Raw genomic sequence first — 121,896 nt, 5'->3', positions numbered from 1 at the left:
TGCAGCAGGTGCAGCAGCAGCAGCAGCAGCAGGTGCAGCAGGTGCAGCAGCAGCAGGTGCAGCAGGTGCAGCAGCAGCAGCAGCCGCAGCAGGAGCAGCAGCAGCAGCAGCAGCAGGTGCAGCAGGTGCAGCAGCAGCAGCAGCAGCTCCCAGTGCCCCGGCAGCACCCGCTGCCCCCCTGCCAGCGCTGCCCCGGCGGCGCGATGAGCGCTCTCCTCACCCTGATGGGAAAATCTGCGAAAACTTCTAACTTCCTAAAGGTGGGGGGTGGGGTTTTGTTTTGTTTGTTTGTTTGTTTTTTTTTTTTTTTTCCTGTTTTCAAAAGGGTTAGAAAAGTAGGAAACTTTATCTTCTCAAATTCTTGCTAAGTTACACTTATTACTTCAACTAACACAACAGTTACATGACAAAGTACTGCAAATTATCAAAACGTACTGTACAGAAAATTACAAATTCATTGCAAAATACATTGCGCTGCTATGACCGAGATAAAAAGTGCTTTTTTTTTTTTTTTTTTTTTTTTTTTTTTTTCAGAAAAGTGTTCTTCTGAAACAGAAGTGCCACAGCCCGCAGTACAATTCTGGTGTTTCACTCTGGTTGCGCTACGCTGTACTAATGATCTTCCCAACCTCGTTTGCACTTGGTGCCTCCTGCCTCAGATGGCCGAGAAGACGAGAGCGCTGGGGAGCGAGGGTCCACGGCGGAGCACGGGTGGCCAGGATCGCCCCCCGGGGAGCACCTCCTTGGGTTTTCCCACACCGTGGTATTTCCGTGGGGCTGGTTTTCCTCTCCAAGGTTTCGCTCGTCCCTGCCCGCGGTTCTCAACCACCGGGATTCCTGGGCGGCTGTCATCCAGGCTCTGCACCCACCTCCTCCCGAAAAGTCGCCGGCTTCAGCGATGCCTGTGCTGCCTCATGAGGGGCACGATGCAAGACGGGGGCCCAGCCAGTTTGAGAAACGGGTGTCTCAACAGTTCCTGTGCTGTGGCTCTCTGCGAGGGCTCCCGCACCAGCATCGAGTCCAAGAAGCCCCGGAGGACCGAGGAGACCTGCAACACGGCAGTGGCGTCAGGGGCGGACACGGACACCCGCTGCCAACATCCCCGTGGTGCTGGGGTGGACAGAGACCCGTTTCCAGCCCGCGCTGGGTCTGTGCACCCTTGCTTTGCTTGGGAAGATGAGGGACGCGCTGGGCTTCCCTACGGCGACAGATGCACCGACCTGAAAGGCCGTGTGTCTTCTACGTGGAAAAAGTATTTGGGGGGTGTCAGCGGGGCGCAGAAGAGCGCACACGGCACAGCTTTGCACGGGGTGGGTGGGAAAAGCATTGACGTACGCTGCGGGCTCCGGGCTGGCTCCTAGAGGCACATCCCAAATGGGAGATACCCACGGGAGGCACCGGGCCCGGGGGTACCAACCCACCCAGAGCAGGGCTGATGTGCCGAGTCGCTCCGGTCCCCGGGCAGGGCGGGAAGGGCAGAGAACACAAAGCTTGGCCCTGCTCCGCTCGCCGCCGCTCGCTGCAAAAGCAAAGCCAGGGCCTGGCACAAAAAGGCAGCGGGGTGCTGAGCCCTCCGGCCTCGCCTCCTCCCCGCGCAAGCCCGGCGTAGGACCCGCCGCTCAAGTTTGTGCCTGAAAGATGTGTGGTAAAAAACAGAAGAATTTTGCTTTCGCTGCAAGTAATTAAGCAATTACTTTTATTGAGTTAGGCTAAAGCTGTTATTAGTACCACGATCCAAATTTTAAGAAAAGGCAAAGAATTTAGTACCGGGAAAAGGAAAGGGGGGAGTTGATCTGAGGAAACACCAACCCAACAGCCCCCCGCCCCCTTTCCGGGACGCTCACCAGGTGGTCCATATCAAAGGGCGGTAACTCCTTTGCAATGGAATGAGAAAGAACAGGACGGGCCATCCCTGGTATCCCTTGTCCTTGAGATGAGAGAGGAACTGAAACCACTGAGCCAGAAAGACAAAGGGGCTGCAAATTAGCCCAGACCTGAAGGACAAGGTGTACGGGACCACAGGACTGAGTTGGCACGGAAGGAAGGGTCAGCTAGCGAACACAGCGAAGAAGACTGTGAGCCTTCATCTGCAGAGCCCTGCCCACGACCACCCGGGAGCACTGCGCAGAGCGACGGGAGGAATTTGGGGTGGGGGGATATGTTAATGATTTCTCGGAACTAATTGTAATATTCCCTCCCTACCTTGGAGTAGCGATGCGTATGTATTAGAGTAGATGAATGTGTAACCTTTTATACAATGAAAGGGAGCCCCTTTGGCTCCAGGGCGCGCCATTGCGCCCAGCCCTGTATTCTTTGCTCCACTTTGTCCCCAATAAAACTTTTTTTTTTTATATATATATATATATATATAGGGGGGGAGGGCTTATTTCTCACAGATGCAATTTCTCCCTTGGGCAGGGCAGCGCGCGGCTGCGGCTCTCTAGTGACCGCTGGTACCTGCAGGGCCCTCGCCACCGGCGGAAAGCCTGACCTTGTGCACGTCCTTCACCCGGGGCGGCAAGTTGTCGCGGATGCGGCGCATGGCCTGCAGCGGCGGCTCGTTGAAGTAGGGCGGTTCGCCGTCGATCATCTCTATCACCATGATGCCCAGGGACCAGATATCCACCTGCAACGCGGGGGGGGGGGCTGTTGGTGGCCGGCGCCGAGGCGGCCCGGGGGCTCAGCCCCCCCGGGGGCATGCAGACCTCCGAGCTGGCTCACAAGCCGGCGGTCCGGCGAGCCAGCACCACAAATCTTTCTTTTTTAACCAGCCAACAGCAGGGTTTTGTTTTGCGTTTTTTTTTTTTTTTTTTTCACTTCTGAGCAGCAAGTGCTTTGAAGAAATAAATGAGAAACACCTGAAAACCCGGGTTTACAGTCAGTTTAGGTGCTGGCCACTGGAAGCACTACGGCACAGTCGTTTGGGAGGCTGGCTGCACCCTCCTGCGCTGCATTTCAGCTCCACTGCTTTGCACCCACTGAGTATTTACCCCGGGCTGGCCCTGCAGCGCTGCAGCGAGGTGCAGCTGGTCGGAGAGCAGAATACAATTGAGCTGCTGTGAAACCAGTTACTCACCTGGATCTTAAAGACTACAGGAGCTCTGTTTGAGACCCGAGGCAGACGCAGGCATGTACTGCACCCGGGCCCGTTTCCAGCGAGCACAGGTAACACATTATATAATCCCTTCAGAAAGTGATCCAGTTGCAGCTTAAAAAAATAAAACCCACTTTTTTTTTTTTTTTTTTTTGTTCCTGGCCTGCTGCAGAGCTGCTCCAGAATCCCAGTCCTCTGATGACTGTAATTCCTGCTGTCATTTGCCAGCCCAAATACAGCAAAGGCAAGTTCACACTGCTTTTGCTCCTTTGTCAACATGATCCTACAGCTTAAAGCCTTTTTTTTTTTTAATCTTTCCCTTCCAGTGGTGAAACTTAATGCAGCCATAAATTCAGCCAATTTATGATCCCTTCAGTGTTATTAATGGGCTAATAATAGCTGATGTTATTATCCCTGAAATGTTGTCTGCAATGCCACCCGTCCTGGGCGGGCGTGGGTGCTGGCAGGGTGCCCTTGCCCTCCAGTGGGTGCTCTCCCTGCTGCTCTATGTGAAGATGCAGCGGCTCCTGTCGCTGGCCTCGGCTCATTTCCCCCTCTGTGTGTGTGTGTGTGTGTGTACATAGCTACCTAGCTATAGGTATGTGCGTACGTGTGTATATGTACATGTGTAACTACATCTGTAGCTGCACAGCTGCCGGGTCCCCACCTTGCTGGGCTCATCTGAGGGGGCTCCAAGAAAAACGTGTGCGTTGGCTTTTTTCAGACCATTTGGCAGGGCGTAAAACAGTTCCCGCAGAGGGGATCCTGCCCCTCCCTGCCTCTCAACTAATGAGAGCATGCGAGGAGCGAGCCGATGGGGAGACGAATGCTGTAACAGCGGGTGCAAGCCAACCCACCCGCCCAGCTCCCGAGTTTGGGCTCTCCAGGACCACGCCTGCGCCTGTGGTGGTGCTCCTCGGGAGGGAGGCATCAATCTTGGGCTCTCGCTGGACGAAAGCAGAGCGGATCTCTCTGCCTGCGGGGCTGCTGCAAATGCTGCTGCGGCCTGGCTGTTCCAGTACGGGCGTGCGATTTGGCTGCTGTTTGGCATATGCAGGTGCAGACACCTGTGGCTGCAGCTCGAGCTTGCAGGCTCGACATTAAAGGTCACCCAAGGGTCTTTCACCATGTGAGAATGGTGGCAGGTTCCTTTAATAGAGCACCCGGAGATAAAGTATGTGGCATCACCTTGTTTAGTGCGCTAAATGGAGTCGTTGTTCAACGACTTGGTCTTGGAGAAGGGCTTTGAGACAAGGCACGGTGCAGCACTCCAGGCCAAACGTAATTGCTGCTATTTAGTGATACCTGCATAAATGTGTTCTGCCTGCACGGTTCTGACAGGGCTCGGTGGGGTCGACCAAGGCATCGCGCAGGGGGCAGGCGGGCAGAGCTGTGGCTTAGAAGATCTCCTGTACTCACCTCAGTGCCGTAGGGCAGGCGGGATATCACCTCCGGCGCCATCCAGTACGGCGTCCCAACCAGCGACTTCCTCCTGGGCACCTCCTTCGACACCTGGGCGCAGAACCCGAAGTCGGACAATTTTATCTGGAAAGGAAAAGCCCCTCTTGAAGGCCAACTCCTCCGTGTGTATATATACACACCCCCCACCCCGTGTCTGTAGCCTACGTACGTATACCGATATTCAATAATATAGGTATTTCAAGGGATACACACCACTCCTATTATTTGTATCTGGTACACAATCCGCGAGTTTGCCAGAAAACAGATGAAACAAGCGCCATTCATTCACCCCATTTTCTTTTACCCCAGAGAGCGTGGTCTAGCACTCACAGAAAGCAACACCCCTGCCACTGATTTTTAAAGACCAGGACCTCACACTGTGGACCATCACTAAAGAAACTGTCGTCTTTACGTAGTCGTGGACTTAAACTGGGGAAGGGTACCAGACTCTTCCAAAACGGTTGTAAGAGTTATGGGGACCTTCATCCTTGGCTTGGGAACTCAGGAATTAAAGACGGTACTGTCCTTGAGTAGCTGTGGCACTGACCTGAAATAGAAATAATGGGATACACAAGCTCTCCAGAGAGCAGCTCCTGCTGCATCATGTGCCCGCTCCTACTTTTATGCCAGGTTGGTTTTTTTTTTTTTTTAAACAACTAAAATTACGGAAAATTATCATGTCTGCCTCCTTGTTGCTGTACAACCCCTCTGACCCCCACCCAAAGCAGGCTAGTCAATGTCAGTGGCATCACCCCCCTCCAGAAACAGCTTGTCCCTTAAGGCTAAAGTTTTGGGTGTTTTTTTCCCCCCCAAGTATTTATTTGGAGGCCTAGAAGCCATCATAAGGCTTGTCCTGGACAGCAGCCCAGCCCCCATCGCCCCCAGCTGCACGCCCCACAGCCCAACGGTGACCCACCTCCGAGGTCTGTAAGTCGTGTATGCGCTGGTGTGCTCGGCGCCTGGGGATACGGGGTGAGCCCAAACAGCCCCGGGACACGTCGCTTAAATCCCTCCGTTGTGCAGACCAGCGTCTTATTATCAGCACTGATTTGTTTTCTTCTGGCTTCAGTGCAGACATTACTTTTTTTTAACACTGAGGGTGTTATTTTTAACAGAATTACGAAATGACTGTTGGTATTTCTAAAACAAAGCCAATAATAGCCAAGTTCTTCATGCTAAATGTATTTTTCAGTTTACAGGATGAGGAATGGAAGAAATAATGCGTATTTTGGAAGCAGAGCCCAATCTTCTTTTGTAGGAGCACAAGAGGTTTTGCATATCTATTGCTCATTCGAGTACATAAAAGAAGACGATTTTCTAAAAAAAGATAATTGCACAACACAGCCATGAAGAAATCTGCAATGCAGATAATAAGTGCTGGAGTAATGAGTATAATGAGGCACTGTATGCAGATCTTGAGAGCAGATCAGATGCTATTTCAGCAACACGGATTGAAATCGCAGCTGAAAAACTCCTACACATGTGGAATTCTCTTCCCTGACAGGATTGACAGGAGCAGCCTGGGACTGCTGCAGGAAGAAAATCCCTCTCCTTCGGCAGAGTGGGAATCAAATTATAGAGGCAGGCCTTTGGTTAGGGAATCAGACCAGGCCTGGGAAGCCAAGAGTTTTACATTCTGAAAGAGAAGGTCTAGGTTTGGCTCCTGACCAACCAGGTGCTCCTGAGCTCAGCCCAACCTGCTAAGTCTTGCTTTAGGCCGGTGTGTAACACCAGCGGAGCGACCCTTAAAGCCCTGCTTATGGAACTCACCGGCCATGAGTGCATGAGTTCCTGCTCAGATTATCCCACTGGGGCCACAAGGTGAGATGGAAAGCAGTGCCCGACTCAAGCAGAAATTAGGGTCTTTATCCAAGAGTGATTTGCCTGCCTCCATCTAAGCCTTTGGGTGCCCCAAGGTTTAGGTGCCTCAAGTTTTACGGCTGTGTATGCCCAGAAATACCACTGGCCAAACCTACCTTTCTCCTTGTAAGGAAATAATAACTTCTTTGGGACCAAACACTGCTGAAGCGGTATTTTTTTGCGTGCAAACTTTATTTTGCTTACTGAGCCGGTCGTGCATTTTGCCTCCCTCTTTCCCCACTTATTAACAACACGAAGCAAGACCAGTTCACTGAGAGCAGCACTCCATCCAAGCAAGTGGAAGTGTGGGACAGGTATTATCAAGCATCCTGATAGTGTACCTACGGCAAAAGCTACTCTCACCGTCGGGGGAGCGTTTCAGCAGTAATGCGGAACGCTTCCTCTCCGTACAGACTGACGACAGCCTCCTAACTGCTTGGGCAAACAGAGCAAACGTATAAAAACTTGCTAACGAAAGGATAACTAAAAACAGTAAAAAGAAAATATTTCTGAGAAGCATCAGAATAGGAGCAGTGCAGCATAAAAGAAGGTCTCCCATCACCTAAGCATCACCCGCGTGGCAGGGTTCCTTCTGGCACTGCCTCTCAGCAGCTCTGATTCCCCCCGGGGGACTCTGCAGGCGGTGCAGATGTCAGCCACTGGCCAGGCCGGGCCCGTGCTTCTCTGCTTCGGCTCTCTAACAAGTTATTCACAGGCTGTAGCCCTTGGTTTCATGCGCCTGGCTTGTTATTTTGTTTTTTTGTTTTTTTTTTTTTTTTTTCAGTTAGTGCCGCTTTGGACGGGCACAGCTATTTTCATGCCAGCCCCAAGAACCGGCAGGGGAACCATCAGGCGCTCACCCTCCCGTCGCTCGTGAGGAGGATGGAGTCGCTTTTGATGTCGCGGTGGATGACGCCTTGGTTGTGCAGGTAGGACAGGGCTCGCAGGACGGACAGGCAGACGGTCGCGATCTGCTCCTCGTTCATCCTGAAACAGCAAGGTGGAAAAATGAGCTGAGCACTAACAGAGAGCGGGAAAGGGGGAGCCGGAGCGGAGGCACGAGTCCCCCTCCACGCCAGTATGCAGAGAGCCAGGAGATCGTTTAGGCAACGGCTCTGTGGGGGGACTCTCTGCTCCTATTTCTGTCAAAAAAGGGGAGATGAGGAACAACTCTGCCGTGAGGTCTGGATAAGGCTCCCTGCAGCACTAAAAAAGCAAAGCGTACTATGTGATGGAGCCTCTTTCCCTCTGGAAAATAACAGAACTGCCTTATTTACAGTAAACTCACTGCTTGCCAAGGAGGGTAAATCACTACTGGGATGGAAGCAGGCATGGAATAAATATGAGAAAAAAAAAAAACCAAAACACTCTTAATTGTGCAGACAAAACATCAGGCCCTGGGTGTAGCTTTTCGAGAGCACTTCTTTGCTTTTATGCCTTCCATAAAAACATTCAGGATATTTCAGCAGAAAAATAAACAGCGAGAGTCCTCATTTCTGTGCATGTGTGCAAAACCCCACTCTGGAAGAAGCCGTCTGGCACAGCGCGACGGCCGGGACGGGTCCTGCGTCCCGGCACTGCTGCCCCATCACTGGACATCCCCAGCACCTCTACTCCGTGAGCAGAAAAACACCCGTGGAGGTTTCTGCTTTAACTTTGCGTGCCATTTGCAGCATTTTTGCAAAATCTCTGAAGGAAGGTCATACAAAGGAAAAAACAAAACAAAACAAAACAAAACAAAAAATCCCAGAAGATTAAGGAAAGACTATTTTGAGTAAAAAAAATACATGACAGCTCTTAAGAAGTGGTGTTCTGGGCACATCTGTTTGCCATTGAACTCCTGTCAGAAATATCTAAGATAGAGCTTTTAATGTTTTGGGGAGCAGCAGTTAACAAATGACTTGCAGTATTGTGATTTATTTCAGCACATCAGCTAAGGCAACAGTAAAAAAAAAAAAAAAAAATCTGTGTTACAGCTCTGCTTTTGGTACGATCTAGGAGTGTCACTAAACTATAAGAGGAGACAAATTTTCTAATTTACTGTTCCTTGCTTTTCTTCTTGCTCACCTAAATACTCTCCCAGTGGTTTGGTGTGGAAATTTCTATTTTTTTATTCAAGAGGAAGAAATTGAATAAAGAATTCCTCTTCCTGTCTCATTTTATCTTGCTTATCGGGAAAAGATGAGTGAGCAGCAGTTGTAGAGGGCTGTAAAATCTAATGTCTCCACTCAGAAAGGGAAGAGCAGTTCCCTAACTACAGCTTTTGTGCTGGCGAATCGTCTCCTTTAAAGGTACGATATTAACCGAAATACGGGAACAAGCTCTACCGTAAGCACAAATATTCTGACATAAACCCACTTTTCCCATTATGCTTTAGGCTTGGTTTGCAGTTAACATTTCTGAAAGTGTGGTTATGTGGGTTATGAGTATGGGGAGAAACCACCCTTGGAACTGACGTGGTTATGACAGCAAAACCAACACAGATCCCCAAACAGGGAACAGAAGATATTTCTTGCCATTTTAGGAAGCAATGGGTGAAAGTCGTGTTGCTGCTAAATTACCTCCTGAAGCACCAGCAAATTCCCATCTACCAGCAAGCCCTTTCGGATATTTCTTTCCCTTCTGTTTAAAAAATGCTGGTACTGACAGGAATTCAGCTGCGGTGGCTTATTTATGCTGGTAAAGTAAGCATGCTACGGTGTCAGTATGTGTGCGCGCGTACATATACACATGTATATTCACACACACACGCATATGTAGCTCTGCACATACACGCCTATATATTTACGTATATATATTTTCCATGTCTGTATCTGGTATGTATTTCTAGGTTTGTATATATGTGTCTTTTCGTATGTATATACAAATAGGTATAAAACTACAGAGCCAGGAGGCACCCCGCTTCCCGGAGGGCACGGTGTGGAGGCACCCACAAAGGAAAGCAGCCACAGCACCTCCCTCCTGCCCCGCGGGCGTTACGCAGCCGGTCCCGGCGCAGCCCACCCGGCCCACCTGGTGTGAGTCACGATGTCTGTCAGAGCGCCCCCCTCCAGAAACTCCATCACAACCCACAGCTCGTCGCCAACCAGGTAACTGTTGTACATGTCAACCACGTTTTCATGATGGTAATCTCTCATGATTACAACCTGTGAGGAAGGAAAAAAAGATACGTGAATTGCTACAAGCATTAGCTGACACCTGGTTTGACCTTCTTTTTCACTTTACTTTTCTCTTTGTGCTTAGTAAAGGTTCTGCCATGAATCACACCTTCCCTAATCCTTCTGCCAACGCATAAACAAAATCAATATATTTACATAAAAAGAACAGTCATCGTAAATGCATTAGGAAGAAGGAGGAATCTTTAGTTGCTAAATTATAAGTGCTAGATAATTGAGTTGTTTTTTTTTTTTTTCAGACTGCAGGAACAAGACTGTTTATTTCGTTGCTTTTTTAGTACCGGTTTCTTTCAGTACAACAGAGTTTTTGGTTTTGTTTTTTTTTTTGACCCGATCAATCACCCAACCCATCAAAGTCATCTTCATCATGTATCAAACGGTACTTTGCACAGAATTTGAAGAGAATGCTGGAAACGTAGGGGATATGCATAAGATGACTCAAATCCCACATCTAAGAGGGACGGTACAGAACTGGGACCACAGTAACAGCAATCCCAGGCAACGTGGCAACCGTGACCCCACGGTATTGAGGGATGTCAGGAAGGTGCTCAGGAGAGAAAACAACAGCCAGGGAAAGCTTCACTATAGACTGAGGAATTTCAGCACCACTGAAAAGAAATTTTCAGATGGCAGGAGTTACTGGAGCGTGTCAGGGAAGCAGCTTGGTCCTGCACAGCATGTAGGACCTGCTTCAAGATGTTACCCTTCACAAGATGCTCTGTTAGAGCTATCACAACACAATTCCGCGCAGTCTTCCAGCAGAGGCAAAAGAAAGCCCAAATACCTCCCCAGTACAGTCACGGACAGCGCAAAAGGAGAACGGCGTGAAGCTTGTTAAAAACTAGTATTTTAATTCAAAAATGTTAAGTTTTTAAAGGTTTTAAAGAAACCGGTCTGTTATGTGCTGAGGGAAGATCCTCTTATAGCTAAAATACAGGAAACAAATGATAGGATCGAAAGGTTAGCTCTCCCGGGAGGTTTCCCTGGGGACCTGCAGTGTTTTTGGCATTGCTCAGCATATCGAAAAGGGAGCGGAGAAGCTGCACCACTTAAGGGAGTAAGAACTGAAAAAGGAGAAGGTCTTTGAGTTGCAGAAGGAAAACTCTCAGCACCGAACAAGTGGGTGAAAAAATGGCAAATGAAAACCAGTGTTCTTAAATTTAAAATAATATATACTGGGACAACAATTTCCCATGAGCAGCTGTGGGCTCTGAACTGGCTGCAACCACCGAGGAAAGGAGATGTGGGAACTGACAGACGTGGTTCCATGAAAAAGGGACTGTCAGTGCTTTGCTTAGTAACCGCCAAGAAAGTAAAGGGACTGCTAATGGCTCGGTGAGGAAGGAGGGAGGAAACAAAACGCATGTATATGCCGGAATACGGTGCACATGCTTCTTGAGTGGTCTGGTTGGTTTGGATCCTCCATCTCGGAAGAATAAACTATATCAGCGAGTGGTCAGGAAAAGGCAGCCGGGCTACGTCTGTGCACCTGATATGCAGCATGGAGCAGCTGGCAAGATTTCTTAGCTGTTTACTGTCACTTCCCACTGCATTACAGTTTTAAAGCCAGGGGGAGATGTAGCTCGTGTGAAACTGGTCTGGCTCTACAGCATTCACACAGCCTAGATGCGCGTGGGATTCACCACCTCTTTTAGAAAGGTATTAACTTGGCTTTTGAGTTTGCCATTCGGCTCACATCTCTTGTTGAACCTCCCGTCACACCACCCAAAACAGCGTACCTCGTTGAAGAGCAGCTCCCTTCTCTGCTGTTTCCTGAGATCCATCTTCTTCACGGCGACCTGCTTTCCTGTGTGCTTCTCGGTGGCGATGCAGACGATCCCTGTGGAGCCTTCCCCGATCTTGATGAAGTTGTCCAAGTACTCCCGGGGGTCGCCGGGGCTGACCACAAGCTGCAGGGCAGCTCTGAACTGTTCGTGGGACACCCTGGAGGGCTGCTGGTCGGAGGAGGAGCCCCAGCTGGGTGGAGGATAAGCACTTGACGTGATACTCGGGGAGCTGGGGTAGGAGGCGGTGGAAATATAGGGAGAGCTGGGCTGGAGGGGCGGCTGGTGATAGTGGGGCGCTTTGTGGTAGACCAGGGGATACTGGTAGCTGCTGCTTGAATAGCTGACTTTGCTCTGACTTTGAGGTAGCTTCACCGGGCCCCTGGGGTAGGTGTCCGATCCGGAGAGCGGTGGGCTAACGACCAGCTGCGCTCGATCATAATCCACCTGCAACAGAGAAGCAGATGAGGGAAGGCGGGGGACCGGGGAGCTCTCTTGCTGGCCAACCACTCGGTTCGTTTCTGGCACCCCCCAAGGTCCTCAGCGTGCCCCCTCTTCTTCGCAACGCGACGCTGACACCCTGGATCTGAAAAGAGATTTTTTTTTTTTTAGACCATTGGGCTGCTGTGCTCTCATCAGCACTAAAATGAGGCCGGGGAAGACCACGAGATCTTCTGTGCAACCCAAGTCCATTTTTCTATCTGGGTACCTGTTTGTAGATACAATAATCTTTGTTTAATAAAGCATATGTTCCAAAAAGTGTATTTGCTCTGTATTTGCAGTGCCCTGCAGGCTCTCTGGGCCATTTCCTCAAAGAATTCATCCCTTTCACAACCAGCAGCCCTTTGGCAAATTCCAATTTGTGTCTTTCCTTTCAAATACCAGTTTCTGGGTTTTGACTCTCAGCCCTGCATCTTTTCTTACGCTTTTCTCCAGCAATTCAGGGACGACCCAACCTCTTCTTGCGGAGGCGGTGGCACCCTGAAATCCCTGTCATCTCCCGCCCTGCTACTGGCTGCTGTTTGAATGACTGCATACATGAGTATGCCGAGGAGCCTAATTCAATTTACCATTTCTTAAATCATTTTCCAGAGTGACACACTACTTAACTGCAGTGTCACGAAACTGCTAATTTTCATCTGAAATCAGAGACAATCACAGAGGAAATTATCCCGATGGGAGGCCTTGTTCATTTGCAGGTTCCTTTCCTTCTTCTTATTTTCCAAGCTTTCCTAAGCTTTTTACACTATAAGCAAATAGATACTTCACATTCGCAAATGTAATAGTGTGTTTCTATCCAAACTAGAAAAAAAAAAAAAAGGATGTAAGACAAAGAACCCCAACCCAAAATAAAGATATATTTTTTTTCCCCTGGAAAAGAGGATGTCCACATTTATGATACAACGTATGTGACTCCTGACAATGCGCGGTGTCTCTTGGGGCAGGGAGATGGTTTGACACAGGCTCATGATGTAGCACAATTACAAATAATTATGGCAACGAGTTCATTTAATCAATCAATTTCGGTGGCGGTGCACGGGGGTGGACAGAGCAGCAAACTCTACACAGCTCACAGTTGCTACTATTACTGCTGGCTGCCGGCCAGGAGTCCCTGATCCATGTTAGTTAAATGCACATTAATCTGAATCTGGCAGTGTAATCAAGGACCCAACTGAACTGTGAAATTGAATTCTGCGGTGGAACATCATTTGACCGTTTTATGCTAAGACTGCAGAAAAAAAAAAAAAAAAAAAAAAAAAAAAAGAAGAAAAAAAAAAAATCTGCCGCAGCATCAATTTATCTCTGTAGGCTGCTGCACAGCGAGGAGGAGTTTCTGGCTGGAGTCGCCTCAGTGCGGGGAGCAAAGCCTCCGAGTGCAATATTATATCAGCACTTTCCTACCTCATGCGTGAGCCGGGCGTGCCCGTCTTTTCATTTCGCGTGAGGTTTAGCAGGGAAGAGGGAATGCCTCTCCAGAGGGGACGCTCAGAGATTTCCCTCAGAAACGTGAAGCTGGAGCTGCTTCCCTCTGAGACTCGCACGCTGACAGCCACCGGCCGAGCGGAGCACCCAGCGAGCACGTAACCGTGCTGTACGGCCACCGCCCAGGATGCTCATTTGGTTACAGCAGAACATCCACACGATTACAGCCATAATTTCACTTACTCTATCAGGCGGGGGGGTAGCCATAAAATAGAAGGGGGCCAGAGACACCATGAATTTCATGAAGAACATTACGTCTGCCAAACTAATTAACACGGAAAAGTGCTCAGATGGCTTGGTGGAAGGGGGGGAACTCAATCTAGCCCTGTCCTATCTATCTGTGTACGTCGGGACACATAAATTATTGCTTTGGCTGTAAATACACCATTTTATTTTAACTGTTGAGATGGGGAAAGCTTTGTTTAGAAATTCAAGCTAGATAAGGCCACACTAACGAATTATTTGAGGCTTCACCCATGCCTGATATTTCTGAGCACATCCTAAGCTTAACACGTTGGCAGAAGTAAATTCCGCAGTGAAATTTTAAAATGAAATGTATGCTTGCTAAGACTTTTTGAAAGCTTTCTGAGCTTGGCACTGCGGTACAATGTAAACTCATTCACGTCCCGAATCCCATGAAATCTTACAAAAAGGCAGGCGCTATAACGAGTCGATCAGCTGAAACTCTCCTCGGAGGCTGTGTCCTGACGCAGTGTTTCACACCACGGCAAAATCGAACGCGCGTCATTCCGCTAATAATTCTATTTCTGCTGCTGAACGCAGTTACCTACTGAAAAGAAATTCTTTAGATACTACAAAGGAGAGAAGAAACCAGTCCTGCGCTCATTCAAGAACAGGTCAAAGGAGCAGCCAAAGCTCTGACACGACATCCATCACGGCGCCGTGGTGCAAGGCAATTCCCTGCTGCTGCCGGCTGGGTCGCTTCACCGGCTCGCAGCTTCGCCCGCCTCCGCACACGGCCACGCCGGCAGTCGGGTCTTTTTGTTGCTAAAAGGTGGACGTAACACTGTGTTCCAACCCATTTCAGTTTCCCCCTCGGATGACAGCGATGCCTGGTTTGTCCTGCCCGCGGAGGAAACACCCCCTTGCCGCTACGGGGGTCCCTTCCCTGCGAGGCAGGCAGCCTGGAGGGCGAGGTGCCGGAGCCCACACCCTGCTAGGGCAGCGGCACGCCCCTGCCGAGGGGGGCTCACCCTTCAGTAAACCTCAAACGGATTTCGATTTTTATTAGGTTCGCTGAAAGAAAAAAGGGGTGGAAGGGACGCTCTGTAAGTGACACGGAGGTTGCAAGGGGAAAGGTTACTCCCGGGTGCTTCGCTGGTGGGAATCTCCGAGACCCCCTGTTCTACGCACGGAGGCGACAGGCAGGGCTTGTGGAATGCTACTGGCATGGGAATTGAGAAAACAGGGGGAAAAGGAGGGGGTTTCTGATAGTAAAGGCTTGGCTCTGCCCTCATCAGGCTGGAAATGTCCTCCTGGTGCAGGGGACCTGCAAAACACGAAGCAGGAAAACGGCGGTGCTGAGCAGTGGCCAGATTAGGAAGAGCCCTCCACTACATTACCGCAGTATGAGGTAGTGAAGGGGAGAGCAGAATCACAGCCCCTTGGAGGAGGGACAAGAGCGAGTCACAGAGAGCTGCTACTGCAAAATGACAGGGAAAGGAGCTTTGAAATCGTAAGATCTGGTGCAAAAAGTTAAGATGCGATGAAGAGGAGGGTAAAAAGAAAACACGCAGTACAGAATGTCCAAAAATAAGCAGACCTGGCAAGGATGAGTTTGATATTGCGTGACAATATTGAGGACACTCCACTGAACGAAGCGGGATGTAATCTCTGTGCGGTGAGGGTAACGGAGCAGAGGCTGTGAGCCCATGCAAGTGTTACTGGAGTTAGTCTGCAGGAATAGAGCAGGTGGGTAACACGGGGGTGGACTGGAGGGAACCAAATCTGAGCCTCCAGCTTCCTACACCTCCACGGTCCCACTGCACGGTGGTGGCCAAGCCCAACGCAGTGGAAGCCTTCTGACCTAATACCTCTGAAATCACTGATGAGGAAACAGGGCAGGCATCTGATTTATCTGACCTCTGTCACCTGCAAATAATACCGAAGTAAGTCTGCTCTTCACATTTACGAGCCAAAACGAACATCTGTGGCAGTCAGAAGCCAAACCTTTGTGCCTGCAGACTTTGGCGCTGCTTACTGCTTTCCCCCTTTTAATTATACTTAAAACCAACCTCATTTGTAAACTATCTGATTTGAGACCTGATTCACATTTAGCAAGCCCATTTGATGAACCATTATCTTACTAACACCTCCTTGAAAAGAAGAGTCTTCAGCAATCATCCAAAACAAGAAACTGCTATTCGCTTTTCCAGGAGCCGTGGATGGGTTTGGGAATTGAAACTGCTGCATTTAACAGTGAATCATCAAGTTTCAATACAACAAGGAGTGTTTTTGATGCTCTGAGGAGGGGAACAGCTCACAATGAATCTTGCGTGGAGGCATTCTTTTTTTTTTTTTTTTTTTAATAGAAGTTGTTACTGCATTTTAATGGGATATTTCTCAAAGTGTCTGGAGTGCTTTGAGTCCTGTAAAATATACCTCTGTCTTCTGCCCTACTGAATGCTGCAAAACTGGCGGCAGCAGGTGCAAGAGAGTCTGTGAATTACTGGATTTGTCCTTCTCCCTTCTAAACACTGACAAAATGATTGTTTTCAATGAAGGAAATGGCAGATAGCTCATCCCAGGCTTTCCTCACAACTTCCAGAATCCATCTTTAATGCCACACTCTGGTGCACAGTTAGCTACCCACACGCATCCCTCCCACCACACCCCGAGCTCGGGAAAGGCACGCAAAGAGACCTGGTAACTTTTCTACTCCCCCCTCCTGATTTATCATCAACCTCCAAAGCCCAGCTCTGCGCTTTAATTCAGTGTGGGATAAAAACGCATCGCTCTCCATTTACCGCCGGGCACTGATTATAAATCTACACCACAGGATCAGCAAAACAGCCAAAACCTGAGCAAGCAAGACACAGGCATGCCTCCAGCATAGGGCTATCGTGGGTTTGCAGAGACCTGGGACTTCTTCTGGGTCTGCAGCTGGACAGGACCGCATTCTCAGTGCACAGGGCCATTAAGAATATGCACCATTCAGATCATCATTAAACAGCAGAGTGCATCTCACCACCTAGCAAGCTACCTACCTCAGCACATCTGGTAAGTCACAGCAACCCAAGACTGCTTCAGCCCTGGAAAAATGAGCTATCATCTCGGTGCCCGTTGCTAGGGGAACTCAGTAATGTTCAGTGCAATCTACACCGAAGAAAAAACATCTCTTGCAGAATATTAGACATTTAAGCAGGTCACCATCGTAGATGTGTAAGAAAAGCATTATTCTCTTAACTGAACAAATAGTTACAGCAAACTATTGCAAGTAGGGTAGGACAGCTTGTATGGGTAGCTTTCCTTGTGTGACTTAGAAAAGGCAGAGCAGGCTACAAATCTGTGCGGAGGAGCCACTTGAGCCACTTGTAGATATCATGGTTGAAATGATTTTTGGCACCTTAATCTTTTTTTTTTTTTTTTTTTTTAACTACATCTAAAAGGTCTTTGGTGAGATAAGCTGCTTTGATTTAATTTCACTGCTTAAAACCAAAGCAGAGACGAGTAAACCCCTACTTTCATTAGCAGCAAAGGGTTAATAAACCTTGCAATATAAATATGGCATAAACATAATATAAATATTGAAACACAGAGGTTTTGGCCTTGCACAGTAACAAGTCAAATATGAAAGTATCCGATAACAAAGCAGACCAACTTCTCACCTCCTGCTGAGATCTGCACAGGCGTACAAATGCCTATCGCTACCAAAACTGCCAAAGAACGTGGGGTTATTTGGAATCCCAAGTAAAACCCCCAGAAGGTGAGCATCTCCCATCCTGCTTTTTAATAAATCTCTTAAGCCCACCGGTCCCTGACATCTACTTTCAGATACCTGAGTAACGCGGGTGGGCTTTCACACGCAACTCCCGGGGATGTTACCGGCCACGTTGGGCATCGCATGCCCAAGCACGGCTCTTTGCCCCGAAATTCTTGCACGCGCTTAATTTTTTCGCACTCCCCTTCCGGAGAGGTCGATCCCTGCCTCGGCAGCACTGTCACCGGGGATGTCACGTTACCTTGGGGATGCCTGCTGCGGTTTCGGACAAGCGGGGGTAGGTGTAGGAGCTGTAGGAATGTCCTTGCTGGTGTGCTTTAAAAGCGCTTGCTCCATAGGGCATGGCCGGCTCCTGCAGCCCAGAGCCCGACCTGGACCTCTGCCTCATCGCTGGCTGAGGGCTTGCTGGGTCCACGTAGGATGACTTCGGCCTCTTGTCATACTCATCCTTGCCCAGGCCATGTCCCCAGTCCCCGTCGCTGTACTCCAGCCTCTCCTTGGGGCACTCGCTCTGCACTGACGCTCGGGACGGGGCGTAGGGAAAAGGATCTCTATAGTCCAGGGAGGATCCGCTGGGGATCCGCTGGTACTCCAGCTTTAGGCCGCCGTATTCCAGTGGTTTGGGCTTCGTCTCCAGGTGTGCATGGTAATCTGGGAGGAACCTGGCCAGGTCTGACTGCAGCGGCGTCACTTCTGAATAATAGATGTCCCGGGAAGTCACCTTCATCATGTGCCCATTCTGCTTGGTGGCATAGCTCCCTTTGTAGTACCTGTCTAACTCTTCCCCGTACAGAGTCTTGTCTCGATATTTTTCCACGACATAGTCTGTTGTTGTGTCTGACTCACTGGAGTACTGGGAATACGTGATATAACCATTTTCCTCCTGGTGCCTTGGCACGTGGTTTGCATTTCCTTGGTGGTGGGTGGGAGGACTCTCCTTCCGCAGGGAATTGGATCGTGTCACTGAGATATTGTCAAACTCTTCCAGCAGGCCGTTGATTGAAGTATCCTTTCGAGGCTTATTACCTCTAACTATTGTCTGGGAATAAAAAATTGCTTTGATTAAATAATGATCTTCGTTTAATATCTGACCAAGAAAACCACCGAAAAGAAAAAAAGTCCATGATTCACCCAGAAATACCCATAGCGATGCGTTACGTCCTTCAGTCACATACCTCAGAATAACCCACTGCTAGAAAAACAAAATCTCAATAAATACTTACAAAAGGACAGGCAGAAATGAATGAACAAAGATGGGTTAAATGTGGTGCACATCATAAGCTGAGATCTGGCATGCAACCCCAAGACACTCTTAAAAAGCCCAATTTAAGAGGTGGGTGGTCAGCAGCCAACAGCAGAGACATTTAAAACCACTACTTATTATTTCTTTTTTATTATTCAGTTGTCTACATCAAGCCAAATTGGTGGGCTGAATCTGTTTTACAGGGTACGGATAAGTTAAATGAAAATCATTCAGTGGTCACTTCTACGTGTTATTTTAACAAACTGTTGGAATGGAAAGTAGCGTATAGTTTAGTAGGCACTGGGTTTGCTTTTTCTTTACAAAACGGTATGTTCCCGGGTGGCAGAACTACCGCTGGGGATTGCCTCTTAGTTAATTTAGCATCAGAGACACGTGGGGAAGAGGAGAATATACTTAACTACATCTCCTTACAATACACGGCATCCAGCAAACTGCTGTGCACAACCGTGGCTTTGGGACATCCACATCACGGATGCCATGTGGTGGCAGCAGTGGTGGCCCTGTTTGTGTCATAATATTGCAAGTCCCCTGGGGATCCCCCAGCCACGGATATCGAGTGAGCAGGAGCACCACACACATGAACTTGCTACCACTGACTGCCCACAACCCCCTGCCCATCCCTACTCCTTTCTGTCCAAAACACTGGTGCTGCTGGTAGGATGGGAGGCGAGCAGTGCTTGGTTACAGCTCTCCTTCAAGAAAGATTGACTATTTCTACCTCGTACCATCTGAAGATTGTAACACGTGGTTGCATCCATCTTTCAGCAGTTGACTCCCATTGAGCGCCGCTTCATGATTAGAAACACCCCACAAGAACAGGATGTACAGATTAAGGGCCAGGGCCGTAAATCAGTGTGGCTCGACTGGAAAACACATTTGCTTTGCTGATCTGCTTCAGTTCAACACCTACAGCCGTATCTTATTCAACTTGCTGGCTTTTTAAGCAGTGACTGTGGTCACCCCAAGGAGCTGTCCCTCTGCGAGCGGCAGCCTGCCCACGCTGCGTGCTGACCGTGGCACATTGGATGCCAACCGTGGCACATCAGGTGCCGACCGTGGCACATCGGCTGACGACCGTGGCACATCAGGTGCCGACCGTGGCACATTAGGTGCCAACCGTGGCACATCAGGTGCCAACCGTGGCACATCAGGTGCCGACCGTGGCACACCAGGTGCTGACCGTGGCACATCGGCTGCCGACCGCGGTGTCGAGCCTGGCCACGGGCCCTTCATGCACGGCAATGCTGATGGAGGAGGCTCTGCTCCAGGCACAGTGAGGCGGCTCAGCCCCTGCCTGAAAGCACGCAGGGACTCAGACTTTGTCAAAATAGGTATTTCATCACTAATAAAATCACTTTTCCCCTCCCCGCTCCCCCCCCCCCCCCCCCAAATTAACAGCAGTGTACTTCTCCGTCATTCAGCAAAAGACAGCTGAGAAACGCCAGACTACAAGCAAAGCAGTCCTGACCTCACGCTGATCCCTGCTCTGATTTATGGCCGTAATTACTTGCCTAGTTCGCTATTTTGAAGCTAGTGATACCGAAACAATAGGACAGCAAAAATAAGGGACAGCAAATAGATCACTCCTCTCGGCTCCGAAGCCATTCAGCAAGACGAGAGGAATTGGTTTAATTCGGCTACAGCCTCTTTGGCAGGATGACTGCGTGATCATTCATATTTAATTATCACATAATAAAGCAGCAACATTCGACAATGAAATGCTTATAATTGAAAACAAGACTGAAATACCCAACTGCCACCCTGCTTCCCCTGGGCAAATGCGTGCCAAGGACTAAAATGCCAATTTAATACTCTCTGCGGGACTGGCCTTCACAAAGGAGAGGTCTCCTGGAGCAACCCGCGTTGCGGCTGCACAAAAGGACCTTGGAGCCAGAGGGAGCCCCTGGGAGCAGAGCGGCCTCTTCGGTTATAGAAAAGGGGAGTTTTCCCTCTGCTCCTCCAAGCAGATGCTCTCTGGAAGCAGGATTTTTAGATACCTTCAGAAGGAAGATTTAGAGGAATGTGGCTGAGGGTTTATGTGTTAGGGAATCCACCGATGACAAAACCCTGCAGTTTAGGGATTTTCTGCTGACAGGTGCGTGCTTGGGAGCCACCTTTTTGCTTATGAGGATTTAACGAAAGTACTAATAGTAAAATGGTCTTGCAGGAAGCTCCGATTTCCCATAAAAAGCATTTGCCACTGAAGCCCCAGTCTGATGAAGCAGTCTTGGTTAGCTCTGCGACCTCGGTGCTGCCTCATCCCGGCTGATGGAAATTAAGGGGATTAAGAACTAAAGCCCTTTTCTTTTCTCCCAGCACTTTGAGGATGACCACTGGCAAACACTGACTTGCAAGGGTGATGGCTGTAATTCCTACTTGCTTCAGGCTCCTCTCTATGAGTAGATTAAAAGGGCCAGCACACAGAGAGGATAAAACTTACCTATGCCAGAGGCACATTTTTTACAGAATAGTCAGTGCTTTATTACTAACAATTATTATCATTGTGAAAATTATTTATTATTAATAACAACAACAACGTTTCTATTTGCTTTGGCTTGTTTTTAAATTTAGCACTAGCCTGATGTGAAAAGACAATACATTTTGGTGAGATGCTCCTCTAGCTAAATCAGACAGCCCATATGAGATTGATTTTTTTCCAGGGAAACACCTAGCGTTATTCCTGCCAAAAGACAATAGTGTTCATAGAGCTGAGAGTTTAGGAAGTGTTTCACTGAGACCCTGTGAGATACGTTACATTGTCAAGTATTCTGCTATCTGAATAGAACTTCAGATGTTTATCCACAAATCTGAAATACAGTGGGTGCCTCCCTGTTGGGCAGAACAATTTACCAGGTTTAAAAGCCAAATTAATATCCCGAAGCAGGTATCACTCTGTAAGAGTAATAAGAATAACTGCTCTGTAAGGATGCCCACAGAGCATCAAAACCTAAAAAACAGAATCAAAGATGTTATAAAGAATGAAACATATGTTGTGCCACGGTATCCTGTCCTGCAGTCATTTACTACAGAGAAAGTGCCGGGGGCTCGCCAGCACCCGCAGCTTTCCTGGGAAACGCGGCATCTGCAGAAAGAAGCCAGAGATTGAGAACGGCCGTAACCATGGCCCAAATTCCCAAACCCAAGAGCCTAACGTTAGCACCGGGGCCAGAAGCACCCAGGCTCAAAGGTACGAGTTCAGTGGGAAGACCGAATTGCTGATGTGGGGACCTTGCTTTGGGAACGGAGACTCGGGTTTCTGCATCACCAGGCCGTGCGCTGCATCGGTGAGCGGAGGGAAAGCCTCCCGGGCCTGAAACACAACAGCAGGAATCACAAAAGATGGGAAATTCTAGCTCCGACTTCAAAAGCAAAACAAAAACCTTGGAAGAAAATGGAACAGATAAAGGCTACAGCGAAAGCGATATAAACATGGTTAACCTGGTAAATAGTTTCACAGGAACTAGACTAGTTTTTGCAGTTTTAAAGGCTTTATAAACTCAAAACCACAACTTGTGTTTCCATATAGGAAGGGCATTCTATTTTTATACATATTCTGTATCTATTTATGTAGGGTTTTTTCTAATTTTTTTCTTTAACCACTTACTGGTCTCCACATTTTTAAGCTTAAGGCATTTTCAAAGTTGTTGCAGGTGAAGTAGATAATTAAAAGCAAAGCATTATTTGCGAAGGTTGATGGGCTAAGATTGATGAGGCCTTTGTTTCTGTCTAGGAAGATCATGTAATGGAAACCTGTACAACACCCTGGCATGCACGAAAAGCAGATCGAGCCCTACCGCAGGTGCAGCTTTCACTGGGTTCACCATGGAAAGATGGGATTTGCTATAGTCGATATCCTGTGTTTATTAAAGGACGTTTTTCAGCGCATTGTGCAATTTAGGAGGGATCAATGTTACAAGAGATGAAGGAGTGCTGGCGAATTTTACGCTACTGTTACCATCACACATGAAATCAATGGGGCTCAATCTCGGTGAATTAAAGCGCGGTACTCTGAAGCTGTAGCTCTCATTTCATTTCCATTGCTCTCTGGACAGCTTTGGCGTTTGCTCTGGAGCCCGGTGACAGTAGACATCCTTCATGGCGCTTCTGTAGCGGTCTGTCCTCCGGTGATAAGCTATAATGGATCTGTCTGTAAGAAATGCTGTCTTGCCTTGTTTCCAAAAGGAGATGAAAAACAGCTTCTGTGCTCAAATACTGTATTAACCTTGACAATAACGAAGTGGGTAATTAACTGTTTTGCCCTAATACGACCTCGCATCTATTGTCTTTAAAACTACTATACTTTACACACTCGTTAAGAATATATCATCCTTTGGCCTCCCAGAGCTGTGTTTTCAGAAGTCAATGAGGATTTAAAATCTCTGTGATGTGCAGGGTAAAGAAAAAAAAAAAAAAGGTCTTTTAAGGAAATGTCACCCTTATCAACAGTCAATCTAAACTCTGATTTTGCTTCTAGCTAGCTTCTCCCCTCATCTGCATTATGCGTAAACTAAAAGCACAGCCTATGCATATCTGAAAATCAATTTTTTCTTATGAAAAGGTGCATAAAGAAAATAAAAGGTGCATAAAGAAAATAAAAGGAGCATAAAGCACAGGTGGTCAAAGTAATCTAAGTGTAAGTGATGGACAAGTTGGTAATTTATCTTCCTGTGTTGCAAGACATTCAAAGTATTTGAAGCATGGCACCACATTTTACTCCTCAGTGTAATCAAATGTGAACAGCACTGCCTTGGGGAGAAAAACTGATCCCTGGCATCACGTCAGCAGGAAAACTTCAGCTTTCCCTGTAAGCAACAGAGTTTTCTAGCTGCAGCCCAGGGTGCAAGAGGTGTCAAGGGTCTGTATTCGATCTATTCTCACCAGGAGCAATCTCACCAGGCTGTGAGATCTCAGACCAAGCACAGTCCCTAGAGGACCTCGAAATAGCTGGGGACCCTCAAAACTCCTGGAGATGGCTACAAGCATGCAGCAAAACCCTGCTTTTTCCAGCAGCCCGGGGCCAGCACAAGGTGGGCTCCTTTCCCCTGTTTGTGAGGCTAAATTTTAAGCCTGAGCTGTCATCTTGAGGGCTGATGCATCTCCCCCCTTCAAAAGGGAAGATGGGAGATGAGAGGTAAAGACCTGCTCATGGTCTCCAACGGCTGACTTTACACAGGTAAGTAAATATGCTGCCAGGGAGAAAAAGTGATTGCAGCTGAAAGCCCAGCGACTGGGGAGCTCAGCTGGGATCCGGGACAGATGTTTTCAAGTAGGCTGGGCCACTGCTTCACTTAAGGTTTTCCTCCATTGAATATTCACTTGAGGACGAGCTCTAACCTCTGAGTTGCCTTTCCAAATGATGGTGTCGGAGCTCTCCTCCCAGGCCTGCTGTGCTCCAGTGAATGCTTAATTACAGAGGAGTGGGGAAGCTTCATGAGAAAGGACTGAAAAACATCTCTGTGCCTCCCTCCCCTCTTTCCCCCACCTGATGACGGCACCATGGCTCCCCATGCACATCTATGCCATGTCTATACGGTTGTACCACAAGGGATCTATTTGCTGCTTTGAACTCAGACCACAACCCAGCTTCTGGCTGTGGGACCACCAAACTTCATCCCGAGACAGAATTGGAGATGATACGAATTGTGCAAGTTGGAAATAAGTGGTGCATAGGGGCAGCTGTCTTCTGACCTCGGCAGGCAATGAGCAGGTACAGACAGACAGACGGACAGGCTGGCACCAGCAACCTGCACCGACCAAACACCTGTGGTAATGCAAAACATCAACCTCAGTGGCAAGTTTAGGGTGCTTGTGCCATGCAACATTACCCTGGAAACATGTCTTTTGCAACAGAAACTCATCAGGTACCTGGTGAGAAATGGTGCTGGATGGGAAGAGATGTCACTTATCGCCCTGCACCCTCCAGTAGTGTCCTACGGGACCTGCTCCAGTTTTGATCTACAGCCTGTCTACAAAATGGCTATTACTCAGAGTCAGTCACAAGGAATATACAACAGACAGGAAAGTATGTCAGAACATTTCTTCCTGAAGCCTGTAATTTAAAGCTTGGTTTACACCTGAAAGCCTCAGAGTTTATATAATTTCTGTTATTAATTCATTCCCAATGATTCCCTATACATTTTCACTTACCCCATAAAAATAATTTTTTAAAAAATTGCTTCTGGTATCCCACAATTCCCTCCTAGGGGAAGGAGTTCTGCAAATTTCGCTGCTGTTGGATGCCTCAGCCGGGCAAAGAGGTATGGGTCTCTGTTCCTTGGACCAAACAAGCACTTTACACCCAGCATAACCTGGAGCACAAGACTGCGTCAGCTGCCCCTTGTTGCGAAGTGTCTAAGCACACAAACTGCAATCCCATCTCATTAATTTCTCTAATCCCTTTCTAGGAGGTCCAGAAAATCCTGTTTGGGACAGCTCTTAGACAGGACCTTTTCCATGCACAGAAGTTAAATATAAATGAAAACTCCCAAGGTAAAAGTCAGCCAAGTCCACCTCCGTGGTTTTGCGAGCTGGGAGGGCAGAAGCCCCCAGACATGAGCGCAGGGGTGCGGCAGGATGTGCCATGTCTGGGATGTGCTCAACACCAGGGCTGACTCAACATCACCGGACACGAAAAAGCAGGTTTTACTCTGTCCACCCACTGTCATTGGACCAGTTTTTCACCTCCCGACGGATGCTAATAGCAGCAGAGCATACAGTTTCTTTTTTGTGGTATGACAGAAGAGGAAACTGATACACGTATTGACACTTTGAAGGTAACATCAGTTCAAAAATCCCTCCCTCAGAAAGGCTGATTTACCTCTTCTGTATGAAGTCATGTCCCCCTGCTTCTGGTTTCCTTAATATCAGACTGGAGATGCTGAGCTTGGGGGAGTGTAATGCTGGGCCATACAACAGCTGTGTTACTCTAGGACTGCGCCCTGGTCTCTCTACTAAATTCAACGGAGTTAAAAAAATAAACAAACCTGACAATTTCTCCTTTGGAGGAGGGATGGGTGCTAGAGACTCCTTCCCGTGCATCCACCTGTACAAAAATCCCTCCCACTCACTTCTGCAAGTGCCACCTGACAAAACGCCGCGGCTGCCCTGGGCTCAGCTCTGCAGCATGTTTGTGGTGGAGCTTGTCCATAGGAGCTGGACTGAACAGGTCAGATGAGCTGTCATCATCACTATCATCATCATCATCATCATCATCATCAGGTTCCTGCTGCTGCAAACCACTACACGGAGACCGATGAAATACGCCCGCCTACGCTGCACTCACATTTCTGAGCACACATCGGCGTTGCTGAGGTTTTTTTTTGCTGCCACGCAGCCAAGCTGCTGCACAGCAGAGAGCTGAGCTTGGTAATGTGCAGCCTTCAGGTACGTACACCCAATACTGTCACATCCATCAGCCTGATACTGGCAACTGCACGGAACAGGAGAGAAACTGGGAAAATGCTGGCCTGGCCATGTGTTAATTACTGATGTAGATGATGATGATGATGTAGAAATGAAATTTACTCAGCCTGAAAAACAGATATTACTCGGTGGATCAAATTAAAAGTACAGCTAGAAGTTTGAGAGAAATTTAATATGCTTAACAACACCACTAGTGCCAGCTGTTTAAAATTCTTCAAAAGTAAAATGATGGAAAACTATAATAAAAAAGGCTAACCAAAACGGCACTGTGTAATTTGTCACCCTTCACAGCAGTTTTAAAAGTTAGTTACCATAACAACAAGAGCAACATTTCATTATAATCACATTCACCAGTAATTCTTTTGACATTTTAAAATACTGTAGCTTTAAAATTCCACTGAAATATCTACATTCTAGTAACTTTTCTTTCTTTTTTTTTTTTTTTTTTTTTTTAAATACACAAACATGGTAGTTATATGTCATTTGAAATGCTATTAGATAATATTAAAATGTCAAAAATAATTACTCTGGATCTACTTAAAACACATCAGGTATGTGCAATTTTATATGTAACATGTATACACAGATCTCTCAGACACAACAAATGAGAGTGAAATGTGACTTAAAAGTTTTACTTTGAGTGGGAAAGTTAGTGTACTTATTACTGATGAATTATACAAGCACTTCACAGGGGGAGGAATGGAGAAAGCTTGAAACCACAGAATTTCTATTTCATAGGACATAGCACACTTCAAAATTTTCCTTTATCCCAAGACGGAATGAAAAACCAAAATGTCCCACAAGATGAAATTCCTCAAAAGCATTAACTGCAGGAATTTTAACTGCCCTCTTAATAGTGCTGCGTTTTCCTAAGGCTGATGGCAATCATTTCAGCACAACAGTGCACAGAGTGGAACACCTAAGCCAAAAAGCTGTATCAAACTACACCAAACACTGTAGTTTTTTGGACACGTTCTGGGTAAAATCTCTCCATCGATGTGAAACCCTCCTATTTTGTCAAATTTACATTTTCTGGCAGGAAAAGAAAAAGATTGCAGACTCGGAAAGCCTGTGGCCAGCCCTGTTGATGAACACCAGAAGGACCAAGTATCCTATTCTCCCCCTTTCAAAGCCACATCATCTGCCAGTGCCTCTGTGCTAGCGGAATTTTCTTTTTTCCCCTCCCAAGGAAGCTGTAAAGCAAATTCAGTAAGATTTACTGAGGTATAGCTGGGGTTCAGCGATGCACCCACCATCCTGTGGTGGTTATGGGGGAACCCTGCAGCGGCAGCACTCCAAAGCTTTCCCATTGGGCTGACTTCAGAGGCAGCTAAAAAACAGAAAGCAAAGTTGGAGACGTTTGGGCCAGATGACAGGAATCCTTCCTTCCAAGACACACAACTCTGTGTTTTAGTCTTCTAAGGCCAGGACAGCAGCAGATTGGAAACTCCTAACAAGTCACAGCTCCAGGACCAAAGCTTACCACAGGCAGGGCTGTGTGTGACTTGGGCAGGTTTATATCCAAATAAAAATGACAGAAGAGCAGTTAACATAAAGCAATGACCAATAGCAAAAAACCCAGTGTCTCTAACTGGTACCTCAGAAATCTGGGCTTGCAAATGGACTTATATGCCGCAGGAGAGACGTGGGAATGATGCCTTCTACACTGCAGTTCTTCCTCAGCCGTGATGCTGGTGCAGAGAACAGGAGATGAAGCAAGAGGTGGCAGCAATCCTGATGCTGCTTTCATCAACATTTTCCAATCAAAACGCATTGCAAAAATGCATCTTAAAACCAGGTGTGAACTGACTTGGCTGCCCATCGCTTTGAGCTTGGTGCCACCGTTCACATCACCGGAGAAGCTGCCGAGAGGTAAGATAACTAAAGGACCTTAGAGAGGCCCGGGGCTGGCCCAAAAGACTCACACGATGTTGTGCCCCACGGTTTTCCGAAGCCCTCCCTGCTGTCACAAGACAATCATCATGAACCTTAATGTTGTATCTGCCAGCTGTCCTTACATCTAATATCTGCAGCCCAAACTGTTATTTTTCCGGGTTTTTATGTGTGGGAGGTGTGAGGAAAACAAAACCTACTTTTCTCAACAAAGGCACAAAAAAAAATCACAAGAATTCAACACTCAACCACCACCTCCCCAGATACTTCAGCTATGATAACCTAATGCTATGCTCCACGGGAGCCGTGGGTCTCCCACGCGGTGCTGATGCCGAGGCACCCACCGACACTGTTCTATGGCACAGAGTCAGTATTTTACATCTCTGTGTGGTTAGCGCGGGGAACCGGTGGGGCACAACATCGTGTGAGTCTTCCCGGGGCTGATGTACTTAAAAAAAAAAAAAAGTCTTTCTACAATCGAGGCGCATGACACCATCAGCAGTTTTATTCTAGGGGCCAGAAAGGCGTTGGTGTGGGATTTTCATGGGGAGAGGAGCCCCACAGTAGGGTGGGTGATGTAAAAGACAGTGCCCCGTCATTTCAGTCTTGCTCACCACCCCGAATGCTTATTATTAGCGACCACTGTGGTATAGGGGCACTGACTGCTGCCGTGGAGAACGCAGTTTGCTCTCCACTGGCAAGGCCAACTAGAAAAGTCTGAAGAGAGGGACAGTCTGTAATTCATGAAGCTGCACCGCCGCATAAACCGTCTTTGTAGCTCAGATGACACTTCCCCAGATGAGGTTCCCCTCATGCCCTAAACATGCCCATTAACAAATGCACGGTTGATGGAGCATTAACCCAATTAATGATCCTGCCGCTTTTTTTTAGTGAAAGATTTCTGGCTGCGGTTTGATTGAGCTTTCTGAAATATTTAAGTAAATTCCAGTGTGATAAAATTTTACGCTAGGGAAGTAATTGCCTTCATCTGACAGCTCGGGCAGTGGGGCGCTTGCTTAGGAGGGCAGAGGCTCCTGGGTCACCCCGCTGCGGTTGCAGTAATCTCCCCGCTTTTAATTAAAATGAGGATTTTGACAGTCTGATAATATAGAAGAAACAATTTAAACTGTATTACTTTTTGCTGCGATTTCCCCCAGCGAAGGGGGCTTTATACGTGGCAGATGCTTGAAGACAAAACCAACGTTTCTGCTTCAGAGCGCACGGAGGCCAGCTCGAGAAGCTCCTCGTGCCTCTGCAAGCCGCAGCGCAGGGTTGTGAGTTACCTTCCCACTTCATAAATCATGAGGCAGCGAGCAGAAGCAGCTGCTGCTGCTGAGTGCCTCAGTCCCAAGTACCATGCAGCTGGCATTTTGCAGATCGATGGGGCTCGTCTCCCACGAGCCCAGCAAAGTACCACTCGGGGTCGAGACAGACACCCCAACCACAGCCCTGCGTATTTGGGATTAAATCCCAAATTAAATCACACACGGGATGACGTGTGTGGTGTGCTGGCAGGGAAGGGAAGGAGAACGTCAGGGTACAGCAGGAGAAATCACCCTGCTGAAAAATGTCTCAGTCCCATGACCTTAAAAACTGAGAAAATTTCAAGGCACTTTGCTAGAATTGTGCGTTCTTGGCCACCCAGATTTAAGGTGTGCTTTTTAATCTGATTGATGTCTCTGAGTATTACTGGCTCCTTTATCTTCTGAAACCTCACTGATTTCAGAGAATTTGTATTAGCAAAATAAAAACACAAAATAATTTTATATGCGTTCTAAGTTGCAGTATTCTTTTTTCCAAGAAAGTATATTAGATTTCCTTTTCAAGGACAGCTGTTAAATGGGAAGTGCAGCAATAGGAATGCACTAAATAAGCGGTTCTAACTCCAACTGAGTGATCTTCACCTGCAAACCTGGGCCTAGAGCACAGAGTGCCCCTGCGCACAGATCTAATGGTTAGCTCAAATTTACAAGGCAGGTGAGAGGACAGACACGAGGAGGTTCCTGAGCTGATGTTTTAATTATTCACTCTTGTAAATGAGAAGTGCAAATCAACCACCTTCTTAACAGGAACGAACCGAGGCAGAAGATGTCAGAGGATGCTCTGCGGCAGAGTAACTTGCAGCAGCAATGCCCGGCACAGCACCCCAGTATCTCATTTACAAGAAACTGCTGAAACAGTTCGAGGTAATCTCGATGTGATTCGATCTGCTGGGCTGCGTCGCTGCCAAGTGCGCTCTGTCCCCAGCGGCAGATTGGTCCTGACACGCTCAATAAATTAATCTGCCTGACAAAGCGCGGCTCCCTCCTCTTCCTCCAACCTGCCCTGGACAGCACGGGAAGTTGGGAAGAAGGAGAAGGGCCGTGCAGCCGCTGCGGGGAAGAGAGAAATGGGGCTGCTCCCCACAGCCCGGGGTGTGGGGTGGGAGTCAGACCCGATCTCCTGCCCCAGAGCGTTTTCCCGGGGTGGCTCATAAATGCCGGCGTGTTTAAACCAGTTTTCTGTGCCTACATATCCCAAGGCTCCTGGAGGGCGTTACTTCGTATGGAAGCGTAAGTCTTAGCAGTAAGCGTCTTCGCTCGCGCTGTGCTCAGTGGGAATTATTAAATGCAAATTAGGACACAGATAGCAATTACTGTTTTGTTCAGACTACAAAACTGTAGAATTCAGTAAAATTAGCAATCTCTTGCTATTCTTTTAACTGCGTGATCCTGATAGTTAACTGAAGCCTGTTGGATCTGATTTTGGCAATTAAAAAGCAGGAACGCTCATCCTAAATACTTCTCTTCTGTTCACTTTTCTCTCTCCAAAGACCTGTATCTGAAATGCTCTTTTTTTTTTTTTTTTTTCCTGGCCTGTACAGTTCATCCCACAGACAACAGAAAAGGCATTTAAAAGTCTCTGCAGGCAATCAGCGTTGTTCCCCTATAATACACAGCACTTGTCTAGTGTAATTGAATCCTGTGTGAAGGGGAAGACAAGAAAGAGTGAGCCACAAAGCACTTTCAAATTCCCAGAGAGAGTCACCGAAGCCCAGATCTAATCATGTCAGAGCAGGAGATAGAAAAAAGCCACATTTACACCTGGAGCTTTGGCTCCACAAGTAAGTGAGCTGCTTGGCAACATTATTTCCCCCCTGATCCTACTACTCTTTTTGAGCTAAACACTGCTGGTATTGAATAAACTTGGCAGTTTGGATATAATATAGAATATAATTTAATGAGACTATAACCAGTATGGCTTCTGTTCTGGACTACAATGGACCAAAATAAGCTCCTTTAGTAGCCCCAGGAACAAATAAATCATGGAGATGTGCTGAATGTGTAGTTGCTTAATTATTATTGTCATTACACGGTTAAATGGAAATGGAAGTAGCAAGCACTGCCCCAGCGCCGATGTGGAGTGCAAATGCTGTGTGACCAATTTTATATGGAAATCCCCTCCACAGACATGTTATGAAGTGGGCTAAAACCTTGAACAAATGCCATCAGGATGCCCAAGCAGATTTCTCATTACTTCTGCTGGCTTAGTCTGCTTCTGACATGCAGGGAGATGAATTTCCATAGATTTCTTGCTGCCACCTAGTGTTTTCCATTGCCAGTCACCGATGAAATTTTCTAACATCAACACAACTTTGTATCGGAGGGACTTCAGCAGCACTATTGGAGGTTTGGCCAGTCCATGGAAATAAGAAATCTTCCAGAGTGTTTTACTCCATCGGCTTTCTCAGTTAAGCCAAGCGAGAGCTCGCTGGACTATTCGACTGAAGCTTGGTTAAAACGCATTCAGCCTTTCCACGTGTTTACTGGGGAAAGCATTTACTGCTTACACTTTACCGTTTATTTTCCACCTTTTGCTCTGGGGGATCACTGCCATGGTACAGAAACCCGAAGGACCCTACCACGGCAGCAGCAGCCCCACAGCATCACCTCCACCTGCCCCAAAATCCTGTTCCTGGACTCAGAGTTCTTATGGGTCAGTTTTGGAGGTAAAAAGCTTGGCTAAACGAACGAGAAGGAAGCAACAGCCGTGGTAACAGTGATGGAGCCAGAGCCCTCTACCTCCGGGCAGCAAGCTGGCAGCGTGGCTCATTTATCAGGGCAGGCAAGCAGTGAGAGGAGTTACTGGAACAGTTTCCTCTAAATTTGTCTTCAGAGACTAACTTCCATGTTAAAAAAAGAACCTGATTACAAGTGCCCTTGCTCAGGATCTAATTCCTGGCTCGTTTCAGGTTATACAGAGCTACCTGGAGAGTATTCCCAGTCTGGTATTCCCAGAGGAGACCAGATTCAATTTCTGAAATGCTGATGCTGAGACTTTGCCCCTTTTACGTGTAGACCTATAGGTTAACGTGTTTTTTCTAAAGCAGGCTAGTCTGCCTCAGCAGATATAGACTGTGAACTCTAAATTTACTTTCAACCCCTACTTAGTGTATTGCAAAGTTCTCCTCACCCACATAAGCGCTCATTAACAAAACTAAAGCTTGTCCTTGCAAGATTCCTCCAACACTAATATTACTTAAAATCACAGTGCTGATACAAACAGCATTTAAAAGCATTCTTTTACTAATCATACTGGGGAAAACTACTTTTACCCACAGAAGTCTGTAATCTATATTATTGTCTATTATTGCTGCAGGCCCAGGTAAAGTAACTCCTTGCTCCTGTGAGCAGACCAGCTCAAATCAGTGCCAACTGTTGCCTGAACAAAGCTTACTCAGATGCCGAAAGATTTCTGAACAACATCCTTAGATGCCCAGCCTGCACACAGCACACTCCGACAGGAGTCCAGGGAGGAGCTGAAGGAGCTCAGCAGGACTGCAGAGGCACAGGTGCAAGCCTGCCTCCCAGGGTCTGCAGGAGCAGGGTCTTGGTCGTGCAAACCCCTTCAGGGAGGTCAAGGGCCTTTTAAATGAGGGACATGATCAGCAGCTATCTGATTATCACCCCTCCAAGGCGGAGGGGCAAAATGATGCACTTAAAGCCTTAGTGCAGTGCTGAACTTGTCTGCACGGTCCAACGTGGACCAAAGCGTCGTTCCGTACTCAGCACTATCCATGCCAGCTAGAGGGACCACCTCTGAACACCACACTTCTGCAGGCATTACTCCTGGGCCATTTGAGCATATTTAAAGGATAGAAATAAGACGGAATGTAAAAAAATTGTTTTGCCACTTACAGTATTTATTGTCTATGCTAGGAGAGGTTTTTTTTACTGGCAAACTCAGTGCTTCTCTAGGATGGATAAACCTGCTTGTAAACCCTGATGTTGGTTGTGGGAACAAAGAATTTGTGGTTAGCAAAACCGTAAACTGACCCTCAGACCAGAAGGATGGTTGTGGGTAAATGAAGCAGGAATGCAGAACACCCTGGTGCGAGCTGCAGGTCCGAACACCAGCTGCAGAGTGTGTGCTGAGCGAGTGGTCAGTAAACAGACTAGATCTGAAGGTCAGTAGGATGGGAAAAACAGAAACAAAGGATGTAAACACTGGAGTAAACAGACTAGATCTGAAGGTCAGTAGGATGGGAAAAACAGAAATGAAAAATGTAAACGGGGGGTAATAAATTGGGGGCCTGCACGCAGGTTGGGAGCACTGGCTCTTGGCAACGCTCCCCCCTTCACAAACAGAAGAAAGTTTGTCGTTACTCGGCGTGTCACCCTGATCCCGGCTGGCCCGAGACCAGCAGTTGGTATCTACAGGTCAGCTGCAGACAGACCCTCCAAACACAACTGGCTGAATCAGAGGGGTTTGTTATGAGGGACAAATATCCTGGTCGGAAAAATTATGTGAATAATTGTTTTCCTGGTTCACTAGTTGAACTGAAAAACTGAGGAACATTTTGTGTTTTAAGTCAATCTGAAGTGATAATGATGCTGTTTTTTCTTCTCCAAATCAGGCTCTAGAAAAAAAAATTCAAGTCAGGCTGGATGAAGTGCTTTGATCTTGTAAAATGCAATGGTATGAAAATGAAAGAAATGCTGCTAAAAAGCCGATCAGGAACTTTACTGTTCAGAAAGCCAGAAACTCAAGACTATAAAGAACAACTGAGAATGCATCGGTTAAAAGCACCACGGGAAGAGGTGCTTCCTTAGAATAGAACAGAGCAGAATAGACTATTGCAGTTGGAAGGGACCTACAATGATCATTTAGTCCAACTACCTGACCAATTCAGGGCTGACCAAGTAAAAGCATATTATTAAGGGCGTCATCCAAATGCCTCTTAAACACTACAAGGCTTGGCTTCATTTTCTGACGACTCTAAGTAGCCAGTGTGACACCAGTAAAAAAATCCACGCGCCAGTTAATGTACTTTTGACAGAGATGAAGATGTATTAATGTCACTGAAGGCATGTGGATATGGGTATGGAGAAGACCTGAGGAGGGTGCAAGGAAAGGAGAAACTAGTATTGCTGGAGCAATGGCACTCCTCTAACTTAAGTTTTGTCTTTGGGCAGTTTTACACCTCACCTGACCGCCCTGCCCAGGGTCCATCGGTGGAGAGGGACGGGCAGCTCCTGGCCACGGTGCTGCCAGAAGACGAGTGCTGTGACAGCCCTGCTCCGGGCTGCTTTCCAGGGCGTTTCACAGCCAAGGCTGATTCGATCTTTGAAATCAAAGTATTTCAATATTTTCACAGAAAACTCTGAAACAAACAACTTCTGGTCTCCAAAATGTATCCTCTTCCAGTTGACGTTCTTTACATTGAAACGGCACTTTCCATAAAATGAACCACTCATCTGAAACATTTCTTCACATTCTTTTATTCAGGGATTTTATCTCTTGTTGAACTCAACTTCACAGGCAGCAGCAGTATTCTTCTAAAGAACTTACATAAAAACCTGTAATTTGCTGAAATCAGACAATCAGAAATAAAACCCCACGTTTCCTCTGTACAATGTAGTACATATGAGAACAAATTAACCTAGTGATATAAATTATAAAAAACTTCTGAGCTGTGCACTTCTTGCATTTATTCGCACTGTGGCTGATTTTTTATTTGTACAGTCATAGATTTCCTGCAAGATTACACAAAATCGGCAGCTTGGCTCTTCTCACGCCACACGAGTGTCGCAGTAAACCACGTCCATGGACACTAGGTGGCATATTTGTATTATATCTGTACAGGGGGGTATGGAGATTAACTGAAGTAGTATTGTCACTTAAAACCGTGGTAAATTAAATAGCCTTCAAGAGTGAAGCATTATCCATTTGAAAGAAAAAACTTCTACTTCAATACGTTGCCATAGCTGCTTCTGGCACCCTGTAGCAACAAACACATTCCCGTTTAATGGTCAAAATAATTTGAAAGTGGGGCTGCTTTACAGAACAATTAGAAATCTGACCGTAATCACATGTAGACGAAGATAACTATGGAAGAATTGAGGTTTGAAGGGACTTTTGCAGGTCATCCAGTCCAACCTCCCGCTCAGAGCAGGATTAGCGACAAAGTCCAGTCAGGCTGCTCAGGGAATTGTCCATCAAATTTTGTCCTCTCCGAAGGCTGAGATCCCACAGCCCCCCTGGGCTGCTGTCCGGCTGCTCAACCACGCTTGCTGGCAAAACATTTTCCTTTCACCCAGAAGTTCCTACACTGCAAGGTGTTGGCTCTTGCACTTTTTTGGAGACCTCCCCGCCACCTTCTCTCCTCCCGGCTGAGCATACACCAGGCCCAGTGTGCAACTGCAAAGCGTCTGATTAGGAAACGTGAGTTATTAAGCATGGATTTTCAATGTGATTACAGGGAAGGCCCACGAGATGTCAGCAGCCTTCCACATCCTGCCCTGGCAAAAGCAGTGCTGTGGGTCCACAGCATCCTGGTGGGATGGGAGCCAAGCTTCTTCATGCAAGAACTTCAGACTGTCCCATTTACAGAGGTACCGTGGGAGGAATAAGTAAAAAGACAAAGCTATCAAGGAGAGGTAAAAGTTTGGGAAGAGAAGGAAGAGAGGTCCATTTGCCCCCAACATTGGGCAAAGCCTTTGAGCAGCTCTATTTCTAAATCCCTCTTTCCCTGGTCAGGCATTTCCCCTGTGCAATTATTCCATGTGGGAAGAGAGGGCTGGGTGTCACGCAATGAGAGCTGGACATTTCTGACTGCTCGAGCCCAGAGGAGGACCCCTGCTCACCTCCTCTTTGAGGCCTCTGGCCACTCAGCACCACTGTGCACGGCTCTGTGCAAATGCTTGGTGTCCTCCATCTAAGCAAGGAAAGGATATAAATGTAGAAAAAAAAAAATGACACCTTGAATGAGGCTTTAATTTCATGGCTGGAAATACTTCAAGAGGCCAAATAGGATGGGGAAGAGAAATATCTGCTTTTCCTTGCATCAACATGCACAGTAGACGAAAGCTTTGATTTTCATGTCAGAGCTGTTAAAAGGGCCATGACCAGTAACTCATTTTCTGATTATTTTTTCCCTGTGTAGTAGAGAGGCTGAAATACAGCAGCAGAAGCTTAGAAAAGTTTTAACAATTACAGTTAACTTGCCAGGATCAGGGTCAAGGTTTGAGAGGCAGAAGTGAGAAAAACAAAAACTAGTAAGATGAAACATACAGATTAGACTGAAACATGAGGATGAAAGACAGAGAAAAGCCAGCGACCCTGTGGTCCGTCCCCTCCAGAAACTCTGTCCTGCAACACCCACTCATTGCAGGACACCAGGTAAACGAACTGCTATAGGTTAATGGCACAATTAATGTGCATCTCAAATTAATGTGCATCTCAGCTCAGCCACGGGGCATTCAAGGGCATGTCGGTGAAGTGATGGAAAGGCCAGTTTCCTCCACTTTTAAGGCAGCTCAACCCACACATCACAGAAGAGGCTCCTTCCATTTTGCTGACAATACAGCATCGAGGTCAAGCTGAGGATCTCGCTCTGCCTTTGCTGGCAGAACACTGACCCCTCTGCCGTGCCAAGCTGTGCTAATGCTCATCTCAGTGCATATCAGACACCACGGGGCAGCGGAAAGCCCTCACCCTCTTACACCCTGTGTTTTCGAGGGAAGAAAATGGGGAGAAAATTCAGGAAATGTGAAATTCCACCACATGAGCGTGGTTGGATTTACTGCAGTGTGCTCAGGGGAGAAGACAGGCAGAGGTCCCAGCAAGAAGGATTCAGACCTCTGGACGCCTCTTGATTTGACCACCCAGCACTCAGAGCCACTTCCCTCCTTCCTCAGGGACAAGCCCACCACCACGGCATCCTCAGGTTGGGTATCTTGATCTCGCTGATGGTGTGGATGGGTGAGACTACCCAAAGCATCAACAAAAGCAAAGCAATGGCACACATGTACCAGCACAGACGACTGAAAACCCCAGTACGGTGTTTTTTCAGAAACAAATGGCATTTTTTTCCTCCAGTAACTGACAGAAGTGAGGATGCTCAGCTGTTTGCTGCACTGGGAAACATGAGAAGAGATTTTAACAAGTCTTCAGTGCAGCCCTGCTCCTACTGACAGCAGCAGACATTCAAGCATCTTAACGGATCATCTTTATCAAGCCAACGCTAAGCCCTTTTGGCAAAAATCCCCAAAATAAGAGTTCTGGTGTTTGTTTCCCTAGTATTTTGAGCAGAGTGGAGAAACCACAAAGAATGAGTTTTGCTGCCTAAGGACAATGCGTTTTTCTTAGTTACTGATTCTGAGGCTTTCCAAAAATCAAAGAGTGGCAACAAATTGAAGCTCCAGTGTAGTGTAGCGGTGATGACAGGCCAAGCATACTGTGTGCTGAGGGTAAACACGCAAGCTATGAGCTCCAGGTACACATGGGACAACTACAAAGTACTGAAGCAAGAGGACTGAGAGGCCTGGCATCAGGATCTCAGATTTCACGAAGCCTATTTTAAGTACAGGAAGACATAGATGGTTCATATCTTTCATGCAGAGATTTTTCCAGTGAAAAATCAGCCTTTTTTCCAGCCCCTGTCTCCACCCCCCAAACCTATCAAGATCAGTGCTGCTTTCTATTTTTCATTGCATTTTCTGCCACATTTTACTGATCCGTGTTAGCATCTGAAACACACAATACTCTGCTGGTATCTGGGTCACCCAGACCGAGACGGGGAATCCCATTATTGTCTCTCCTTGTACTTGAAATGAATGAATTTGTACAGTCAGCTCAGGTTTGGATTCAAACGCTGACATTACCATGACAAGCCACTGCCACCTGCGTGCAAAAGCACTACAGGCCTTTCATCCCAGCCAACGCAGAGGCAGGGCAATGACATCCCCCAGGATATTTGGGAGCCCAGAGCGCTGCCTCTTTGTCATCGCTGCTGCTGCTGCCTTTGAATACAGATGGAGCAGTGAGAATATTTATCGTTTATTGGTTTTACCTAAAGGGATACACTATGTACCATCAGATCCTATCTGCTTTGCAGACTGTGAAACAGGCAAACACCATTAACTGGGAAAGCTGCAAAACCTACAGAAGTCAAGAAAAAGTCTTTCCCTCCCTCTACTTCAGCTTTGGATGAAGCTCAAAGCAAGCAAACACCAGTTCTGTCTCAAAACCAAGAAATTATGCTCCCAAAGTCTAGCTCTGTGATCTGTGCTGCTCTTCAGCCACGAAGGAGCACCTATTAGCAGAACACTTGTGCCTCCCAGCACACTGGTAGTCAATACTGAAGTAATCAAACAGAGAATACATTTCAGAGTGCAGAATAGCAGAGTTACAGAGCTGCTGCATGACCTGAAACCACGGCATGGCCAAATGCCTCAGCCTGACTGAATGCTGTGACTCAGGACACAATTATGGATCTTCTGCTACACCTCAGTGCACTCACAAGTGCGATACTGAAACTATCAACTGCTGGGTGGAAAAGAGAAAAGTTGTAAACAATATTGAGATCTCAGAACCTTCGGTTTGTATCTTCACAAACTGCAAGTGTGTTTTCAATTTTCAGTTCTCACTGAAGTTATGAAATCCTCAGTGCCTAAATAACCTTTCAACAAAACTAAAGGTGCTGGTGCACGTGCAGACATAAAAAAGTTCATCTAAATTAAATGGTTATGCTGAACTAGTTTAGCAACATTAAATATTCTTAAAGTGGCCACGACTCAGTTTCCCTCCAAAAGTTGTTATATCAAAACCAGGCATGTTAATTCTTAACAAATATACAGTAAAATGGTATCCTGCAACAGAGTTAAAAGCAAATTCTCAGATGACAGTCAATGCCTCTTAGCTGCTATTAAAACTAACCTGTTTTTTCTAGCACTATTATGGAGGCCCATTTCATTAGGCTGTAACTGAGTCTTGGATAGGGAAAGTAACTAGAGGGTGAAGGCACAATTTCTTGAATCCTTCAGCCTTAACCCCATTTCCTTGTCTAACTACACCTTTGGACCAGTGGCATGCAATTAACTGCAATCTGGGTAATCTGCTTCCAAATTCACATCTTCCATCTATGCAGAAAACCCTCCCTGTGGGTGCCTCTGCGGATGAGCTTGCTTGCGCTCAGCCCCATGGCCACTGCTGGGATGGGGACCAGGCTGCAGGCATCCTGTCCCCAGGACACACATCCTGGGAAGATGCCATGAGATGCACAGCAGCATTAAGTAGCATAAGGCTACACTGCATTTTGGCTCCCAGCCCCAGCCCCTTCCTGGCATGGGATGGTGTAGTTCAGAAGCGCATCCCTGGTATATGCACATATAGAGACCTCTGATATACAGAGAGTAAAGCAAGGATTTAAAATTTCTTGGAAAAAAACTGACAGTGATTTTCTCCACTTGAAAATGCAGCAACTACTCATCTGGGGCTTGATCCTTCACACCCCACGAAGTGTACTGCTTCAGTGGGACTCCGCACATGAACCAAGCTATGCCTATGTTCGTTCACAGGCTGAGACCCAGGGTCATATGGCCTGTATGCTGCTGAGAAAGCTAATACATTTTAAAACTTTTTAGGCTTATGGATTTATGGCTCCAGAACTGCAGAAAAGAGATGGTACTGCTGCAGGATAGTAAACTGATTTTTTTGCATTTTAAAACGTCTTTATGCATTCACGTCAAAACATCCAGGGATATTTTGGTGTTATGAAGGGCTGTGGAACCAAGTTGCTCTCCTCCCTGAGCAGGATAAGGTTTGCCTGTTTTTTTTCCTCATTATTCTGAGCCTCTATTATACAGTAAGATATTTTATTACAGAAAAAAATCAAGACTTTGCTTTTATCCCCCTTGTCCTGTAGCAATACCCTTGATCAGCAAGTGATGAGTGTCCTTCAGGAGCAGGCAGTAAATACAAATTTAGCAAAGAGCACTTATGAAATATAAATACAGGGTCTGTGCTCTCGGGATTATCTGATTTTTGTCTTGCTGCAGAAATCCTACATTTATTTTGGAGCTGCATAATGGCAAGATGTATACATGGCTGGCAGGGTACAGGCTACCACCAGCACACAGGTGTGATTTACTAGGATGTTAGGACTTGCAATCCCAGAAATGCTGCTAAATCAGGCCAAATTTGTGTAATGGAATCCTGAGTCTCTAAGGACAGGAATCCCAGAGCCACGCCAGTGTCCTGTCCAGGGCTGCTCTGTCCTCTGAGCCAAGGTTTTTTCCCCAGCTGTCTATCTTGAACCTCCCAAGCCACAGCCTGGGGCTGTTTCCCCACATTTTACCACCTGGTGAGGAGCTCTGCTCCATCACCTGCGTTACCCCCTCTAGGAAGCGGCAGGTGGCAGTGAGATCCCTCCTTGAGCTCCTTGCCTGGCTGAACAAGCAATTTCGGTTTTTTACTTCAGTGTACTTTTTCCTCTCTCCCTTGCTCCAAACTGCCTTTGCCTAAAGCACCGTTCTGAAATTAATTATCAAGGAGCTTTGTGCTGCAGAGGAGCACCGTCTTGGGCCTGCACCGGGACTTGGGGCTGTTTCTTCTGCAGCCCGGGAGCGTGATGGCAGGGCCCCTGCAAGACCCATGACTCACACTCTTCTGGGACATTTATACAAGTTTTATACATATAATTCTTTATCCTTGCAGCTCTGCTATTAAATATTTGGATTTGCAGCTCTCTCCGTACTTGGACACTCCTCAGCCGTGCCTGCCTCCCAAGACAGCCACTACTGGTATCACTTCATTAAGGTTACATGCGATTAAAGGTAGGTTAGGAAATTCAAAGGTGACTTTGCATGATACCTTCATAGGCGCGAGCTGGATGGGAGTGATGCATGAGGGATCCACCATAGGCTTTGGCCTGTTTGCCGTGTCCGCCAGCAAGCTGTGCCACTGCTGAGGTAGTCCCGTGAACTTCTGCTCCCGGTGGTCAAAGCCAGTGTGAACCCGGTGCTCGAAGTTAGAGGGCCCAGAAATTTCAAGCCTTTTCTTCTTTTTTCCAAACATGGTGGAAAAATCTGGAGAAGTCATAGGGAAACAGGAGAGAAAAGAAAAAAGAAAAGAAAAGAAAAAAGACATCTTTATGCTTTGTTGCAACCTGCAGCCATTTGCTCTACTGCATAGGTAATTTTAGTAGATGTTATTAGCCAAATACCCACATGAACTTTATTCCACACATACTGTCTTTGAGATCTATGCATGGAAAGCACTTATCTGACTTCCTCTCACAGGATCTGAGATTTTAAGAAATTAACCCAGTCTCTAATCTATGTATGTTCATAATACCTTATGAAACAAGGAGATGCCTCTATTCCCAGGAGAGAAAGCCCCAGGTCCTACTTTCTGCTTCTCTCTCTGCTCTCTGCTTGTGCTGCAAGTTGTGTCCTGCGGAAGCCCACAGCCCTGAGCAATGCCAGCAGCAGCGTATGGCTTTGCTCAGAGGTCAACATTCGGTGTAAGTGGTGAGCTGTGTCCCAACACACCGCAAGAACAAAGGCACACACAGCTTTGCATCTTAAATCTATACACCAGACCTTGGAGAAAAGACAACCCAGCCCAGACGAGAGCTTGGCCCCACTGTGTTCATATCAAGATCTCACCCAGAAGCAGAGAAAGGGGGATTTATTCCTATGCTGTATCAGAGATGTGAATAGACAGAGAGCTCCGATCTAATTTCACCCTGGTCTGAGGGCCTTCATTTGCATTCATAAAGGGTCCTGCTTAAAAACAGTATCAGGTATCAGCTGCTATAATCGTCATTTTTACATGGCATCTCCCTCCTTCGGGAAAGAAACAATTTGCTGTGAGATAGGCACATGCCCAAAGCACCAGTCTGTTATTCCCGGGGCGGGTGCAGCTCAGTGCCTCCCAGTCAGCAGACTCAGGTGGGATTCCTTACAGCAATGCCCTACTCTTTTTAAGGTCCAGGAGGAATGCTCGACTCTCTTGGTCTTTATGCAGGTGGTGTGGAGAAGAGAGGAGTCCCTCTGATGCTGTGCAAGCAAGGAACTGGAGGCTGTTGGAAGAAACATGACCTTCCAAGCTTGTGTTGCTGGAGAGACCTGGCTGCCAGATAAAGCTAATTGTTACAGCACTTAATTGATAGAAAGAGGAAGAGGGCTTTTTAGTCAACTGTTAGTTGTTCTTTCCTGACAAGGCTGGGTTGGTTTGCCTTCCTCCTGTCTGCTTTACCCCTCCTGAGGAGCATGGGGAAGGCAGCAGGAGGGTTTGCACAGCACACAGGGAACATGGGCAGATAGCTGGGGCAAAAGAGGTTTCAGAGGCAAAGGGAAAGGCGGCATGAACTGCAAACTGAAAGGGATGAAGCCATCTGCTCACTCTAATGGCCACAGGAAATAGCCAACACACTCACAACCTGAATGAACCCTGGGGTTTGGAGGGTCCCACCTTACAACAGAGTGGAGCCCAATGGTTATATCAAGGCAAGTTCAGAACTGACTTTCTGAAGGACTCCAGAAACCTGCTGCACGAGGCAAGGAGAAATTCCTGGTCCCAGGAAAATGAACAGAGGTCCTCTTGTGTTTCAATTAAATGCTGTCCTGTCCTGGAAAATTTCTCTTTCTGCTGTCTCAAACTAGTCCTCCACATTGATCTCATGGCCATTTCAGGCAGGGCTCGGTTAGCCCTTGAGCAGCATCTGTCTGAAATAGCAGCTGGGTGAGGAGGACAGCAGCTCTATAAAATCTCTTGTATCACAGGAGAGACTCAGCTGTAAAGGTGTTGCCCTGATTTTATGATTCAGGAGGCGGAAAGGAGAAGCTCGGGGAAGAAAATACAGTTGTGTTGCTGCTGCTGCCACAAAAAAATATGGGATGATAAATCAGGTATTTATTCCACACTCATTCTCCTTTACTAGTTTATTTAAAGATCAGGTCCGTTATTTGAAAATTGATTGCTGGCTGCTTTGTAAGTCCCCTCTGTGTATTTGCAGGTGATTGTTTCCCTTGTGCGTATTTTCTTTTGATGGAGCAGACTTGCTCCTGTTGGCCTTTCTTCACAGATCTCATCTTCCACACCTCCCTCTGGCTTTCTCCCCTTCTCTGAACTCCCTCTAAATCTCCTGGACTTTTGACAGTCTCTCTCCACCTCTGTTAACTCGGGTATCTTCCTCACCTTCCTCTCTTGAAACCTCTTACGATCACCTTGATATTTGGCCCTTTTTCCACTTTCAGCATCATGACCTTTTTATTTTTCTTGTTGATGACATGTCGGGTACCTTGTGGCACTTCCAGTAGTGTTTCCAGCCTAATCCAAAACCATCATGGTTGGTCTCTGGTCAAAGATAATTTCTTTTCAAGGTTCAAACAGAAGCAGCTGGCAGTTCAGGTAGTAGCTCATATTCACCCTTCAGCCGCAGGGATCCACAAATCGCAGCTGGCTGCAGATCAATGGCACTGGATTGATTTCATTCACCCTCTGGGATGTGAATCTATGAGACCTATTGGAGTCACATTTTAAACCATCAGCTCTAGACGTGTACTTCTTCATCTGATCAATGCCAGTACTCACAGGGTTTCCCCCTGGACTTGCATCCTAATGCAGTTGTTGGATGCTTTAAGTCCTCCATAACCCCTCCCCCCCCCCCCCCCCCCCCAAAAAAAAAAAAAATCTAAAAGCACATCAGCTGGCACACTGCATATTGCCTTTTTAAAATATACAGCAGATGCATTCAATAAGATATTACTCTTTTGTTTTTAAATTGCTCTTTAATACAGAAACAAATATGAAATTTGGCCCAGCAGGACCTTTACGTTCTCAGGAGAATATTTTAGTCTAAAACCTGATGCCAAGGTCACTTTTTTGCACAGGAATAGTGTCAGAGGTCTGGGAAGTGGGACTTGTGTCTCCCCTTTTGCCTGCAGCTCATGCTTAGATCAGCTCAAGTTGACTGCGATGCCCTACTGGGAGTGACAGGGATACTGGCACACTGCACAGCAAGGGATGGATTCAGCCACGCAGGCAAATGCAGAAATGCTATGCATCGTGGTGGCCAGAGAACGTCTCCTGTGGAGCTGTGCCTGGGAAAGGTGACCAGAAAACCTGGCTGACAGCAGCCCCGGCCCCGTGTGAGTGGGGCAGGAGCCCTCCTGGGCTGTGCTGCCTCTCCACTAGCTCTGCAAATGCCTCTTGGTGCTACCAAAAGGAGCAGAGACTCAACTGGCTCTTAAGGCTATTGAGAATAAATGCTGTGCGCTGTTGCTTTGCTTCATCAGTCACCCAAGGTCTTTCCATTTCACTGAAAAGCAAAGTTGACCTCTCCTTACCACTGTCCCTCTAAATAATTGCAATTACAAATACACAGCAACTGCAAAGAAACTTCATTTCCATTGATTTCTCCCAAAGAATGGGAATGATGGTTCTTCTTTTCTTTAGCTGTCTGAGTAGGTTTGGGGCTGTCAAGCCTGTGAAAACTCTTGCCCCTGGCTTGTAAGAGCCTGGATTAATTCCCCACTAATGTGTTTGGTCCTCAGGACTCAAAAAAGGAGACATCATTTCATTTTTGCCATAGCTTTATTGATATGTGGCACGTCCTGCTCAGACAAGGGAGCCAAGTGACTTAGATTCGTAAATCCTCAACAGAGTGGACAACAGTGAGACAAATCTCAAAGTCCAGACATTTATTAATTTCCCACCATGTACTAATTGGATACATGATAATTGGCTAACTATATGACAAATTGTGGCAAGCGATACAGTATGCCTTGTGTTACTTAGTGGTAATAAGAGAAAAGGGGAAAAAGAAGAGAGATAGAGAGAACGGAAAAATGGAGATCACCAGTTTGAGTTCGTCAGGGATACATCAGCCTTCTTCATGTCTTCTTTTTCTCTTCTGTATTTCAGTCCTTGTCCCCCCTCAATTTATACACCCTTTCCTTGGGTCCATCCCCTAGGTTGACCCACATACCTACACATCACACGTATGGAGAGGGGTAAGGTGCTTCATGCGATGATGTAATTAGCATGATCTTGTTAATCTTCATTATCATATTCAGGGATGTCAACTTTAATACGCATTTTGTGGATAACGAAGCAAAGGTCATTCAATGGACAGATGGCCCTTGAAACTTTACAGGATTCACCAGAGCAGAACTGTCCTGTGTCCTCAGGGTCCCCTCCTCCAGCTGTATCCTGTGCTATTCTGGCAGCCTTATCAGCTTCAGCCCCCCGCGTTATCCACCCTGAAACTATAGTTTCACTTCTTGCAAGTGTTTGAGACATTCCTCGGCTCAGAAGGCCTTCACTCCCCCCCATCCCTTATCTCTTTCTCAGGCTGTTTTTCTTAGTCCCTGTTCCACGGAGTTACAAGTCATCTCTCACAGTATGATACAAAAAAGTAAAGCATTTACTCATTTAATCAGGCGCAAAAGCAGAAAACATCCTGGACAAGTGAATAAATGAGAAAGCTCTCCAAAGCTTATAAAATTATTTTAGGAAGAAGAGGTACCTAAGTGCTTTGAAGGGAAATGATGGACCTTTCCAGGATGAAGGATAATGTGTGCGAAACATAAATGTTATGAAATCAAGAGCACAAAATGTGTGAACTTGGAAGTTCAGTCAGGCACCTACCTATTCTTCACCAAAGCAGCAATCCTCTCACAGTTGTTAAGAAACCCTCATTTCCTAATGGGATTAGTTAGGAGAACATCCCACAGACAATGGGGAAACTGCCTGCATTTAGCAGAGGGAAGGGAGGTAAGTGGCTGCAGGGGAGCTCTGCAGAGCTGCCTGTGTGGCATCCTCACCCAACCCTCCCTACGCCAGAGCATTCACCCTTAGCTTAATTCCTTCCGACAGCCTCCAACGTACTCCTGATTGTGCCAGGTCTCTCAGCAAATGCCATCTCTCTGTCCAGCTCCTCCTGTGCTTACCTCCCTCAGCTCAAGAGGAAATGAGAGGTAGTGTACTCATAGTTTGTTGCTATTTCTGTGGGGATGAGCACCACCAGGATGTCTCCACTTGCATGTGCATTGCCAATGAATCTGGCTGATCCCAACACCACACACGTGGCGCAAGGTGATACTCAACATGAGGGGGCTGGGGGAGCCTGTCCTAACAACAGCTACTATTGATGGCAGCAGGCTTGAGCTAGCTTCGGGGAGAGGGAGAAAAAACAGGACTTTTCATTACATGGCTTCAGTGAGGTATTCACCTGAGACTTCACTTACCCTTATGTTGAAATGAAGCAGCACATTGATTTTGTGTTAGTAAATGGAAGTTTTGAAGGAGGTGGTCCTTCAGTTCCAGTAAACAAAGAATTTAGACAGCACGCGACCAAAAGCAAGTCTGTTCTTAAAGCAGGAGCGCCAGGTGATAAGTCTGTGTTCAGCTCAGGGCTGTGATGCTGAGGGGCTCCTCCAACCATGGCACAAGAATAAAGACGAGGGACTTTCTTTACCAAAGCCGTGATGGAAAAAATAAGGACCTGACATTTACTGGAGGAAAATACAATACTGGTGGGGGAAATCGGAGTATCACACCACCGCTCCTGCTGATGATGGCTGAGTAACTAACCCACAGCAGTGCTGGTCCCAGTTGCACCACTGCAGAATGGGGAAGGAGTAGGGATAGCAGGAGAAACGCGTGAGCTGTGCTCTGTGGATACAGCTACCCAAAACCTTTTCTAATGGCAGTATTTGTGTTAGTCAAGCTTCTGGCCAAGAAAGCAGTACTGCCAGCTCTTCTGGTGCCTGCTGAACAGTCGTAACACAGCTTCATCCAGCTGCTAGAGGAACCGAGGTAATGCTGAAAGGGTGCTATCAGGAGCAATCACTGCATTTTGCACTTAATGCTGTTTACTGTAGTGCCTAACAAATCGAATTACATGCTAATCAGCACACCCTGCCTGTTAGATCTAAGCCAGACTTGGCTCCTTTTCATTACACTCCTTCCTATGCACAGAAATAATTCACTGAGCATCACAGTGCCACGGACTCCCAGACTGATCCAATTTTCGCGCAATGACAGATCAGGTCCCCCCACGCAAAGAAAACTCCCTGTGTTTCAGATACTGTCCATGCAAGGTGTGTGACATGGACCAGCAAAGCAAATCCACTCTGTCAGGTACTGCACCTTTGTCGTGCTGCCTCCTGGTCACAGACGAAGGTATTTTTCCAGCAAGAAATATCCTACAGCCTCACCCTGGAGCAAGAGGGTGGCAGTATTATTTTGGGTGCCGGGGGAGCACATTCAGGTCCTGCCACGAAGGTGTCTCTGCTCAGGGCAGGATTTCCAGCAGTAGCCTTCCCATGAAAAGTTACAGCCTTGCCCAGCTCCTGCCTCTCATGTTCTGAGGTGACAGGTTGCTCCGTTCAGTGTCATCCACTTGGCCCCATCCTGGGGATTTGGTGGGTTGTCCCTTTCCTGTACATGAGATCAAGGGACACCGAAAGGTACTGAAAAACGGAAAAGCTGAAAGTCCAGATTTAGGTAAATAGCCTCAAAACCCAAATTCTAGCACTTACAGCATGTAAAACCCAAGGCAGTGGAAATCTAAATCTGCCCTCTTCCAGTTTAAAACTGTGACCCCTCATCCTATCCCCACACCCCCTGATAAGGAGCCCTTCCCCACCTTTCCTGTTCCCCCCCCTTAAGCCCTGGGAGGCCGCTCGAAGGTCCCCCCAGAGCCTTCTCTTCTCCAGGCTGAACCCCCCCAACTCTCTCAGCCCGGCCCCCCAGGGGAGCTGCTCCAGCCCCCCCAGCATCTCCGTGGCCTCCTCTGGCCCCGCTCGAGCAGCTCCGTGTCCTGATGTTGGCGGCCCCAAAGCTGAACATATATATTCCCTCAGGAGAGGCTCAGTGTTCATCCTCTGTCTCACCCCATCAACACATCTGCCTTTTTAAACAAACAGCAATTAGTTCATTTTCCATTAGGAAGCGCACACCGTATGAAGTCCCTCAGTCTGTATTTTTGCTGCAGGGATTCCATGTTGTTCCTCTGCTGAGCAAGCAGCAGCAGAGCCCTTTTCCCTTGGGGATGGGCACACTATTAGCATCTGAAAATTGCCACCATGCATATTAAGTATCATCTGAAAGCCCAGAAGGAAGGGCAGCCTCGAGGGCTCGAACCCCACATTACCCTGTGAAAAGGCACATTTTCCCCTAAGGCAGCCACACAGCCAAAAAACCTGTTTACAGCCAGAACCATTACTAGACTGCTTAATTTTTAAGAACTTTTAAGAAAACTGTTAGAAACACAGATTGCAGAATGGGAGACAGGTGTGGGTCGCTCTCCTTTGATAATTTTACTTACTAATAATAGTTTTCTGTAGCACAAGGACGTCAATTATTCCCCTCTAGAGCAACCAAAATGCAGTAATACATCATTAGCTTTCCAGCTTCTGTTCCCATGCTCTGATTAATTGTAACCTTTCCCAATATTTGATCATAAATGAAAGAGTATGAATTGAGAAGCACAAATTAAATTAACGTGTCAAGCAAGCTTGCATAGCCAGTACTCTAGATAAATGTGAGCTGGGCTGATACTCAATCCTAACGAGAAAGCAAATGTCTGGTATGGACTGACGGCCACATAAATTGCTGAGAAATACTCTGAGAGGTAAAAATGACGTTGGTTCTCCTTTAGCTCACACTGGTGCAACCCCCCCGCTGCTGAGGCAAGTGGAAGGAGACCAACACATACCTGCTTATTATATAGCTATAAAAATGAGAAAAATGCTTTGGTTTTTTCTTTTTTTTTTTTTTTTTTTTTTTAATAAGGAATAGCAACAACAATAGTTTTGTATTTCCTTTTCGTTTGCGTTAAGAATGGTTCTAAGCTTCTCAGTGGGGACACTCTACTGCTGGCGGCAATCACAATATGAGTTTCATTTGGGGGGGAAAAAAAAGTGTGCCTTGATTGCAGGCATATATTTTTTTTTAGAAGAATTTACCTATTTTATACTTTTAACTGAAGATACAGAGAACACTATCCTATTTTTCAGGAGATGAAAGAGGAAGCTATAGCTGGAAAAGCAGAGCAGGCTGAATGAGAAGCCAATAAAGTTGATGGAAATGCTCTTATAAACGGCACTGGTTTCAGGTCAGGCCTGATACACCCCTGTGCCTCTGGGACAGAGAAGAAATCCTGTTTGACTTCCCCGACAAGATACTCCTAAATACTTCCCTAAATCCCAAAGGATCTTTCTGGATGTACAGGATGGAGATGAACAGGGGACACCCAGGGACCGGGGGGCAGCTGCCTGCAGAGCACACTCAAACCACAGGCAGGTGGGTCCTGCGGTCATGTCTTGTATTTATTTATTCATTTACTGGTTTTGTCTAGAGGAAGATCTCGTTACTACTTGAGATACGAGGTAGTTTCAGACCTCATGAAAGGATATTGTTTGTACCGTCATGTGGATGGACAACACCAAATGCAGGAGCACACCAGGCTGGTTCATCTTTCTAACCAAAGACCCTGTTTCCTGTGATCCCTGCTTAACCCTCTGCTCTTCTCAATTGTGATTTGAGCATTTCAGTTTAGGAACAATGAAATAAACCCTTAGAAAATGTTCTGACATACTCTACTAATGAATCAAAATTATTTTAAACACACTCTCACAGCAACAAGAAGGATCTACAAATCCTGAAAGAACTAAGCCAGCCCATACAGCCCAAATTTTGAGTCTTTTACCATCCTACTAAACTCTTCCACACGTAAATCGTGTCACTGATGAAAAATTAATCACCTGTGATCATACAGTTTTTCCAGACTAACTCCCACATGAGTTTTAGGCACAAAAAAGCCTGATGGTCAATAGGAATCAACTTATTCCTATGGATTTTCAAGGTGCCTTCTATTTTTTGAGATGGGACAGACTCCTAAGTCATTTAAACAATATTAAAATACATGCTTTCATCATGGAAAAATATATACTGATGGACTAGACCACACTCAGTAAGCACAAAAATGCTATCCTTCACAAAGCCCCTCATTTACCCCATGGCATTCTGCTCACTTCAACCTTAGGTCAAATCAGCCAATTTTTCAGTGTTCCCATGTCGCTGCACAACACAGTAAAAATACATTTAAACAATTACAAGCTGTCCAGGACTTGTCATTGTCCACACTTCTTTTCAATATCACAATACCTTGTTTATGGTTGAAAATGCCTTCATTTGTCAGAGCACAGTAGGGTGTCTCTTGATAGCTGGCTCATGAGACATATCTAATAGAAATGCACAATGGAACAAAATACAGGAAAAAATAGTAACAAAAGGCAATGTATGCTTCTAGAGAAATAGTAAAAGCCAGTACAGAGTGGCCAAACTAGGATTGATGTACTCCAGGGAACAATACTCATTCTTCTTATTGAAAGCTACTCTTGTAAGAGGACTCATTTCCACACACTGACTGACATGTGCTTTCCTAATTTAGAGGTCTTGTGATTCCCAGCGGATTTTAATGCTCAGTAATTTTCAGCTGAGTAGCTTAAACGCATGTATTGTAGTCAGTCACTCTCCATTATCTTATACACATGCACACACATATAGCAATGAACAGACAGAGGTTCCTGCAGTGTCTTAGTCCACAGCAGCTCTGGACAGATTAAAGAGAAAAAAAAAATCCCCCCAAACCCCACCAGACCTCGGAGGTAACTCAAATAATTTCTATCCCTAGCAACTGAAAAGACTGCAGATTTGCAGAAGCAAATAGTCCTTTGGGTGCTCAGCTTGAGATAATCAACGGTATTAACTTTGTAGGCAATGCTGGACACCCACAGCGAAGGGGTATTAAATAAGACACCTATTAAATGAGACACCCCAAACCTCAAGCTACTACAGAACTTCAGAGCAGGTGTAATATTTTTATCAGAGTTGATATTATTGTTAGAGTTCTATATTATAAAGGATGTAGGTACTCTATTTCTACGTCTGAAACAGCTACTCTATTTCTATGTTTTGAATTAGGAAAAAATAATCAGTAAAAGGAAACACTATCAAGAACAAAGGTAATGATATATGGGTAGAAAAGACAGCAGAGAGATCAGGAAAGCCTGCACGAAATATCAAAACCAGGGTTGTGAAACAATATTACTTAATTATAAATATTAGTATTAGTAAATATCAATGTTCCTATAGGTTGCGGTGACTGTAGGATAAGACTGCAAAGATATGAAATCCTACATCTGTCAAGAGAAAGGACTGAGCAAAGTGCTTGAAAAGCACTTGGACAATTGTTCTGACTGACTATGCTCCAGGTTACACCTTTGCATTTTGAGCCACGTCCTCAGTGGGGACTGCTGGCAAAGCCTTGGCAAAACAGATGGCATCACTGACTTGCAGCACAGAGCAGAAGACACTAAAATGTCTTGTTTTGTTTTTACATGTAATGCTTTAGTTTTAACCCTCTGAGGCTGAGTTTCCTCCCCAGTGCTTGCTGGTAGTTGCAAAGCCAGCATTACAAACATACCAATGACCAAAGCATGTTCAGCTGTGGTAGGGATTTTCAAGGTTCCTAGGAAAGACTAATCACCAGACCATGCTGGTCCTCATAAGTGCCCTGTATTGACTATTGATGTATCCTGATAATTTGTAAAAAACAGCTTTTACTTTAAAAAAAAAAAAAAAAAAAAAAAAAAAGGATGCAAAATGGTTTCTAGGTCTTAAAACCAATTTATCTTGTGCTGGTTGCATCCATGAAGATACCAAAACCACATCGGGGAGTGGCTCTAGGGGGGTGCCTGCCAGCACAAGTTATTTTACAGCACCTGGCGAGTGCCACGGGGCAGGCGGTGACGAGCACGAAGGGGACCAGAAGGGGACACGCGCCTGCAACCGCATCACGTGCCACTGAGACACATTAATGAGACGGGGGCTCTCGAGCCGACCCCCTGCCATAAATCCTCACTGGTATGTTCACATTCAACACACTGATTTTTTCCTACAATAATATTAATTGCACTTGTTATTTTACTTCTAAAACAATACAGGCTGTGCCGGCTCTCAGAAATTGGTCTATTACTGTAACATTTGTAATAAAGATTGCTTTCCCATGAATGATCAACAGAAAAAAATGCTTCGTAATGCATTATTAATGGCAAGCCTCTGATAAGAATATTCACTAGGATGAAACACATCTTCTGACCTGTAAATGTTTACCAAGAAATGGAACAAAATCAGATTATTTCATATGTCAAAATATCTTTAAAATGCAAACAAATATGTCTATACAGTAACGTTATCCACAGCAAGTGCCTGGAAGATGAAAATCACGCCTGTTGTTATCACTGTGGGTTTCCTACCTTAGTACCATGTTTTGCTCTGTATCATTCTAACATATAACTGAAGGAAAAATATTTCTGTAGTCTACAATAAACTGCAAATGTATAGATCCTACTTTAAATTTTTATTCCTTACATATTTTCTTGTCTTCTTCTCGCTCTGCATTGTGCTGAGAAACTGGTTTGAAAGTCAATTCTTATCCTATTATCTACTGAGTTGCTGTCATGCAATACTCGGTTTCCATATTAAAAATGAGAACTGATCCCTGCAAGGGTTTGCTAGAGCTTACTATTTATTACCTCCTTCAGAAAGTTTACCGTAAGCTCTTTATACAGAACACTGAATGTTTATCAAGTGCTGTTCACTCTGTTCTCCTCCCTTCAGATCATCCACAACAATCAATATTTGCAACTGAAGAACTCCTCAGCACTTATTTTTTTTCAGAGCCAGGTGACCTTGCCGTGCAGACTGTGTAGTTTCCCACCTCCAGACACCAGTTTGGAAGTGATGGGTCTCCCCTGTCCTCTGTTTAAATGGGAGGTAAGGGTTCTGGGGAGAAAGGGAGACCTTTTACACTGTATCTCTGAAATCAGTGTGAAAGTTTGGAGACCACCCACAGAAAAGCAAGCAAAACCCATAACATAATGTAAACTGAATGAAAAAGCCCACACATTTTTATCTCTGGGCAATCAGTGCATATTCAGAATGATGAACGCTACTGTGAGGTTTTTTCCAGCTTTTAAATGACGAAAATAGAAATGTTCTTTGACTGCAGGTAGGTTTTGAGCAACTGGAGAGGTTACTGCATCTTGGGTGGCCACCACCGCCACCTCCCAAGAGATGATGCTGCAACAGAAAGTGGCTCCGATTCCCTCCTGCGGAGGAAGGATGCGCACACATGAATCACTGCATTTTGCTGGGCCCATTCAGACACTGTTTCTGGGCAGAGCATGTTTTGCCTCTCCAGGATGAAGGGCTTCATCTGAAATGGTTCAAAAAGACACTTACAGCCTCTCAAAAAAACAAGGAAAGGAGGTTGCCAGGTGACTATGTGACCAGCTAAGATGACTCCCAGAAGCCTTGGTCTGGAAACACCAAGAGAAGCTGCTAGATGACCATGTGTATGAGCTGGTTCAGCTTCCAAACTTTTGGACAAATACATCAAAATGCCCCTTCTCTCCCAGAAGAAACACTCCTGCTTAAACCACGTGGCATCATCCCTCCCCAGCCCTCAGCCCAGACTGATTTTGCAAGCAGCTCCAAAGGAGGCTGTTTCGTTGAGAAAACGCCATCATAACATGGAGTCTGTGAGAGAAGGCAAGATCTTCTCCAAGTGTTTTATGAGAAATCTTATTTACCACAGAGGGGAAGATGCTGAGCCCACACTGAGGTGAAGAACTTAGCCATCCTCTCTCGGGAATCAATGGCCCACAGCTCCCATCCTTTCCAGGGAAATGGTGCTGCTGACACTCCAGACCCTGAGCCCTCTTTTTGTATTCCAGGAAAACACAAATTTAGCATATTTGCATCTGGGAATACAGGTCCTTCTTGAAGTCTTGGTAGCAAAAATACACCATCAATTAGAAAATAAAAATTAAAAAAAAAAAATCTCCACATGCCTACTCTGGTTGCACTCACTGCTGTTTCCAGGGGCAGGGAGGTTCAGTCATTCATTCCCTACTTCGTTAAGGAATGACTTCAACAAAGCTGCTTATACAACTGGGAAATCAAAAGATGAGCAGGGCAAGTGACTGAAAAAAAATGCATTAAGGAGACAAGTGGAGTTATGCCAGGTGGTGGAGGGCAGAGTTAGCATGTAGTGAAAAAAGGGACTGCAAAATTTGCTGGCTGCGATAAGAAATGAGTGTGCAGAAGGAGCTCAGATCCCAACGGAAATATTTTCTTACTGGAACAAAATTATTGTACCTGGTCAAATGAAATACACTGTCTTACCAAACCTTTTATTTAATTTTCACCATTTTCCTTTTGTTCTTCAATATGGAATAACATAAAACTCAAAAGCTATTTAAATTAAAATCTCCCAAATGTCAACTTAGGTTTTTCCCCCAATTTTTGGACATACGAGTCAATACATTCCCTGGCGTGTTTTGTTTCAGCTGGTCTGAAAATTGTCTGTGCTCCGGGTGAGCATCAGAGATGACTTACTCTGTGCTTCGTGGGGCAATATAAAGGTTTGAGAAAGCTCTGATACTCAATTTATTTGAGACATCACAAATGACAGTAGCACCTTTACAATATACCCCTGTAAGTTAGTCTCGGAACTCCACGCGTGCTACTGACTCAGCCTTTGGCTGCACCCCGTGCACCCACTCCAGCGTGTGTAATCGTGGGCAGTGCTCAGCCTCGGGTTCAGCCCTACTGACAACCCTGGGTTTCTAAATTACTTCCAGCTTCTTCAGGATAAAGGCAGGAAGATGTCCTGAACGGCTTTTAAAATGATTATGCAAAGCACAGTGGGCTGTGTAATACCTTTTCCAGTAAAATTCCCTTTTAGTACTCTGACGGTAATCAACCGTGTTATTATAACTATTCTTTCTCCTTATTACATATAGGCTGAATGTTTTAAATGGAAATAACATCATCTCGTCCCCCCATGTTTCTTACTTGTGGCGTGTCCTTGAAAGTAACCAATGCTCAGGATGCCAAAAGCTGAAGGCTCAGCTCGCCCACATATGAGATATGATATGAATAAATCAGTGCAAAGTCCATGTGAGCTGCTTCTCTCTCGCTAGCGGGGGCTCAGGCTGGAAAAGCTGTATCTGCAGTGGAGCTGCCATGCAGCCTTTAGCTACCCGTGGGGCCATTCAACAACATCGGCTCATTCAGTATATTGGTTCATTTTTAAAAATGCTGAATATACAGCTGGGTATTTATGGAGAAATAATAATAATTTAAAAAGTTGTATTTATTAGGGTGGCGCGACTGTTTCTTTTACAGAGTTTGACTTACCGGGAAGGAGTTTCAAAACTCAAAGGAAACTCCAAAATTCAAAGAGCTTCAGACTTCACCATAAGTGTCGCCATCAGACTTGTTAGGGGAAATCTCACTCCTGCATACCTGACAAGAGCAGAGCTGGGCACCTGCTGCTGTGCCTTTCGTACCTCCCCAAAAGCCACCTTCAAATGCCATTTATCATTTCCCTGATGTACAGCTCTGTCATCACAGTCTTGGGCTTTCATTTGGGTCCCGATTCAACTGGTGTTGCCTTCAGTGGGAGGACTCTGACCCTACAAATAGCTCCTTTCCTCTCTATTTCCCTTTACTGATAGCAGGATGGGGAAAATAACCCTATACAGTGACAGCACATTCAAAAGCAAGGGAGAAGGAGAGCATGGTTGACTTTATTTGAGAACGCTTATTTCCTATTCCCTTTCTTTGTAACACAGGCTAGAGGAGATGTTGCTTTCCTCCCTCGCTTTTGCTGCCACCGTCTCCCACATCTCAATGGAAACCAAAGTCTCAGCAACTTAAACCATGCCCCTTCATCAACACTTTCTGAGCCAATGTTTTGTAGAGCCAGACAAAGGCTGACCTTCACATTACCTGCTCTGAATCCAGCAAAATTTATGCTCATCAGAAAAGTAAAAGGAAATATAGAAATTTCCGACTTGGAAAATCTCTGAGCCAGTATTTGTAAATAAAGTCTAATTTAATTACCAATATGTGTATTTTCAGCTGTCCAACCTTGAAAGAGCACAATCCCACTGGGATGAAGCAATCACACTATTTAACATGCAAAATGACTACTTGCCTATCAGTTTATTAATAGGTCGTTTTTTAATTCAGAGGAAAAGGCAAGTTACAGGCAAAGCAGAAGAGCAATAATCCGAATGCAAGCATCTGAAATGCTCCACTGAACTCTGCTCCAAGAAACATAAGAAAAGACTTTTTTCTCTTTTCCCCTGCCGATGACAGCTTTCCTGTGCCACTGGCAGAGGCAAATGCTTCCACACTTGGTAATAATCAGAGCAAGGAAATTACGGATGGGGGGGGAGGAGGAACTATGTTTTTTTTTCTCTTGGATAAAGTTATACTTAAATCTGAAGAGTGTGCAAAGGCAACTCAGTACTTGCTTCCTCCTCCATTTCCACTTTCTGAGCAGAGCCAGGACTCCCTGCAGATCCTCCACGTCACCTGTTTTTCCTGGGCTCTTAGTTTTGCTGTGCTCCTGCTCCTGAAGGACTCCCCACACTGCTCCTCCATTACCTGTTTATGTAAAATAATCTTCCAAACTCTCTCCAAACTTAATCTCAAACCCAACTTCATCACCAACTATTACTCTGTCCCTACCCTTGCTGCCCTCTCACTTTTTGACTCCCGATGTTTGCTGCAAAATAACATGAGACCAAAAAACTGTCATCAGCTCAGTAGCAAATAAAAAGGATTTTCCTTAATGTCATCATGCACTGAAATTAATGAATACACAACAAGGAGATACAGGGGAAAACTCAGGCACTGCAGGGACCATGTTGGAAATACATACAAATTATATTTACAAGGACATAGAGTAAAAGCAAAAACAAATGTAGAAGACACTACCAGATGCCTAAAATCAGGACAGAGTATTAATAAAATATCAACATGGCAGGTTTCAGGACAGGTGTTATATATTCTGTATCTCTACGGTTTTCGAAAGTCTAAGATGTTAAGGCTTAATGAATCAGAGTACATTGTTTTACAAATGAGGTACCATCAGTCAGTAAACTGCTGGGAAAAAAGTGGGGGTTTAATTCAAGCTTCTCTAGGAAAGAGATTTGTTTGAAAAAGGTCAATTAAGCCGTCCACTCAAGTTAATCTCTTCTGTTTATTAAAAAAAAATTTGGAATGAGAAAAAAATGATGATAGGCCAGAAAAGCAAAATTTTCCTATGGATGGACCAAAGCAAAAACCTGCAGGTCAGCTTGCTTTCAGCTGGGAGAAACACAGGCAGAAATTGCAATCAGTCTGCAATTCATATGGATGAATCACATGGAGATGATTCAGACAGAATTATTCTCTGAATTAGCCTAATGAAACACTCTCCTCTGGGGAAGGTAGCAGTACTTGTATCGGTTTTGGCAGAAGTTAGTATTTTAACTTGCAAGTCTGGTTTAGGAGTCACTAAGTCAGGGCGGAAGAGAGTGGACCCTCAAAGACACTATTTCTATTAGCTTGCATTTTCCTTCACAAGTCAGCAGCTGCCTGTCCCTGCCTTCACAGCCCCTTTTCCCCTCACGCCTTCGTGCTGCTAATGGCACCATCACCATTTACATACATTGCCTTTAAACTTTTGAGTCACCAGTGGTCACGTAGGTCAAAATATTTGTTTCTCCTGCTCTTTGAATATTGATGGGTTTCAATGTTTTTTTCCTCTTTCTTTGGTCCCACTGTAACTCATTTCTGAGCTTCCTATAGCAAAGCAGCAAACGCCAGGCAAACTGCATACTGTGCTGCCCATCTGCTTTCTGCTGATGCCTTCCTCTTCGCCCTGTGTTGCATCCGCTCGGCAGTGTACGTGATCTTTGTGGCAATGACTTCTGTAAGTTAGGACTACCTATCCTGCTGAATCAGAAAACAGGGAGAGCAGCATTATCCCTTACCAGAGCCATCACTGTATACTTTTCTTCAGTGCTAACTGGCACCAAGCTCTTTTCCCCGACGCAAAACACTGGGAAAAACTGCAGACAATTTTCAGTGTGCAACCGTTCCTCAGAGCCACCACCGTGCTGTGACACCCCCAACGAGCAAAAGCATCAGCTTGCATTTATTTGCTGTGACATCGACTGCACTGAAGGATGCTCCCAGCATTTAAGAAAAAGCCCCCGATGCACATGCCTGCAGCAAGGGACAGACAATCCTATAGGGAAACCGTGCACAGGTCAACAGGGAAGAGAGGGGCGTGCAGTGGGAAACACAGGAGCGAGGAGGGCAGGGCGGCAGGCACGGATGTAGAAATCACGTTGGGTTTCTTTGGGAAGACGGGAGCAACACGGAGGTATCGATGTGAGCAGCTGGCAGAGGAGGGGGAGGCTCAGCCATCTGAGGGGACAGATGTGTAACAGAAAATTGAATAAGGGAGGAGAGGCCAGGCAAGAAGGAGCTGAATCAGTCAAGTAGCTTTGACTTGATCTAGTATCGAAGGGGATCAGGCACGCTTTACAGGGGGTGAACCGACGGTAGCACAATTATCCTGGTGTCACGTGGCAGCTGCTGCGGGTCCTCTCTGCTGGGTCTGCCCTGTGTATGTCTCCTAGCACCCTGATCACTCAGAACTGAGTTAATTAGACACAGACCCAGCCTCGGCAGCCCCCTTCCCTCAACAGGAGGGCTTCACAAATCCATAAAACTCCTGTGGGCTCAGGTCTCTACCCCTGTCTCTCTCCCCTGGAAGCAAGACTTTCTGAGATCAGTAACACTCCATCTGTGGCCCCAGGAACGTCAGAAGCCAACCAGCACACGTAAGTAATCCTTGGCTCTCTGCAAAAACATGCCTGCAATTGGTTTCTAGGAAATTCATTTATGTAGGAGCAGCTAAAAGGGGCTCACCTTCTGCACAGATTTATCAGTACCAGTGCATTTGTGCCAGGGTTTGGTAAAGAACTTCCACCCGTTTGGAGTACGTGTGCTTTGTCCCATGCTCTGCCTTTCTTTAAAAGGAAAAATCTGCTTTCACAGCTGCCTCCATGGAAACAGCAACTCTGTAGTGTTGGCGATGCTCCAGGCTTGAAGGGCTCAGTTTGAACATGGAAATCTGCATTTCTTGATGGCAGAGTGCTGAAACCTCAAGCTGGGATCCCAGAGCCCAGCCAGGTCTCCTCTGGCTTGTTCGGCACCACCAGTGAAGTTCCTGCAGGTCAGATCTCACACTTGGCAACATCTGTGCAAGCCTACTGCTGAAAAATGGACCCAGTCAGGCCTTGGTGATGCTTGAGAAAGTGGAGGGACTAGACAAAGCTTTTAACTCGCACACTTTGTTAACTCTGGTAGCACTAATGCAGTTCCTGGACTACCGAAGTAGCTAATGGAGATGAAGGTAAGTGTTCGCTTTCCCTCCTGTAATGAGCTATTAGACCAAACATCCAGTAAATTTAAATGAAATTTTAAAAAATGCCCTCCAATTTTAATTCTGAAAAGCTTGCTTCCACTTGCGCTCTGCTGAATTGGGCCCCCTACACCCTGATGTATCCCCCAGCAAGGTCATGGCTGGTGGCAAACCACAGCAACACCTACTCCATTCCTGGGCCCAACTTCCAAAAGAGGATAAATTACTCCTTTGCTCCTTGAATCCCCTAATCTGCAGCTTTCAGACTATCAAAGAGGTTGCACGGCAGCTGCACAACCAGATCGCAGGTAGAGAGGAGGAGATTTGCCCTCTGGCTTGGGAAAATTGGTCCAAGTGTAACAAAACGCATAGCTCTTCTATAATCGTTTGTTCAGCTCCATAAATCCCAGGGCATAAATCAGGCTGTCGGGGAGAGCAGCTGTGTAGGAATCTCTGCAGGAGGAGAAAAAATGCTGCGACCACCTACAGCATCACGGCACGCCGCCGGGGAGCTGCGCCGGGTGCCAGTCCCAGTGCTCCTCTGGTTTCACACGGATTTACTGCCACTGACATCAAAGATGCCGCTCAGTTGTAGTACTATAAATACCAGCAGAATGGGGCTGGGTGGCAGCTTGTGGTGAATACTAGGGAAATGTAAAATGCAACAATCCTCAATTGTCCTTCAGTCAACAGTACCTGTTTAAGTTACTGTTAGGATGGTAAAGATACTGAAATTACTCACATAAGCACTACCACTGACTGCAAATGCTGTAGCTTTCCACCAGCAAACATTTTACTTGCTGCTAAATATTTTCCTGTTCAATACAGGAATGCCACATACGGTGGTAGATACCCAGTGATCAGGGGCTGCTCTGGGACTTGCAGGAGGGTGCCCTGCAAGGACAGGGCTGGCAAAGGAGGAGAAACACGTGACAAAGGCCCTGAGGAGCTCACAAAGGGAAGTCTGAGCACGGACCCACCTTGGGGCTGAGCTGACCAGGAGGTCTCATCCCATGATACTGAGATGTGAGTGTGCCAGGGCTCATGGCTGCTGCAGGCTGAAGAAATGTCTCCTACACGGGTAATCTCTCAACCTAGCTGGGAAGGGAAAGGACTCATCCTGCTAGTAACAATTAAAAACAGTTATGGAAAAGATGTCAAGAGAGACCAATAGAAACACCAGCCACATATCAGATGAATATCAAAATAGGTGTTTTTTTTTTTTTTTTTAATGGACATGGTGTATTTGTCAAAAATACTGTTTGGGAGGATCTAAGTTACTTCTGGACTTGGACTGAATCCAGCACACAGGGTTCAGCTATCTTCTGCCTTAGAAATGCAGGCACTGCTTGTGAAACTGCTGTGGAGGGGAAGAGGCAATACTGCTCCCTATGCTGAAAGGTTATGCAGTTATACAGCTCAGCTGGGGTGGGAGAAGCAGGTCCAGATCTCTTCAAGGTCTTATTCAAAGCAGGGATTTAACAGAGAATCTTCAGAAGGAGTTTCCTCATCACCATCTCTAAATGCTCCGGTACCGGTGTCTCTCAGCGTTTCCTCAAAAGACTGAGATGTGCACACAGACTGAGGATAAGACCTGGGTCAGCCACCCACCAGAACAACTTGGGTTTTTCTTTCCTTCTCTGCCAAGAAAGCTGTCCATCCTTCCCAGACTTGCTGCTCAGGATCTCAGACCCAGGAATGGTGAAGCATGCTTCACAGCTGCCAAAGCCAGCAGAAAGGAGAGGTATCTCTGGCAGGATCAAACCCAACGGGCCCTACCCTGTTGGCCAACACAGGGTTCAAGACACATTCGACAGCACTAGCTACTGCTGCGCTGGGTACCAGGAGCCCTCGGCTCCCCGCAGGATGAGGCCCCATTGCCTACACCTCAGCATCCCATCTCGGAGAGTTACACAGATGACTCACTCACTGAACAGCAACAATAAATTCAATGAACAATGGTATTTCCACACACAGGGAAAAACTCTGAACGCTTGGTAAAAACACCTCCTGTGCAGATGGGGAGAAGATCTAGAGTTGACACGAGGCTTTGCACATCGGTGAAGCCCAAGTAACTGCAAAATCTGGCCTAGAATACCTTTTACTTGCTTACCTGCTTGCATCACAGGAAATTTTAAAAAATACATTTCAAAACCAGGCGTCTTAGAACTAACACCCGCAGCACTGCCAAAGAATTATGCAGATTTAACTCTTTTGAGGGGCTTTGTCTGAACTTAGCTTAATTGATGTCAAAGAGCCAAACTCATCCCAGTTATTATAAAGACTATAGGTACCGCTACCAGGCAAGAGCCACATCTGCTGCACATATGATGCAGGCCCTGCCCTGGAGGGCTCGCTGCCTACATGGAAAAGGCAGAGCACGAAAAAACGAGTGGGTCAAGCCCCATTCGACTGCACGGTGAAGTGATTTGTCTACATTACCCCAGGAGCCTGGGTTTCATTTCAGACCTTTGAGTCCACATCTTTTCAGGTGAGCATTTCCCCGGGAAATGACAAGCCCAGAGGCACAGACCAGGTCTGATGCCGGGGGGGCAGGGTTTAAGTTCTGATCTTACTCACACGTAGGCATAACTTTATTCCTGCTTTTTGGTCTTACAAGGGTTAACAAGACTATTCTTGTGCTCAAAGCGAAGCAAGTATCAAAGCTCACAAGACCCAGGTCTGATTTTCCTCTCTGAGTCAAAGAGTGGCTTAATTTGCCACTGGTTTTCTCGGGAAGGTAATCATCTTTTTGGAGCTGCTATTTGCCATAGGTTCTAACTATTTTGAATATTTTCAAAATGCCACTGCTAGAGCCACTTTAAAAAGCACTAATAAAATTAATATTAAAAATGACTTAGCGCATAATTCATGGCCTCTAGAAACCATTTCTTATTCAACTGTCAAACCAACCAGTCATGCATTTTACATTGCTTTCTAATTTTCTTAGAAGTGATGTGCTACTTCAGGAACAACTATCTGTGCTGCACATGTAAGTCAGAGAACACACAACTCTAGCAGACACCACAACACTAACATAAATCTGGTGAGATCACCTGGGATGGGACGCAGACGTTGTCTATCTCACATAGGAGGGAAATCAGAGAGTTACAACAGATTTACAATCTGGCTGAATCAGATCAGAGGAGGATCTCTGTAATATCTGTCCAGGTACAAAATGTTCTACTTAATCTCGGCATTTGTTTCCTTTGGATACATTAGCCTGAGAATTTATGGCAGCAATGTTTGAAAAGCAGTGAATTCTATGCAAGTATTAGAGAAAACAACTGGGAAACATTAATCAGAGTAAGCTCAAGAACTGGTACCAGGAACGTAACTGAGAAAGCTCATGCTATACATAGCCATACATACTGGGGCTGGCAGTGCAAGAGCCCCCACCAGCAGAACAGAAAGCTTTCCTGGACCAGGTCCAGGGGCTGCAGATCCCGGTGGCTGTATTTTTTTCATTTACTTTCCATTTTGAACGAGCCCCAAAAGGGCGGTGTTATGCCCACCAGAAAGACCTGGAGCACGTCTAGGTTGTGCAGGTGCTCACCAGTGCAATTTTCTTTTAAAATCACTATGCAAAACTGGGCCCCCACCAGAATGACCTTCAAAGTTTTTTTTTCGGCTAAAAGCAAAACCACAGCCCTCCTGAGCCAAAGGGCCCCAACTGCCCAAGCCCTGTAGCTTTATTTATAAGTTAATTCTTCCATCAAGGTAGATTAATTGCCGTGCGTTCCACCCAATAAAGATGGCTCATACACTTAAAGTAACTGAATTGTAGTACTAAAGAGTTGAAGTATCTCAAAAGAACTGTCTGCAGTATGTCACATAGAAAAGTGCATAATTTAAATAAAAAACAGATTAAAATCTAAGTATCAAAACTGTTCAATCCTTTCAAAATAAATCCACTGCACTTGAGGAAAAGTTCTTGGTGTGAGATAATTCAAATGAGATATACGCAGGCTCATGAATTTATAACTGGGAAGGCTACTCTCAAAAAAAAAAAAAAACCAAAACAAAACCAAAGTCACATAAATAAATCATATTTACAAGCTTTTATTATGGCAAAGCACTGCCCACTGTTTAAGAAGGGGCATATCTCCACCATATCCAACTCAAACATCAGACCTTAACAACATTCATGTCAAGAAACCCATGAGATTTAGCTCTCTCATTCAGTTTTAAAAAGCTTAGCCGACACTCCTAATATAGGTTATACTGGAAAGGGCATATTGTAATTCTTTCTCAAGAGTGGAGACCCAGAGTGGCTTAATTAAGGTTAAATAATCAAGTTCACCTTCATATAATTAAATTTAACCACCTATCAGAATTAACAGGCCAAAAATAATAAACCACATGAGAAGAATGAGAAAGCCAGTCCAAACGGTCCTATAGTCAATAATACTGTTATTAAAGTACTCAAGTCTGGTACATGTGATGGTAGGGAAACAGAATATTGGCAGACCCACATCCATTCAAGCAAAAGGCTACAAGAAAAGAGAAGGAAAATCAAGGCAGTGGAAACTCAAGCTTCAAAGATTTTCCAAGCAGAAAAATATCTAACTTCAGAAATTTTTATTTTTTAATTAGTTTAATGAAGATTGAAGAGTAAAAGCTGAAAATAAAATACAGGTAGCAAGGAGGAAAATATATAGGAAGCCAAGGATACAGTATGGTGCGCATATAACAAAAGGCAAAAAGACAATAAAGACTTTGCCAGAGCACTTTTTCTGCAGTCTTCCTCCTAAATGACATTTGGACGAGTCATGCAACATGTCCCTGATGACTACTGCAACGAGAGGTCATCATAAAGAGGTCGGTCAAAGTGTACCAGAGAAGCACATGGGAGGAACCTCAACTCTTAGCTCCAAGATCCCCAAAGATACAAGAGGCTACAAATAACAGCGGAGATTAAGAAGAACCAAGGCACCAAAGAGTTTTTCTTGCTGCCTTTTTGCTGATGTTATATGTAATTTCTTTTAGGATATTTTAATTCTACCTGCGAAAAGCAGTGATCTAAATTGCTGGAAAATACTGTGTTTACAGTGGGCTCAGGGCTGCGTCCTAGAAATTAGGAATAAAGTTTTAGCTCCAGTTATTAAAGGTTAATTGGCATTCTTTTCTGTACCACCTTTACAATTATACAGTGACATCAGACAATCTTTGTCATGTCAAACACTGATTTGAAACAGAAACAGTTCTTATTGCCATCGAAACTGTAAGATACAGGTATAAATTTAAGACTAAAACTTAAGAAAAAAGATAAAAAGCTATTTGATCTTAGCAGATAACCATTCTGAATTCCACCTTCCAGTCTCAAACAGAAATAATTTTTTGAGCAGAAGTGGGTTTAGCATGCCCCCAGCAGCCTGCAGCACGACCTCCCCCTCTGAGCGGCTGTGCGTGCCCCAGCTCCCCACAGGGAGGGCAAGATGTGGCTCCGAGGCCGAAGGAGAGCGCCTGCAGCGGGGTGTACCTCCCCGCACCTGCTCGCAAGCCAGCAGCGACGGAGCTGCCGGCACGGCCGTTCCCAACTCCCCCCTCGCTGGCGCAGATGTAATCCCCCACCCATCTGGTCCCCCCCGGGCCTCCCCACGGCGTCACGGCAGCAGAGCTGCTTTCCACCCTCTCCGCGGGCAGCTGACAGATGCACACTGGGGGGAAACCGAGCCTCTTCCTATGATTATCTTTTGCTCCCCGGGAAGGATTTAGTTCATTGAGGTTGTTGCCAAGAGACTTCAGTTTACGCAAGTTTTTCGCTCGTGAGACATAACCCGGTGGGTGGGTTTTTGTATTACTCGGGTCGGGCGAGGCCGCGGGGAATCATTCATGTGCCCGCAGGAAAAAGGTGCAAAGCCTGAACGAGCTCAAGGGTTTTGGATCGCAGTACGGTGAAGTTTAGCTGTCAGGGTACCCCAAACTTACCTGCCTGCCCCCCAGGATAAGACTCCGTAGGGTTTTTCACCTACCACTGTTTTCTCAAGTTTGAGATTAAAAATAATGAATCTCTGCCATTAGAATGGCTTGAAACAGAGAGTACTGCATAACACGTGCCATGTATACATCTATATACACACATATATGCAATATAAATGCACACACATGTATGTATATACACACATGAATGACTAGATGCAGCTTTAATTATTTTCCTGTGCCTGAAGCTGTGGGCTTGGATTCATTCAACATTTTCTCTGGTGCCAGAAGTGTGGGAAAGTCATCGTGAAAACCCAAAATCTGAGATTCTCCACCACTTCCTTTCAAGGCCCAGAGCTTCAGAAAAAAAAAAAAAAAAACAAAAACAAACTATTGTTACCTCTGTATGCTTCTGATGCAAAAATCTGAATGCAAGTTTTGCTCTGTTTCTTCCAAATGTTGCCCATTTTTGTAACATTGCAGAAAGTATGTTTGCTGGCATGAGGTCTCCTCTGCTACTTCCAGCTTGCTATCTACAGCTACACGTCCTCTCACATAGCCAAGCTCCATGAAAGCAGGAATGGGGGAGCCCTGCGAGCCCCAACCCTGCCAAGGCACTTCTGCAGCAGGACCTGCACCAGGCCTGTAAACCTCTCCCGCGGACTTCACGTCTGATCAGCCGTGAGCTGACACAGAAGTGCTTTTCTTCAGTGTCACCGCTTTATCTAGCTCAAAAAAAAACCTTGCAGCCTTACTACCATCAACACCTTCAGCTGATAAATTTGGCTGATCTGGGCCCACGGGTTCAGAAGTTCTCGAAGGGAGGGATGAAGATATAAACAGAGCATGAGCACATAAGCCTCCTTAGGAAGTCGGGCTAGAAAGAGATTTGACTTTCTAAAGTGCCATGATAGCATGTATTAAGATGATTTCAAGACATGCACGCAGAACAGTAAGGGGATCGCTGCCTCTGTTTGGGTAGCAATGAATAAACCCTTTCTACCACATATCCTGCAGGCAGCTTTCATGGGAACACAAATATACATTTTAAGCTGTGTGGAAAGGTGTCAGGCTGGGCTAGGGTGATCTCAACAACTCACCTGTTCCAAATCAAGCAGGTTTAAAGCCAGCCAATGGTAGAAAAAGTCTTTAAAAAAAAAATTAAAAGGTGACTCTGTAGCCAAGGTCTTATAGGTTGAGAGAAGGCTCAAACATGCTCACCATGCTGAGATCCCAGATTTCTGCACTAAAGAGAAAGGTGCTCTGTTACCCTGCTAGCATTATGCATCCTTACAGCATTGTAGAGGTATTGATTTAGAAGAAGCACCGTAGAGATTTTTAAAACATAGAATAATACAGACAAGCTCTGGGAAACTAATGTACTGATGTGCATCATTAACGCCAGTCCACGTGCATGTGGGGGGCAGCATCCTTTCCATCAGGTGTACTGGGAGGGCTCACTCTCTCTCCAACAGGTCTGAGTCTCCTCAGCTTCAGCAGGGGACTGTGAGAAAGCTCTCTGCTCTCTTTTTCCGCACAGCACGGAGGAAAAGAAATGAGAGCAATGAAATTAAATTAAGGTAAATGGAGGAACTTGCTGGGCAGGAAGGCTGCTCCTGCTGGGGACCAAAGCTGCGACCTGGGAGATGTATCCCAGAGGCAGTGTCAGATGAACCTTGGCAGGCCTTGCTCAAAGCCTTCAGTCATTTCCCAGCCACTTCAAACAGGCAATAAACCCCTCATTTCCCCTGGGAGGACAAGGACTGCTGCACTATACTTCGCGATGCCAGCACCCAGTCCCCACCTGTACTCACTATAAGCCTTCCACACTGTCCCCAGCAAGCAGCCGCATTGGCACCCCATCTCCTTCCCACTTCTGCTGTTATTTTGTCTATAAAACCAAGTTTGCACTTCCTGGTGCTATTTTTATACCATGTTACATCTCCTTCCCACCCAGTTATTCACATAATTGCAGCCACCCCAAGATTATGTTAATAGTTTAAGTACCATGTTTAAATACAGAGATAACAAACTCACACTGGAAGCTGAGCGCCAAGTGTTGTCTGTTTTGCCCAAATTAAAGAACAATTCTCTACAATTACAACGTCCCTATCCCTGCTGTAATTAACGCAGTGCAGTCAAAACCAGTTAATAAGAATGGTGTTAAAAAGGTCTAATTTGTCTAAATAGGACAGTCTATTAGTGAACAAATTATATATTGCCCCTAGGAAACAAGACAACAGAACTCAACATAATAGAGAAAGTTGTTATAAAAGCATTTACTGAAGACCTCAGTCATTACCAGCCCCGGTGTCAGCTCCCACACAGAGACTGGGGATGGGTCTATACATCCACAAATAATGTTGCACGCCGGCTCACTCTTAAGTCTTGGTTTATATCTATCTCCTTTGCACTCTCATGGGAATAGGAACTTTTTCTAGTGAAACGTTGGCAGAATCAATGCAAATTCTGCAAAAAGTTTCTGGTTTGGAGTTTTCCTCTGGGAAAAAACAAACAAACAAACAAAAAACCCGAACCAAAACCAAAACAAAGATCTTCAGTTGGGAGAGAGTCTGGTAGGTGCCAGGGAAAGCAGTGGCTGCTGCTCATGAGTGCTGTGTGTCCACAGGCTGCAAAGGAAGAGACATCTTAGGAAAAAACAGCATTTTCAGAAGTTTCTGGTTTTGGGGAAAGCTGGACTACAAGTAAGTCCCTTTTCCTTGCAGGTGCATACTTAAAATGGGGATTACACTTCTAGCACCTCCCATTAAGGAAAGCTTAAGATCATCTCAGTGGAATTGATTTTTTATTAGCCGAGTCAGTGAAGCCATAATTATTATAGCCCTCCTGGGCAGATAGCTACCAGCCATTTATAGGGCAGCAGGGAGATAAATACAGCATTTACACGTACATATAATCATTTTATTTCTGTATTAAATATTAATTTCCAAAGGGCTTCCCAGCATGCACAGGATTTACAGACTCACTGTGCAGCAGCCTCCGCACAGCGCCCGCTTTGCTGCTGGCTCGGGCGCTGCCGGTTGCTGCGACGGCTGCAGAGTCGGCTGCTCGCAAACACACACGTTGGCCTTCATGCTCTGCCCGCTGCTGCCTTGCTTGGCTTCAGAAAATAGTTCTTTTTATTATTATCCTATTTTTCTTCTTCTAACTGCACAGTGTACCCACTGGCGCTGATATTTTGCACTTCTTTATCCTAAATATCAAAAAGTTTTAAAGTTATTCTCACTGTCTCTCTGCTTGTGGCATTCCCATCCCCATGTTTTTCGGCTGTTGTCTTTACAAGACCTCTTGGGACCAGGGACAGATACCTTGAGGACTATTGCCCCTCACTTTAATGATCACATTCGTGTTTTTAATGGGGACTCCAGGTATAGCATCACACCCACATCAGTGGGGAACATCCTTTAATTCCTGGAAAGCCAGCGGACGCCGCCAGATATCCTACAGGGAGATGTTATCTTAGAAATCATGTTTCTCCCAAAAATTGCTCTGATCCTTTTTGCTTTTCCAGAGGAACCAACAGGAACTTGCAGCTGTACCATACACAATTACTTAGGCCTAAATTAAATAAGTGGGAATTATACACAACTTCAAGAACAAATACCAGTTTGGAGAATACTGCTAAGCCAAACAGAGAAGCATTATTATTACAACAACAAGCTTCTCCAAAGTACAGGAGTCCATGCAACCCTCGCCCCAGCATTTTGCAACAGCTGGTTTTGCAGGGATAAATACGGCCTCGTGGGCAGTTCCATCTGCTGGCCCACCAGAAATGGCAACATTGAAAGAAACCCACGAAAACCCCCCAGATCTATGTTTTACTCCAGTGATGACACATTCATCCTCCCAGCTGGCTTCTAAGCCACTCAGCCTCTCAGATTTATGTGACATGGTACTTAAAATACTTCTTGCCATTAGCTGGAGGGGGGGAGGGGACGAGAGAGCAAGAGATGAAAGAGCATCTGCTCTGAGACTATTGAAAAACTCAAAGTTTACTGCAAAGGGCTGGAAAGAAACCCTAACCAGGTTACATAGCAGAAAATCCTGATGGCCTCAGAACAGTATTTTATGCAAGGAGCCTCCTTCTGCAAAGTCAGGCACAGGACGCGCAGCTGGTCAACACAAATGCCCGAGTTTTGCACCAATGACTGACAAAGCTCCTGCAATGCCTGTCTTGTACTTTCACAGGACCCATGGGACTAAAGCACCCCATAATCTTTACATATGTTTTCCTTTGTTGTACGAATGCACAAGCAGCTCTTTTTTTCCCCTCCCACTGACAGGAAAATAACCACAAATGAGAGTTTGAAGGAAAGAAGCGCTGTTTCTGGGATGTAATGAATTCAAACAAAAACAAGCAACCCCAATGCCCCCAAATACGTGTTCGGGTTCCCTGAAACACTGCTTTTGCTTTCAATGGCTTTAGGGCAAGGCACAGTCTGTGCAAACTAAAGTTTCTGCAAACTGGCTAAAAGCAAGTTTCCAGCACTGCTCAGGTAGACGTTGCTGAGCTCCATCCTCTGGGGTTGCAGCTTGCCTGCAAAGCACAAAAACATGCACATGAACTCCCTATATGTTAAGATAAGCAAGTATCTGTTCGCAGTTACTGCCAAAACCTCTGAAGATGACTCTACTGAAAAGCATGAAAACCCTCATCAGATCCTGGAACAGCTCAGGTTGTTGGGTTTTCTGTAGCTGCTGCCCCTTCCCAATGAAAGTATAAACTCTCCCTTAATTGAATTTGACAACTGAAAAGGAAAGAGATTTAAAATAACAAATTATTCCCCAGCTTTCCCTGTAGCAAGGTTAGAGCCACTTAACTGAACTTTAGCTTAGCTGCCAAACCAGAAAACCAGCAAATAAGAAAGCATTGGGAATACCTGCATTTATTAAGTTAGTAACTCATCTTGCTCCAGAAACAGCTCTGTACTGTCAAACTTTTTTCTTCTTTTAATCGCTGAAAAAGCAATGAGAAGAGAAAACTATTGGGCACCAGAAGGACTGTGGAGGTACCTACAGAATCGGCCATGGCAGTCAGTAACAAAATGCCCCTGTAAAAATATTCAAGAGACTAGAGCACAACCTCCCCGTGTTACAGAGGATATTCCACTTAAGCCATGTCCATATAAAATGGAAATGCAACACGCGCAAGCCAGGAGGCAATTTCACCCCCCATAGGTCACAGCTGATGAGATGGATCCCAGCACAGCTTTGGGGTCAACCTTGGCGAAACGATCTTGAAAAACTGAAAAGGATATGGGAGACAGCCGTAAAAATTACTGGATGGGAAAAAAATGCCTTATAATGAGAAACGTGGGGCTCAATCGGTTCAGCTTGTCTAAAGAAGACTGAGAGGTAACTTGATTATAGCGTAAAACCCCCTTCACAAAGGAAAACACAGTGCAAAAAAAAAGGGCTCTATTATCTCTGCAGTGAGGAAAAGGAATCGCTGGCTGGAAGCTGAAGGAAAGGAAGAGCCAACAAGTAGAGTATTTTTATGCTATGAATCATTAAACTCTTGAACAAGCTATCAAATAGAGCAGCAAATGTTTAATGTCTTAGAGATGCCACATGAAGCCTGGACATCTTCCTGCACAGGGAAGTGTAGTCAGACACAGCATGCCCTGTGCCTAGACGAGCGGGTGGGAACAGCAGCTCATGAAAAGCTGGAGCAAGGACAAAAATGATTCAACAGTCACTTCTGGATGGACTTTCTGATTCTACGTGAAATGATGAACCCAGCATCTCACATGGATAGGGAGCAGCACCGCAACATGCTCAGCCATATAAAAATGGAGTAACTCTTCCTTTCAAAAGTCAATTTCTAAGAAATTTGGAAAGAGGGTAGCATCATTATGTTCTGATTTTCCCCGAGGCTGTCAATGTAGTTGAAACTGTAATAAAGAAATACATGCTCTTAGTTGTCTTAACACAGTGCTAACCACTGCCAGAGAGGTCCGAGGCATCGCTTCGGGTGCCACCAGGCTCCGGGCAGCCTTCAAGGCAGCTTTGGGCAGACACGAGGCAGACCCAGGTGCACCCTCACACACCTCTGCGGCTGCTGGGATCCAGCTTGTGCTTTATTGGCTTGGCTGGGCTTTTGTCAAGGCAATGTTATGGGCAGCTGCTTGCAGTAATTTCCCTTCTTTGCTTTCCCACTTGCAAAGTAATTGTTAAGGGATATTAGAACACACCAGGCAAAGAAACACTTGCGCTACTTTTTTTCTCCTCCAAGAATCAGCCAATGTTTTCTCAGACAGCATCAAAAAGAGCATCTCTTCTGCTACTTATTAATGTTTAAACATGTTTATTTCAAGTGATAGCAGTGCTCTTTGATAAGTAATGATCCAGGTAAAATAAAAATAGCTAACAAAGGAAAACAAGATTATTCGGCTGCTCTTCTGTCAAGCCGTTCTCAAAAGTCCAACAATTAAAGGGGAACATATCCATGCTGGAAAAGCTCTTTGAAGCATGAGAAATAACAGTTATGAGTTAAGAAACCCTTGGAGCTACATCCTCCCCCTGACCTTGGTACACATGCTGCTTGGTAATTTGGCCAGCAGGTTTGCACCAACACCTGGCCGAGATCGAACATGGATCTAGTGAGTCTTTCTTGCTATATTTTGCACTCAATTTCAGCAGTGCAGCACTAGGATTCTGTGTTTAGAGATTCACTTTAAGAGCTCATTTTGCAAAATACTTGCTCATTATCACTAACTAACTGGTGATTAAATAATAACATATTTTAATCTCAGATACTAGAAATCTTCCTTTGCCTGGTCTCTGAATTAAAGGGAGAAATTCTCCCATGCTGAGTAGCAGCTTTACAAGGATCAAGAAATCGCATCAGTCTTCTGGTGAGCTCTCACAATGCACTGAAATGTATTCCTATCCTTCCCCAGTAAATCTCAACTTTAAAAGGTGGGTGGCTATCAGGTAACAGTAAAACAGTTTACCCAGTGTAGTTCATCCAAATTTTATGACAGAGACACAGAGCACTTTGCAGACGTGGCTTAAAGCTATGGATGCTTGTACTGAGCTCCTGCAATGTTTGCAATGATTCAAAATGATTTAATGACACATCTGGTTTGGGTTTATATTTTTCTGAGCAGCGGGATGTTGGAGAAGCGAGTATATCAGCTTCCTCTTCTATTCTGAGCCCCACTTTGCAATTTCTATGCCAAGGGCACACTCTACCCTGCAGAGGCCTGGCAGGGATGGATGGAGGCTTTCCAACTTGCTCACTGCGCTCAGTGCAATGGGTTTTGTGGGAACTCTAGCAATGCAAACAACACTACTGCTGATGACAAACAGTAAGGAGGCAAAGAAATGTAACATATTAAGGTGGGGATTTCCAGAAAGCCTTACAGGAACCAGATCAACCTGAACTGGATTTTGACAGGAGCTTAAAGGCCCAGCCTAAAGATCCTGCTGTTTCTGCCAGCACCGCATCGGGTCCCTGAGAGCTGTGAAAGAGAGACCTGATCTCTGTCTCCCAGCAAGGGGAGCAATTCCAGCAGTAGGGCAGTGGTTTAGAAGCAGGTTTATGTGGAGATTTTGTCTGTAGCTACTAACTCCAGGACCAAGCAATGCATGAAGGTTTTGTAGAGTACCTTGTCTTCTCCCCTGGTTATAAAGGGAACCAGGATCCTAATACAGCCCCTCTGACACATGTTTAAGTTTGGTACCCAAAGTAGGCCGTGTTAGTCCTACCTATCCATTGCTGAGCTCTGTGCTTTGCCTAAGGCTCATTTAAGCCCCACTAAAGCCCTCAAACAAGGCTTGAAATACCATTGCTGCAGTGCATAGGATTAATGCTAGTCCTTCTGTAGAGGGGTGAATGTCATTTGCAGAACTGTGTTAATTCCTGATTTGAATTTAGATGGTGTTTTTAAATAAGAAACAAGCTCAGAACATCCACTGGGAATCTGTGACTTGGATAAACCTTAATAAATCACTAAATACGAGTTACTATTGGAAAAGTGCTCAGACTGCAGTGCTGGCTGTATAAAAATAATTATAATAATTAAAAAAAGGAAGATCACTTCAAGAGAATAAAGAATAATGGCTTCAGATTGCGTATTAGGGGCATGGCTGATGTATTCAGAATGGTACGACAGCATTAATGAGCTCAAGATCAGCAAGCTCAATCTACGAAATACACTCTTGTGAAGGAAGAGAAGAATAGGAAAGGAGGAGGCTCTACCCAGGGCTTTGCTCAAAAAAGGCACTTTTTTTTCAAAGGAAAGTAGCAAGAGTTGGGAGAAGGAAGTCCCCGGTGCAGATCGGAGCAGGACAACAGGGGTGACAAGACAGCAAAATCCTGTGACTATTCTGGCCAAACCCTCCCAGTGCTGCTACCTGCTGTTGCACGGCCTCAGCAATTCCTGCTGTGGTCAGTGGGGGGGTAACACAGCTCAGGCAACGCAGACTCCCAGAATTTTGGCACACTTAATTTACCAGCATCTTCAGATTAACCCATTCTGCAGGATGATTTTCCAGGCCCAACTAAGCGGTAGCTGGAGCACTAACTACAACAAATACCCATCCCTGACAAGCAGCTAACAGGAGAATCCTGCCCCATCAACACCACCCCAGGGTGCTCCAGAAGCACCATCAGTGCCATAAGCCTACTTCACAGGTCCTAATTTGTTTTGGTTTATTCTTTTTTAAATGTAGACTTCTAGATGTTTATACTGGAGGAGTTAAAAGAAAAAAAACAAAACAAAGACAAACAACCACAAAAAAAAAAAAACACCACACCAAAAAAAACCCCAAACCAAACAGTAGATTCCATGCTATCTTACATTGATGTATCTATTCTAAATTATCATGAAATCTTCACATTCACACTTCTCCCTGCAGAAGTAGTTCTAAGATGGTGAATCTCCAACAGATCTCCTGAAATCAGTGGTGTGTTGAAATAAGAGACAGTCCTACATTTATCTAGAAGGTGGTGGTGGAAAAACCTCCCATGAGTGGAAAGGAAGTTTGGCATCTTAAACTGGATTAGCACACAGCCCACATTTTTACATCGCTCAAAGCATGAGAAAGGCTTTCCAGAGAGAGAAAGCAGCAGCTGCACCGAAGAATTAAATTCAAAATACATTTACTTTCAAAGTGGGTGAAAAAACGTCTCAACTCCTAATCTTTCATATTCTGGACTTGAATAAAATGGCTGTTCTTTCCTTTAAAAAGTCATGCAATTTAATGTGATGCTTCCCAGCAGGCTGCATCTGTTTTAAATGTTCACATTCAAAATGTGAAACCACTCCCTCCTTCCCCTTAATTTTCTCTAGAATTAGGAATACTCCATTTGCTTAAACATATCCTGAACAGATGAACTTCAGAAAACTACAAACTTAATCTGGGACAATCTTCTGCATCCTTCAGGATACATCACATTTGGGAAGTGCCACAGGAGGGACTCAGTTGCTGCAGTTCACCCAGGTACCAGCAGTGTAAGGAGGGAGAGTAGCCCGCAGGCAGAATTTAGGGCTGATGTGTGATTTGGGCTGTTTTTTGTGTTTCTGGCCTAAACACCACAGTGAAATCCTCTGAAGCGTTCAAAACATGGATGAACAAACAGTTTTGGAAGAGTTTTGCACAATGGGGACTCTGGAGCAGGTCAAGCCTTGCTGAGGATGGGCAACATCCCCTAAGCAAACCAAGGCCAAGTGTCTGGCTTGGAAAATTCAAAGGATTACAAGGAGGCGTTAAGAGCAAGAATAAAGGAAAACTGGAAAACACATCTCAGGGTAATTCTCCCTCTAAGAGTGAATCCCACAAAATTCTCCAATTTCAAAAAAGGTCAGAAATTGGTAACATTTTAAAAAAAGAGACAAACAGTCCTTAGCAAATCCCACTGAAACATGGTATAGAAAAGCAGTAAAGCAGATAAAGGTTGACTAGATGCATGTTTTTAGACAAATGGTAGAGCATCCAAAACCCAAATGATGATCAGGAATGCTAAAAAGCAGCTTATTCCTGCAACAGGCTGTGGAAACATACGTATTGCACAGTTTTTCAGGTAAAAGATTAACAACATGGTGCAGATTATACAGAAATGACAGAACAGGGACAGTGCTGGATGTCAAAGTAAACCCAAAATTACAGAGGTAAGTGAGCCAGTGGTGTCAGCATAACCCCAGTGAGTTGCAATGCCATGCCCAATTCCAGGCAGCATGGCAGAGATGTGTCAGCACAGCCGCCTGCGCAGCGTCTGCGATCCGAACCTCTGGCTCTTCTGCTTCATAGACAATAAGAATGTAAAATTCCAATTACTTCCATGTTGACTGGGCAATCATCTCGATGGCCTGTGGCTGTAGAGACTGAACTTTCTGCCATCAGAAGTGACTGCTTCTCAGTCAAAAACACTTTTAAAATGTCAATTTAAATTCAACATTGGGAAACACAAACCAGCTCAGGGCAGTGACAGCAACCTTCACTTTGCAGGCACAGCAACAGTCTCTCAGTTAACTTTAAGATCAGAGATCTTGAAAGCCTTACAAATAGTTTCCTATAAACATCAACCCTATGCTCAGCAATAAGCAAGATGAAAATATAAAGTTAAGAACTGCTGTGAGACAGAGAGAGGGAACAAAACCAGCAAATAACCTGATGAGATGGTACGTGTTGAGCCGCTGACTCTGCCGAGGGTCAGGCTCTGGCTGTGTCTGCGTGGGGCTTTGCTGCAGCTTGTTTAGCCATACCAGCCTTTTTTCTTTTGACCAGGTGGCTTTATCTTTGTACATAAGTGCAACGCTTGTACAAAGAGCAGCAACAGGCAGGTATTCTGTGGAGAATGAAGTACTGACGATCCTGGTGCAATTGGGCAGTGCAGAGGAATAGTGGCACAGGTGTGATAGAGTGAGGGACTCCCGAGCAGGGACACAGGATGCCACACAGAGGGGTGCAGGCGTGGGAAGATAGGAGAGAGGGCATAGGATGGTGCCCCGTAGGCAACACAGCATAAGCCCCACATCTATATCTCATTAACAGTCTAAGAAATGCAGACCTTGGCAAAATCAGTTTTTGGGGTAGCAAAGGGAATAAGGAACAAGTATCCAATGAGTTTAAGATGTTCTACATACAACAAACATGGATGTAACATGGGGATACAGAGTCTAAGATAAAGCATGTAATAGCATGCTGGAAAACATAAATAAATTTATTATCCCAACTGGATCCTAGAGCCCAGTGGAAGAAACCACCAGCCATCACCTCCTGCTTCTCCCAGCAAGGAAGAATAAATGCCACCACCAGCATCATGCTCCTCCCGGCAACAGTGCAGGACACTAGTGAGTCATTGCCTTTTTTTTTTTTTTTTTTTAATATTAAGAGTAGTCAGGACTAGAAGTAGAAATGCCCTATTAAAGAAGAGGCATTTTGAATTTACAGAAGGGTCGGTAAGACTAAAGGAGGATAAAAGTCCTTAAAAGACAGCAATTTCCACCTGCAAACTTGGTCTGTTTGGTTGAATTTGAATCGAACCTCTTCTTCTACTGGTTCCATCTCAATTTTGGGACAGGCTTTGATGCATAGTACTGAATGACAGACACGCCTGCAGGGGAGCCAAGAAAGAATTAAAAAGAAAGCCAAAACCCCCACTTTTTCTTAGGGGTCAATGGAAGGGTGAGCAGAGAAGGGCACAGATATTAGGAAAAACATGTATAGCAACATCTAACTTATTATTACGATGACTTCTGTAGGAGGATTTCTTATTTTCCTTTTTCTTTTTTCCTGTAATAAGTAGCGTTGGCCTAATAATAATCATTTCATTAGAGGGTTAAGATTCCAATTACGCTAACAATACATTCTTGGCTTTGCAAATAAGATGCATTTCCTTTTGCTCATAACAAGATCTCAAGTGCAACACTGCACTAGTTAGTGACTTGCAAAATTTAAAACAAAAATTCAAACTGAGAATTGGTTTGGTGTTGGGCTTTTTTGTTTGGGTTGTTTGTTTGTTTTGGGGTTTTTTTTAGGAAGTTGCTATATTTTGGCAGATTCCCTCCCCTCCTTTCTCAGTTTTTGCACCAGGATACGTCAAACACCTCCAGGCCAATAAAGCAAGATACCCGAAACTGGACCCCCTTCTCTGGCAGCAAAGCCCATTAGCATTTAGATTCCTCCAGAACCTCAGACTTGAATGCCCGAAGGACGATGGTCAGAGCAGCAGAAGAGCAGCACGACTGGAAATTTCCTTTTTTTTCTAAGCAGGACACAAACCCCATTCCCTGCGCCTCACTTTCATTGGTCACAGAAGACGACGATAAAAACAGTGAGTGCAAGAAGAGCTACAGAGACAAAAGAAAATAATTTATTAACCCCCAAACCATCACTGCAACAACATAGAGAGCAATCAGTGATGAGAAGCAGGCTGCCAGAGCACCGAGAATGAAGTTATCTTTCAGGAGGATATTTGCAATAGCACTCAAGGACTGAAGCTGGGAGATTAGTTAGCTATTTTACGTATGAAAGATTTCCTGAATAATCAGTTTTTTCTGACGTTGCCATGTCTTTTCATTTGTTAGTGTGGAGTATAATGGCTTCTTGTAAAGTTGAATGACTTTAAATTAGATGAAAACATGGTCATTGCAAAGATAATTTTGAACATTCCCATTCAAAGTTGTAGGTTTAAAAATATGAGTTGAAATGCAATGGAACAATTAATCTGGCAGCAGTCACTTAATTTGTCCCCTTTCTTTTGTTTCTTTCTTCCTATATGCTTTTAAGCTACAACAGTATGTACATACACAAGAAATGGAAAACAAGAAAATGAATACATTTATCTAAATCAACCCTCTCGCCAGACCTTGAAGCCTTCAGTACAGTCAACACCAGTGATTAAACCCAGATTACATTAAAACAAATTTGCCATGTCACTCCTAATACTTCCATTAGGCACTGACCCAGATATTTTTGTTTGTTCTTATCCTCTCTCCAAACACCAATCAATGTCACAGACTCACCCTGGCTGGAGGAGCCCCCGTGCCCCCCGTTCGCAGCAGGACCAGGGCAGGTTTCTTTGGGGCTTTGTCCGGTCTCAGCTTGAAAAACCTCCCAGAAGAGAGACGGGATCAGTCAATCCTCCACCTGAAAACTTTCTGCTTGTCAGAGCTATTCATAATACTCCTGAAAAATCATGACTCAATTACTGCAGCAATCAAAATTACTATTTCTCACCAGCCAACTGAATCGTGCATTTTTTCCATTTCTCTGTTTTACCTATCTTTCCAAAATTCCTTGCTCTCCTATTTCTTTCCTCCCTGTCAAAGTGCTTCCCATATTCCTGAAGGCACCTACCACACTGACTGCAGGAATTCTGCAGTTGGTACTTATACTCTAGGGTACTGGATGGTGCCTTTTATCTGAAGATGCAAAGCCACTCTCGTTTCAGTGCGGAGCCCCTGCAGAGCCCGCAGGGCAAGCCCTGCCAGCTGGGAGCAGGGAAAAAGCGCTGCCAGATGAAGGATGGAGGGAGCAAAGAGCAGAAGAGACTCCTGCACGCTGCCTTTGATGGACAAACAACTTTCAGCCACTTGAAAACTTAAGGGGGGTTTGGGGTCATTTCTTCTTCCTCAAGCTCTGCTTTCAGCCTGCAAATGATGAGAGCGCTGCTGACGAAGATGACGCATCGGGGAGAGAAGATTTTAGTAACTGGGGCGGAGGAGAAGAGGCAGCAAGTGGTGAGAGGGGGAGGAAAAAGAGCCTATATAAAGCAGCAAAATTCAGAAGCAGTCAATGCTTTCTTCGAAAAGAGAGACGTAAGAGCAAAGTTCGGGGAATTTTGGAACTGCTAGATACATAATAAAAGTGAGCTGAGACCCAGCCACATCTTGCAACAACACTCATCCCACGGATCGAACTCAAACCCAAGGTACGTCCACTCTGCCACCTTTCTCAAAACGTACGAGGAAATTTTCAGGCCCTGATCCCACACTCCTGCAAAAGGCAAGAGACCGGTGACCTCCTGAGGACTGAAATTCAAGAAAAGTATTTGCAGAATTATTGCACTGAGATCAAAGCTTTACTGGGCAGAGGCACTGGGGTCAATAAAGCAAGGTAACGTACCCAGCATCCCCAGCAAAGCAACAAGCCCCACTACAGCTTCTGCTTTTCAGACTGCAACAAATGAACTAAAACATCACCAGATCTTCCAGCACAGCCTCCAGAAATGTGAAATTCAGGGCAAGATTGAACTGGGAGCTGATGGACCTGGGAGCCTACCTGGCTGCGTATCTCATCCCATAAGATCCAATGATGCTCTGTCGGACTGGGGACTCCTGCCTCGCTCAGCCAGTGCACTGGAAGTTTCCACCAGTGGATACCAAAAGATAATAAATGAAGAAACAACTGCTGCACCATGCTCAATCTTGTGTATGAAACAAAATTATTAGAGCTGCCTGTATATGTAAAGGCTCAAAATTAAAAGTCAGCCAACTTGTACTGTTACTTGATTTTGGCTAGGTCTCACTTTCCCACTTGGCATCCTTACAATGTCTTTGGTAAAGACTAAGATAAGTCTTGATCATTGAGCAATTGTCTTTCATAAACACGTATGTTGTGTACATCAGAATTAATAATCCAGTTACCTGCTGTACATTTAATCTCTCGTGACTGTGCAAAGAACTTACCCAAGGTCTGCACAGGCCCTCAACCCCTGCATTTCAATCTGTACCTCACCCACCCTTAGAGCCTGCTACACATCAGCTCATCGTTCATGCTAGTGGCTTGTTTCCTCATCCATTCACACCATGTGCTTCCAAGGCTGGGTTTTACTGGCACAGATTCCCAAAGTGCCTTCCAGAGTACATACAATACTACTAAGAAAGCCATCGTGACAGATAATAGCGCTCTTATGCCAAGTACAAATTATCTTTAACTTGCTTTTACTTTTTCTGCAGTTCTGAAATATAACTAACTCCAGGTTCCCAATATCTGTCTTTAAGAGGTGCGGGAGTTGGGGAGAACCTCTCCTTGATTCATTAAGGTACTAATGTACACAGCTCTGTTTAAGGGCAGAAGTCCAATTTAATTCAACTATTTACGCTAAAACAGCTCAAGGAACTGATGATCCAGTTAATCCTTAGACTGAAATCTGGGACCGTACAATTGGAAAACCAGCATATTCCCCTGCGGACCAAGGCACAGACCTCTCTTGGCCTGTGTTAGCTGTGGGCAGCACCGATCGCTGCTGGCTGTCCAGGTCACGGGAGAGCTCTGCCCTGCCCTGCCAGTAAGCAGCTAACTCTCATTTCACCCAAAGAAACTGGGGAAAAAGCAGCATGGCCTTCACATGGCCTCGCTACAGATGGTAGCAAAGATTTACTAGCAAAGGGCAGTAGTGAAGTCTCCAACTTCTAAAATTTTATTACTACTACATAATATGCTATCATGCATTTACTAGCACGCTGTGAAGCACTGCCATAAATATTTAAACTGCAGTGACAAAGTAAGCGAGTTGTCAGTTGCTTCTGTGTTTCTGGTTTTTGCTGCTTGCTCTCTTGGGCCCACAATGAAGAAAGCATTGCTGTGCAGAAAATAAAAGCATTACACACGAACCGAACTGGACACACATACATGACTTCTAGTAAAGCAAAAGGGCCTTAAAACTTGTTATTAAAAAGTCCTTCTTAACCAGGGCCTCTTATGGTCATTATCAGCAAGCTTGTCATCAGCAAGGCTCCCCTCCTAGAACACTTGCCTGGCTGCATTAGTTATTACATTTGATAGCTTTATAGTATTATTTGAAGCTTGCTATTTACCTAGTTACACAAGACCCAGCAGCTTAGAGCCCACTCTCTGCCTGGGCCGCAAATCTCTGCAACTACCTCAAAAATAGCCCAGATTTTATGACCTGTTAAGCTTAATGATAAACCCTCGGATTTATGTTCCAGGCTAGTGAGCAATGGGAGATCAAGGGCTAAGCTTTGATTTATCTGCAGGCCAAGGGAGATTATTCCTACATTCCTATTTTTCTCATCATTTGCCATGATGATTGCAATGCTTTGCTATGACATCGTGGCAATTTTTAGTGTTATTTACACCAAAATCAGTATCACCCTTGCTCCCTTCACAGTGCTGGCACTGGTATTTCCTCTCCCACCAGGATGGGAACATTGCCGGAGTGGTTTTCCATCTTCTGCCCTGCCTGAGCAGCAACTCCTGCTACAGACATGCTAACTCCAGATCATTTTGGTGGCATGGAAGGCAACAGTTTTCAACCTGTAAATACTGTTGGAGGTGGGGAAATGGTCTGGGAAGGAAGGTTGTTCAGCTTTGCACCAGCTTCATACATTTGTGGTATGCCAGCACTGCCTGGAGTTGAGATAAATTCTGTTCCATGGTGCTTTAAATCCCAAACCATTAAAAAAACATCCAGTACTGTGGAGAGATGCTGCTCAGCATGGCCCAGTATTGGCTTTTATTATAAATCTCACTGCTTTAACAGTTTCTCTGAGAACCCCATGCCTCTGGAATCAGGGGATTCCAAGAAAATCTCCAATTTGCTCTCCAAATTTACTTTAAAAGGAAATAAAGAGAAAACTAAATGCCCTATATTACAGGCAAAAGTCTTGAGAAACAGTCCAGAAGGACCGCAGATGTTCATGCAACTCAGTTTCACACTTGCCTGGATTTAACACGCTTGTCATAATGCACATTTTAGAGACTGACCCAAGGCTGGTTACTGTCTTTAGCAAGGGCAGGTGGGTGCACCACGGAGCGACAGGGCAAGAGATTGAAAAAATGTTAAAGAATACCATGATATTACAAAGCTAATCACACCTTAAAGTTATTTTCTACAAAGATTATTACATCTATTTGACTAGGCTGTACAGGTATACTAATACTACTTATGTAACATTGTGAAGGGATGGAAAAAGTAAATACTAAAGGGCAAATTTTGAGTAGCTCAAATTTACTGAGGGAAGCAGATGCTTAATACAATAAAGGGAACTTGTCAGGGGAATGGTGTATTATCCAATCTTTGTCTTGATTGACAGCTTGACAGTCTTTCACCCATTAAAAAAAAAAAAAAGTCTTTAAAAAGCATTAGTTAGCAATTATCACCAATTTTCCCATTAAGTCCATGAAAAAAATAGTTGCAGTTTAATTTCTAGCTAAATCAGGACAGTTGACTATTTTTCTTTCTTATACAGAATTGGAAATTGAAGAGAAATAGCTAGATGGTGTTACATCAGTAAGAGAACAATACCAAAGAGCAAAGTAAACAGGAAGAGAAACTGTGTTAGAATAAAAACGGCGAAAGTAATGGAACAAAACCACCCAGAAACCCTTTAGCCCTCAGTTAAAGGTCTCTCATAAGTTGCAGCATCAGATTGTTGCACAAAAATATGTAACAAAGTACTGTGGACCAAGTCCTACCAGATGCTGAGGAAAAGGTCAAAATCTGTCTTCAAGCAAAAGCTTATAATAAATGAAAGCCACATAGGTACTGGGTTTTTCACCTTACACACAACCCCAGGGGTCTGTTACACTGGTGATGTCCAAATTTAGACTAGATTGCCCAAGAAGAAAGAAGTCCTGGCTTTAACTAGAGTTCATTATAGCAAACCTTTCTCTTGGAAGGAAGCAGCCCTACTGATTGGTGGCATATTCCATACTCCTCTCCCCAAAAAGAGGGGGGAAAAAAAAAAAAAAAATCTACTTATTGTTACCGTGTTAAGAGATAGTAAGTCACTTTTCAGCTGGCAACGCTCTGCATCAGTGTTTGAATTATTTACCTCATGCCTTGTACTTCTTAAGTACTTGAAAAACCCATACTTACTCTCCCTGTGAATCCTGACAGTGCTGAGAGCTGGTCCTCAAAGAAACTGGGTAGAGAAAGCACAGATGCGGGATGGATGTTGCATTTCTGGTAATTTCAGTACTGTATCTCTAATATAATGAAAAATAAGGGATGTGCCTTGCCTCAGTAAAGCATTTCTCTTGCTTTCCAGGACTGTGACTCAACCCTCACCTCCATCCAAGTGAAGGTTTCTTCTGTTTCACCCCTAGGAATAAATCCTCTGTGGCATACAAGGCACTGTGGTTTTGCACGTGTTTCCCTGGAGTGGTCTTTAGGGTACATATTACGCCACCTGCGTTAAGCTTAGCCCTATCATCAGTACTCAGTTTTGGCATGAGAGCTACTGGCAGCAACTAGTTTTATTCCTTGCCAACCCCTTCCAGTAGGACGGGGCTCTTTCCATCGAGTCACACGAATGCAATTATAGACATCCACACGTAAGATTTTTCTAATTTGTTTGCTTTTCTACTTCTCATCTTTCGTTTACCGTCCTAAAAATGTCAGAACTGAGAGCAAGAACTTAAAAGGCAATCACCACCTGCAACCATCATAGCAACACTAAACTATTTTGGCAGTCAGGCCTCTCTCAGCACATGCTTACAGGGCCTGTATCTCTCGTGCTGGGAAGATGCCATATATTCCCCGGCTTTAGGCCGTATCATTTCAAGCTCCTGCATAAAACATGGGAGAACCCAGAGATTTCCTAGAGCAGCTGATGGCTTAGATTACAGCTATCACCTTGGCACTGGAGCACTTTCCAGTAGCACACTACGCTTTACGTTTCCAACATAAAATCCCCAGCAATGCTGCTTCCCCAAACCCTACCAGCACACCCTACGGTGCGGATGGTGCCTCCCAACCAGCCACCCCACTAACAGCACCATGCTCCACAAACAACTTTTTCATTAATGCTTTTGTCTCCACTGCAGTTCAGCCATGGGGCTTTCTGCCCTCTGATTATTTTTTTCCCCTGTGACACAAAGCAGAAATAGGAAGAAGTTTTGCTATTCGGAAAAGAGGAATTCAGTGTGTGCAACAGAGACACAAATTAATGTACCATTATTCTTTCCTGCATGCTTCAAAATCTGGGATAGGGGCACAGCTCAGGGCATATTTACTTTGTGCTCACCTTGCCCTCATGGAAACCCTCCTACTTCTTCAGCCTAGAAAGTTAGCCTTTTCTATAAAACACAAAACCAAATACTCTCCAAAGCCTATGAGAAATGCAGCGAGTCTGTTGCCTTTGGGGTCTTTAACTCAAGGTAGAGAAAAGTTTAACAGATGTAAATCCAGGTTTCTGTGGAGAACACACATCTGCTTGAAAAAATAAAACCATTTAAGCATTCTAACATTTTACTTATATTTCACAGAGTTCAGTAACAACCCTTTTGAACAATATCTCATTTCTGTGTCCTTCAGTTGTATCCAAGAGCCTTTCTGTGAGTAATGCGTGAAAGACTGATGGAAAATATTTAAAATATATTTATTTACATGGCCTCAACAGCCCAACGAGGCATTAAGCATTGTTTTCGTAATCCTGCATAGTACCAAAAGCCTCCTGGGACAGACCAAGCCTTTTCAGCTCAAGACTGGATAGTTCTGCACCTTCAGGGAAAAAAAATAAAACTAAACACCTGAAAGTGCTTTTCAAAAGCAATTATGATAATCCCCCCCATTACCCATAGGGAAGTGGTGGCACACAGAGGTTAAATAACTTCTTGGAGGTGGCTCAGCAAGCAGCACAGCCTGGATTAGAGTCACAGTGCCTCCTGACTTCCAGCTCCACGCTCAGCCCAGCGCCTTAAATAGCTGCAGGGCAAGTAATTAGCTCTGTCCTCTGTGCATGCATCTAACTCCTGGAACAAGAAAGCTGGAGTTTAATTTAACGATACAAAAATTTCTCTCCTGGGATTCTCCATAGAAATCTTAAATTTTAACAACTATCACCTAAACAACCTGTATGAAGGCAGGGGGGAAAGCTGCTGTGCAGATTTTACTGCTACAAGTTTGGGAAGAGTGAATTATTCACGTGCAGCAGAGCATGTTGCAATAAAAGGTTTATAGGGGCTATTACCAGGATCATTCTTGGGGCATTTATTTGTTCCAGTTTTTGTTTGTTGGCATTTCTTCTGTCCTCTGTCACTAGGGATCTCTCCATGCTTCCCTTTCTGAGGTACCTTAACTGTTAGGAAAACAATGAAAGTTTTGCTAAGAGAAGGGTTCAGTGACATTGCACATTTTTACTTACATTGTTATTTTGCATTATTGTGTATTTCCACAGTGATGTCTGACACGTGTGGTCTTCCTCCATCAGAGGTGACTGTATGCCTACTTCCACTATTTCCTTGCCTATAGCTGCAGTATCTCTAGTACTTTTTCAGCTGCCTCCAGCAGGTAACAATAAATCTAAAACACAGTCGGTAAAAGGAAAATCTCTATTGCTATTTTTGGCATCCACATTCTTTGGCTTAACCTATTACTGGAAGAGCATTTTTGTTAAGCAAAATCAAAGCTCCCAGCCCTGTGACACCGGGGGAGCATGTCCTGCTGCAGGCAGAGCCGTTCGCTAGCAGCAAAGCCCAACGGCAGAGCCGGCGCACAGAGCAAAAGCCAGGATGGCCCAGAAGGAAAATGATGGGAGCCAGGATTTCTCTTTTGCTCTCCATCACTGTGTGCCCCTGAGCAAGTCACGCTGCTCCTCTCCTGCAAGTTTTGGCTATCCTCAACCTGGCACCTGGCATAGGCACAAAGATGATGGGTACACCTTGTGCCATAAGCCACCCAGGGTGTAAACACATCTTACTGCATGTCCTTATAGCCTCCAAGCCTACTAAGACCCCGATTTTGGTGGTTTGTGAGATATAAATATTAATTGGTATATACAGCTCATGTTTTAGTAAGAGCTTTGCTAGGGAATAAGAAAAGTCAGAAATAGGAAACAGGAGCCCAGCCCATAAAGGAAGAGCTAAAATTGATTCACACATTTTTGTTTTGTTGGTTTGATTTTAAAATATATTCAAGCTCTGTCTGCTCTGAAAAGTAATCACCTTTGTACTTCCACCAGATGTACCTTCCAACAGCAGTAGCACTCTTACATGGCCCAGGGGGGGGAAAAAAAAAAAATCAAAAGTTGGAAAAGACACAAAATAGCTGGCTTCATGTGTCGTGGCTGGCTCTGCATGATGCGACAGGAGCAGGCTGTTCTCGCGTCACTGCGCTCACAGGCACTAAATGGAAAGGGATAATCCTTGAACTTTGAAGGCGCAAGACTTGGCTCAAAGCTGACATTTTGTGCCAGGGCTGCAAGACGGCTGCTTTCACAGGCATGGCTGAACCACGCGAGAGCCAGGCGCTGCAGCAGGTCTTAGACCTGAAGCCCTGGCCACAGTCCTGCCCTCCAAGTTGTTTCTCCCCAGGAAAAAAAAAAAAAAAAAAAAAAAAAAAAAGGTAAACATTAATTTTGATGAAAAATATTTTGTTTTCTTGGTTGCGGTCCAAACAGCCATCCAAACACAGTGCTCAGCCCCACTGGGCTTGGTGACAGGCAGGAGGATGAAACACCAGCACAAGAGCAAGTCCTTGGTGAATCCCTGTGGCCTCATGGATTAAAGGCTTAAGTAGAGTTACCTGAACATTAAATATCATTAGAGTACACTGAAATTTGCTCTAAATGGTGCGGGGGGGGGGGGGGGGGGGGAGGTAGATGACCTCATAACTAACTGGAGTTTTGTCTGCAGCTTTTAATGCTTTCGAAACTTTCCAGTTTTCATCTCTTTTCCCTTGAGAATGAAGCTGACGCAGTTGTGCTGTGCATCACACGATGCTCAAACACACCTCATCGGCAGCTGAAGTTGACTTTAATGGGCGGGAAGTTGTCTCAAAAATATCAAGCTTTATATCTGGAGAGTAAGGAGATATCCTATGAAGCTCCTACCAATCAAGAGACAAACCCATATCAGACACGAAAGAAGCTACAAGGGAGGATGTCATAGGAACCGAGGTGCCTTTGGTTGTACCATCCATTTTTTGAGGAAATAGTTGTATAAAACACCTTTCATGCTTCAAATTGCTATTGAAAGTAGTAAGGTCATATGGTTTACTAGATTAGAATTAATGGGAAAAAATAATAAAGTAGAAGATGATAAAAAGTGTTTGCCCTGAGCGTGTGAGGGGTATCAACCATGTCAACTTTCCATCGTGGTGTTTCTGGTTTTATCTGGCTGCAGCCACTGACCATCCCACCCCGTTGGCAGAGGGTTTGCTCAGCTTTCACAAAAACCCGGGGAAACCTGGCCAAACCCTGCAGCAGACCCAACAGACCAACTCCACTGACTTCAAGAAGAAGAAAAGAGCCGACAGCCTCAGAAACTCCGCCAGAAGGGCCAAACAGTACCATGAGTCAGAGACACCAACATCAGCAGCAGGATATCCCAAGCAGGTATGTTAGCAAGAGGTTTTTTGTTTGAGCTTTATGCGCATTTCAGAAACTCTTCAGCTGTTGGTACCCACAAACACCTGTTAGCAGTTTCAATGCACGCCGCACGGCAGACTTCTGTCTGTAGCTTTTGCAAAGTAAACTGGTAAAACTGGAGTGAATTTATGTATTTGAACAAGTAGACACCAAACACTTCAGAGTCTTAACTGGAGCAGCTTCAAAGCAGTAATTGGATTTAAGTATCAAATGTGAAGGTGATCAGAAATGCAGGTGCTCTTCTGCTCCGTTTTTTCTGTTCTTTTTTCCATACCTCCCTGAAACAGCACAGTACCCTCCTGACAGATCTGTGCCAGTGTCACCTCTCAGGCTTCAGCCACATGAGCTGGAGTCCTCATTGAACTCAGCTTTGAACCCAAATGTCATGCCCCAACTAATGTCAAAAAGAAGTTTGCCTCCCCTATTTCAGTACCATATCTAGAGTCAGGGGTCATGCTGGTGAGATAAGGCAAAACTCATAACTGTTGTTATCTAGCACAGTGAGAAGTTTGTTCTTGGCTGACTGACAGCAGGAATTGACACTAGTTTTGTATTTCCCAACTAATAGTTGTGCAGTCATTTTCCCCAACACTTTACAAGAAATTTGCTTGTTACACATTTCCATTTTAGAATCAGCCATCATGATGCTGAGATTTCACTGAAGCCAAATACTCACCTACTCCGAGTATTTGTGATTAAGTTGTCCAAAAAAATAAGTCACTGGGAAGCAAACAGGGGTGCCAAACTAAGAAGGGAACTGAAAGAGCAAAGGGATTTGCTGAGTCTGGCTCTGCAGGGGATCACCAAGGGGAGTCACTGATGACTTGTAACAGGGTTCTCCGCAACAGGATTGTCATGGCTTCCTCTCTGTGCCAGTGCTTCTCTGCCCAGAAATAAGTACTCTGAGCCCCTCTGTTAAGTGCAGTTCAACAGTCTCTACAGCTGAATGGCACGCACGCACACAGTGACTAGGCAGCCCTCATTTCCTTAGAATAAGGTTAAAAACTGCAAAAGCAAGTAATAGCACATGGACTTTCTGCAGAAAGGGGACACAGGATTATGGCAGACTGGTCAGAAATCTTATGATGAAAATTAAACTCTGCTAGAAAGCGCAGTTTCACCTGGATTTGTAAAACTGCTGGAAGCAGGAGAAAGAATAAAGTTTAGTGTCAGCACTCCCAACGTAAGCGTGAGTCTTTTCCCCAGTTAAAACCATTTTTTAACTCAGTTTATCTCCAGTTAATATGTTTGACAGCACAAAAATGTAATTCCGCACTGAACAAAGACCTTCCATCAATCTGAAACGAGCTACCACCAAAAAACCTTGACTAAACCACATAAACAGCCAGTCAGCCAAACCGCAAGGAGTAACTCCCAAAGCTTCACCCGGCGCAGCAGCAGCTCCGGCCCCGTGCTGCAGGGTCCCTCCATCCCCACCCGCAAACCCGGAGAGCAGCTGCTCACCGTGGGGGGATCAACACGCTGCTGACCACCCTGCAGCACGAACAGCACCGCTTCAGCAGGAAGGCACGAGCAAAGCAAAGGGCCATTTTGTGAGCCTCAAATCGAAACAGGAAAGCTTCCACAGGTTCTGCTCAACCTCGCTCCCGGGGGGGCACTGGTGGCCAGGGAGCCCCACAAGTGACCCCAAGCCCACCCTCCGCACTGGAAACAGCACCCACAGCAGACAAGCCCAAGCCATTCCCCAACGCCTCCAGATGCATCCTCCACGCAACAAGAGGTCCGTCCCCAACAGCAGCAGCGATACTCACAGCCATCAATCCCGGCTTTCCGGCAGGGCAGGGGAGCCTGGCTCCCTACTTTAGTCCTAAGCAGCGTTATTTAAAGTTTTGCGGTACAATAAAGGGAATAAATTAGGAGCGATGATTCCCTAAGTGCTGTCTGGGCAACAGAGACCAGAGAGATCTGTCTCGACATAGGTACCAACTCTCCTCCCTCATCTCACAAATGCTAAAGCGTCTAAAAAAAAAATTATAAAATGAACAGAATGGCTACCAGCAGGGTGGTCTCACTGCCGGCCCCTCCTGAGTTGGTGGGAATCTTTAATGGCAATGACAGCCCATTTGGTCTAACACTGATTATTTGGGAATAAAAAAAAAAAAAAAAAAATTCCATTGTTTCTTTATGTTAACAGACAGCTGGTGTGTAACAAAGAGGAAGAAAGGCAGCCTGCGAGCTGCTGGTAGGTTGGTAAGAAATTCTCAAGGTCTGATCGATACCAAGAAAAAAAGCACCTCTCCTCTGGTCTGAGGCTCGAGCGTTATTCAAGCACGGCTGTCACTGTGCCGCTCATTTTCTTTAGCTAGGATGATCTGAGGCTAAGAACGGAGTCGATCGCAGGCATTTCTAACCCTTTAGAGGCAAAAAAAGAGCAAGCAGATGTATACAGGAGCATTTCCAGGAGCGGCTGTACATCTCTCTGGGTACCTGTTTTCTGGGTGAAACCCAAAAGCACATGATATTCACAGAAAGTTGGGAGCAACTTCTCCTGGAAAAAAAAAAACCTGACAAAAATCAAAATTTTTTTTTTCTTTTTTTTTTTTTGTAAAAAAAAAAAAAAAAAAGCACTGCTGGGGGAAACCCCGGCAAGGTATTTAAAGCAGAATCACCTACGCCGACCCTCGGGAAGGCTCCCCGCAGAGCAGCCCGGGAGCCCGCGGCTCTCCCGGCGCCAGCCCCCCCCGCGCCCCGCACAGGTGCCGAAGGGGATGCCCGGGCCGGGCCGGGCCTTTGTCTCCCGCCCCGCCGAGGCGGGCACCGGCTGCTCCGGGGAGCGCCGCGCCCGCCCGCCCGCCCGCGGCCCCGCAAGGTCGAGCCTCTGCCCGCGTCCCCCCCCCCTCACCCCGCCTCGGCAGCCGCCGCGCCCCGCTCCGCCGCCCCTACCTCGGCGGCCGCCGCCGTCACGCCGCCCCCAGCGCCATGTTCCCGCGCCGGCTACATCCGGGCCGCCGCCCCTCAGCCCCGCGCCCCTCAGCCCCGCAGGTGCCGCCGCCGCCGCGCGCCGAGCCCGGGCGGGGCGCGGCCCCGCCCCCCGCACCGGCAGCACCGCCCCGCCCCGCCCCGCGCGGGGCCCGCGCGCGCTGCTCGCGATGCGTTGGGGGGGGGGGGGGCGGCGCGTGAGGAGAGGGAGCGCGCGCCGGCCCTCGGCATCTGTCGGGAGGCTTTGTCCGTCTGTCCCGCCGCCCCCCCACACGCACACACACCCCCCGAACCCTGCACCCACCCACCCACGCGTGTATGCGCCAGCCAGTGCACCCACCCACCCGCCCACCCGCCCACAGAGCCACAGAATGGTTTGGGTTGGAAGGGACCTTAAAGCCCCTCCAGTGCCCCCCCCTGCCCCGGGCAGGGCCCCCTTCCCCCAGCCCAGGGGGCTCCCAGCCCCGTCCAACCTGGCCTGGAACCCTTCCAGGGAGGGGGCACCCACAGCTGCTCTGGGCACCCTGGGCCAGCGCCTCACCCCCCGCACAGGGAAGGATTTCTGCCTTAGAGCTCACCCAAATCCACCCTCTTTCAGTTTAAAACGGTTACCCTCATCCTACCCTCACACCCCCTGACCAACAGTCCCCCCCCACCTCCCCTGCCCCCCCTTTAAGCCCTGGGAGGCCGCTCGAAGGTCCCCCCGGAGCCTTCTCTTCTCCAGGCTGAACCCCCCCAACTCTCTCAGCCCGGCCCCCCAGGGGAGCTGCTCCAGCCCCCCCAGCATCTCCGTGGCCTCCTCTGGCCCCGCTCGAGCAGCTCCGGGTCCTTCTGCTGTTGGGGGCCCCCGAGCTGGCCCCAGCACTGCAGGGGGGTTATCACAAGAGCGGAGCAGAGGGGGAGAATCCCCTCCCTGGCCCTGCTGCCCCCCCTGCTCTGGCTGCAGCCCAAGACATGGTTGGCTTTTTGGGCTATGAGCACACATTGCTGGCTCACGGTCAGTTTTTCATCCACTAATATTCCCGAGTCCTTCTCCGCAGGGCTGCTCTCCATCCACTCCTCTCCCAGCCTGGATCTGTGCTGGGGATTGCCCCGACCCACGGGCAGGACTTGCCCTTGGCCTTGTTGAACTCCATGAGGTTTGCCCGGGCCCCCCTCTCCAGCCTGCCCAGGTCCCTCTGGATGCCACCCCTGCCCTCCCGCGTGTCAGCTGCACCACACAGCTCGGGGTCGTGGGTCAGCTTGCTGAGGGTGCACTCGATCCCACTGTCCATGTCGTCAACAAAGACGTTAAACTGTGTTGGTCCCAACACCAACTTGTCACTGCTCTCCACTTGGACATCGAGCCGTTGACCTTAAATCTTTGAGTGTGACCACTGAGCCGATTCCTTATCCACCGAGCGGTCCATCCACCAAATCCATGTCTTTCCAATTTAGAGACAAGGATGTTGTATGGAACAGTGTCAAATGCTTTGCCTAAGTCCAGGTAGATGATGTCAGTTGCTCTTCCCTTACCCACCAGCGCTGTAACCCCGTTGTAGAAGGCCACCAAATTGGTCAGACACAACTTGCCCTTAGTGAAGCCATGTTGGCTGGCCCCAATCCCCTCTGTTGTTTTCCATGTGCCCTAGCACAGTTTCGATGCACCGACCCATCCATCCATCCACACCTGTACCAACCAATGCACCCATGCACCCACCCATGTACTCATACACCCCCATATCACCCACCCATGCACGCACCAACCCATGCTCCCATATATCCAGCCACCTGCACCCCAGTTTATGCACCCAGCCACTCGCCTGTGCACCAATCCATGCTCCCATCCACACCCCATCTCATCCACCCATCCACCCACACGCCCACCCATATACTCATCCACCCACATGCCCATGCATCCACTCACCCACTTCCTTCTGCACTTGGACCTCAGTTATTTTTTATATATATATTAAAATATTTTATACAAAGAACTGTGCTGGCATGTTTTGTTACCCGTAAGCTCTCCCCGAGCAATGGCCAGGGGCTGGGAACAAATCTGCTTAAGGCGAGCAACGGAAGGAAGCAATCGGAGAAGTACAACAGCCAAACCCCGTATATCCCGTGTAATTTGGGTGTATTACCACCAGCAATTTGTGACTGTCTCTGAAAGCTGCTCTAAGCCTACCTTTTTATGTAACGTTCCACAAGGAAGATTAAGGTTGCCTTTAATAAAGGTACGTATTGGTCCTTCCACATGCTAAATCGGGAGGGAGATGGTGGTGTGTTCTTATGGATGACCATAAACCAGCTCTGCCAGGAAACACCAAACACAGACAGAAAAGGGCTTTTTAGAGCCACCTGCAGCAGAAGATCCCTGGAAAGAAAAGATCCGAAGCTGGTTTCACTGATAACAGCCCTGCATGGGAGAGGGGCGAGCTCATACTTAACGATGTCAAATTAAATGTCGTTTCTAGTTTCTTTGATGCACATCTGCATTAAAACGCACTCATGTGGCAGGAGCAGAGAGGATCTGCCAGGAACAGCTTGAAGATAAGGGTCTGCATTGGAGCTGCGTGGGGCAGCCTTGCTGGGATGGGCAGAGGGAGGTGCAAAAACTGAGGCTCTCATGGCACTCAGGCGCTCACCCCAGGTCTCAACAAGTTTCTGTGTGTACGAAAACACCTACATTAACAATGACAACAAAGAAATCCATCAGAAATGTGCTCTTCCATTACCCATAATATTTGCTTCCACCTTATTTTCTTTACTTTCCCCTCAGTCACTGCTCTACCTAATGCTGTGAGATGAAACAAGTTCCCTTTGGTCTTGACAGCATGTGGGTTTTGGTGTTTGCTGTGATGGCAAAGCACCTGCTCTGGCAGAAAAAGAAACTTCCACAAAAAATCACAAGAACAGGCTAAAACTTTAACTTAAAGAAAAAAAAAAAATAAATAAAACCAAACCCAACAACTTGGGCTTAGACTTCACTGCAAAGCTGAAGCCTTTCCCTGGCACATCAGACTAGAAATAACGTGGGACGAGGCAGGGAAGGTTTCCCTGCTCTGAGTCTGCATGAATGACGTGTGTCTGTAATGCAAGGTGTTGCGTGTCACATCTTGGCGTGGTACATACGGCTTCTGTCAGGGGAAATAAAAGAAATCAAGCCTTTGCTGTTTTGTCTTCAGTCTCGAGTGTGATTTTGGAGGAAATTGTCTCAGTGAATTGGCAAAATGGGCTGACGACTGATAAACTGCAGCGCTGGGAGAGAGGCGCTGCACCATCGCAAGTGCTGAGGGAGGGAGGTAGCGGTAATCCCCCGGCATCCCGCGTGGCGCTGGGGGAAGGGGTGGCAGGGACGTTCACTGGCGTGAACCTGCTGAGACTCACACTGAAGGGAGGTGGACGCACCCAGCAGCGTTGGAAAATCCCATCCCGTGTACCCCCAGCGAGCTCCGGACTCTGTCATGATGGTTGAAGCCAACAAGAAAACAGATATCTAACTTGGGCATTAGTTTCTCCAATAAAGTCGACTGAACTACCCGAAGGATGAACTTGTCTATTTAATTCCTGCAATCTGAAAAATAGATGTGTATATGTATGTACATGCCCCAAAACTTTTCAAAAAAAGGTTCATTTTGCTTTTGGCTTATTCTTACACGTGATGGTATGGATCAGAAACACAGACCCTCAACTCATTGCAGCTGCACTGAGCGAGAGTTAATGCAAATGAAAGAAGGATGGAAAATGCAAAACGTTCTTTTCCCTAGAAGTATTTTTTTTTAATTTATCTACATTATTTTTAAAAAAATCATTAATTTTAAATTAAAACGGAATCAATGGCCTAAATTTCACTGTAATATTATAATAAATAGAAATAAAGCCCTACAAATTTTAGATGAAGTCAAGGCATGGCAGTGATTGAAGTATTTGCTGAACCACCTGGATCAGGGGGTTCTTGAGACTCTAAGTCCCTTACATGCAGACCTGTTTCTGCTCAGGATACACAGAAAGATGTTCTTCCCCTCAGTTCACTCAAATTTGGGAAAACCATTGGGGATTGAAGAGAAAGAGCAAACAGGCGATCGCACTTTCCCCTGTATGACTCTTCCTAAGGATGTGGTGATTAGAAATAATGCAGTCTGCTGTCAAGAGGTAGTATTTCCTGTGTTCAGAATGTCTATTTCAAACGCAGAGTAAGTTCTGATAACTGTATTCTTCCCCTTACCCCATCTGTCCATTATATTTAAATTACTACGTGATTTAAATTAGAGCACAGTAACTAATATATGTTTCTTACTCTGCTCTGCAATGCACCTTGACACAAATTAACATTAAAATTAGTCATGTAGTAGAGGCATCAGTCATCAGTTTGGCACATAAAATGAAAAATGTTAAGTAACTTTAGACATAACATCCAGATTCTTAAATAAATACGATAACAGCATATCCTGATCATAAATTTAAAAAGAGCACTAGTCTCCAGTGAGGAAGCTCCAGTTGTTCCTTAGGAAAATAATTAAAAAGTACAAATGATGAACAAGATTAATTTAAATAATCAATTTTGTGTTTCCTTCTAGGTGATTTAAATCATGATGAAAATTGTTGATTAGAACCCCTCATTTAAATCAGCGCCCCTTAATGACAGTACAAGCCTATGAACATAAGCCCATAATGTTAATAAAAGACTCTTCAGAGAAGAAATAGCTTTCGCAAGAATACTTCCAGAACTGGAAGAACATTGTCCTTCCTTTGCAAAAAGAAATACATTTCACCAAGCTAAGCATTTTTTTTTCCCCTAAGCTATTAACCCTGTAAAAATAGCAGGAGCCGGGCAGTAAGTCATAGGATATTCACAGCCATATTACATAAGTATGACTGAACTTGTGATCCTTTTCACTCACTTTTGGAGAGGAAGATGAAGTATTGCTGGAATAATTTAAACGATTGATTTGAATTCCCTAAATATTGCAGATGGACGTCCTGCCCAGCTACTTGTCTTGGCGACCAGCCGCCTTTCGAGGGCTGCGAGCTGCTGCACGGGTTGGGTGGCCGAGGGATGCTGGGTGGAGCGGGACTGTGCCACCCCCCCCGCTCCACCGTGCTCCCATCCAGCCCCTGGACCCTTTCCAAAATGCTGTTTAAGAGCCACATCTCTGGTACCACTGCAAATTACTCTCACAGCCCCACCTCAAATCTCCTCTAAACTTAAGGTGTCTGTGTTTTCCTCATCAGCCAAGGTCTGAGCACGGGAGTGTTCATAATGAATTTATAGCAAAACTGTGGGTTGTACGCATGTCATCAGCCCATACAGGTACTTACATGCCCACCGTCTGTTGAAACGGGCTCTTCCCTGCAGTCCTGTAATCCACGCAGCTTCCTAGCCCTCTCGACTTCAGGGAATTTGGGACTGCTCCCTGCAGAGGGTATCGGTATGACCCCATGGCCTCTCTCTCTCTCTTTGCAAGGGTGGCAGTAACCTCTGTTTCGGTGCTGCCTAGTGCTCCTCCTGCACTCCAGCTCCTGGGCTCAAGGTTTGTGTCCCCCAGACAGAGACTTCTGCCCGTTCTGGAAGCGTGCCACGGGATGAAAGCTTGTAGGCACAGCCACCACTGCGCCAAGGTCAGTCACCAGAAGACAGACAATGAGGACAGATACTGAACCACATACAGGTAGTTTTAAAGTTATTGTATATTTCTGAGGCGTGATTTTTGGAATGCTTGGTATTGCTACCGCCAATATCCTTATTATTCAATGATCAGAGGATACGCAAAGATCTATAACTAGGGATATTTCTTGTAGATTTACACAGACTTATCCTCACACATCTGTGATTCATCCCCTTCAACTCGTGTTTCCAAGGACAGCCATGGGGCCTCACCCTGCAAACGCCGAGCACGAGCCAGCCTGTGGCTTGCATCCTCTGAGGATGCCGGTTGCAGGACACCACTGCTCCAACTCCAGGGATAACCCTGGGATGTGCAGGGGCCTCGGTCCTGCAGTGTGTCCCGAGCACGGCGCTGTCCTGACCAAAATGATGGTGGTGCTGGGGCTACGTCAGGCTCCGATCCCTGTTACCACCCGCCGGGGCACGAAGCCCCCCGGTCCCAGCATCTGCACACAGGACCCCTGCTGTGTCTTACCAGTGGGTGCTGAGCAGATACTGTTTCCAGGGACCTCTTGGCCTCTGTGATAAAGCTACAGGACTCCAAGAACACATTTATTTGCTCCTTGTGTTCCCCCAGCATTTTGAAAAAGCAGTATTACACCTTTGTGTCACGCTGCCCTGCAAATCTGCTTCCAAAAGGCTGCCTTGTTTCTTCAAAGAGCATTTCCAGTGCTTAGCAAGATCTCTCAGAGCCCTTGATTTTGCAGCTGGCAAAGTTTACAACATGTTTACAATACCCTGCATAATTTGGCTATGAGATAATGTATAGTATAGTCCTTCAGTGCTGCACAGTGGGAGAAGAACAAGTGAAAAAAAAAAAAAAGTGATGCAAAGCCAAGAAAAACAGATGGTAGCGAGCTCTCCAAGGGGCAAGAATGAATAAATAACTGCAGATTTTTTTTTTTTTTTTCTGAGGAAAAATATATTGTCAAATCAGTAACACAGTTTTTAGGAAATGCAAACTAGATCAAATGTGCATTTTTTCAGTATTAAACAATGGCACTTCATCAGAACCGATGGTCTGTACTGCACGTGTTCGCCTAAATGAAACAGAGAGAAGTGAAAATAGCATTGCTCCAAAAAGTTCTTGATTGACCTTAAGGTTAAATTTCACACTTCCTGGGAAGTTCTGCTATAGGACACGGGCCAAATCTTTCAGGTGTAAAGCAGAGTGGCCCAGCACTTCCCGTGCCATTTAGGAGTGTTATATCTTTGACAATCTAAGTCAGGGCTGCAATTCTTAGAGAGCAGAACTTCTTGATTTTTATGGGAACTTTCCCGTGGCTGCTATTAGGGCCACAGGAAAATAGATTTACTTAATATGTCTGTGAACACTTCTAAAATGATTAATTGATGCCCTTTCTCTTTTTTGACCACATCAGGTCAAGCTAGAAGGGGAGAAAGAGATGCTTAAAAATTGCCAAGCGTACAAATACTCTAATTTTCTACCAGCAAAACATATATATATTTTTTTTTTTCCCCCTCTTTTTAAGTTACCCAGAGGAAACCAAGCAGCATATGGGATGCATGAAAGTTGCTCTCTGCAAATCTGTCAATCCGTTTTAGCCACGCCGTGCATCAGCCCCGACTCTGCTATTCACACAGGGCTCCCTGCGCAGGGGCTGCCAACTGGCCCGCAGTCAGCTATTCGCCGTGAGACGAACCGGCTCCGGCGACGCTGATCCACCGGCCCGAAGAGCAAGAAGCTGCAAGGCATCAAACCTCACGTGCTCTCGCTTTGTAGCCATGGTGCAAAAACAACCTCTGCAGCATCGCCGATGCTTGCTTGGTCACCTGCTGACGGTTCCAGAAGGCTGGAAGGAGCTGCAGCCTCTGCTAGAGGGCAATAACTCTTGACGTGACGGCTGTGGAAGAGGGCTGTGTGCTCAAGCCTTCCAAGTTGGGTCCCCTGGGCTATCTATGCCCAGGGATGGTGGGTTTGGGGACTAAACACAGGCTGAGCCCTGTGGTTGTAGAGATCTCCTAGTGAAGCTCCCCGAGGAGTTACATCTGCTCCAGCCCTTTGAGTAGAGGCAGCCACAACCCCGAAACAAAGAATGACCAACCATCAGACCTGAAGTCCCAGAGCACCATCACACAACAGCGCTTTGGAAACATCAACCCTTCCGAACACCCATGATATGGGGAGGCTTCCTTTTAATTTCTGTTTCAGAAGTTCTGGACTCACAGGGTTGGCTGACTGTAAAACTTAACTGCCTTTTCCCAGCACATCCATAAATCAAAGTGCTCAGGGTATTTCTTGGAAGCCAGAAGCCAGCAGAGGCAATGGGAAGAATCACCTCTTCTTCTTACTGCTTTTCTGAAGGGCAGCAAATGCTCAGTTATCATGCCCACAACACTGATGACAATATTTTCATCCAAGCTCCATTTTCTTTGCCCATGCGTATTTGAAGAGCAAAGTCACTGCTGTTGCCTTAGTTTTTATCTCTTTCTGCTGAGAGCAGAACCTAAGCTCCTTCCCAAAACCACGTACTCCTAAGTTCTGGCACCGATTGCTTTTGCTATGTAAAGGGAACTCTCTCTCTAAAAATCAAAGTCTTCCTTACAAAGCAATGAGCCTGCAGGCGAACCTCCCAGCTGCCAGAAGCCCTTGCTCCCCACCCAGCAGGTACCAAGTACTCCTCCCTCTAACAGCAACTCCAAAGGAAAACCAGACAGTGGGGACGTCCAGGGAGCGACCCAGAATTTACAGGGGCGCAGTCAGGTTCATACATCTGTGCGAGCTGCCACGAAGTCAGCAGAGTCAGAGGCGGCTCCTTGCAAAACTGGACAGGTTTCAAAGGGACGTGAGCTGTCAGAAGAGGCAATCGCTGGGAACGCCTCCAGCTCCAGCCCCAAGCTGCAAACTAAAGTACTTCCTTTTGTTAGAGCATATGGCCAAATCCTGAGTCCTACACGTGTTTTAATGCCAAGAGTGACTATTAGTTTGGCATCCTACACGGCAAAGAAGCCAGCAGGAGTTCTGCCCACTGGAGAAGAGGGGTGAAAGCAGGCAGTTTATCCCACTCCCAGTTCTGCTTGTTCTGCATTTTGTGGCCACCATCATGTACCTGGATTAGCCCAGCTCTTGCCATTCTTTGCTCCCACCTTATATATGCCAGTATATAAGGCAATATATAGCCTTATATCGCAGGCTACAAAACTGCATTAAAAGTACTTTGTAACCAAAAGCATTTTTTGGTTACAAACAGTTATTTGCAGCAAATTCTAGGTAGGCTGATACTGCAATGTAATTGCAATCACCTGCTAGAATATTTTTCTATAGCTCCTTTATGAGTATTGGTAGCTGGCCTATATTCTCTCTCTCTTATTTAAGCCACCAAAATTACACTGATCAAAGCAACCTGCATTTATGTACTGATGTGCTCCTGCATTCAAGAGATTTACCAAGTGCTAAATATAAGGTTTCTCACTATAGTAAAAATCAAGTTCCAGCTGCCTCTCTGCTAATAAGCAGCAAGGATTTAGCAGTACAAAGCTGTGTTTGTAGAATCAGACACCGAAGATGATTAAATTAAACTGAAAGGGGAATTGGTACAAGCCCGAAATTAGTTTGCAGAAGATACCAGCATTCATTTCCTTCCTCTGACAGACAGAGCCACCTCGTGACTTTTAGCAATCAGAGCAAACAGGATCGCAGCTTTGCCAAGACTGCCCTCCCCTCCTTCCCCAACAGCGCGCCGACTTAAAAATCAGCCTCAGCCTGTGCTGCCCAGGGTGGGGGGACTGCAGGAGGCTCAAACCAGTGCGGCGGGTTTGGAGAGACCCCCACGTGGGCTGTGATCCATCTCCTCCCTCTCAGCGGGATGCTCTCCAGCAGACCCGGCACTTGCAGGGACCTGAAGAACAACTCTCGGGCTTATCTAGGTGGTCTGTTTTCAGAGCAAAAGATGGACCACCCTCTGGGAAGAGACACTCATTTGATCCAAGATGGAAAAACTAGGGAGGTGCCCACAGTTGGCAGGGTGCATCGATGAGATCTTGAGTGCAGGCAGGAGCAGGAAGACATCCCAGGGACGGGCAGGCGGTTACTTCCTTGGCATTGCTAGTCTGGCTCTTTTAAAGCAGCACTGAATTCCCAGTGTAAAAAAATTTCCTCACTATGACTATAGAAAGGCAGATGAAGGGATTTAAAGAACATGGCAGCAATGAGAAGTTGTTCATCTTCTCTCTCCCACTCTTCCCCATTAGCTGTTACTCTTGGGCATTATCTCCTGAGCACCCTGTATGCTACAATTATGCCGATGGACACACGCAAGAGATGGAAAACAACACACTGTAAACAGGGATTTCTCTTGGCTATTGCGTACACACGCACAGGTTTGCCAAGACACCTTGTTCTCTCCCTGCAGCCCTTCTGCTGATACCATTCTGGGTCTCCTCTGAGCACAGATGGAGAATAGCACCAGGTTGTTTGCTGTTCTTGCCTCGCTACCGTCAGCTAATCTGATTTAGAAACCAGACTGAGACCCCTGCTCCTATTTGGTACGTGGTACAAACCAGTGCTGGTCTTCAGAGACTTGCACACAGTTAAATTTTCAACAACAGAAAGGAGTTTCACCCTTTAAGAGGCTAGGGTTAACACAGCTCCTTGGCAACATTTAAATTGAAAGGATAAACTGCAGGAGCAGGCATCCCTGAGAAGTGGCTCGGTGTCTAGTAAAAAAGCCACTATCCAAATCCAATTCAATACGACATGGCCCAGGAGGGAGGGAAAAAAGGCCGACACAGTCGTGCAGGTCTGCCAACACGGAGCATGTGGCACCTCGGCCCGGTGACATCCAAGCACAGGAGAGGGTGTCCTGCTGATGGAGCATCCTCTGCCAGCCGGGACCTGGGGTGTTCCTCTGCCGTGCTCCATGGGTAGATGTGCCCATGCTGTTTCAGCAGAGCAGAGTCCCCCGAGACAGGGCATTGATGGCATGCTAACAGAAACCACCCTCTGCAGCAGTGCGGCTGAGCAGGTGCAACGGAGGGAGGAGGAGAAAACGCTGACCCTCAATTCAGCAAGGAATGGCAAAGGGAGAGTTTAAGCATCAGATATTTAGAGGTATTTATTTAATTCCTTTTGAAATCAGGCAGTGAATGCCTTAAAAAGGATCAGGGCTGAAACAGCCTGTCCAGTGCAAAGTCACAATGCAAATTTTTAGAAAAGGAGGAGAGGTCCCTACCATTCTGCAGTCTGTTTTGGTGACTTAAAAGGGCATCAAGCTCTTGGTAGCTCTGATATTACATAGCTTTCCTTTCCACCACACTGTTTATAAATACTTCATTAGTGACATCTCACTCAGATGATGGATTCATGTAGAATTAGGAGAGGGCTTTAAACTGAACCATCCCCAGCCAGGAGAGCATCACGGGGACGACAAAGACCTGGAAGAGGAGGGTCTGAAAACTGAAATGAAAGGCCCTATACAAAGGGGACTGATTTGACTGTAAGAGATGATCAAATTGGACTTGAAAGCCAAGAATGACCGACAAGCTGCACTCGCAAGGTTGGTAGAGCAGCACCAGCCCCATCACAGGGCAGTGTGCCAAGGTGGGGGGGGGCTTCAGTATTGCCCAAAGGGAACTTTTAAAATTAGCAACCAAGAAGGCGACGTGCAGCAGGGCCTGAAGTTCCAGTTGCCAAGCCTGAGGTGGGTCGGCTGGAGCTTGCCCACGTCTGCAGGCCTCACCACCCAGCTCGGCTGAGCCCGGCCGTCGCCACGGGGCGCAGGGCATGCTCTGGGGAGCATCAAGCATGCCACCGGCCTTTCTCTTGTCTATGGAGGATGCAAAAAAGAGGGTGTAAGGTGTGCTGGCAGAAAATTCCGTCTGAGTAAATAACGCATTTTTATATTTGAAACGGTGAACCTGTCAGGGAGCTGATCCTCACTTGGTTTGAAGCCTCCTGCCAGATAAACACATACACCGCTGAGTTCCTGTGCCACTGCAGCGGTACCTGAGGCCAGCTGGAAAAGCCAACGTGGTCCATTTCTCCTGCAGGATCTCCCAGGCGGAATATGCCTCAGCCAAGACAAATGCTTCACTTGTACTGTACCCGTACAGAAACCCCACAGTTTAGGGACTGGGTTTCAAATAAATAAACAAGAAAGAAGTCGCGCCTTGCTGAAAAGGCTGGGTTCGGCATGCTCGGGGAAAAGCAGAACACGGTCCCGCTCCCCACCAGCATGAGCCACCATAAGTAAAACATGAGGGCCGCGTTGCCACAAACTGGTTTCAAGGCATCTCACACAACTGAGGCAGTAACTACGAGTTTCCTCACATGGCTGAAGGCCAACATCTCTCCGGGCAGCATGAGGATGGCCCTACACCAGCTAGTTTCTGTCGACCGATGAGCACCTCCTCCTTTTATTCTTCTGACTAAAGGATGACTGAGTTTATATGTCTTGCAAGAACAATACTAAAGGCACTTGTAAGAAAACAAATGAAAAAAATCCCCTCATAACTTTTCACCTGCCCCAGCTGTGTCGTACATGTTGCTCACTTGTGGGAAACCACCCATGACTTGAATAAGGAAATGCTCTTTGTAACATTTTCTTTTCTATGGATTTTGTGTTTTCAAGTGTTGAAGTACATCTAAGACACAGGCCTGGGAAAAGGATCTGCAAACAAGGGTAGGGACCAACCGCGGGGCTGGCAGTGCCACGCTGCCCTCTCCTGCTGGGCTCCCCAGCAGATGTTAATCTGGCTGGCTGTGATTACTCTCTCCAGGATCTTTAAATCCAGGCTTTGGGGATTAAGGAGTCCCCCCTTCCCAAATGAGGGGATCCTCCCTTAATCCCCTCCTGCTGGCACAACATCAACAGGGAAGAATCAGCGTTTTCTAGGGAGCTTGGTCCTGGGTCTTTCTCTTTCAAAGCCTTTTTGGAACACCATGTCCAACTGTCCATGACTTCAGAGTCCTTCAGCATCATGTCGGACTCTGTTACAGACCACATCTTAGAGCCAAGGCTCCCCTTCACCCTCTGCTCGGTGCTGTTGTTGGCTTATCTTGAGTCTCCTACTCCAGGTACAAGCACTCTAAGCCTTTTTGAGCCTCACCGCCCCAGGTGCTCTGGGGACACCCACTCCACAAAGGACAGAGCCTTTTGGGTTTGTCATCACTGCTCAGTGTCCTGCAGCTGAAGCAAATAGAAACAAGAACTGAGGAGAAGTGCCAAAACAGAGTTAACCTTTAACCAGCACAAGTGTCGTGGTTTGGGCCTGGTTGGCAGCCAACCACAATGCAGCACCTCTCTCTCCCTTCCCCTCCGGCAATGAGAAGGAACAGAGAGCCAGGCTTGGGGTTCGAGATAGGACTGGGATGGGGAAAAATTCCCCTTTATGATCATGAGCAAAAGGCAGACTCGTTAGGGGAAGAAAAAAAACATAAAAAAAGAAAGCTAAGGTATTACTTGTCTTCATTCTGCATTCACTTCTGGAGGTTTTCACAAGTTTTAATTTGCATTTCAATGGCAGCCAAACCCTACACAAAGCAAGGATGTTTGTTTCTGTATTTGTAATCTTCCCTCGCTGCTTTCCTGCCCCTGCTTGCAAGAACCCCCTTCCTTCCCTGGATGCTTTTGCCAGGGGACCTGTGGGTGCTGACACCAGCCACGCTCTGAGCACCACCCGCAGCAAGGAGCACGTCCCGGTCCCCAGTCCCCACCTTGGCGCAGCAGCAGGGCCTCACTCATTCACCCCAACTTTTCACTCTATTTTTGGGTCAATAGGGCTGGCGGAAAGGGTCCCCCCCCACTGCTTTGTGGCAGCCCTGGTTCGTGGGACAGTTGATGGGGGAAAAGAATAATTGATGGTGTAAAGCTGTGTCACCCTCAGCCTGGGAATTCACTCCCCCAACTCCCAGGGTCATGTGGCTCCAAGCAAGCCAGAATCTGTATGTAAAAAGTTTTGTTTTCTTAAAAAAGTTCAAGACCTATATAAGACCGTTTACAACCTACATAAGACTTCTTTACACAGGGGAAAAAACCCTATCTCTTTGTAGATCTAAAACCAAGAAAGAAACAACCTGTCTTTCAACATCAGCTATTAAAAGCATCCTGAAATATAACCTGCTTTCATCATTTTAGGGTCTGACTTGTGAGGGCTGGACCACGACGCAGCACTTTTGCTGTCTCAGGAGCTCCCTCCAGCGTGGCGAGAGGCAGCTCCAGCTCATCCCACACTCCTGGACTCACACCTGCAGCAGATTTAGCCACTGCCCTTCCCGGCCTGTTGGTGTTACAGGTGCAGAAGGCAGAGGAGGGCTCGGTGGATGGATACCCCAGGTCCCCCCGACCATGTTGATTTAAGCTCCTCGTTAGCAGTGGTGAGCACGAGCCCTGGGGCAGAGCACCCTCCGTCTTGCTGATTTATACCCTCTTCATCTGCTGCCGTAAGGATGATTTTTCTTTTTAATCCGTTTTCAGTCTGGCGGGCTCCAGCTTAGTGCGAGCTTTGCTGGGGGAAGGGAGACTTGATTTGATTTGTGCTGGAGCCAGGAACAAAGAGGCAGAAAGCAATTGCTCTCCCCACTGCTCAAAGCCCAATCAGGGAAGGGACCACAGCACCAACTGGCTTTTCCCCTGCCTTGCCCCTTTATTTTCCCGAGGTGTTGCCCAGCTCTGTTTTCACATGGCACTAAGAAGCATCAGGAGGCAGCAGCATCACTTTAAGCTTTGTATTGCCGTTCACAGAAAGAAATGTTCATCCCGACAGGCTCATTGTCATGGCAACGAGAGATCCCCCTCTTATAAGGGTACCGCTGCCGGAGAGGCGATGCGCGCCGTGGCTCTTGCTGGGGGGTTTGGCCCCGCTGAGAGCAGGTATGCCAGCAGCCTGCAGCAGGAGGCGGATGGAGCCAACAGGAGAGGCACGTTCCCCAAGGAGCACCTCTAGGGCAGGACGTCCCTGCCGTAACACAGACCCAAAGAAACGATGGGGACTGCTGAAGTTTTGCTAGCTCTGACATCAGTACGTAGTAGCCAAGCAGGGATGATGGCAGTTACACCTTTGGATAATCCTAGGAAATACTGGCTGACTTCAGAGAGTTACTTGGATTGATAATATTTTTTCTCTGAATTACAGTTTTGTCTAGCCTATGCTGCCCAGGCACAGTCATGCTGCAGCACTTGCACACTTTAGCACAGGGTAAACCCTGTGCTAGGAGCTCTTATCAGCACCATAAAATTAGCATATTTTCTCTTCCAGTCAACAGTGGAGAACCAAAGCAGGGCCAGTTTGGTTATTTACTTTGCACAGAAAGTCTCTGGAGCCCTGTAGGGGTTGCAAGCTGCAAAGGTACATTTTTACAAAGGTAAAATTTCAGAGGGCTCAACCAGTTCTGACTACTAAGACTAAGAGGCTATTTGCTAGGACTTCTTCCCGCCCTGCTGTGATGACAACAAGCAACCAAACATGATTATCAGCTTCTACAGCAAGTGCTTCTCCCCTCTGCCACGTGCCTAGGCATTCATCAGAGCAACCTTGACCTCAATAGTCACGAGGTGGGAGTGTGAAAAACGTTACAGAAGAGTTTGAGCGCTGTGGGTCCCACCACACATGAGACCTGATGGCCCCAGGCAATGCTGAAGAGAACCCCAAAGGGCATCTTTTAAGGATGCTGGTGGTGTTACTTATTGGCGCTTCATTACCTGGAGGACTTGTCTCTCCAGAACACAAGGTGACAAGGGTACAGTTTTCCTGATTTACAGTGGCACGTAGGTGTCCTTGGGAAGCTCACGCAGAGGAAAGCCATCCTATAGAGAATGCGCAGACAGCAATCCTCACTTTTGGGAGCTTCCAGCTCAAAATTTGGGTAATTTTCAGAAGGAAGCCAGACAAAGACCTAGAAGCAAGTTGGGAGTAAATGCTACAGCAGTGTTCTGCCTGGAAAACACTGTTGATACTGGAAAACACACAAATACTCCTGGCAATACCAAGCATTAAATGGAATCAGTCACAGTTTAAGGTCTGCCATGGCCGCTTCTAAGTAAGCCTCATGGAGAACGTAAAGCAAGAGGCATCTACTTCCCCCATCTAGTCTTCCTGGCAATGACAGTCAATTTTTCCTGGCCACCAGCATTCAGCTGGAGCGGGATCCCCCACTCCCAGAGCTGCTCAAGCCTGGCAGTCACCAAGTAAGAGCCAAGGTGACAAATTCTGGATGAATTAGAGAAAAGACATCATTTGCCAGAGGTGCTGCATTGATTTTGGACAGCAGAATGTCACCTGGCCCAACACAGACCCAAAAAGTCCTTTTCTTTTGGAAGACTGCTCAGAATTAACGTGTCTTCTTCTTTAGTGGACAGGCTGCTCTTGTCTGCTCTTTACTGTGGAGATCTTTGCAATGCCACTTCTATGCCAACAGTGGAAAAGGAAGAGCCATGTGTTCTGCTCTTGGCTTGTTTTCTATCACAACATGTATCATCAAACAAGTGCTGAAATGCTGCCCATTTCACATAAAATTATTGCCTGTAGTAAGATTTCAGTAACTGCAAATGAGAGCAGGATTTGGCCCACACAGTAGAAGTAATAGATGGCCCCTACAATTGAAAATTAAGTGTATGTCCATTGATTCACCCAAAGCATTACAAAATAATTAGGCTGGCACTATATGTCTTAGTCTCTCTGAATTTAATATCCCAGAAACCATGTAAAGTCTTTCTGGTGTTACCTGCTTTGTAAAATGCTGTGTTTCTCTTGCGATTCAGTGCTAATGCAATGGCAATTTAGTAAAATCCAGTGAGGTGTGTATTGCATGCTAAAGTACTTTTTTTTTTTTTTTTTTTATGTTTTCCAGATGAACAGTTTTCAGTTTTAGACCAGTTCTTTTTCCATATGGCTCCTCAGATCTATTTTCCTAAAGAATTTTTATTCATCCTTTGAAAAGTCATTAAGATGCCATAAGCAAGAGGGGAAAGCTTTCACGACGACCGGAGAGAAAGTTTTCAAGAACACTTAAAGCACCACAGAAAGTCAACATGAATTTCCTTGGTCTCCACTCCAAGGCTACTCAATACAGTGCCACTGTGAATGGTTAACCTTTACTGCATGTATCTGATTTCTGCCTTTACAAAGCCAAACTTTAAGAATCCTGCCTCAAGCAGGAAAAAATAAAGGGGCATCTGATAAGCCTCTAGCACTGGAGCTTGCTGAAGTACAAAGAACTTGCAGCAGACACAGTGTCTTCTAACTTTGCCGGTTTAGCTTTGAATGAAAAAGTTAATCTGGAGTTAGAAAAACAGGACACTTCTTTCCAGTAAATAAAATGAAAGACAAGGCAGAGAGCTGCTGGTTATAAAATCAGAAGAACATGGAGACCATAAAACAGTTTGATGTGCTGGCTTCAGGTAACATTTCCTTTACTTGATAAACCAGCACTGAATGCAAAACATGCTCTGATAAGCCTGGTTTTTTCCTTATGTATCCAGCACACTTAATATTAATTCATTCGACTAAAGTCCGCTTCTTTGCAAGTTTAATTTCATTCTTGTTTTTACCCAAGAGCTACTTGACTCAAGTTGCCAGGAAAACAAACAAAAATAAAACACCCAACCCCGTTAAATCTTATAGTCAGAGCATCAGACAATGAAAAGTCAACATGAATGAATACATACTCAGCTTTAATTGCTTACATGTATATAGTATGTCCTAATATTTAGTGAAGAGGCTATATTTATTAACAGATGGACACATATGAAAAGTTAGCGTATGAATAACGGCCCGTTCGTTAGATGAATGGCAAACACAGCCAAAGAATCTTGGTTTAATTTCACCGACAACTGAGTGACCCCCCTGTGAAGTCCGCTTACTTACAAATCCGTTGGTGAAACAGGGCCTCTTGCATCTAGGTCATTTAGTGGAGCTCACTGAGGCTGTTGGAGAGTTGTGTTCAAAAATCAACAAATTGTGGAATGTGTTGAATTACATAATGGAATGCATCCACTTGTTATGTCCTAGGCAAAGGGCTGGAAAACACAGTGCAGAGGTTTTGCCTGGTTTTCAGGCATAAATATTATCAAGAAATTTTGAATCACACCTAAAAAAATCTTCAGGAAATGTGAGAAATTCTAGAAGAGCTGAGAGAATGTGGTTGCTTCCTTGGCTCTGCACACACTTTGTACATGTTACTAAGACTGGCCTTAACAAGTGTCCACTTATGCAATGGCTCCTCTGTGAGCAACTGTAATTATCTACTTTCACTGATGCTCAGCTTGACACTAGCTGAGGTAAATAGGAAAGACAAATGAACAGCTCAGTACTTACTAAAACAAGGGCTTTGAGGTGGCTCTCCGGGAGAGCCACCAAGAATGAAACGGGGACAGACTCTGCATTCAGTTTGCCTCTCCGCACTACGACTAAGGCCAAGAGGGACTGAGATACATGGGCTCGTGGAGAAGCTCACCTTGCTGTCACCTCTGTAGCGTTGCAAAGCGTGGACACAGCCTGGTCTGGGCCACGCCACGTTGCTAAAGCAGAGCCTTGCTGCCAGGTGGGGTCAATAGGAGGGTAGGGGAAAGACTCGGGTTTTCCTGGCTCCGTCCTGCCAACAGCTCTGGCTCTCTCAATGCCCTGATGCCCATCCCTGCCCTGAGACAGCTGCTGCAGCTTGTGCTACCATAACCTCAAGCTTCCTCGTGAAATTACTGCAATTAAAGCAGTAATTGCAGGCTGCCAGGGGAGGCTGATGGGCTGCAGCACTTTGGGACCCTCTGCACTAGAGGCTGCTTGCTCCCAGCCCAGCTGTACCAGTCCTCTCTAATATTTTCATAGCACCAAACCAGCCGCGTTACCTCAAACCCCCTTTGCTGGGGGTGTGGAGTGGCTGGTGCTTTCTCCGAAATCCTTGATGTAGGCCAGTTCTAATATCTTTTGATATCAATAGGAACCTACCCGCTGACTTCTACATACTTCAAACTAAGTGCTGTGTATACAGATTTTTCAATCAGGGCAACTAAGGGTTTGGGTATTCTGTGCTCATTAACACTGATGGGATCTGGGCATCCAGATTGTTTGGGTAGCTTTGGAAATGTCAGCCATAAAGCATAATATAGTTATCTACAGCATACGTGTCCTCCTCTTTGCTGGGATGTAGCAGGAGCTATTTCTGGTTGTAAAAAACGGTTATCGGTGAAAACAGCCCGCACCCCAAAGCAATGATGAGACAGTAGAATTCGTTCCATCACACAGACCTGTTGATTAAAACCATCATTCATAACACTGAAAAATGAACTGCCATAGAGACAAACTACCCTGGAGCTTGCTCTTTCATTCTATAGTAATCATTTCACACAACATAATTATCTTGAAAAGTTGCTGATGACAAGGCTAAAATATGAAAATATTCAAGGGTATCTCCACGAACAGTTTATTGATGTGCTTGCTGAATTTTCAACACATACAGAGGTTGGGAGAGGTCTTTGTCTGCTTGTCTACATTAACATTTGCATTTGCTGTTCATAAGAAAATATGGGCTTGATCATGTTAATTGCAGCTCTTTCATCTTTCTGCTTCAAGCAGTATTATAACTGACCTAGCTTAAATATGCAGTGCTAAAGGGATCCAGAAACAGAGGGATATACGTGCTATGCTCCTGTCTACTATCTTATGTCATGTTCCACAAGATGCCCTCCAATTTGGTCTGCAAGGCAGCTAAGACACCAATGCCCAGGCTCTCCTATCTAAAGACAGTGCTGGGTTTGCTCTAGTAATCTGGGAAGAAAAAGGACACGGGGACGTATTTTAGTATCATTCTCCTGTGAATGGCACACTTTCACATGAAAAGCAAAGCTTGTGATAGGTTCTGGGGGCACTGAAAATGCCCACATACATTGTGCCACGGCCGCATCTTTGCAGCAATTAAGGTCTGAATCACAAAGCACAGAGACAGCTACTGTGGTTTACAGTTAACGGCATAATATTGTGGCATAACATCATGCACCGTCTGAACAGGCAGGGCAGGGAAGGTTTGCTTTGAAGAAAAGTCAAGTAACAGAGAGAAGTCGAGCTACTCACTTTGGCTGCAGTGTAATGAAAGACATTCTGGGAACTACCCAGGTCAGCCTCCCCTGGGGCATAAGGTGCAAAAGTCCCAACCTGATGCACTGCAACTCAAAGTGCTGTAGAGCCTCGCAGCCCAGGTGGAAGGAGTCTTCTGTCCCTGTCCCTCCTTTGAAGAGAAAGAATATGTTTCATTCCTACCGGTACCGAGACTTTTATTTCTTGAAAGTGCTATCAGCATGCAGACACTGTGCACTAGAGAGGTTAATAAAATGAAGCAGCACGGGTGATGATCAGACAGGCTAGCTGGATGGATTTGCTTGGGGTGCTGCAGAGCTGGAGGAAGAGCAGTCCCTGAGAGCCCCAGCCTGGAGCCAGCTGTGGCACTGGGGAGAGGTGCTGGCTGAGCAAAGCCCGTTGGCCGTACACCGTGGGGAGCAGATTCACCTCTGGGAGCACAACTCTGAAGGCTGCACCTTCCCAGGCAGTCATGTGAACTCCGAAAACATGTCAAGAGGAGGAATGGAGCAGATAAGAGGCTGATGACATCTGCATCCTTATAAAAAAAAAAAAGTGAAGGACAGCTAGAGACAGCTTCAGCAATGCTTTGCCTGGGAGCAGACCCACAGAGGAGCGGAGGATGGCAGCATCAGCGCGATTAAGAGCTTCTCGGCGTGTTCTGCTTTACACTTCACCCCTTCTCTCAAATGGATACCAGCAAGAGAGGCAGCCAGATTAAAAGGCCTTATTTCTGACAATGGCTCCTGAAAGCCTGGCTTTGCGGCAGCTTGGTGATGCATGCCAGGCAGGAGTGGGATATATGCTCCCTGCAAGAAGAAGGCAATGGAGCAATATGTTTTTAGACAGGAAGTATGAAAACAAAACGAAAATACAGAAGCATTTGTAACTTATCTGAGGCTACGAGCTGTATCTTGCAGATTCAGGAAGGCAGCTTGGCTGAGTCCCTCTGGAGGCGCCAAGCCCTGCCTGGGAGCTGGGCCAGAAAACTCAGCACTCAGGAAAACACTGCTGGAAGATCACAATTCATCCATACAAGAACAATCAGGAGTTTCCAAGTGAAATAATTAAGTCCAGGGAAGTATATATGGAAAACACAGTGCTCTGATGCCTTCTGGAGGACAACGACAACACTGACAGGCTGAAGCGAGGCCAGTGGTGAGACACTGGGGGCACTGACCTGCCACACTGGGGCAGGAGACCACAGGGATGGGGGAATCTCCATCCTTGGGATACTAAGGAAGAGGATTTAAACTACAATCAAGCCTCCCCAAACACCACCTTCACCAGACCCTGACCTGGTGCTGCCAGGCTGGTCACCAAAAATGACACCTTTGGTGCTGTTCAGTCACTTGCTGGGAACGCTTCAGGAGGAGAGAAAAGAAATGAAATTAATTCAGGTAAAATGTTGGATTATCACAGGTGAAAAGGTCACCTAGCACACACACGCATACTTGGCTGTTTATTATTAAAAAGGGATTTTGTATGGAAGAATCCTTTGCAACAGCTTATCCAAAGCAGAGCATTTATTTTACCTGCTCAGTTCACTGCAGGGTGCTTCCTTTGTTTTCCTGCACAGACAAGCCTCTGTAACAGAGACCACTAAATATTTCTGATATATACTAGAGAAAGTGTTGACAGGCAGAAGCAATTTAATTTCAGTCAGGTTTCATTTTTAAATCCTCAGCCCCTGACCTTCGAGAAAAGCTTCGCTATGGTGAGCGCAGAAAGCACATCTGTCATCATGCCGGAGAAAAAAGATGGGAAGTCAAAAACCAGAGCGTGTCCATTTTGAAAATTACCTGTTTGCTTTTTTGCTCTGCATTTAATAAGCTTCTGGTTAAAGAAGATTTTCAGGGTTTCCCAAATACAGTTTCTTCTCCAGCTTAAGTCATTTTGGTATCCATGCACTCAAGAAATGCCCATGTGTTTAAGTCAGAAAATCTGCATTAATATTAATGTCAAACAGGAAAGGAACTGGGGAGTTGGACTATTTGGTAGTTTTAAGAAATATACTTAAAGGTGTGCTTAACCCAAGAGGTAACCCTTTATTGTCATCACCCAGCAGTTTCAAAGGACAACAAGAAGTGATGCTACTGCCTTTTTCCAGCACGGGAAGGATGCAGCAAATGTTGGGACCCGACCGATTATCCCGGCGATCCTCCATCCTAACTGTCACTCCAACACAGAGTTCCCTGGTGGCCTCTATCAAGTAATTTCTCCTGTCTGACCTAATTTTCTCAGATGCAGAACTGGGATAATATTGATTCAAATAGGATTTATGATGGGAAAAGTCTTTATTTTATCTTGTAAAACATGACCTAGAGATGCTAGTTGTAGTTAAAAGCCCAGTGTGTGCAGCAGCAGAGAAACACAGGATCTCTTGTGTTGGCAGCTTGCTATTCAGTCAGCTGGGGCTGACCGAGTGAGGCAAAGCAGTGTTTGCATTTCTGAACAGTGAACAGTTATTCTGATGAATTATTCTGTACTTTTACTTATATTTTATCTATATGTTTAATTTTATTTTTCCATTCATCCATTTTAAAGCCTGTTGAATAATTTCTGAATCTGTTAAATGAACAATTCATATGATGAATTATGAATTTTGTATTTATTTTTCTTATAAATATACTCATTTTGTTCCACCCTGTAAACTGGAAATTGCTGATCGGGTTACAAAAAACTTTCAAAATGTTCATGGCAGGAACTTACTCTGCTGCTCAGGTTTCCCAAACAAGACAGATATGTCAGGTACCTAAGGCCACCTTAAAAACACGGAGAAACTTCTGCCCGTAGCATTCCTGCCGCTCTCAAGACCTGTGCTGAGTCTTCTGGTTTTCTAGAGAGAATCATTAATGTTTTCATGTCAAGTGAAACTTGATAAATTTCCACTGGGGGTCTCTGTTCTTCAGAGTTTTCAGTCTTTAATGCCAATTCAATGCCCTGAGACTGACCCAAAGTTCTTCAACAGGAAGGAGCCTTGATAGCCTCCATGAAGCGTGAGAGGGCTGGAGATAAAACCTGTGCTGACCACCCAAAAGGAGGTCCAACCAAGCATCCAAGTCAGATGGTTTACAGAGAGCATTGGAAAGCATATTTTCCAGCACTATTTAATTTTCCCAAATAATCCCCCCATTGGATTATTTCCAGTAATCAAAAAGGAGTTCTTTCACTCACATACAGAGAGTACTTGATAGTCATGAACGTGATCCTTAAAGCATCACAGAAAGTTTGAAATTAGAAGGGACCTCTTGAGATTATCTAGTCCAATCCGTCTGGTCAAGCACAGTCAGCCAGAGCAGGTTGCCCAAGTCTGTATCCAATTGGGTTTTGAGCATCTCTATGGATGGAGAGTTTCCGAGACCTGTAACATTGCCACTGAAATAAGTTCACTGCAAAACTCCTGGTAATTGGACCAGCTCTGAGCAGGAGATTGGACTAGATGCCCACCAAAGGTTCCTTCCAACCCAAATTATTTTACAAGACTGGGGCAGTTGGGATCATAATTCCGGCAAGATGTCTTCTGTTTTAGAAGAGCTTTCACAGATACAAGTAAACACTTGAAACACTGGATCAACCCGGAGCAGGAGTTCAGAGAAAGGGAAACATTCAGATCTCCAAGTCATTAGGGGGCTGCAGAGGACGTTCCAGAGGAGGCTAGGGCGGGATGCCAGAACATCTGAGGCATACTGAGTCTCTGGATGAAGAGAGTCCCCTGGAATATGTATTAGCCTATGGCTCTGTCCTGGGGAGTTCTCCATCTAGAGAGGGCCTTGGAGGCCAGTGTAAACCTAAACAAAGGGAATAAAGGAAAATTTAAACTCTATTCCTTCACTTGGGAACAAAACAATGCTTTTTGGCTTTAAACAACAATTTTCATTCAGTGAAGAACCGAATTCAATTTCAATCTGGTGAAAACTGAATTTCCTGGTTATCTTTCATGCAGGTATAATGCTTTGCAGTAAGGATTTCAATCAAACAGGAGGAAAAAAAATCCAGAAGCTTCAATAAGAGTTGTTTCCTGACAGCTCCGAAAGGCCACTGGAGCACCTACAAAAAGCTGCTGACCACTGAAGGGACTCTGATGGCTCTCACTGCATTGCCTTTTAGCTCTCATATCTCTGAAACTCTCCTGAGCGCAGTCCAAATCTCAGAAGCTAAACTTGTACCTCCACTTCCCTCATTTCCCCCAAGATGTAGAGAAACCATTGTAAAGCTACCATAAAATTTAACATTATCAAAATGATTTAACTTATAAAATTAAAATGTATACTTTCCACTTGGGAATTCCCTTTTCAAAGAGAGAAAAATAGGCCAAGCCCAGCATGGAGCAGGGCTCAACTAACATCCACGTCCAGAAGCAGAATAAACCTGCCCCAGTAGCAATGTTGCTGAGTTATGAAGGCGGTTAGTCCCTCAACTCATGCTTTCCAGCTCCATTTTCCCTTGCCTTGAGATGCCCATCATTCTGTCCACGGTAACGCAGGGAGCAAAAGGCAGACCAAAAGGAGGCTGCTCTGGCCTCAAACCTTGGTCCCCAGCAAGTGCCTCAAAGCCTCGTTGGTGCCCCTGTAAAGCTTCCAAGCCTCCTGGAGACCTGGCCTGAAGATAGAGCTTTTAGGAAAAACTTCACTCTTTATTGCTGAGTTAGTAGCATGAGGAACACAGTGGTGGTATTGATCAGAAAATAATCAGAGCTTCAGGATCTGATTAAAAGAGGTGTCTCTAATTATCTCTCAAAAGACAAATCTCTCTAATTATACAGAATTTAACTGCACTCTCAATATTTTAAAATATATACAGCTCCCTATCACAGGCATTTTGAACCACATAGCCAAATCAAGACACAGTTGACAGACACGAATCCTCATCAAAGGTGTTGTCCCCTTTTTTGGTGGCCAGCGATTTTGGCAAGCCCCAAATAAAGACTAATCTGACCTTTCTGAAAGATCTCTGTTTATATTGTTAAAGAAGCATCAAGCCCGGCAGCAAAAGCAGATGCCTGTTTTCCCACGACTACAATTTCCAATCATCCTGCAAGAAGAGCGAGCAGAAGTCGATTTTCATCTGGAGACCTTTTGCAAAGCAGAGAGCCTACCTTGAATCAGAGCCTGTCTCTCCCTGCAGCTCTCCCAGTGCCGTGGCTGCCACGACACTGGCAGCAACCCCTTGTCCAGCACTGGCAGAAAAGCCAAGCTTGTGGCACGGTGGAGTGCTACGGCAGCAATGTTGCCCAAAATCACTGCTCCTCTGCATGGGTCTCCCTTTCCCTCTCAAGCATCTGCTATTGACTTCACCTGGCCCAAAGACAGACCATTCGGGTTGACATACTTTCTGCCTCTTCTAACACACCAGTCTGTGGAGGCAGCTGTAATCACCTGGACTGAAGCCTGCCACGAGATCTCTACCACGCAACCGCTTCTGCCCTGGTGAAAATCCCAAATCACTCTGCTGAAAACAACCAGACGTCTTCTCTGAGAGGCACGGCAAACCTGAGGAAATGACTCAATAGCTTAGCTCACATTGCAGATGTATTTATTTAATCCTCTTGCTTAATATGAGAAACAGCAAACCCGGTGCAGCAGTAGAGCGTTAATCAGTAATTTCTTGAACAGGCCTGAAAATAACAATCTGCTGAGTAAAATCATATAGCATCCCAAGGGTTAATGCCATTTAGGAGAGGACGCAGTGGAAACCCTTGGAGGAGTTAGTGATTATAGTGCAAAACCCAAGCTGGGTGACAGCCAGCAGTGGAGCTAGCGGACATGTCACTGCTGCCCCATGGGTCACCCACTGGCAAAATAGCTTTATCCTTATGAATATGGAAAGATAAAATCCAGGGAAGGCCTGAGGTCTTGACTGTTCCCAGACATTACGGTAGTGGGGAAAAAAAAAAAAAAAAAATCACTACTTTTGAAGTGTTTTCTTGACCCACACTAGAGCCTCTCATTTTAATGTTTATTTATTAAGAACCACGGAACAGAGAAATTATTCCTTGGGAGGAAACTAACAAACAAACAAACAAAGATTTTTGCAGTGGTTGTGGGCAGCTGGTGGTTTGCCTGTTTGCAAACCAGAGACCTGGAGTTCTGGGAAAGATCAGAAGGGTTAACCTAAAAGAAGGATGGAAATACTGTCACCCCCCACCTCCAGCGCCGCTGCTGTCGGCCTGGCGGCGGGAGCAGCCAGCCAGCCGCCACCGCTAGCTCCAGGGGGGCCCCCCAGAGCTGTGGGGTCACTCGGGACTGGCGGGTGACCCCCAAATGACCGAGGGGAGCAGCCGCGGAGTGGCGGGGGGGTCCCGGCCTCCTCAGAGCCGCCGCCATCTTCCACTCCTCCGGCCCCGCCGGGCGGCGCCGCAGGCGGCCGACAGGTGGCGCCATTGCGCCGCGGGCGGCGCAGCGCGGGGAGCGGGGCCCCTGAGGCGGCGGCGGGCGGGGCGGGAGGTGAAGTTTTTAAGTTTTTTCCCTCACGCCCTGGGAGAAGCCCTCAAAAATGATACCGAGTAGCGGGGGGGGAAAAAAAAAAAAAACAAAAAAAAACCAAAAAACAAAACAAAAAAAACCCCCAGATTGTTTTCTTTTAAAATTCCTTTTTTTAAAAAAAAAAAAAACGAAAGGGCAAGTAGTCAAACAGCTGTTTTTGTAGCAAAATGGCCCCCGCGCAGAGGTGACATGCAGCAGGGTGGGCCTAGCTGGAGAGCAACCCCTCCCCCTCTGTGACACTTTGCCGTGAGGCCCTCCGTCCTCCTTGCACCTAAACCCAGATCTGCACCTCCCCAAATTAGTCAGCCTCGAAGCACAGTAAGGAAACCTTCAAAGGCACACTGCTGACAGGAGAATGTTAAAACACCTGAGAGCCAGCGCAGGATGATTAGAGATGATCTCCTCAGTGGCATCAGAGCTCCCCTGTCCTGCCTTTTAGGCTGACCTTAAGGCTCCAATATTGAGGGGAGCGAGGAGGCTTTTCCCGCTCAGTCAATACACCTAGCAAGGAGGGGCTGCAAACTCACCTCTTGCAGAGGCAGTGTCTTGGGTTTTCCTCTTTTTTTTTTTCGGCAGCAAAAAGGATCATAACCGTTTTCTGACCAAGACCACAAGGATAGAGGAGGCTCAGCCTCGAAGCCTGGCAGGTATCGCCCCACCAAGCCACAGACAGGAACTTTCCCCGCTCGCGCCTCGAGCTGGTGAGACCTACACCAGCCCAGCCAGGGCCACCTGCTCTGTTGGCGAGGGCACAGCACCCAGCCTGCAGCACCCAGCCTGCGGCACCCATCCTGTGGCACCCAGGCCGTGGCACCCATCCTGTGGCACCCAGACCGTGGCACCCAGCCTGTGGCACCCAGGACGTGGCACCCAGGCCATGGCACCCAGCCTGTGGCACCCAGGACGTGGTACCCAGCCTGTGGCACCCACCCTGTGGCAGCCAGCCTGTGGCACCCACCCTGTGGCACCCAGCCTGTGGCACCCACCCTGTGGCAGCCAGCCTGTGGCACCCAGGCCATGGCACCCAGCCTGTGGTACCCAGGACGTGGCACCCAGGCCATGGCACCCAGCCTGTGGCACCCAGGACGTGGCACCCAGGCCATGGCACCCAGCCTGTGGCACCCAGGCCATGGCACCCAGCCTGTGGCACCCAGCCTGTGGCACCCAGGCCGTGGCACCCAGGCCGTGGCACCCAGCCTGTGGCACCCATCCTGTGGCACCCAGGCCATGGCACCCAGCCTGTGGCACCCATCCTGTGGCACCCAGGCCATGGCACCCAGCCTGTGGCACCCAGCCTGTGGCACCCAGGCCATGGCACCCAGGCCATGGCACCCAGCCTGTGGCACCCAGGACGTGGCACCCAGGCCATGGCACCCAGCCTGTGGTACCCAGGACGTGGCACCCAGGCCATGGCACCCAGCCTGTGGCACCCAGGACGTGGCACCCAGGCCATGGCACCCAGCCTGTGGCACCCAGGCCATGGCACCCAGCCTGTGGCACCCAGCCTGTGGCACCCAGGCCGTGGCACCCAGGCCGTGGCACCCAGCCTGTGGCACCCATCCTGTGGCACCCAGGCCATGGCACCCAGCCTGTGGCACCCATCCTGTGGCACCCAGGCCATGGCACCCAGCCTGTGGCACCCAGCCTGTGGCACCCAGGCCATGGCACCCAGGCCATGGCACCCAGCCTGTGGCACCCAGGACGTGGCACCCAGGCCATGGCACCCAGCCTGTGGCACCCAGGACGTGGCACCCAGGCCATGGCACCCAGCCTGTGGCACCCAGGACGTGGCACCCAGGCCGTGGCACCCAGCCTGTGGCACCCATCCTGTGGCACCCAGGCCATGGCACCCAGCCTGTGGCACCCAGGCCGTGGCACCCAGCCTGTGGCACCCAGGACGTGGCACCCAGGCCGTGGCACCCAGGACGTGGCACCCAGTCTGTGGCACCCACCCTGTGGCAGCCAGCCTGTGGCAGCCAGCCTGTGGCACCCAGGCCGTGGCACCCAGGCATGCCCACGGCTGCTCTCTCTCTCGGAGGTGGCCAGCCGCCCCTTCTCCCTGCCGAGCCCCACAGCAGGGCCAAGGCTGTGCTGTCACCCTCACCCACAGAACCCTGTGTGCTTTCCCGGCTCAGAATACACCTCCCTACCCGGTCGGCACCAAGCACAGCCATTTGCAGTCATGGCTCCTGTGCCAGGAATAGCAACGGCACCCGCTTTCTGCTAAATAAGCTGTGCAGGTAGTCCTCTTCCACTGCAGACTGCTTGCAGGCACGTCCTGGCCCCATCTGGCATCAAGGGCTTGAAGATTTTTAAAAGCACTTCATGAGTAAGAATAGCCCCTTGATACCCACAGGTCTGCCGCCTTTCACACTTAAAGGCAAATTGGACGCTTGCGTCCCTTTGTCCACCTAAAATAAAGCTATGTGTGCTTGTACACATGCTGGGTGCAGTGTGTCAGATGGTTTTGGGGTACAGCTAGCAGCAACTCCATCCCAAAAGCATCCAGAGCTGCACTGCTGTGGTAGCACAGTGCTACCGATCCGTGAGATGGGACCTGCACATTTGCATGGAGGATGAACAAGAAGGACCAGTAAAACGTGTGTGGGTCATACTGACAGCCTGTCCCACACTCCCAGTACCTTTCCAGTCAGAGCAGGAATAAACACAACACCCACCTGCAACACAACATGCCCGGCAGCACACACATTCTCAGGGGACCCTTTACATCGATCCACATTAAAAAAAAAAAAAAAAATTAAAAAAAAAAAAAAAAAAAGGAAGGTACTATTTAAAGAGCAGGTTCTGACACTGAGGTTTTAGTGGTGATCAGCAGCACCTCCACCCTGACCAAGAAAGGAAAGGTCTTGCCTCCAAGTGGCAGCTTCAGAGAAAGCAGTAAGAGAGCTGGCAGCCGGGAAGCTGCGAGCTTCTGTGGGAGCTTCCCTCCTGACCCGCTGCTGGAGGTTAGCTGGGCCTCGATGCTGCAGCATTTATCTTTGCCAGTCTCATTCCTAAGTCTACTGGCCTCTTCCCAATTCTGCCCAGGCACAGAGCTGTAGCACGGAGCCTTGCTGTGCTCAGTGTGCAAAGGGCATTGCTGCGGTCCGGGATAAAAACACCCCGTGCCATGGCACTGCTCTGCCTGCCACTTGGCCGCCTGGAGAAATAACGGGACCTTCCCTAAAATCTCTGCCCTCTATCAAAAAAGCTCTTTCTCCCTCCAGCACCCAGCTCATTTCTCTCATCTCTGACGTGAGCGAACTCCTCCTGGCGCTAGGCAGTGCCTACAGCCAGGCAGCACGGTGCCCCCAGCATGGCACATTTTACGGCAGAACAAGAGCTGGCTGCATGGGGCAGGGTTCCCAGCCCTGTGCCGCCTGGGTCTTTTCCCAGACTTACCAAAACTGCCTGCTTTCCAGCAGTAGCAAGAGTGGTGAGTTTAAGTCACAGCATGCCATGCAGATCCGGGGATTATATCTACTCTGTGGCTTCCCAATACCGCACACACACTGCTTTAAGAAATCCCTTAAAAATGGCTGCTTCAAAATAACCTTTATCCACCACTGACCCTAAAGACAACACAAAACAAAATGCCCTTACAAAACAAATCCTTACATTTCAGCCTAGCAAAGCATCGAAGTGCGCAGCAAAGCCAAGACAAACACAGCACTGCTCTCTCCTGAAAACGTACGTGGTTTGAAAACCTCCGTTGTTGCTCTATCCCAGGAAAATGATTCATCCTCCCCGCGGGGTTTTGACTTGCCTCTGCACGTTTCGCAACACTGCCTGGCTTTATAATGGCGTGGTTGCACGCCGTGACTCCTAGCAGACTTCTCTGCTCACTTGCAAGCGAGGAGGCGGCGGCGGTGGCTAATCCTTCTAACGATGATTTTCTCCTTGCAGTATTTCTTTTTGCTGACCATAGACTTACTACTCGCGATGACCCTTTCCTGCCTCTTTTATGCCCTTGTATGCATTTCCATCGCATTTTTGACGTGCTTCATTATCGTCTCCTTCGGCATTGTGGAGAGGAATGTTGATGTGAAAGGGAGAGCAATTGTAATTCTCATGTCCAACAGCTCCATTGGGAAGATGTTTGCGAGGAACCTGGATAAAGCAGGCTTTAGGGTGTCTGCTGCATACTGGCCTCCTCGAGAGGAAGGGACAGCTACGGAAGAAGAGTGCTCTTCAAGCATGGAGGCAGCCCAGCTCCACATGACCAAAGATGAGTATCAGAAGACAATGAAAACCTTCATAGAAAGCCACTTATCCCTGAAAGGTAATTTTGGGGGCAGACTTGTGGATTGTGCCTACAGTAGAAATCAAAATGCATGGTATTGTGAGATCATTGTAGTTCATCAGCAAATGAGGGGAGCAAGAATACTTTAGGAAATGGGTCATAACATTCTAACTGCATTGCGTTTTGTTGTGCAAAACAAAAATTTTGCTTTTTCCAGGGGAAGGAGCCTGCTCTGGTGGCTGTGAAAGGCCCCAGTAGACCCCAGTCCCTGGAGGAAGGCAAGGTAGGCCAAGGAATGAGGGGGAGAAGGTCCCACCAAGGCACAGAGGGCTGGACTCACTCTGGGGAGAAAACACAGGGATGAACAAGGCGGGAGCAGAGGCTCAGACAGTGACCTGAGATGAAGGAATGTGTCTGATTTTTAACCTCTTCTGGATTAAAAAACCTGGGGTCCCTCTTGACTTCTTGCCTGGTGTGGGATTCATAAGAAACTGTCAGGTCAGAGCTTTGGCTGGCGGGTTGGGATTGTCTCTCTGAACCACGCTGCTGTCGTTTCTGCGGGGATACGGGACTGAAAGCAACCTGAAGAGCTCACCTGGGACAGCACGAGGCAAGTGTGCGACTGAGGGGATGGCTGTAAGCACTTCTGCTGGGGAATCTCCCCAGTTCTCTCTAGGTGGGAGATGCAGGGTGCCAATGGGCAGGCTAGCTTACACCCTAGCTGAATTAGCTCCACTATCCAGGAGTCTCTGTCCTCGCAGCCGTACTTTTACACCTCTTGGGGGGGGGTGACAGAAAATTCAGCCTCAGC

General features: G+C 46.4%; 2 protein-coding genes across 9 annotated transcripts in view; one reads left to right on the top strand and one right to left on the bottom strand.

Moving 5' to 3' along the window:
• Positions 1–249: 249 nt before the first annotated feature.
• Positions 250–90,711, bottom strand: PAK5 (p21 (RAC1) activated kinase 5). 3 transcript variants are annotated; one of them, XM_042789746.1, is made up of 10 exons: positions 90,650–90,702; positions 90,194–90,254; positions 41,033–41,247; positions 17,561–18,358; positions 11,331–11,822; positions 9,428–9,561; positions 7,276–7,402; positions 4,514–4,639; positions 2,492–2,626; positions 250–1,048 (listed from the first exon to the last, which is right to left on the bottom strand). In XM_042789746.1, exons 3-10 carry the CDS (start codon positions 41,234–41,236, stop codon positions 893–895), a joined length of 2,172 nt encoding a protein of 723 aa, XP_042645680.1. In that variant the 5' UTR covers positions 41,237–41,247; positions 90,194–90,254; positions 90,650–90,702; the 3' UTR covers positions 250–892. The 3 variants fall into 3 exon arrangements, with proteins under 3 accessions (XP_042645680.1, XP_042645681.1, XP_042645682.1); XM_042789747.1 differs by lacking the exon at positions 90,194–90,254 and having other exon boundaries at positions 90,650–90,711; XM_042789748.1 differs by lacking the exons at positions 90,194–90,254; positions 90,650–90,702 and adding an exon at positions 85,349–85,369.
• A 29,970-nt stretch (positions 90,712–120,681) lies between these two features.
• Positions 120,682–121,896, top strand: part of LOC116960758 — a 14,772-nt gene continuing 13,557 nt past the window's right edge. For 5 of the 6 annotated variants that reach the window (XM_032989114.2, XM_032989112.2, XM_032989113.2 and 2 more), the window contains exon 1: positions 120,682–121,124. In XM_032989114.2, the coding sequence (XP_032845005.1) occupies positions 120,731–121,124 (394 nt within the window). In that variant the 5' untranslated portion in view covers positions 120,682–120,730. Of the gene's footprint in view, positions 121,125–121,302 lie in introns of all 6 variants that reach the window. The other variant, XR_004406550.2, reaches the window with a different exon arrangement.

This window comes from Tyto alba, unplaced genomic scaffold (assembly GCF_018691265.1).
Source record: "Tyto alba isolate M040663 unplaced genomic scaffold, T.alba_DEE_v4.0 Super-Scaffold_16, whole genome shotgun sequence".
Classification (NCBI taxonomy): Eukaryota; Metazoa; Chordata; class Aves; order Strigiformes; family Tytonidae; genus Tyto; species Tyto alba.
The sequence above is the reverse complement of the archived record's forward strand: the minus strand, read 5'-3'. Positions and strand labels throughout refer to the sequence as shown.

What these genes read in the sequence shown, in the direction of transcription:
- PAK5 (XM_042789747.1), bottom strand. Translation starts at nt 41,236, where the DNA reads ATGTTTGGAAAAAAGAAGAAAAGGCTTGAAATTTCTGGGCCCTCTAAC. An exon ending in GGGAGCTGCTCTTCAACGAG is followed by an intron (nt 9,562 to 11,330) that starts GTACGCTGTTTT and finishes CCTTCCTCACAG; the next exon opens with GTTGTAATCATGAGAGATTA. An exon ending in GGGTGAAGGACGTGCACAAG is followed by an intron (nt 1,049 to 2,491) that starts GTCAGGCTTTCC and finishes GCCGTGTTGCAG; the next exon opens with GTCTCCTCGGTCCTCCGGGG.